Source organism: Neolamprologus brichardi, chromosome 4 (assembly GCF_056152115.1).
Source record: "Neolamprologus brichardi isolate AB-2024 chromosome 4, ASM5615211v1, whole genome shotgun sequence".
Lineage (NCBI taxonomy): Eukaryota > Metazoa > Chordata > Actinopteri > Cichliformes > Cichlidae > Neolamprologus > Neolamprologus brichardi.
This window is the reverse complement of record NC_142107.1, coordinates 12,743,475-12,885,695: the sequence shown is the minus strand read 5'-3', so window position 1 is coordinate 12,885,695 and position 142,221 is coordinate 12,743,475. Positions and strand designations below refer to the sequence as shown.

The following is a 142,221-nucleotide window of genomic DNA, read 5'->3' as shown; positions in this document are numbered from 1 at the left end:
AACTGCAATGTGCAGCAACAACAATTCATCAGGAATGTGATTTGAGTTGGGTTAGCTGATATATATATATAAATATATATATATATATTTTCAATTTTCTGATTTGGGTAAAGACCTTTGACAAAGAAAAAATGTCACATAGGGACGTCGATGATATAATATGAAATGTATTAAATTTATAAGAAACCAGTGAGAAAAGAAAAGTAAATAGAAAAAAGCCATTACAATATTAATAGGATCCAAGTTGACTTAAAACACTAGGTCTGCAAATTGGTACTGACTGATTCATTATTCTGTTATTATTATCAATAACTAATTGAATTATTAGCCGATGAAATTGCAGAGGCGCACAACGACTGACTCAATCTAAAATGTGAAAAATCAAATCTCAAGGAAGATGCTGACTTCATTTATTTGATTGATCCTCTTTGAAACATGGAATTAAAGCACAGCAGAAAATATATATTTGTAGTAACTTATATTTTATATTAAAAGATTTAAATACAAATGAACAAACGCAGCTCAGACTTGCAAAAAAGGTAAATATACCACTATTGTTATCACACGCGCAAGTCTATAAAGAATCACAGGCTCCAGATTTGGTGCCAAACATTACGATCGCTGCAGAGAGAGATACTGTCTTTAAAAGTTTTCTTTTTTTAAAGCCTTTGTTATGTGTTTTTGGGGGATTTAAAAAGATCCCGAAATTATTTGAAATATATTGAGTGCCGTCAATTTTAAACTGTCAGTTTGTCCAATACGGGCCACTTCAGTAAAGCCAGGCTCTGCAGGTGACTTTTGAAATGGATGCAGTAACAGGAAGAGGTTGCAAAGGCCGGGAAAAAATCCTTTGGTGATCAGGACAGGCTAAAGTTCTTTGAGAAGAAATTCACACCAAGCATGATGGTGTAAATCATAGGGTTTGGGGGTCTGTGGGTCTGGGCATTGTGCAATCATTGTTTAACACATCTTGCAGAGACAATATACAATATTAGGGCATCTATCTGAAAGTTGAACTTGAACAGGCAGCAAAATGAAGCAGAAAGTAAATTTTGCATGCAATCAAACAGTCACAGAGTTGTTACTGCCATAAGCTTCTGAAGCTAGATGCTACTGAATGTTAGACTTATAGGATATTTAACTGAATACATGAATGATAAATCATTACAAAACTACTAAACTATCTTTATAACCAAGTACAAGAGGATCAAGTGAAATGTCTGTTCAAATGTGTAAGGAAAGCCGACAATTTGTTGTTTTATTTAATGAACCACAGTGATAAAAAAAACTGAAGATAAATGTTTGCCGTTTTTGCACATTAAATGAGTGGACTACAGATTACAAAAAACTGCAATTGTATGACTTAATATTAAAATAAAGCAGAGTGTACAAAACTGTTGCCTGTGAATAATGATAAAACTACTCCTAGATTTTGATAAATAAACTGGTCTTGTGATATACATATGTATATAAATTAGCATCAATCAGACGACTTGTAGCCCTCATAGGATACATTTTCACTCCGCTGAGGTCATGGGTAACATGTTTACAGAAATTGGAGTCTTACGGTGCGGTGCTGCTGACCCAGCTAGTCAAAACACAGAGAGAACTGGATGTGCCGTTCGCTGTGCTTCTGAGGTTATGAAACCTTGTATTTGCTGACGGCACCCGTATCTCCTTCCTTTCTTAGCTGAAGAAATATTGTCACAATATGAAAAGGAAGGTTAAATGCTTAGCAGCAATGTAAAACCACAGCCACTGCTGATGCTGAGAAGGGAAGCAGACCTTGTTCATCCACAGCTAAATAAACTACTTAAGTCTATCTTATATGACTACAGACGTGATTTCTTTAATGGAAAAACCTCAAAACATGGTAATGAAAGGGATATATAAACATAGACACGGTTGATTGCCAGACTTCCTTTTGTGATTTCGCAGTGTGTTCGAAGTCTGGGGAGAGTTAGTGAAATCGTACATTGCTGCACTTTCTCTGAATCAAAAACCAGCGATAAAAATCTGCTGCATGAGATTCACAGATACACCTACAGGCAGCCAGGCCTCTAACATCTCTTACTGTCCTCTCAAATCAGCTGTGTTAAACCTGACAGCAATAAGGTAACCTCTGGGTCTTGTTTCCTGTGCTGCCGATAAATATGGCCTAATTACTCTCCAGTGGAACTGTCGGGACAGATGTTACAGTTGCATCCCTGCTCCTCGCCGAGGTACATGTTGATGGTTCACAGACTGTTTACACGCTTCTCATTCATCTGTGCTATGACCATTCCCAGTTGTAGCTGTTTGCAAACCCAAGTTTAGTGGTTTACATAGCTGAGCCCCTCCAGCATGTGGAGCCCATGCGCTATACCCTCTGCTTGTTTCGTGACTGCACGCAAGCAAATAAATACAAAGTGAAGATGTATGTTCAAAAGTAATCCATAGAGGAGTGGGCCTCGCGGGCATGGGATCTAAACAGACCATGAAGACTGTATATGTGGAATGAGTTAAACAAGTGACACAGAACATTATACTTTGATCTGCTAATTATAGCAGAAAACAACCTGGAAACAAAGCCGCCGCGATCTGATTGACCGCATTACCTGCATTTTCCACATTGCACACACTGAAAATATCCAAGACATAAATGTTGAGGTTCAGCAGCTTATGCTCTTTGTTCTTTTTGATTTTTCTATTACAGCGGTTACAGATTCACAAACAAACTGTAATGATTCCTGAAAACATCCCTTAACAGTTTCAAGATTTTTCTTTGCCACTCGAGGGCAGCAAACAAGCCGTGAGTGCAACACTGGCATGTAATGAATGTGCTGGCTTAATTACACATCCAGCAGTTACGGATAAGTGTTGCTGGCCACATGAGGACTGTACGGAGAAATCAATGAGTTTTAGCTCTGTTCTTAGCCTTAACTAACTGCTGATAGAAGGTTCTGGCTCTTTCGTTTTTATTGACTCAAGTGGACGCCAGCTATCACTGATTGTGTTTCGGGAATTTTTTTTATTTCCTATCAGCTTTACTGATATCACCTCAAATAACAAGTTTAAAAGTTAGGAGTAAGCTGAGACTCCCTTGCAAAAGATAAACTTTCTGGACTCTCATTTTTGAAGTGTCAATGTTAACATTTTTGTGGGACCGAAAAGTAGCCACATGTACACAAGAGGGAGGATTGTTTATCAAAGTTCATCCATAAGCTGCAGGGCTGCTATGCACAGACACAGAGAGCTGCAACTCTAAGGAGGAGACTGATAAAGTACTAGAATTTTAAATGTGCGTGTGTGTATATTATATGTAGGGTGTAAATTCTGAATAATGATTAAACAGGGTCAATATCTTATACTCGTGAATTTTTCTTCCAGTGGCAAAAGAAAACATTTGATTATTGTTGAGCTGTCATTTTTATCTTCCAAAGATTGTACACTCCTCAAAGGCATTAATACCTGCGCCTTGGTGATGCCTTTAATTGCCATTTAGCATTAAGCTGGCTGAACAATAAAACCCAGGCTGCGGGGATGTTGTCAGGTTTAATGAGACCCTTGGTGAATGAGGTCCGCTGTGTCGGCACCACCAAAGGCTGCTGCCTGAATTCGCCTCCAGTGGACCAGAGTGGTCCTGTGGGGATTTGATGGGCTCAGGGAGCACAGACTGTCCCCCCTTTCATTGTGGGGGTGTCAGCGGCCGCAGTGGCATCAGCAGCCCTTGCTGTGCGTGGATATGCGGACAGCGAGAGCGGCAAAAGAGAGTGATGTGGCATTAAGACGATCAGCGCATGGAGCGAAGAAACCTTTATGAGGTCCAGGAGCAGCTGGTGGTCGTGCACAACACCTGATTCCAAAGAGTAAAATATGGGCCATTTTGTCCCATTGGCAGAATTAAAGAATGAGAACATACAGTGCCAGGCACAAACAGACTTATGGAGACACTGACATGCTACACAAAAGAGAACAGAGCCAAAAAGAAAGAAAGAAAAAGCAGTAACAAGTGTGAACTCTGGGCCCAAATTTAAGAGGGCTACATGGTTCACAGTTTCACATGGAGTCCTCCGCCTTCAGACCCCATTCCAGTTACTTTGATTCTTTATTCACCAATCCCCTCTTTTAACCCCCACCTCCCCATCCTTAAGTCCAGCTGATGGAGGCTCTTTTGTCAAGCAGCACCCAGGCAACAACATCAAAGAGCTGCTGGCTGACTGAAAAACAAAACTAAACTAAAAACTAAAGAAATCCCCGAGGGAATGGAGATATTCAGCACCCCGGAAAGGGAAGCGAAAACTACATATACAGCAGGAGAGAAAGAAAGAAAGCAAAAAGAAAGAAAGAGAAAGAAAGCTGTCGGATATCCGTCATCATTAAGTGAATACACAAAGGTGTGGGTTGGGTCGTTCTCAGTTTGATGACAACAATAAACAAACGAAAAAAAGACATTATACTTTGCATAAGACCTTAATGACACTTTCTTTGTGTTGGATCATCAAAGCCCATTAGGGGACGGAGAGAGGGCCTCCACTGCTGTTCGTGACCACTTCCTCATTCAGTGACAGCTGAATTGGAGGATAGTTGGATTGTTGTGCAAGACAATGTCATGCTTTTGGACTGAATGCTTTGCTTTGATCTTGCGGGATGCCCTTGAAGCTTCATCACGGGATGATATGTTAACAACCTGTCTGGTTACTCTAGTTTGATTCTTCACCTACTTCCCTGCCAGTCGGCGCTCCAAGGGAAAGGGGACAGTGGGAGGGGTAAGGGGAGATAAAAGTCTTTCATCTCTGCCCCCATGTGGGAGCCCTGTAGAGTCTCGCTCGGCGTGGCATCAAGCCTTGTCTCGTACCCACAAAGTGCCTGCCAGTGACACGCTGACTCCAGAGCTTGGCACCGGGTCTTCAGTCAGCGCTGAGCAAACCCTCTATTCAGCAAGATGGAGGAAACACAACTAGATCGGGCCCGCAGCTTATAATTAAAAGTCCTTAGCCTCAAAGAGCACAGCATCTCCATCTTAATGGTAGGCTTCAATCTGAGGTATTGGTTTAATACTTACTCTGCGTCCCATCAGATAGGGATGAGGACATAGTAGGAAGGGAGACATTAGGACTACAAAGAACATGTGTCCCATCAAGGATTAGAGGTTCACTCTTCCCTCAGTAGGCTAATTGCTGGATTGGCCGGATCAAAATCACTTCATCGAGATCAAGGCCACTGTCTTCTTGTCTCGCTACTCTGTTGCACAATAACTCAACAAAAGCAGCGGAAAACCAGGGGAGGGAGCGAGGGTGGTGGTGGTGGTGGGAAACCAGAAGTCGTGGAGCAAAGATGAATGTAGTTCATGTTTAGAGAGCATGTTGTGTGATTAAGGGAAGCCCACATCAAACATTGTGGCTTAAGAAAACCACCAGTTGAAAAACAAGTTGCTTCTTCAGTGCAGAGCAGCGCAGACTGGAGATGCTGTTCAGAAGGCAGCCCAGCCCAAAACTAACCCGCCTGTCTGTCTTTTGAGACAAACAGGGAAATAAGAGGCATAGGTTTGCAGAGCACCAGGAATTTGTTCTCAATGAGAGAGCAGGACGAAGCACAGGCTTTAAGCAAAGTGAAACTTAAGGATGTAAACATACATGAATTTAAATCAGGACATGCCATAACTTGTGAACTTTCTCTCAAAACACCCAGTTGGCAGAATTTTAGATGTAGACATATCAATATCATTTCAAAAAGCAGCTTCACCTTTTGCCCGTCACTCAGTGCTGATGCATTTAATATAAAAATGTTGACGCTGCAAAAAATGGCTTCATGTACATAGTTTTGCATAACAGGAGACGGAATTCTTCTCAAGCCTTGTGTTTGGCTTAATATTTCTATATATTTGGACAAAACCTCAATGCCCTCGCAGGTTCTCTTGTACATCCGTGAGAAACGCGACATGAAAAGGATGGATAACACGCCCTTTTCCCACAGAGGGAACTTGAGTGGACAGAAGAACGGCAATGTTGTGGCCACATGTGTAATCTTGTTTACTTACGCTTGCCTTTTAACTGCAGGAATCTCGTGATCTAAACAGTGGCATGAAAAATTATTGGCATGTGAGGCGCTCTGCGTTTGATTAGAACGGGAGAAAGTGCCTATGCGTCGACCCGCGTCAGGTAGAACGCCTACAGGAAGACGGACATAAGCGATGTGTCTCCTGCTTCCACACACACACACACACACACACAGAAACACGCAAACTTCAACAGCCTCTTAAGCAAAGATATGTTTATTTTATAAACCGCAATCATGGAAATCTCCCCTTTAAACAATAAACTTCCAACTACTTCATCTCTCTCCTTGCCAGGACCACATCAAACAAATCCTAAGGTCAACAAGGGTCAGCAAAAGGATTTGGATAATGATGAGGCTCAGAGAAAAAGACTGAGGGTGGTGAAAGAGAGATGGTAAAAGAAGGGGAGGGGAGCTGATGGGAAACCAAAGGAAGAATGAAACTGGCGGAGAGAGGAAAGGTGCAAAGGCTAGGTCTTGTAACGACAGACCCCTTGATTACATTGTTGCACAAATAAACAGGCCCTCTGCAGGCTCCCTGGAGCCCAGCTGTGGTGCAGGAGAGGAAAGCTTTCATTTCAAGGGGCTGAGGTCGAGCCACGCAAGTGATAGGATGGGGCCTGACCATCTACCCACACCATCTCCATCAGCAAGCCAATGAACAGAGCAACGGGGAAACATCTCGCTTAAGGAGCCCATTGCTTATGTGCCATTTCCTGCCCTTACAGATTGCCTAGAAACGCCGTCAGGGTGCAGATTAATAACTGTCAATCTCTGAGAGCTACAGAGAGGCGCTCTTTAGGTTGAAAAGAGGAGAGAAATAACGTTGCATAGCTGTGCCTTTTGATGATGATGAGGGACCATCTGTAAGGGGTCAGATAAGTTTTGGAGGCAAGAAGCTGAGAGAGACAAGGTTCAGATGCCCTTGAGCCACATCTGCAATCGTCTTTCATTCACCTCCGACCATTACAGAGTCCTGGTCCTCTCTTCTCTCTGTGTCCTGCAGCTATCAAAGCCCACATCAAGGCATGCCCCTGCCAAATGTGTGCCCCCCTATTAAGGGGCCATCATCAGATAAACAAGATAAACAAGTCTAATTCCTGGCAGGACTGATCAAAAGACTCGATGTTAACCCCATGGCCAATTTCAAGTAGGCAAAAATCAAACACAGATGAGGTCATATGGAAATGGGCACAAAAAGGGACAGTGAAGAGGGAGGAGAAAAGAATGGAAATGGGTTTGGAGGCAAGTATCCCCCATGAATTGTACCCTTATCCTCACAGGAAAAACAACATTCCTGCCTTTCGTGCAGCCGTGCGCACCTGTTCATCGCCGCATATCAACAGCAACAGACGGTGAATCCCTCCAATCCCTCCAAATTGTAAAAATCATCTTGGCTGCTCGTAGTTGGAGCGACAACTTGGCTGCACACTCCTGCAAAAAATGATACATATGCAACCCTCCATTCTTTTTTTGGATTTCCCTGAAAAGATGATTGCGTCACACAGCCCAAACATTTGCGTATATGGTGGTTTTTTATTAATCTTTTTAAACTTTTCTTTCCAAAGCTCTTATGTCATTTCTTCTATAAATCACCCTAACCCTTCGCAGACTCTTCCCAGACCCACACATCAAACAATCAAACAGCTGACTGGGCTTGCCAAGTATGAATACAGTTATTCATTGCCATCTACATATTATTTTAAAAGCATTGTTACATAAATACAAGACAAAACAGTTTTAATTGTATTTTTATCTTTTCGATGGGGTGTCCACAGATGTTGAGAAAGCAGTGCCAAGCAAGTACTGAGAAGTTGTCTGCCTTTGCTCGTGTAATTAGTTCATTCAAGCTCTCTCAAGAGGACCATACTGAATTGTAATCAAAAGATTAACCCAGAATAATCAACCCCCCCCTTACCCACCCAATAGGACCACCCACAGAGTCTAGAGAGGAACGTGAGACTGGTCGCACGTTCTGCTGCATGTTCTGCTTCTCAGCGAAAACTCAATGGAAGAGCAAATACAGAAACGAGAGAAGGACACTCACTTTCAAAATCTGTCCCTGACTTGACTGACAGTGTGTTACTTTGTTTTGTGTTAAGTGATGGAAGCATCTGCACCACAAGTACAAGTTCTTAGTTCTTTTTATGGATCGAAGATCCCAATTTAACTGCCACATCACAGATAATTCACCCGACGTAATACTTAGGTCACGCCACCACAATCTACTCCATGTCGTTGTTTGTGTTGCAGGCTTATCGCATAATTGGAAAAAGTAGCTCCGAGCAAAACAGCAGCTTTTCTCTCAAATGATCCTGATAATGACAGGTCTGGTCTATATTTAGCGCTTGTCTCTCTGAAAGATCTCTGACTGTCGTAGCTGGAAGGGAGAGACGTAAACAAAGCTGGCAGAGCTCAGACGAGCATGTGATGGCTGATCTGTGCTGCCTGATATACAAACCACGAAGGCCGGAATCAGAGACGGGCGGCGGTGAGGGTGGGGGGGATACGTGAGCTGCTGGTTGAGGTTTGCGGTTCATCTTAGAGCTCTGACAGACAGAAAAACCCCACGACAGGCTAGCAGTCTTTGCTGTTCAGGATTGCCGGTGATGTTATTTTCATCACAGGCCAACTCTGATTGAGGAGATCTTTTTAAGGATCAGTGTGTCAAATGATGACTTCACTTCACATTTTATGGGGTTAAATAATAGGAAAATGATTGCATATTAGGAGTAACGCTCATTTTCCTCTAAGTCTGGGGTGTTGGGTGGAGGTGCTTGCGGTATGTGCTGGGTAGAGGATAGACAGACCCAACCCAGTTTCCGTAGTCCTGACTAATTAAAGGACCACAACTCATCCAATTTTTGATGGGTTCAAAGAAACCTGAGTGTCCTCTGCTGTAATTTCAAATTACTGATTTCTGTTATTAATTATACATCTTAAGCGCCTTTGAAGAATGCTGCAGACTATCCTTCACAAGGAAGACATAATGTCTGGTGCATGTATAAAAGACTTAGAAAAGCAACGAAGCTTCACTTCATCGGCTCCAGGGAATCTCGGCTTCCAGGAAAATCAGCAGGCCCCGTCTTATTGTATCATTATTATTTTTCTTCCTTGGTTTTTCAAGCAAAACACCCGCGTCTGACGTTAGTGTATCATTGTCATTTCAAGAGTAGTCTGGAAGCAGAGCAGGGGTTGTGATTGAACTCTGAGATCTGCCCCGGAGCTGTACTTTGAGGAAGAAACCACGGAACCACAGATAATGCTTTACAGTCCGCTAGTCTCAACTACTGTCATCAGATTTTCACTTTGTAAGAGACTTGAAAAAGATTGTCATTCTTGGTTCCTCCAGAGCAAAGGACACTGCACTACTGTTAAAGTGAAGACATACATCCCAGAGCATGAGATTTATGCAAAAAGTCAAAAACAATGAATTATATGTATACATGCTTGGAAACTGGGCAATATAGGAACATGTAAGGCACTTTATTTAACTTGCAACATGAAAGTCGAGTTCTCCATGATACAATAGGATCAAACTATATGGACATGAAGAAGATATTAAGACCTCTTGACAGTGCTGGGATCATCTAGGGCGATCTGGCCAGTATTACGGACAGAAAACAAAAGCATCATAGTGTCAAGAACACAATAAAAATGAAACCACCTCTGTTGACTTGTTGAAGACTAGGACGGCACGAGACACAAGTTCAAACACCACAGAGTCTCTTCCTCGTCTACTTTCCACTGGTGTAAAGAGTTTTCAGGAGACAGGGAATGGCATCTCCCTTTCATCCTTCACCACAGACAAACATAGACACATAAAAACATCCATGTTGAAAAGTGGCAATAGTCCTTTTAATTCCAGACAAACCCAGTGTGTAGAACTTAATTACAGAACGGGGGCAACCCAGCCCTTTTGAAAATTACACTTACAGTAAGACCTTTGAAGCAACTACATCCTTTATCCTATTTTCCTTTTGTTCGATGTTTTGTCTCTTGTAAAGCATGCCATTGACTACTGTGGTTTCTAGTGGGTCTCTGTCTTTTCTCGTCTGTCTCCATCTTTGTCAGGCATTCACTCATCAAAGGCACATCTTTTGGACACAAAGCAGAGGGCACGAATATAACAAATTACTATGTGGCTTTTGGGCATATTTTTATGTAATCAATTATTAACACCAGACTTGGAAATAAGCTAAATTTTAGCAATCAATGAAAAAACAAAACAAAACGAACTGCTTTTGTGGAAAACAATCATATGAATGTGTTTTCGTTTTTTAGTAGCCTTGGTATTGACTGAGTGAAGAAGTATAGGGAAAAAAAATCTGAAGTGAATGTAATAGATCATCTTTATCTTAAAGTTGGCCTTCATGCAGCCCTTCAGTGTGTCCTGCATGTGCAACAAAACATTTTAGCTCTTCAATCTCTCTTTAAGCTATATTCTGATTGGCCATTTCCATACAATTTGAAGTCCATCATTCAACAGTGTAAGACATCCAAAGTGTCAAATATTCAAAACAGCTGCCAATCCTCTCAGGAGTGGACGTCCCAGAAAATTCACCCCGAAGGTCAGAGCTGCAAGAGCTGCATCTCTACAGGCCTACAAGGCTCAGTTAGCATGTTAGCAATTATTTAGTGATTCTACAACCTACTGAAACTCTTAATTTAATGATTTTAAGACCTAGTAAGAACCAGATGATTTTTGTATAATGCTCTCATATGTAAAATCTCCTACTTCATTTTAGCATGACAGTACATTACTGAAAATACCAAAAAGCATGGCGAGTCCCCTTTAGCTTTTCGCTGGCTTTCTTACAAAGCTATGGTGTTTTCAAATATTACCCTGGTGATTACCCAGGTGCTTCTTTACAAACTGCTCTAAGTTGCCGACTGCCAGTGCAAGTATTGCAATCATCCATCAACTATTTACTCTGCACAAACATGCGGGAAGTCATAAAACCGCGCTTAAATAAGACGACTTCAAAGGTGAAGTGTAATACCATGATGTAATAACCCAGAAATAAAAAACAGACTTTTCCATTTTGTTTGACAAGAAAACTGTTGTATGTGAATGTCTCGCACAAGTTAAAGATTTCCTCTTCATTAGCTCACTAGTTTCTAGCATTAAAGATAAAGCAGAAGGCCCTGTGGTTGGATAGCAACAGAAGATCTGGCATTAAAACTCCACTTAAAGCCATTGTAGTAAACTGCCAGAACGTGAAAGAGATATGCCGGGGGCTGTGTGTGTTTCACTCTCATCTTTCTCTCAGGCAGCTGTAGGTGATGCTCTGCCAGGTATAAGCTGAGGTGTTGGGTTCACCAGTAAATCAGCATGGTCTACGGTGATCAAACGCTTGTTGTATTTCCCACACTTTCATGTAATCTCATAAAAGGCTGAGAGCTCTGATGGACACAACCTGCCTGCCAAGCCAGCTGGGCCTCCCATACTCAGCACCAAAGTGGGTATAGTTCAGATGGTTTGGTGCTCATGGTAGACTCATGTTAAGGAGGAGGTGCCCTAAGTAAAATCGGATTGACCATTGTCCATGATTTTCCATTATGACAAAAAGTTTGAACACCCCCGACTTACTGTTTGGTTTAACCTCCACTAATTGAAGTCACTGTACTTCCGTACCATTTTTAATGGAATTAACTCACAAATAATAAAGCCATCCTTGTGGTACAGCCCATCCATAAAGTTTGTGCTACTGTTCTACTTAGTAGAGTTGTAGCACAAAGTAGCAGGTAATTGCGCCTGGGCATGGTATCTATATCATTTGTAGATGCTATCCAGGCTAAGCTACCTTAGCACCCCACCCTAATGATTAATTTAGGGCAGCGGTCTCCAACCTTTTTTGCGCCACGGACCGGTTTGTGCCCGACAATATTTTCACGGACCGGCCTTTAAGGTGTCGCGGATAAATATAACAAAATAAAACTACAGAAAAAAAAAAGATTTATTCATAACACACGTGAAAAGACCAAGGAAAACTGAGTTAACAATACAAACGATAACAAAATAACGCTGAAAACCGATAAAAAACCCTGAAAACCATACATCTCACACCTGAGCCTCAACTCTCGCGGCCCGGTACCAAACGACTCATGGACCAGTACCGGTCCGAGGCCCGGGGGTTGGGGACCGCTGATTTAGGGCACTGCGACTGTGGCAAAATGCTACATAGAGTCTTCCAAAATCCAGTGTGATCACCGTAGGTTTTACTGTTTGTTTGGCGAATGCTGATTGGTTAACAGGTTGGCTGAAACAGGAAATTAACCAACAGTGGTATTGGGAGAGATGCAAAAAAAAAGAGAGCGTTAAAACAGATAGTATTTAACGCTCGGTTTCACTTTGTAGTCTTTAACTTTGCCGTTCATGGCTAGCTGAAGGAGCAACAACAACTGCTAACACACTACCATTGTGTAACCATAGTATTTCCATAATATGGTAAGTTATGGCTCTGAAAAACATGGCAGTGGCTAAAACGCTGACACTGAAGCTTCAAAATGTGAAGTCCAGGAACCAACGGGTGACATCACGTGCAGCAATATATGGGTAAAAGTTAGGAAAGACCATGAGCATTCGTGCCAGTAAAACATGAAATGCGTGCCTGAAATATAGGTGGCAGAGAGAAGATGTGCAGCGTCTTTGTGAAAGACTAATAAAAAGTCTGAAACTACTGCAACTCACAACGAAAGACATGAACATCAAAGTCAAATGACTGACTGTTTGATCTCAAGTTTTTCCTCTCTTTTTAACTTCACTCTGGCCTGTTTACACTCTGGTCTTCATTGTCCTCATTTGCCCTTAAAAATCATTTAAAATCTATCTGGGTCTGACATATGGTGTAATGGGTAATCACAGCTTTTCAGATATAGAATAAGAGAGAACTGTACAGAGTACAAAGCATTTAGCAGCCATCTCCCACCAAACTGGATATCTTATCTAAGGTACGATGTCACTTTTAATAGAGCAGTTAGGTAGCTTCTCTGTTCTGTTCTCTGCCTCCAGGGACGTTTATGGCTTGTTTTTTGACAAACGGTCAGGAGGGAGATAAAATGCTTACACACAGACTCCATCCTCAAATAAAATAAATCAATAACCATAAAAAGGCAGCTATTAAAGTGTTGGACAGCATCGCATTGGGAATAAAACTAAGATGTTGGCTGCTGTGCAAAGTCAGAAACGGTGCGGGCCGCACACATCACCAATAAATGAATGTTGGGTGCTATTGTGGTCAGAATGTATCAAACATGCTGTTAGGCCAATAAAAAATAAATATACAGCACTGGCAGCTGCGAGACAACTCAATCATAGCTTTCTGAGATTTGGCCAGGTTGGCTTCCTCTCGTGAAACATTTCCCCGCATTCAGTATTACTGAAATTTTATCTGGATATCTGCCCGACTTCATAGCTAGACCGGCTTCATGTTTGTTTATCTGTGCCGTTGTGTGTTTTTAGGCTGTAGGTACTTGTCAGATGTGCGTGTATATGAAGCCTCAAAGAGACAAGGCCACTTGTGCCCATGGCGTGCGGTAGAGCTCGTGACTGTGCCTGTTTAACTCCACTAACAGAGCACCATTCCACAAAGCCCATCACGCAACCCACAGATGTCCCACAGAACAGACAGGACTGTGCCGCAACCAACAAGAAGCAGTAATAACAACCCCCCCACCCCCACCCCACACATACACACACAAGCATGCACACAAGCAAACAAACACATACTCCGAAACACGGGGGTCTACTGGGCTTTAAATTTGGTAAAAAACAAAACAAAAGAAAATAAGTAAAAACATTTCTTTATAAAACTGTTGTGGTATTTATCTATAAGTACAGTTTGGTGTTCATAATAAAGTCACTTTAATACAATAAAGGTGACTGAAACTTGAGCAGCAGATGACACACCCCCATCTACCTCGTCTGCAGAAAGCCATTAAAACTGTCACATATCAAGGGTGTGAATATCAACAGAAATGGGTAAAAGGAAATTAAGGAATTATTTATTTATTCAATAATAAATAAATATAACTAAATAAATGTTGAAGAGATCATTAAACAGTAATGTTGAAATTTGAAATAAAGGAGAATATCTCAAAGTTAAGCTAAAAACTGTGCAAAAGTCCTGAAACACCCTTCATTTCTTTATGAACCCAGAAACCTTGGAAGAAGTTTGCTTCCAAGGATGCAGACTTTTGTAATTGTTTTTAAAGTGGATTTGACCAACAGTTCTTCAGACCTGAAGGTCTTTCAAAGTTTTTTGCTGGACACTGACTAATTTTCCCCTCACTAACTCAAGGGATGTGTTGAAGAATAAAGGTGCTAATATAAACTCTTTTAGACTTGTACGAACTATATTTTTGCCTTTTTGACTGTACGTAGGATCTATTTAAATCCATTATATTTTGCTTTTCTGTATACTTTGAATAACAATCAGTTGTAACAAACCTACGAACATAAAACTGTGCTACATATAATACATAAAAACTTTAGTGACTTGCTCAGGCTAATTTATAGATTTAGTGTTCTCCCACCTTATGTTCTTTGGATTAAACACACATGTACCCATTATAACAGCCAGATATGTGAGCTGTAAAATAAAGTCAGGCCTTTTTTTACTACTTAAGAGTAAATCACTTTAAAGATAGTTTTCGCATGGGTGGTTTTGGAGAGAACGTTTGTCAGTGATGATGACGATGACCTGGATGACTGAGAACCTTCACAGATGTCAGTGATGTATCTCTATAAAGTTTGCCTTTTTATTTGATCCTTATGGGACATTTAGAGCAACACCTCTAAAATGAACAAATCTAGAATCTATATAACTTGATACTCTGAGGAAAGAAATACATGAATATAAAAAGGTTTGTGTTTGTGAAATCACTAAGTCCACCGAGTCAGAGGTTGAAATCAAGCTATTTTTTGTTTTCTTTGCATGCATGCATAGGCTACTTTTCCGAGTTGCCCGGGGCTGACATGCAACTTGGGCCGTGACTTCAAAGCCTCCAAAGAAAATATATAAATACAAAACCATTAGCCGGCTTGTTTTCTTTAGTTAACATTTCAAACACACTGCGGAGTGGATCATGTTTTCAGTCCCCCTCCCAGTAACTTGAATGTTGATGTTGTTTTTGTGATGGTCCTAGGGCAAACTGCGGTGCCACAGCTGGAAAGTCCTCAGCATCCTTGAAAAATGGCTGCACAAACACCCAAGCTTCCCTGCCAGCTGCCCTCTAGGATACAATTTGCATTTGGCCCTCGGCACAGTAGAGCCACAAGCATAGGGTTCAGTATCAGCAACAGGTCAAACGCACATGCACGCGAACCCATCGCCGAGGTACCATCACGGAGGAGAGAGAAGAGTCGATGCAGCTGAAACACATCACATTGTTTGACACACAATTCCTAAACATGGGCATAGCAGAAGCTGTTTTTATTAGAGATACAAAGGAGATTATAAACTGAGCCACTTGACACAGTGAACTTCACATTTGAGGGTGAACCTCTGTGTAGACAGATTACCACTTCATTAAACAAACGAAGACCTCAAAGAGTAACAAGCCCCTTGGACACGCATACCACAGAGAGAGAGAGAGAGCGAGAGAGAGTGCAACCCGGATCCTGTAGCCACATGAGACAGCAACAGGCTGTCTGTCCCAGAAGTTATTACAATTCCAAACATTTATTGGAAGGAAATCAAAAAATGTGTGTCTTTTTTGTCTTCCCGTCTTATTTCTGCCCACAAAATTACAATTGAGCAATAAAAATGTTAGGTACATAAATGCTTGGGAATCGGGCTTTTGGTATATTTTTAAACCAGCTTGGAGCTGAAATAACATCATAAAAAAGACACATGAATCAGTAAAAATGATGCTCAGAAGGAAAATAAAAACCTTCCTCCTTTTCAAGTAGCTATTATAAAGGCGCAGACAGCTGTCAGGAGAACAATTTGAAATGTGCGACCACAGTGCAAGTTTGACCGGAATAGGCCATAAAAACATAATGAAGCACTGGCTAGAGCAGCATGAAGGCATGCATGACAAAAATCAGTAAAAAGTGAAGAAAGATACAACGATTATGGTCTGGTCAGTGACTTTGAAGAGGGGGCAGTTTTGTTAGTGCGAGGCTTCGGACGTCTTGGGCATAATTTAGCTGTACTCTCAGTTTAAAGAAAAGAAAGGAAGAGAAAGTATATGTGATGGCTCCTTCTTCAAGTCTTTGGAAATATAAGAACAATGAATGAATTTATTAATTCAATTCAATTCAACTTTATTTAGAAAGCGTCAAATCACAACAACAGTCGCCTCAAGGCGCTTTATATTGTAAGGTAGACCCTACAATACAGAGAAAATCACACCAATCATCTGACCCCCTATGAGCAAGCACTTGGGAAGCAGTGGGAAGGAAAAATTCCCTTTTAATAGGAAGAAACCTCCGGCAGAACCAGGCTCAGGGAGGGGGGTGACTGGTTGGGGTGAGAGAAGGAAGATGGGATAAAGACATGCTGTGGAAGAGAGCCAGAGATTAATAATAGGTATGATTCAATGCACAGAGGTCTATTAACACATAGTGAGTGAGAAAGGTGACTGAAGAAGAAATACTCAATGCATCATTCAACAATCCAATTATAACTTGAAGTGCCCACCAAACACTATTTCATAAAGTCCTCATCAAGGAATAGCTTACTGGAAAATCATAATACAGTTTCTGTGTTTAAGGATTACAGTTTCTATCACCATTAACTAAACACACAAAGATTTGAGAATGTGCCCCTCTTCGGGTGAACAGTAACAAGATGTATTGAGTGCATTGTGGGAAATTTGGACCTTCAGTATAAAGACAAAGGGGATCGTTTTGAATTTTTCTCCTTGGCTCTGGGCAACAGCTGCGATGTCTTTGACACAGCCCTGTTACTCATCTGTGTGAGTAACAAAAGAGTTTGAAATTACGCAGGACATAGCGGTAATACACTCAGTGAAAGGGCCTGTGACAGAGAGTGATTTGTTCATGGAGGTAAGTGCATGCTTTGATAGACTGGGCCTGATATGGAACAGACTGGAATTGTTGATTAAATAGTGATAAAATGTTAGTGTTTCTGCAATGTCTGTTTCACTGTTTTAGTTCAGTTCAGTTTATTTTTGCAACCTTCCACAACAGCCAGTTTCTCATATGGCCCCCCTGGGAAAATGAATTGCCTACCCCTGCTTTAAAACCATTTTCACCATACACAGTCATTGAATCAGGAGTAGGGTTGTCAAAAAAAAGGATACTCAGATTAGATGTTGGATTAGATAACCATCTTCAAAAGTGTTGTCTTCACTTTCTCCAGCTGAGATACAACTTCACACAGCACAGCTGCACAGAGGCAGCCCCCCCCCCCCCCTTAGTAGCAGCTGAAGTAGCTGACTTTCACAACACTGAAAAGAAGTTGGTAATAAATGGATGGACAGATTATTTATATAGCGCTGAATATCATCAACAATTGTCGTCTCAACGTGCTTTATATTGTACGGTAAAGACGCTATAATAATAGAGAGCAAAAAACAACAATCAAGTGACCAGCTTTGAACAAGCACTTGGCAACAGTGGGAAGGAAAAACCCCCTTTTAACAGGAATAAACCTCCATCAGAACCAGGCTCAGCGAGGGGCAGATATCTGCTGCGAACAGTTGGGGCTGAGGGAAGGAAGACGGAACAAAGACGACAGTAAAACTCTATTCATTTATCATTTATTAATTCTTTCATCAACGATGGCACGCCCATTACTGTTAGCCGTTTAACTATTAGCAAGTACCCGAAAGCCACATTAGCTGTTAAATTAGTGGCTAGCATCTGTCGGTAAAGGCCATTACACACTGAGTGCATTTCTGGGTTTCATCTGACCCAGGGCAGCCTCTAGCTGTGTCTCTGAAGTAAAACAGTGTAAGTTTACTATTTCTATATGCAGTAAAGGTGTGCATTATGAGCTACGATGTATTTGTTACCAAATCCCCTGGTCTGATTGGTCAGATCTGTTCATTCGCATCCGAAACATCTGAAAAATTCTAACTTGGTTCCAAAAAAAGAAATGCTGCAAATTCATCCAATGAACTGGATGAATTAAGTATCTTCTGAATTTTAAATTCTAGTCTGGAGCAGCGTAACAGTCCTTTTAGATTATGTCATTAGGCAACAGGAGGTTAGCCAGTTAAAATATCTGATGCTCATGCTAAATTAGAAAACAACTCTAACATGAATATTCTATGCCAAAAAACAGGGAAGGCTTAAAGTCGACACATTTTTCACATATACAAGACAGCTAGTGTTCAAAGTGTTGCAACCATTCAGAACAGAGACATTGTATGCACATAGATTTATTCATTAACTATTCCTTTAAAGGTCCTCTAAGGATAAAATATACTTTACAGTAAGTGTCAAACATATCTCTTGTAATCTTCTTCTTGTCATCTGGGATAAGTCAACAGATTTGTTCAAACACCTGTTAGACAGAACTGCATTTTCAAGTGTAATTCTCCTGCTCTGCTGTAGACAAACCTGACCAGACATTTGGACACTGAAAGGGGATTCCATTTGATCCAATAACAGACAAGAAACAGGCAGGCAGTGACACCATTGCAGAGGAAAAACAGACCCATTCTCACTTCAAAGAGCTGGGGGGGGGGGGGCTTTTAAAAATCACACCGGCAATAAATTACAACAGAAGTTCATCGCTTGTCCACAACATGAAAGGAGTTTTCAAAGTTATGTCTCCTCGAGCAGTCCCCTCTCTCTGACCCGATTCTACCCCTAAACTAGGTTCATATCAGCAAAGAGCTGGTGGCGCTGATGCTGTTAGCGTGGAGATGTTACCATGGGAGCGGTCCAATTATTTACAATTATTTATTTCAAAGGCATAGGATAACATCATATTCTTTTAAAGGCAGTGCTTATAAATCACTAATCTTATTTCTTTGTATGAAGGGTGTTCACACCCTTTACCTTAGATTCAAATGGCTACTTGATTGACTACTTGCAACAGTGACATGGGAGAAAATTATAATCCCAGAGACAGCAGCTGAAACCCCTCCCTCCTCACATGACTAATTGAAGTATTTACAGAAAGGAGATGAAAGAGCTGCCCTGCCCTGCCAAATAAACAAGCGCATTACATCAACTCTTCATTTACTCTGACAGGATAAATATAATAACGAACACAATACCAGGGAGGGGTGACATTACACGCAACGTGCACAGAACCAATATGAGGGTGAAAATAAATGAAATAAAAAGATGGTGAAAGGAAGTCACCATCCAAATCATCATCTGACTGTCAGCAGAGGAAATAGTGAACAGATGAGAAAACGGCACACTCACTGTCGTGTCATCTTCAGTGAGTGCAGTAGTAGCCACACGACTCATTTACGTGTTTCTCATGTGTCATGAAGGGATAGGGTGCAGAAGCATGTAGTGGAGGTGAGGTGACAAAGTCTGCAGTTGGTGGTTGCGACTGAAATTAGCAGAATCGTGAGCAGTTGCAGCTCCCTCCTGAGGTAGATGCTTGAAACAGCATAAGCTTCTGGGGACACCTCAAATTGCTGAGGCTCATATCTAGTGTTGAGATCATATGAAAGACTGGGAAATTAGCACAAACTTTGAAAAAAGGGGGAGGGCTTGCAGAAGTGTTTATTAAGGCATTACTTTGTGTATTTTAGGATATGGAGAATTCCCAGGCTTTGTTCCATATGCCTGATTTGCATACCCGACACAAATTATTGCTTGAAGCGGACAATAAAAGTCTGTTTCAGTGATTTTTAGTTTACTTTTTAGAGAAAAAGCAGGTCATAATAGTTTATATATATATATATATATATATATATATATATATATATATATATATATATATATATATATATATATATATATATATTGCATGGATTTTATGGTGGTATGATTCCACCTAAGCATTATTAGGTACTTTTACTCTACATCTTTATTTTCTTTTAAAACTATTCTGATTTCCTTTTCCTACATCTTGTACTGCTCGGCTTATTTTGCCCTCTGTGAGAATGTTATTCCAAGATAATGTGAACTGGATATGATTTGGGTGCGAAATGACATATATAGTAACAACTGCTGTTCATTTTTTTTGTTCCTTTTTATCCCGATGCATTCCACAGCTTCTTTTGATTCCCCGCGTCTCATATGTGGCATTCATTCTGCGCTGAAAAAAAAAAAATAGAGGTAAAGATGACAAAAGCATTCTGCAAATTACAAGGTTTTGTCTTTACTATTTTCAGCTTGAACATGACATTTAGTCCAACAGCATGCTAGTCTTTCAGCTTTTTTCTTCTCTTCTGAACAACAACAACAAAAAAAATACCACAGCCGACTAGAAGCACTAAGTGAAAAAAAAGAAAGGCTATAATCATAGCTGAAGATGAAGAGCGAGTTAGTCCCCATCAGGAGCTCTCATCTGCTCATCTTCTATTGTCCCTCACATGAGAGTGCGGTTAACTCTGGTCTTGTTTAGCAGAACATGTCAACAGTCGTTCCAGTAATGACTATATATGCCTTTGTATGAGTGTTGGGCTTAAAATGGCATTCTCTGAGTTAAACCCCCTCACTCAGGTTGATTTAAACAATATGTGATTATAACAGCTTTGCAACACTATTCTGAAACACTTAAGCAACTACGACAGTGGGTTTGGCTGTTGCGGCACAGAATGTGAGAACAGATACAGATATTTTCTTTCTTTTTTTTGTGGTTGTAACTTTTAGTCTTCCATCTGGACACAGATGAAAATGGACTGTCAAACTGGCTAAATACTCATCTCAAACATAAAAGGACATCCTAGAAAAAAGGGGGTGTCTGCAGGAGGGGGGGGGGGGGTGGGAGGAAACTGCAGAATACCAAGAAATTCTTTGTGCTCTAACAATTACTGATATATGTGCTGTGTGATGGTGGTTAAATTCTTCATTTGTAATCTTTCATGCATCACATGCTTTGTCAAATATTTCTGTATATGTGGTTCCTGCTAGAAAAGTAGTTAATAGCAGGAGCCACCATCAGATAATAGGAGGATTTCCTGACATCAGGATCAAAAATGAATAGAAGAAGACAAAACTCATTAATTCAGTTGCAACAAAACATTCCTGATGGCAGGTCTGAATATTGATACCTCTCTCGTGTCTATGCTACAAATAGAACCCATCGTTTTTCCATGTTTTGGTGGAGAAATTGGTGCAGCAATTTATTAAAATGTGCATACATAAATGAAAATACAGTATAAAAGACAAAAACAGAGTTTATGCAGTCCTATCGAGCTTGAAAGTCAATATTTGATATGATCATCTTTATTAGTCAACATAGCTTAAACTTTCTTAAGCAAGCTTTCTTGAAATTTCTTTAAGTAGTCTTCAGGAATAGTTCTCGAGGCTTCTTGAAGGACATTCTAAAAGGATGATTGGATGATTCATGGGTCAGTGCTAAGTGGGTCAACAAAAAAACAACAACAAAACATTCCTGTGAAAATAGTCAGATATGAAGATTGGACTGGAAATGTCCAAATAATTTTTTTTTTTAATTAGAAGAAAATCTGCATCCTTGGAAGCAAACTTCTGGCTTATAACTTATGCACATTATATTGCGTATTCTTAAATTATCACCTAAGATTGGTACCATAGGAAGGCTTGGGTGCTACATTTTAGTCCCAGCTCTTCACAAAGCTTCTCTGATTCAGATTCAAAGAGCTTCAAATATCGTTGTGGTACAGCTTTGATCAGGACGTCATCCCCATGTTTTCTTGGCCTCTGCCATATGGTGCCTTGTCTGTCTATCTTTGCGAGCATGTGCACACACACATGCTAAGATGCCAGAGCATCATTGTGTTTCCCTTCAGGCTCAGCCTCCTGTTCTCAAGTAGATATCAAAGGAGTGCATTTACAGTTATCTCTGCTTGGCTGCGCCACGGAAGTAATCACTGCAGGTCAGGGGTCAGTGCTCTGGCCCAAGACAGAAACGCAACTTACTGACGCTGACTTCAAAGGAAAGTGATCCTCTGACAGACTGTTGTTTTAGCCGGGGACTCAGGATATCATAATCACAAGGGTGGAAAAGGACAGTAAGGAGAGAGAGAGAGAGCAGAAGAGTGTGTGGAGGGATGAGTGAGGGGGGGACTCGCGTATCTGAAGAGAAGTCGAAGAGAGAAAGGCTCCTTTTGAATACTCAGACCTAACAACATCAAAGTGCAGGTTCAAGTTTGGCCTGCTTAACCTTTGTAAAGCAGAAATGGAGCACAACAAAAAAGCGGAATTTTATTCTGTCCTGTTGTTATTCCTCTGGTTGGCGAAACCCAAAACCATGTTAAACATAATGGAAAATATTTGAGGTCTTCTTTTATTAACCAAGAATGGCTTTGATGTTTGATGTCTTTATTTGTTTTACAAGAAGAAAGGGAAGGGGCAATATGGCATGCAAGCGATCTTCTTTTGGAGGAACACACGAAAAGGAGGAAGAATGAATAATATGGGAGCAAACTGAGCTAGTTCATTCTACATAATCAATTAAACATCATTATCGGCCCTTTCAAGAGCACTGACATCAAAGACCAGTAGGAAATGATCAAAGTGACAGCATTTTGTTTGAGCACTAACCCCTTCCTGCTGATGCTGCTTTGCTACAGTATTGATGATATGACAAAAGTCTGGTTTGCTGAAAGTGTGTCTTTGACATCTTATACCAGTGCTGCAAAGAAGATAGGCTTATAGATGGCGCTGAACTTCCTGCACATAATCAGCATTGTGTTATTTCTTCAAAAACGATCAGGTTACAGGGGGTGCATAACAGAGCTAGGTTGTTGAGCTAGGTTGTTTGTCTCTTGTGCGTCGGTGAGTTCCTCAGCTCACTGCTGAGTATAGCACATTCCAAAGTAATGCATTACTGCAATCGCATTACATTTTTCACGTTACTCTACTGAATTTAGTAATTACATTATAATTACAATTAGGTTATTACTTTTGTTACAAAGGTTCTTCAGTAATCTGCATGACAGGAAGACAGAATGAAAAATAAAACATGAAACATGCTGTTTTCTTCCAGAGAACTTCTTGCCGTACAATCAGCTGATTACAGTTTGTGTGCAAGGGAGGAGAAAAATAGAAAAGCAGTCTACAGCTTTTGAGGAGTGTGGATATGGACGTTACCGTGTCCACTGCTAACATGACATCAGCACTTTGCAAGCATCTGCACAGACAACACGTTAGCACAAAGCTAGTAAACGGTGATGGGATCATAGAGAACCGGTTTGCAATGGTTCCGTTTCTTGCAATTGTTAGTACGCTTGCCTATCGAGGTGGTTTTTTGCACTTGTGCTGCAGTCAACTGGTTTTCAACTTTGCGTTGTGTTGTTGGCTTTGTGATTTTGCTAAAATACTAAGATAAAGATGGTATGTGTCTCCTCATTAGGATAGGGATTTCCAATCCATAAGACTGCAGCAAGGGCAGCTCTCTCACACTACAGCACCGTGCACCAGATATAAACACACTTCTACACACACACACACACACACACACACTCATGGACTTGCTTTCAGTAACGACAGCAATAAATAATAAAAATACAAAAACCAAAAGAGCATGAGTACAAATTACGTATGCTCTTCATGCCCACTGCAACACAAGTCATTGCAGAACATGTCTTTTGCACACACATTGCACAAGTGGTTCCTTTCTCTCCTTCTCTACTGCAGGTACAGTATGTCTGAATGAACTCAACATACAAGTGCCCTCTGTCTGAATGACAAAATGCCATCACTTTAACACACTGATGATTTTTTTTTTTATGTGCGTCATGTGTGGAAATAGGCTTGGGAACAGGAATTATCATGATGAAAATTGTCTCTGACAGTTCTGACAACAAATGGTTATTTGCAGTCAAAGGAAAAGATAAACAACCATATAAAGCAACTCTTATGTCTACTTGTCTGCAAAGCTGGAAAATAAATTGGCTTACGGTTGTTGCCTTTTCACACGTAACTGTGTAAGTATGTCCAAAACAGCATTCCAGTTATCAAAGGCGCAAACCACAGACCATCTTAAGTGTACGTTTTAAGCAAATCAACACTTGAAAGGCATAGCAGTGGCATGAAAAGCAGCCAGAAAACAGGTAGCAGGGACAGGAGGGAGTCTTTCCTATACAGAGGGAAGGGAGAGGGTGGAGGAGCATTGGAGTGATCTTAAGAAAAGTCAGCAATTCAGGGTGGTCAGCCAAAGAGGTCAGGGAAACAGTGTTGGAACTATTCCACAAAACCCACATCGTCCTTGTCTTATCACTGCATTCTTGGTGGCTTCATTCTTCCTACCAGTAACAACTTTCATGACCAGTGTAAACCACTGACATTTAGACCGTCATAGGTCCTCCCCCTCTCCTGCAGATTGGAGGTGAAAGAAGAACCCAACAACAACATCATTTGGCTTTTTTGTTCAACCAACAAACTTCTGTCTTCATCAGAAGATCTTAAGAACAAAGGTTGGATAATATCCTTTTAGAGGACTGTGAGGAGAAAGTGGTGTGGGCTAGCAGCCTTTTAACTGTGCTTTTGGAGAAGCTCAAGCTACACCATTTTTCCACTGGGATGTATGTCCAAAAAGGATCGATCACAATGATAGCATGAAGGTGTTTGTAGAAATATTGTTGCCTAAAAAAATATAATCTCTGAAGTATTCTACACAGCAGAACTGAGTGATGCTTTATGGGAGCTGATAATTTGGCAGCAAGTCAGATCAGATCGTCCGCTGCGTAAACCTGTCCAAATAACTTTGGTTGGACATGACTTTTCGCGGCCCCTGTGTAAAAGATCTTACACACTGCATTACCGGACCACAGAGGAGACATTTGATCTTAAACCCAAGTGGGGCAGTGTTTTGTTTGAAGCAATTCGCACACATACACATTCACATACTGCTGAATCATGCCAAAAAGGCTATTTGATCAGCGTCGAGCCGTGAGCGGTGACGTCCACTGTGACAGTATTCACACGCTCCCCTCTCTTCAGCACAAAAGGGCAGAACAACAATATTATGGTGTCCACCGAGCGCCCACCCCCCAGTAAAAACAGTTCTATGAGAGGAGGCTTGACCTACCTCTTCTCTCGTACATAAACACAAAGCCGAGTGTATTCTGACAGCTGCTGCCCGGGTGCCCTGTGGAGAACAGAAGGAGAGCTTTGAAGATCTTGACCTTCTGAAACAATAAAACGGCATCATCAAACACTCTCCTGAGACAGGCTGCTGACCCACAGATCCAAATGTCTGCTTGAGGTAATTCATATTAAACTGTAGGGATCACTTTGTGTTTGATTCTTGCAGAGGCACAGACATTGTTGATTTGAAGTGGTCCAATGCCCCTGACTGACAACATGTGGAGTTTACCACTGCCATTTGAATTATAATGCTTTCAATACTTTTATACTATGCTGATACGCTCTCAGACATGAATGGGTTACAGTGTATCCATCTGGACAAGAAGTTAGCTGGTCCTAAGTTGGAATTTCTCATTTTTGAATAATTAAAAACAAATCAGTAACAATAAAAATGTAATTTCATTTAAATAAAGGTCAGTTAAATAGCATCAGAAAACTTTAAAAAAAAGTCATATTAATCTACCTTATCAGCTGGTTATCCCCATCCTGTTTACAGGGAGCACACCAGTGACTCTTAGGACCACTTCCAAAGGGGTGAGCACCCCACTATGGGTTAAATACTTGGACTCGCTGACATTTGTTTTAGAATTTAAACCTATTGGATGAGAGGCAAAAGTCTTCTCAAACAAAAAGGAATCCAGTTGTCTTCTGACTTTAACTCAAACCAGATACTTCCGCACACCGACAGGTGTATCTGCAGAGTATCTGGAGGATCAACAACCAATTTTCTAGCCAGTTCCATCCATCTGATCAGTTCCACCAGCACTGACTGTGACGCCAATGCTACATAACTAGATAGCTAACAGCAACTATAAACAGATATATCAAGAATCTGTAAAAAAAAAGAAAGAAAAAGAAATAAGGCTTTATACCGGTGGTTTTAATCTCTCTGTAGGTTGAATTCATGTGACTAATCGTGAATAATCATCAATTACAAAACCATGTGAGCAGGAGTTGGCTGCATACGGTCCTTGTTGAGAACAAAAGAGCGACTGTGTTAGCTGAAATGTGGTCTCAAAACCAACTATCATCTGATGACACTTTACCTTTGACCGGCTTTTTTAAAATACATCTACATTTTTATTAAATGACTCGGACACAAAAATTGGAAGTCTTGAGCTGGACAACTAAATAAAGCCTTAAAAAGTATATCATTGGATCCACGGGATAAGTGACTAAGCTAGCCAATGGGTTCCCAGACTGCACAAGTTATTATATTATTTGGTGTTTATGCAAGTTAACCTGCAGTTTTAATGTAGAATATTTTAGTACAATGTGTGGGCAAAGTCTTGGCCAGTTATAGCCTAAATGTTTGCAAAATGTGGCAGCCAGCAGTGACGATCACTGGCAATACTGTAACTCTGTGTGCAAAATCAATCGAGTGTGATCCATGGAAGTGTTATAATGGATGTATGCAATATGAAAAGCAATGACTATAAACTTAAATGTCAAATAATCCTTTTTGCACTGGAAACTAATTGGAGAAACGCAATTAATAATGTGTTAATTAGTGAGGTGCTGATGAGGGGTATTTGGTTACGTGTGAAAAAGACCAGTCAAACTGTTCCCCTTTGGTTCCAGTTTTATTTGAGCTTGTTTAGTACATTGCATTCATATGAACTGTCAATCTTCTCATTTGACTATTAGCAATGTCTTTTACAGTTCATTAAATGAAGCAGAATTTTTTTTTTTACAGATTTATAGTTTGGTAACAGATTACTGAAAAATATGTTTTTATGATGATACTTGTGGTATCTGTACTGGTAGACAAATCAGAGACCATAAAGGGAAACGTGACTTATCTTCAAGGTCAAGAGAAGACTTTTATTTCTCCATGATGGCATCAGAGGAAGCAAAGCTATTTACCACCTCAAGAGACAAGTCAGGTGGTGTTTTTGTAGCACAGCATGAGTCACAAGCTGTAATCATTGAAAAAAGATCTGTTTGTGATGAAAAACATCAAGAAATGCATTACTGATCCCAGCTCAAATGTTCCACGCACTAATGTTGTAGTTTAATTCTTAAGTCTTACCAAAAAACAAGCCTTTGATCTTCTAACCCTACATTAGCATAACTGGCAAAAGGTGTTGCAGGGCAAAGATGCCAGCTGAGTCCCCTTGCTCATCGTGCGAAGGTCGGAAGGCCTTCTGTCTTTGACCACATGTTAATCTTTACAGGGCACTCAAGGAAGTGGTGTTGACAGGCTAGATTTGAGGTCAAGAGGGGGCCAAGGGTCAAGCACTTCCTGCTGACATGAAAGCACATCCAAGCACACCTTGCTCTCGGTATCTGTCGTCTGCCCCCTCACCATCTGTACCGACATAATCTGGGGCTCATCGTCCAAAACAAAAGCCATGTGTTAATTACCTTTGAAGGTGTAATGACTTCGGGGCCACAGCCGATCTTCATCTGGTTTCAAAGTGAGAGCCGGAGAACAGGTTACGCTTCAGACGCGTTGCAGTTGTCCTTTGCCTACCTGCCCTGCCGTGCTTTCATTTGCTATGGTTTCCCATATCAAATCCAGAGGTGCATAACTGCTTCACTCTCACTTTGGTGCGCTCTTAAATAAGTAAATTAAGGAGAAATTTCTGAAACACGAGAAACAGGACTACACCTGTCCTCCAGATGTGACGGCATTCGCTTTGATGGAATTTCTCCTTGTTTTCCCGATGTTCGCACGCCGCACTTGAGGATTATTACTGCTTTTTATGTACTTCCATTATTTTCCAGGTCTGAAGGCCTACAGTGAAGAAAAAGGCAACACTTTTAGAGGAATCACTGAAAGTCTTCACATTTACTGGCTTCCCAAATGTTTTTTTCAGAGAGAGCCCATCTCCTAATTCCAGGAATTTGAATTATGAAAAGATCAAAAATGGACAGAGGCAGTGAATGGTGCTGGTAGCAATCTTCTCGTTAGTCATCACGAAAACAACATGAGTTTTTGTGATGACTGCGTGAGTAGAGCTTGAGTAACACTTTCTTCTTCCCACAAATGACAAACTTGAGAGGGAAGTGGGTGTTGTCTATTCCTGAACAGATACATCACCACGTTCTGAATAAAGGAAGGTGATGTTTTTCTACTATCCAACCCCAGGTGACCTCGAGACCAGAGATGAAATCATTTGCGGGATGACACACATGTTGCTTTTACAGGAAGTGGTTCTTGACCTCATTCAAATCGTACAATGATACTTACACCTACCAGAGTTTGTAAGAGGATACATGCTCCTGCATCTGAATACATCAAAGGGTAATGGGGACTTGGCAGCCTCATTAGTTATGTTCTGTCTGTGCCACTTCAGCCGCTTGAAGATATGCAGCCATTTTCTCCATTTTCTCTCTGCTGAGAATAAACAAACTCTCTCTCTTTCTAATCCTTTGAAATGCTTTTTTCCCCCCACTTTCCTTTTGAAAATCCTAAACTTTAGTTTCCAGTCTCAGGATGGTCAGAGGAGCTCACACACCTTGATCTTCATGACATCTACAGGAGAGTTCCTGTGATGTGGGGAGTAGAGCCAGTCTGCTCCACAGACCTACAGGTGAACACAGACAGTGGTCCTGTGAAGCTGACGCTGGGCAGAGAGGCAATGCTGCTGGTTTGCCGGCGGAGAAAGAGGGTATAAATATCCACCTCATGCAGCAGTTTCCTCAGTTTCCTCCAAAAGCAAACACTTCAGATTCTACCTTGTAATTTATCACTGCTCTCTCTCGCTCTCTCTGCCACCGAGGGAAAATCTCGGTCAGGAAAACGCTGACTTGAATGATCGCATTGTTTTTGTTTTTCACGTTTCATTTTGTCTCTTTGCGCCGTCTGCGTGTATAAACTGCACTGGTTTTGCGAGAATCACAAAGTAGTAGTACTACTTCACATCTTTTTTTTTTTCTGCCAGGTTGGGAAAAATCTTAAGGGAAGTGCCTCACAGTACAAACAGCGTACTGTTAGCTTGGATTATAAATACTCGATGTATGCCACACGCAGTAATGTGTGCCTCAGATGTGTGTTTCTTTCATTCTAAAAGTAAGGGTGTAAAGGCGGGGATGATGATTTCAGATTCCCGGGAGAACATTCCCAGGCCTGGAAGAGTCCATGGAAAGTAATCAAGTAACAGAGTGATGTCATTCTGATGAAAGGCAGCTTGTCAGACAGTTGGCGACTAGGGGTGCTCTTTGGCATCGGCCGCAACCCGCTTTACACCGAAATATGACATCAAAGCAGGTACCAGTCCAGGCCAAGAGGCTGGCACTGATCATTGTCTTCTTTGATTACAGTAGCCTCATCTTCGTGGCGGGAAGATAAAAGAAAACGGCTGCTTGGTGTTAAAAGAGTGTCGGAAATAATGAGCCACGTATCATGTGCAAATGGTGTCCCAGTGGTTCAGTGGACTGTGTAGTGAGAAGATGGGCTGATTGTCTCAGACACGAAAATCTGGTCCAAAATTACCCTTAAGACTTTTTTTTAATCAATGCCCTCCAAACTGGCATTACCGGTTTTTCACAAATCAGATTTATGTTGCATGTCAACAGCTCTTTCTCTTTGATATTTTTAATTCTTCATAAAACCAAGATTAAACAAATAATTATGGGGATTCTCAAGTCTTCCTGCCCGGCAGCTTTAAAGTCTGCATCTTAAAAAAAACAGCTACAAATGCAGCTCTCACATAACTGAATAACGACCATGTTTTACAACAGGGTGTGGACTTCAAAAGAATTTCCCCATAGAGAATACCAGGTTAAGGGACGGAAAGTGAATAATGTGTTGTGGCTCTACTGTCATGACCTGTAATAAGGGCTTTTCCATGTCCTTTGGCACAACTGTGGCATAAATAAACATTTCCGAGACTAAAGGGACTGATTCTCCTTCTGTCTCGCTCGAGAGGAGAATAGGCGCAGGGGCAGGAGGGCTGCCGCCTCTCTGATGATAATAATAGCAGGTCTCGAATGGTAATTGGTCTGCGTTCCCTCCTCCGTCACTACCAGGTAGAGGGCATTGAAAAGGGTGATTCAGGCACGAGGCATGAGTGGAAAACTCCAGGAGGAAGGCCGCACGCTCGCGCACCGGTACCTCCGACACAACCTGGTCCACCTCAGTCATCCTCCAGCACACATTCCTACACACATGCAGATGCCGAGACGTGAAACACGCATGTGCACCCGCCCTGACAAACGCAAACATCCATCTTGCTTAGTACGAATGACGTGACAGAAATGTATAGAGGCAATAGCAGCTACTTTGTGACCGTCACTCAGATGAAAGATGAATAACAAGCAGCTGACCTGTCAGTTGAACTATTTGATTACCCCTCAGTGCCAGAGAGACCCCAAACGCAAGCTGTCCTATCTTGAAAGAGTTCATTTTTATCAAACAGGGCATCATCTGTAACCAATAGACCGCCTCCTCTTACAAAATGAGAGCCTGCTCGACAGATGTCTCCTGCCTCTCTTACTCTCTTACTCCCCATTTACATTCACATCTTAGATGGCACCTCTTGACTTAAGTCGAGATCAAGGTTGTTTACCGATTGTCTGGGTAATATCAGGAACATGTGGTGAGGATACATGAAAGGAACTCCACGGTGTGTTAACACCCAAAAAACCTCTGTACATGTTTGTTTTGGGTTTTAAACAATAGCTTCAACATGAAATTAAGGGGGCCTGCTTCCGGAGGTTTGCCTCAAGGTGACACAGAACAGAAGCCGAGGCTGAAAGCGTTTTCGCAGGGGCGCAACGTCAAAGCCCCCTAGCGTTACAGTCATATCAACTTATAAGTGAAGTTGTCGTGAAATCTATATATTTGCATTAAAAAACATCCAATATTAGTCTTCTTTTTAAGTGCATGTCTCCTCAATGACAAGCAGCTAAAGGACATTTCCATATCTGGTGTTATATTACTGGCAGGGTGAAAAATTAAGAGTCATTACTACAATATATACAGATCTGCTGAAGGGTCCGTCAGCTTTTCAGCTAATTTGTAACACATGAACACATTTCTAGTTCTCCTTCTGTCATCTTTTATTAGCAGATTTCTGCACGTAAACACTTTGTGGCTTAATAGCACTAAGACATAAGATTTGCTGTTGTGACCTTGGTGGAATTTAGTACTTTGGTTCAGTCCCACAATGCCTGACCTGCCATCATGTGTTTTATACTGGTGCTGTGTAGTTTGTGTGTGGGAATTTAAAGAAACTCTTCTATGAAATATAAAAGTTTTATAGATGGCGATCTCTCCTTTGTTCTCCTGATGAGGACCTCCACCTGTTTCTGATGATGTGAGCCAGAGCATGTCCCTTTCAAAAGGCTGATCCCTCCTGATCTCTTTGATGTAACCTGACCTAACAGTTCCAACTAGCGGGATTCGATGATCGCGGATGGATCCTCGACAACAGCATGTGGGAATCAAAACTAACCGGCAAGGCGAGATGGACGACGGGAATGTGTGAGCAGAACTGGCAGGCTGTGTAGACAGACGGGGCTATGATGTGTATAAACACTAGGCAGGCAATGGTCACATGATCAATGCTGCCAGCCCAGACTTAAGCAGTAAAACCTGTGGATCTGTGAGGGCACATGCAACTGATCGGAGATGAAAGACAAGCTTTGACTTTCACAGGAGGCCTGGGGTTGGGGTGGGGGCTACGGGGGCACTTCTGAGGGACTGCCATCAGAACAGCTGGGTCATTTTCAAATGACCTAATTCTAGGATTAATCCATTCAAAATTTGTGTCTATGCTACGCAAAGAGAATGGGAGGCAAGGAAAGAGGGAGATAGAGAATTACAAGTGAAAGCCAGAAGAGCTTAATACTCGGAGTTCAAACAAGGTACTTAGCAGAGAACAAGCCACCATGCACCAACAGTAGCAGGACTGCCCGGTGTTTCAAAGTTTGTCTCTGGCACTCGAGTTGTTTTGTTCAAATTAAATGAGAAAGCCTTTACGTTCGCTCTTTGAATCTACAGATTTCTACCCTCAAAGCGAGAGCATCTGCAGCTCTCACTTCTTCAGTCAGACGATGCTTCACCACCAGGGCATCTCCTCACGTTAGAGAGTGTGTCAGGGGCCGACGTCCATCTGCGAGTGATTTAAGGGTTACATTTTTGAGAATGACGTGTGATAAAACAGGGCGGTATGGGTCAAAGTGACTGGCCTCAGTCTGTGACAGAGCCTCTTCTCCTGGGCCCTACCACATGTTTTAATCTATACAAGCCTCTGTTTGAAGTTCCCAATTAATACCATCCGTCCTGGTGACTTCATATCCATCTTACCTGGCTCAAAACAGTTTGACATTCTTTCGGCACGCTGATTAACCATGGGGCTACAGTGAGCGGGAGGCTCTCTCTGAGAGGATGTCAAGCTGTTTTAGACTGATGGTGTTCTGTGTTTTACGTCTACCTGATCCATCTAACTTGTCCACTTTATTTTAACTTTATTTCAGCAGGGTTTTTTATTTTATTTTTAATTGTTCAGAGAGTACTTTCTTACAAGTTACACAAATGAAACTATCTATTACAAAGTCAATAATGTGAAAAAAGAACTATTTGGCAACACGGAGGTTAAAGTGTGACCACAATTTGACCAGCCAGTTTCCAAGCAGTTACAGCCCTCTCTCGGCAATGCGTCGTAATAAGTTCTGTTTTCTATTTCAGAGCTCTTGCCTTCGTGGATTGTTATGAAAATTGTGATGAGTTGGTATGAGGAGATTGTATTAAAACCACGGGCTTATCCTGATCCTGCTCCCACAAAGCTGATACAGCGCTAATCAATAAGCCATCTAAGGCTAGAGTTCACATCAGAACTCTCGTGGGCGTGACAAAAAGTGGTGTAGCGTCACAAAAATACTATCTGTGAAAATAAATATAAAAGTGTGCGTAAGTGTTGTTAAAAATATTCGGTTGACTTTAGAAATCCCTGTACTGTCCTGTCCAATGAGCTCAAGTCAAAACGACAAACGTCACCAGAACACCATCATGAAGTCTCACTTTGATGAATGATCCCTTTTGCCCTGTGGGCTACACTTTAACTTAAATGTGTCCTTAAAATGAGAGGTTGTTCAAGGGAAGCCTACCTCAACTGTAACGAGGCATTCCTGTGTTAAAAAGCTGGCTTCCCATCAGGATGCTCTGCTCGACTTAAAATATACAGTAGAGCAGGAAAGTTTGGAAGAGACTGAAGTGGGAGGGAGGAGGTGAAAAGAGGGGGAGAAAGAGTGATGGTTGCTTTGATCTTTTGGAGGCCCCATCTGGATAAAAAAGGAGGGGTTGGGGGGGGGGGGGGGGGCGGGTGGAGGGGGGGTGTCTAAGTCCCTTTTTCTAAACCTAAAGCAAAACGTGAGCAACTCAACTTGTCAGAACTGGAACTTATTTTTTTTTAATTTTTTTTTATTTTTTAAGAGGTCTGCAGTTTTCTTTCCCACGTGGAGTAGCGAAAAATTATCTGTGAAAAATGATCAACTTTTACTTTTAAGTTACATTTAAAAGCGTTGAAAAATATTTTTTAAAACAATTATAATAGGTAAACTCTTAAAAATAACCTGGCTAAATATTGATGCGACTCTGCCAGTTTATGTTTTGTTTTTTTCAAGCAAGTGTGTAACAAGATGCATATTCTCACTTCATAAATTTGTGGTGGAATGGGAAATGGGCATTTCAAGGCCAATAAAAGCCACCACATCAAATAAAACATTGCGGATCAAAAGAACCAACGCATGGACATTTTTTTCCCTCTATAAATTAAAAGGGGGGGGGGGGGGGGGTAGTCTGCCAGGCTTGATCATGCCCTGAGTCCTGCCCCGCTCCTGTGATTGGCTGGACGGTCACACAAGGGGGGAAAGTTTGAATAAAAAACAAGCGCATGGCACCAGTGTTGTCGTTCAAGCTTGTGTGCTTGGTCCAGAAGGGCTTGAGTTGTACCAGACAGATGAGGAAAGAGTTGTAGGCGCACTCGTGAAAAAAACCTAAAATTAAGCCTGAAAGTACTTCCAGTTATTTCAGCGGGTGGCTACAAGTGGTCTCAGAGGACTTTTGATTTTACCTGACATTTAATTTGTCTCTTTTGGAAGCTGACAAGTGTTTTTTTTTGTTTGTTTTTGTTTTAAATGAGAATTTGGAGAAAGGACGTCAAAAAGATGATACTGATCAGAGTGGTTTCATCAGTGCTGCTGCTGGTACTGATGCAGTCCGGAGCTCTTTGCGCACGGAGGTTTCGGGGTGGCCGCAACCCACAACCGCGACGCTCACCGCCTCCTCCCACATACCGGGCAGACCGGGGTGATACCACCGAGAGCTTCTCTCTGGATTTCACCGCGGTGGAGGAGAACATGGATAACTTCATGACACAAGTAAAGAACCTTGCGCAGTCCCTTTACCCCTGTTCGGCGCAAAAGCTTGACTACGACATGAGGCTGAACTTTTTGGAGAACACATCAGTCACCTGCAACGACGGCAGTCCTGCGGGGTACGTAACGACTGACCATAAACGTGTATGAGGTTACTGTCAAGTCAAAAAGAGGCCAGCTGGGCTAGTAGGAGCTGTTATTTTGCCTTAAGAGTGCTTCAGCGGGACTCATCCGTCCTGCTGGTCATTAAAGTAACCCACATGTATCTGGCCTGAGGAGAAAGTGCATCTCCGTTGATTTTCTCAGTATTTGGAGTGCTGAATCGCGTATTTTATTTTCATTTTCGATCAAGAACTATATAAATGTTTTTTTAAACATATTAAAAGAATATATACAAATAAAAAGAGAATAAATGACTTAAACAATGTCCTGATGCCTCAGTCAGAGTAAAAGATAGACAGCTGCTTTGCGTCAGTGAAGCGTGAAATTTGCGAAGAGCCGCATGGCCTATGCTTCATTTCCTTTGCTTCAAATTAGAATGCAGGTTTTGCGCTGCAGAGTTTCGATTTAACTTTTTAGACCCCCGCCCATCTCTGTCCGTCTTTCTCTGATTCGTCTACTCGGATGGTTGACCTGTTCGACTTTCAGGGTGGATGCTGTAAAATATCCATAAAAATATAGTCGATTTTTAACTACATTTTTATAGAAGGTAAGATTAGATTTTTTCAGTTGTTTATATTTTTAATAATATTGTGAAGCAAAAAAATTCATTGTGAAAAAACCCCCAACTCTACTAAAGAGGAATAAATCGTGCTGCTAAAACAGTAAACGCCAAATATAGTCCCTCCTTCTCTAAAATAGAAAAGGCATACAGACTCTGTTTTCAGTGTAGTTACAAGAAGACAAATTGTAGGTTAAAGGTCAGCGGCACAGATCGGTGTATAGCTGTAGAAGGTTTAATGTCTCATGTCTGTCTGCGCATTATGCTGCATCACAAGAGAATGCTGAAACGTTATACACAACTACACGCGTACTCATTATTCACTGCTGTAAAGCATGTTGTGTAGTCGTGAATACTTTGGTTGTCGTTCTGATTTGTTGCTATATGTGACTGAGCAGAGTGAGCTGTGCATTACACGGCGGCTCCTGGCTGTGTAAAGCGTGGGGACGAGCGCACGCAGGGAACAGTTACAGGCACAAGGCCTTTCATTCACTGTGGCTGTTATCAGCTGGGATGCTAATCCATCAATTGTTATAGCTACACGGATATTCATAAGTATGTAACGTAAAAGGGAAAAAAGTTACTAGAGCAAGTTACTAGGAAGTGAGTGGGTTTTTTGTCTGTTGGAAACTTGTTTAAATAGGTGGATTGACACAACACCTCCCCTTTGTTTGTTCAGCTTGTCAATTTTGGCTTCAGTATGTTTGATGGAAATAAGAGTGAGCTGCCTACATCGCTGAATAATAATAGTTAAAACATTAAGCGCAGCCAAAGTGTGATTCAGTGTCTGAGTTAGCAGCTCAGAGCTTCAGCCAAGTCTGTTTGCCTAAAGTCACTGAAATATGTTTGGCAATCTTTTGAGTTGAGTCACTGGTAAAATAAAGCAGATATTCAGTGAAATGGGGGGGAAAAGGCATCAACATCACATAAGCACATTCAGAAGCCTCTTGTTTCTGCAGCGAAAGCTACTTTACACACCCAAAATATTTAATTTTCCTTGTGTTTCTGTGTTTTTGTTGAATAAAAGATGAGGATGTTTTGGTTAGGACTGCACCCTAAACCATGGGTGCATTGCCCTCTTCTGGACTGACAACAGACAGCACATATCTCCAATATAAGAATCTTAGAGCAGCTATAGCTCAGAGTCATGTGTCTCAGTGCATTCTAAGGGTGTTAAATTGGGCTTATGCAGGTTTGTTGGCACCTACTGCACCTGAGCAAAAGAGTTGTATTTCCTATCATGCCATTACTTTGGATGGCAGCCTTGGTTTTATCCACATTTTATGACATTGTGTTGTGAAGAGATGATGGTACATTGCTTATTATAGAAAAATACCATCTACTGGAATCTACAGTGAAACCAGGATATGGGAGAGGATGATGTTTATCTCCTTTTCGATCACTGTATCAATGTTTGAAGTGCAGCGTGTACACACAGCATCATTGCTTTCATCCGTGGCACCTTTTTGAGATTAGCATCAAGTTCGGGACATCCTTGTTTGTATTACTGATCATGCGATGTGTGTATTTTACGCTTGGGTGCAAGCACTGTTGTAGAAACAATGGCCACATTATCTTTCAGTGTCTATTTCTTTCTCCATAAGAAAGTCAAACCTGTGGGCCAAGACGTTCATGCAGGCAGCATAAAGCGAAACTTGAGGAATTTAGAATCATAAACACATATTGTTTAAACTCAACCATGCCTATTATCGTGTGCTCACTTCATTCTTTGGTTCTTGTAGGTACTACCTAAAAGAATCTCGAGGCAGCAGGCGGTGGTTGATATTTTTAGAAGGTTGGTATTTTGGCCTAAACTGATTCACCTCAACACATTTCTCATTTCACGTCCAGTTATACCAAAAAAACCACATGTGAAATGATCGTTCCTATTTTTTTTTATTGGTATATCTGCCTGCAGGTGGCTGGTACTGCTTCAACAAGGAAAACTGTGACAGCCGATATGAGACAATGAGAAGGTTAATGAGCTCCTCCAAGTGGCCCCAGACTAAAACAGGTGAGCCTTTCCATCAGCCCCACTGTTGCTCCACCCGTGGCTCCTGACCACAAGGTGAAAAGCATACCTGCTTTTAATGCCTCAGCAATTAAAAGGATGGGATGCATCTGTGCTCATTTACAGTGTTATTGAAACTGACACCCGGTCATAATGTTGCTGCGGTGTAGGGCTACCTGGCGCCCACCACTAAAGGAAGAGAGACGCCTCTCTCTCTTGTTGCACTGTAATAACTGTAATCCATGTGGTAATGATGATGAGTAAGAAGAGGATGTGTCTCAGGGAGCCAGAATGGCTAATGATACACGTCGGTCTGTCTCTGCAGGCACAGGGATCCTGTCTCCACTCCCTGAGGAAAACCCTCACTGGTGGAACGCCAACATGGTGTAAGTTGCCTTTTGTGCTCATTGATGCCCAATTTTTAATCACAAGTGGCATTTTAAATGTTACGTTTGTTGTGTAGGTTTGTGCCCTACTGCTCCAGTGATGTTTGGAGCGGTGCTACAGCCAAAACAGATCAAAGTAAGAGACACCACTAAAGTCTCAAAATCTTGACATGTATTTGCCCTGAAAGAAGAGTTGTTTAGTTTGTTTGTCTCTCTGTTGTACACAGGTGGTTATGCCTTCATGGGCTCACTCATTATTCAGGAGGTTGTGAAGGACCTGCTGAAAAAAGGTCTGGAAAATGCCAAAGTCCTCCTCTTAGCAGGAAGCAGGTGTGTTCACATGTAAACCTATTGCCCAGGGTTATATATTAAAAGCTTCTGCACGTCATTCTTACTGATGTATGTGTACTAATGAAAATATATATTGTTTTTGTATGAAGTGCGGGAGGTACTGGCGTTCTTCTGAATGTTGACCGTGTGGCAGAGATGCTGGAGGGACTGGGCCACACTGCGATACAAGTGCGAGGCCTTTCTGATTCTGGCTGGTTCCTGGACAATAAGCAGTACCACTGCACTGACTGTGTGGACACCACCAGCTGTGCTCCCACTGAGACCATCAAGAGAGGCATCAAGTATGGGATTTCTTTCAGTTTAGTTTTATTTATTTCATACCAATATTTATCTCAAGATACAGATTCCTATGAAATTATAGATAGAAGTCCCAACAATAAGACAATAATAGCAAGCACTGCTGGCTGTGGCTGGCTGCTATGGCTGGCTGGGGGGAACAAACAAAACATGCGACAAAGCACAATCTCTAGGAAAGAGACGATGACATGCATTAGTCACGTATAAAGGCACTGGGAGTGAAAAAGCACATCATGCACGAGCCCAAGCAGTCTGAGCCTCAAGCAGCCGAACTAAGGAATATTTCAGTGTCACCTCATGCATTTATCTACAAGCATTATTAAAAAGAAAAGCATTAAGTCTAGTCGTTAAACTGAGATCACCAGGTTGCTACTATACCCATCATATCCTATCTGTGTCTGTTTCTATTAGGTACTGGGGAGGGATGGTACCAGAACGGTGCAAACAAGCCCATGAAGGAGAAGAGTGGAACTGCTTTTTTGGATACAGAGTCTTCCCGTCTATAAAAAGTGGGTTTATGATCTATGTGGATACAAGTAAATGTGCATTGTGATGTGATCTACGAATACTCACATTGTCTGGCTGATTTTTTCATTTTCCCTGAGCAGGCCCTGTCTTTGTGGTCCAGTGGCTGTTTGATGAGGCTCAGTTGACAGTAGACAACATTCAGCTGACAGGTCAGCCTGTGCAGGAGGGCCAGTGGCGCTACATCCAAAACCTGGGCACTGAGCTGAGGAACACACTCAAAGATGTCCCGTAAGGCCATGCATCTGGATTTCAGGTGGAAAATTTACAAAGAATTATTGCAAAGACTTTTACCGATTACTGTTTTTTTCTGTTGTTTTTTCTTTAGGGCTATGTTTGCTCCAGCATGTTTATCGCATGAAGTTATCACCAGAAAGTGGGTATTATTCATTTTCAAAAGGCCTCTTCCCCGCTGTACGATTTTCTACCTGTGTGCTGACAGCGCCCTCTTGTGTTGTGTTCTAGCTATTGGATTGATGTGCAGGTTAAAGGCACCTCCTTGCCCAGAGCACTGCACTGCTGGGACCGCAGCCTCCACGACAACAGGAACAACAAGGCTCCGCCTAAAGGCTGTCCTGTGCATCTGATTGACAGCTGCCCGTGGCCACACTGCAACCCCACCTGCCCCACCATCCGAGATCAGTTCACAGGGCAGGAGATGAATGTCATTCAGTTCCTCAAGCACATGGGCTTTGATGTGCAGAAGATGGCCCAGCAGCAGGGAATGGACCCCAGCAAGCTACTGGGCATGCTCAGCAGCGGCAGCTAAAGGGACACAAACACACAGGCATTATCTCAACATTAAACTAAGCAGAGTTGGCTGGCTGGTCTCTCTGGCCAGTCTCCCAAGCCTGATACCTCCAACTACCCCTCCATCTTCACAACCCATTCTACCTATAATGAATTTCCTCTGACCTCCTGTTTACTTTACTCCAAACCTCAGTCAGTGCAGGGACTTTGACCTTGTCCCACTCCCTTTTCTCCCATCTGGTGACAAGTACTGTGGCAACATACCACAATGACAAGGCACAACTCTTTGCGACTCACCATTTAAATTATATTTTGTTTTGTAAAAGAAAATATCATGAATGTAATCCAGTTTTAAGGATGCTCACTGATGTTTTGTTTTTATGTTTGTCCTTCCATATAGTTTAAATTTAGTCATTGCCACAGTGACATAGGGATGCTGTTTTTGTTAAGTAGCCAATATGAGACTGTTATCACTGCAATTGGGCCCTAGAATTTTTCTGTAATTGGAACTCTCATTGCAAAAATAACTGGCATCAAGGCAGATATAGGAAAATATGATAAGTGTGCTAAGTGCTGAATCAGAAAGGAAATATTTTATATTTAACTCTAAAAAAATAAAAGCATAAACAATAGCGAGAGAAAGACAACTGACACTGATGCTCTAATAAACTCATAGCAAAAGACTGTCAGTTAGAATTACCCTGTTTGAACTAAACAGGCACAAACCATGTGTTATTACCGCTAATGAAAGTAATACAATAAGACATAATGCTCCTATAGCTGTAACTCCCTTGATAGCGTCTAAACCAAATTGGTATATTTTAAGATGTCAGAATGTCCCCTTTAGTCGTTTTACAATGCTAACTGTAGTGCTAAAGTGGATCTGGTTTAATGTCTATACATAGTTATACAAAAACCACACATCACATCTAAGCTATACCTCTTACGCACAGGCCGCATCATCATGACAAGACAGTTCAAAAACTCATGTTAGGTCACCTCAGTAGATCAGCAATCCTCAAATCAATGCAATGAACATTTAAAGGGAGACGAATAATGTGTATTGTATTTTTTGAGTATATGTATAGGCTCTATCAAGTGTTCACTATTGTAACTCCCTTCTTATTATTATCTCATAGAGATCACTTTTTAATATAATGACAATGTTGTATGTAATGATGTCTTTATAAATGATGTTTTTAAAGGGCCTCTATTTCGCATCCCACCAGAAAAGGAAAAGTATTACTAATTGTAATTTTATTCTGTAACATATTTTTTAACAGGAAAAAAAACTCAAGCTACATTGGTAATTTACATATTTATTTTGTTATGTAAATCATATTTATAAGTGCTATTTTCACAGAGAAGTGATTCTTTGTAAATTGTAAATACGTTGCTGTTTTTCTCTTTGTGTTGACTGCATGTCTTTGTATCAGACCAGAAGAAAAGACACATAACATAATATACTACAAGATAAATATTTTTTTGCAGTCTTGTGGTTATTACTTCTATAAGGTCTACTGAAATGGTATTATTAATGTGTAGAAAATGTGGCATTACCATACTAAACTATACTTAAAGTCAGTGACTGATCACCTTCAAGAAATGTGGTTATCACCTAAAATAAGAGAAATATTTCAGAGTAAGTGAAGTGATCTGGTGGATAAACAAGAAAATTTCATTATAAGTTCTGCAGACCAAAAGGTACTACAAGCTACAATAAAAGGTGTGCAAATAATGCAAAACTAAGTCGCCTTGCATAATAAACTCTGCACCATGTGGCTCTTATCTTGCTGTGTATTTGAGCCTAGTGCAGTGTGTTTATGCTACCTGCACTGCACACATCACAATTTAGCTTTTGTTCACACATACACTCACAGTGTGATGGTATCTAACACGCAAGGGCCTAAACATCAGGAATAGTCTGGAGCCTTACTTACAGTTCAGCAGTTCATGGGCAGGACAACCTGGGCATCAAACCACTAATTCACTTTTGCTCCTGAGCCACAGCTATCTTTACACATGCTTATCAGCATCTAAATGTTCTCTCCAAATTATTTAAGCATAAAAACCTTGCTCAGAATAACCCCACCTTGTCCTCCCATGGCATGTCCATCACAGACAAAAAACTTATTTTGAGAAAAATAAATTCACACCCTAATGGAAGTAATTAAAGCTAGCAATCTTAGAAAGGCATACCGCTTTGATCTTTCAGAATGAAGACCAACAGAAAACTTTGTATAACTCACATCCTAAATGGAAGAAAAAATTTGACAATTAAATAATACGTTAAATAATATATTCACAAACACAGTAACACATGTAGGTTTTAAAGTAGATAGGTAAAAATTATCATTATTGTACAGGAATTAATATACACTATTGCAAAATACCAGTATAATACTGTACTTTAGAAAGTTTATTGATAAAAAAGCATAATAATGATGCTTTTTGTTTTACTGTTTTACATTACTGCTAAAAATTTGGTAGTTTTACCGTATTAATTGCTGCCAGTAAGGAACTTTAATTTGAAATTTGTGCTGATAACCCAGAGATGGGTTTGGGTTTTTTTGTTTTGGGCTAAGAAGTATTACTGTTCTTAGCCCTGTGATTGATTGGTAACTCTCTTGCCTTATGATGGCGGAAACAGGCCCGACTCCCTGTCACCCTGAATTAGATAAGCGGATAAAATGGATAGATAGTACTGTTCTCTATATTACCTGTATCACAGCTCATTCCCTAACAGTTCAACTGCTGTAAACTGCCCAAACACACCAAATGACATATTCATTTTTAAAATGCAGTCTTTAAGGCAATTTTTAGTAACTTCCTCCAGAGCTGAAAAAAAATGCTGTTTTGGACTTGAAACTGAAAATAACTCATTTTTATAAGTAGTTTGCAGTTATGTATGCAGTAAGCAGTTATGAGTATTTAAGTTTGCTTTTGTTATTTGCAATATTCTAATTAAAGAAATGCATATACATGCATGTATATTTCTAAAATTGTTTTAATAGTGATTTTATGTAAGAATATCCTTGCAATGTTTAAATTTTAAAAAACGAGGATACTTATATAAGAAGGTTAAAATATTTTAAGTAATTGCCACTTCATTTCTACCTCCCTTTCATATGCATAGGTCAAATCTGCCATCGCTTGTGTATAATCATCCCTCTGAACCTGTGTGTAATTTATGCCTCTAATGGGAGTCTTAGCCCTCCTCCCTGTCATTACACAGTGTGTAAATGCCAGTTTCTGACTGTGGGAGCTCTGACTCAGCCACTCTGGGTGCTCCCTAGAAATAAGACTCCCAAACTGCCTGCCACATGCAGCCTCCCACCCCTCTGTGGAATATAGACCCCCTATTTATAGCACTGGCGAGGCCTGTAACTCAGGGCTCGGCACAAACTTTCATTTAAACAACCACCCCTAGCAATCCACCGAGTGCACACTGACAGAGACAGGAGGAGCAGGGTGTGCTTGCGTGAATAAGAAAGAGTGGGAGATCAAGTCTGAGAGGCAAGAGAAGACAGAAAGCAGCGAGACAAAGAGCAAGAGACATAGCCGACAGTTTGAGTGATTCTGGTGGACAGTTTAGGGAAGAAAAAGAGAAAAGAGAAGAATTTATAAGGACTGAGTCCATGAGGAGTTGAAGTTGACTGACAGGACAACAAATTTGTCCACTTGTTTGGCACTGAGGGATTTTGCTGGAAGATTGATCTTTGGATATCAATTTTCAAAGAGGGCTGATTGGAGAAGACGTTACTTCACTTTGATATTTTGCTAAACTGGAAAAAGTAGTGAGGGAAGAAGCCAGCAAGCAAGGCAAGCAAGAGAAAACCAAGATTTCAAAGGTCATACACTGCAGCTTTTGAGTAAGACTCGATCATATTATTATTACATGAAACACATTTTGAAATCATCAGAAATCAACTGTTATTATTCTGCACAGAAATTAGACTCTTTTTACAAACTTGTGCAACCAAGAAGAAAGAAACCTATCAAAAAGATAGCTTCTTATCAAAGTTGACTGAAAGTCTTTTCTCATTTTAAGCTATTGAACAAACTTCTACATAACAATGTACACATGTAACCTGAGCTTAAACACGCTGCTGTAATTACAAAGCAAGGTCAGGAAAGAAATTACAGACATTTGTAATTAAGGACCATCTATAACAGGAAACCAAAAAAAGGGTGAGGTCTGCGCGAAAAAGACAGAGGAGGCCGCAAGGACACCAACACGGGCAACGGGAGATTAAGAATCTCACCAGCAACAACAGCTGCTTTAGAGGGACAACAGGCACCATGGATTCTCAAGGAGGACATTACCTCAACAAAGAAGCTGTGCTGTCCCCTTTAGGAATAGCCCGAATGTTCCAGCTACTGTTTGGCTGCACCATAATGGCCCTTGTGTCCCACAGCGCAGGCTACAGTGCCAATTATGGAATCTTCTGTATGTTTGTGTGGTGCTTCTGCTTTGCTGTCACACTGATTGTTTTCACCTTGGACATTACACGGCTCCACACTTGTATGCCGATTTCCTGGGATAACTTCACTGTGGCCTTTGCCATGCTGGCAACACTCATGTACATCACTGCCTCTGTGGTCTACCCCGTTTACTTCCTTCAGACAGAGGTTCCCGATGAGGAGTGGGAAGTCCAAATATACCGCATTGCTGTTACAGTCTGCTCTGCAGTCTGTTGCTTCCCCTACGCAACTGAGGTGTTCTTAACACGAGCCAAACCAGGGGCTGTGGTTGGATACATGGCCACTGTGTCTGGTCTGCTCAAGGTGGTCCAAGGTTTTGTGGCCTGCATCATTTTTGGGGCCCTGGCTAATGACAGTGAGTACAACCAATACATTGCCACCCAGTACTGCGTGGTGGTGTACAGCCTGTGCTTCTCTGTCACTGTGATAGTGGTCATACTGACGGTTTCTGGTAGGACCTCTGCCCTGCGCTTCCCATTTGATCGGTTTGTGGTCATCTACACCTTCTTTGCTGTGATCCTCTATCTCAGTACTACACTGATCTGGCCCATCTTCAGCTTCGACAGGAAGTATGGCAACACTACTCGTCCCGAGGACTGCCCACGAGGAGAATGTCCGTGGGATAGCAAGTTGGTTGTGGCCGTCTTTACTAACGTCAACTTAGTGTTGTATTTTGTAGATCTTGTTTACTCCCAGAGGATTCGCTTCATCTCTAGTTCTGCTGTCTGAAACCACCACCAACACCCACCAACAAGTTCAAGGACATATCCAGTTTGTTCTCCATACCCAGGTCTATGTGAAAGACTCAATGCCTTAAATCCACCATTTCACGGTGTTATGTAGCCAGTGTATAACACTTTTTTGTAATTAGCAGTATTATCTAGTTTTTATGTTACAGTATTCATCTAGTCCTGAACTTCTTCCTACCGTAGAGAACATGCACCATGGAGAAAATCTCAGCAACTCTGTCCACAGACGACTCTGGGAAATATATCCATCTCTCTAATACAGGCATCCATTTTATCTGGAATGGACCTAAAGAAGTGTCAGACCAGTGTTATGTCATTCAACCTTTCAGAGGCTTGGCAATTTATTTAATACTATTTATATAACAATAAACAGGGTGGAAATATATTTCCTAGATATGTTTAGTATCTGTTAGGTCAACAGTTTGCACTGAACATAGAATATGGTTTTGGCTTTCTAGCCACTTCGCTGTATTTTTTTTCCAGTTTAGATTATATCCCCCACATATGTTGAAGTTTATAAGGTTTTTTTTAATTTACTGAATGTTTTTGAAGGCTAATGTTTGACAGCAGTATTAGATTTGTTATTTTGTTGATACATTACATGTTGACCACAAGCACGAGTGTTAACATTCTTTTTCCCATGTTTGTACTCTGTTCTGTGTTTAATAAAATGTGTATGTTTTCGTTTGGCCTTCTTTCACTTGTTTGCATAAAGTAGGACTTAAATACACAGTGTTTTCCATGTTCTAGGGTAATTGGCTGCTACCAGTGAAACTATTTGTACAATTTCATGTTTTTTCTTTATACTTGGTAATTTAGCATAGAGTGGGATTTGCCAATACATAACATTTTTTTCTCTTTTTAAAAAATAAAGGTTTTCCAATGTGTTGATTGTTCATAAAATGCAGAAAGAAAGAAAAAAGATCAAGCAGCATATGCTAGTTTGTTTAGCCTACATGTAGTCTACAATTTTAGAGAAGCTGTTGAGTTAAATAAAAATGTTTATAAACATTAATGCCTAATAATGTAGGTTTTAATAATGTAGTTTAGAATGTTTAGCTTTAAAAAAAAAAAAAAAGCATTATAATGTTGCTTTTTGTTTTACTGATTTACTTTACTGCTAAAAATGGTAAAAGTGAACATTATTTTATTGTATGTTAATACACAATGTCGCAAAATAACTCTGCTATTTAAAAACAGAAAAACAACAATACCCCTCTATGTTATCGGCACAAATTTCGAGTCATACAGACAGGAAATACCGTTAATGTCGAATTAAAGTTAATGTTCTCAAATATGCTGTACCCTGTTATACTATATGCTTAAAATGAGGTAGTTTTACTGTTATTTCACCATGTTAATACAGAAAACACTTGCTAATGGCTGCCAGTAAGTCACTTTAATTCGACAAAAAGCTATGACCTGTCTGTATGACACAACTTTAATCATTACAACCACAATAAGCACAGTAACTACCTGCTACTGCTGAATAGCTAACAGATATAAACAGGTTTACCGACAGGATAATGAAGAAACTTAAGAGAAAAAACTGAAACGCCTAACTCGGAGTTACTACTTACATCAGTCTGTTAACTATGTTGCACTTTATCTGCTCAGAATATGTATGTTATGTCTGAGCGCCTCCATCTCGACATGTCTTTCCAAGCTTTTCGCCGGTAGATGCCAGTAAAGCGACTGCGTCTCCTAACCAGCTTTTCCTCTCAGCAGCACAGCCTGGTGCAATTTAAACCCCGCCTCAAAGTTAACGCTGCTGCCACTGCGATTGGTTGAAAATGTTACGCGTAGGCTAAGGATGAAAGCTCACTGGCTCACAAGCCTCGTCAATCAAATTCGTTTCTGGTCGCTGTTGCAGAAGCTACACCGCTAATCACCTGGGACACGTTGACAGAGTCGTAATTTCAGGTATTTATGAAGAGCTGGTATTGGTCTGTCTGTCAGCTTAGAGATTCTTCTGTTTGTTCATAAATGTAATGAATGGTAGCAGTATGGCTGCTGCCATCATGTGTCCAGGATTCGCCTTGCCCTCCCTCAGTGAATAATACGGAAGTAAGATTATGTTTGCGCTGCGTGTCGGAGCTGTAAAAATGGCACACGGCTCATCCTTTCTTGGTTCATCTGTCACTTGTAAGCCAAAACGTTAAATTTAATGTTTAAAATTTTGTGTACCTACAGGCAGAATGAGCGTGGGTTTCATAGGAGCGGGCCAGCTGGCCCACGCTCTGGTGAGAGGCTTCACGGCAGCAGGTAAATTTCGAAACATACCTTTAACCATATGTGCATTAATTTCATTTCATTTGTATTCTTGATGTATGTAGATTGCAATCAGGCACCGAAATGATTTCTGGATATTTTTTCCCCTCTTCAAGGCGTGATTGCCACGCACAAAATCACAGCCAGTTCTCCAGACACAGATCTCCCCACAGTGCAGCAACTACGGGTGCGTAGTCTGCTATATTAGTGACTCTGTGTAATTATGAATATGTATTTTACCTGTCTGAAGAACTACTAAAAGAAGTCCATTTGTACAGAAATTGGGTGTAAATTTCACTACCAGCAACAAGGAGACAGTGAACAGAACTGATGTTCTCTTCCTGGCTGTGAAGCCCCACATCATTCCTTTTGTCCTCGATGAGATTGGACCAGATATCGAAGACCGTCACCTTATTGTGTCCTGTGCTGCAGGGGTCCGAATCAGTTCCATAGAGAAGGCAAGTCATAGCCCGTAGTGTTTACATGTTGTGTGTTTTATGGTGGGAAACTTACAAACTAAACACATTTAAGGCCCCCCCCCCCCTTCCTATTCAAGCTGCTTGTTACACTAGTTTGAATAAGTCAATTGGTGTAAATATAGTAATTATCTACTAGTATTTGTAGTGACATGGTATGGTGCATTGTAGGAGTTGGTGTGTACCCTGCTTGTATGAACACTAGATCACTTAATTATAGTACTACTTTTAAAACATTATGGTAATGCAAATCATAATCCAGATGATTATGATTTTAACACACTTAAGATATACTATGAGAGGGTTTAGACGCATAACTTAAAGTCTTATAAATGCTATTGATTCATATTTTTCAGTGCTCACATCGCCTATACATACATCTAATCTGTTTTTGCTTGCTGTATCCATCCATTATAAGAAACTTTAAACTGGTACTTTCATTCATCATCCCTTCAAATGAAGTCACTGAATTAGCGCATTGCTCCTTTTTGTAGAAGCTGCAGCAGTATCGCACTTCTCCAAAGGTCATACGTTGCATGACCAATACTCCAGTGGTAGTCCGTGAAGGGGCCACTGTCTATGCTACAGGAAGCTACGCAGATGTGGAGGATGGAAAGCTCCTGGAGCAGCTGATGGCCAGTGTCGGCTACTGCACCGAGGTGGAAGAGGACCTGATTGATGCAGTCACTGGCCTAAGCGGCAGCGGCCCTGCTTATGTGAGTCAGTTCTACCTATCAGTGTGTTTTGCAAATCTGCCGTAGCTGCAGCATTTGTGAAAAACGTGCCCTCTGGCTTGTTGCCCTCTGTCCATCATAGTAACGTTGATGATGGTGACCTTGCAGGCTTTCACAGCTGTAGATGCGCTTGCTGATGGTGGTGTGAAAATGGGCCTGAACAGGAGATTGGCTGTACGCCTTGGAGCCCAAGCACTGCTGGTATGTCCGTTATAGATGGAGTATATACTTTTTTTTTTTTAGGTTTTGATCCTGGTTTGATGTTGCTGTGTTTCTGTATACCCCTAGTGCCTATGAGTTGAGTTTAAAAGAATACTGTTCAATTATGTGTGACCTGCAGCTTGTCCTGTCCCATTGTGCACATTGACACAGTCTGAATGTTCATTATCACGTGGCGTATTTTATGCGATCAATCAGTGGCGCTTCCTTTGTGTTTCTTCAAAGGGGGCTGCTCGGATGCTGTTAGACTCGGAGCAACACCCTGGGCAGCTCAAGGACAATGTGTGTTCACCAGGGGGCGCCACAATCCACGCCCTACATGTTATGGAGAGTGGTGGCTTCCGCAGCCTGCTAATCAATGCTGTGGAGGCTTCTTGCGTTAGGACGAGGTAGGTTGGCGAGAGAGGTGTTCAACAAACAGACAAACATTTTTGTCGTTCCTGTCATAAGACACAAAAGAAAAGCAATTCACTCAATTGCTCAAAGGGTGACAATTTTTTTTAAAGTTTATTATTCAGACAGCAGATGGAGCTATGTATGTACAAATCATTTTAAATTGTGGCTTCTCTGGTTACATATCACCTAGTGTTGAAGTTATTACTACACTGATTTATTATGCTGTGATTAATATGTATTATCCATTCTAACTTGTATATTTATCTTCTTTTGTTTCTGCTTTTTTTTATATTTCAAAAAAGGGAACTTCAGTATTTGGCTGACCAGGAGAAGATTTCCCCTGCTGCCATAAAGAAGACAACTCTGGACCAAGTGCTGCAGCAACCGGGAGTCACTTCAGACGCTGTTGGAGTCAGATCTCGTGGGATCAGTATGTTCAACAGCAGCAGCAGCACCAGCTCCAGGACCAAAAAGAAATAAAATAACCTGTCAGGTGGAGAAACTGCAAACTTGAATACAACTTGTCATATCACTGATGATCCGGCTATATGCTACAACCACTACTGCCGGGTAGTTGTTGACCTAAGTAAGTAAATCACCTAAAATATGAGGTGAGACTTAACAAGAGAAAGATTTCAAGCGATAATAGCTTCCCTTTGTAAGAAAATCTCCATTTCCGTTACCATGAAATGCTTTTTTTCTTTTTTTATATCCCTGTTCCTGGTGTTTTAGTTGACTCATGGAATAAAAATGCTTCTCTGGCTTCCTAAACCTTGTTTCTGATGATCGTGTTTCATGCCAAAGAGGTTCACTTCACAACTGTTTTTTTTTTTTTCCTCGAGGTGATATCCCATTGCAGCTTGTATTGTACGGTGTACCAAAATCATGTTTTGCAATACTACAGATATTGATAAAATGCTATATTTTGTACTCCAAATGAGTGTATTTTCAAAATAGTTTATTATTAAATGTAGACATTTAACTAATTTTGTGGTTGTGATTTATTTGTGCCAGTGCTCACAGTGCCAGCAGTGCTGATTCTAAGTCACAACAGGAAGTATAAGAAACAATGTAACAAAGGATGCTGTATTCTTAGTTATCATTTTCCCCCCTTGCGAGCAAAGAAAATCTTTCATGAATGGAGGCACGTGACCAAACACGATGACGTCTGGCTTCGGTACAAGAGAAAGGAATCAACAAGGAGAGCACGAGCAGGCGTTTGGAAGCGCCGTCGCTTCTGTCAGTGGAGCCGAAATTCAGCTGTGCCTCGGATGTTAGGTTTTAGAAGAGCACTTTAACAGCTACAACTTCGGAGGGGCGTCGTTTTGAAGTCAGGTGGGCCCGTAAAGCAAACAGAGCTGCTGCTGCTGCTGCTGTTGTTATGCTGAGTGTGCATGCCTTCGCCTCGCCGCTGTCAAGCTGGCCGAGGCTAGCTTAGTGGGTTAGCATAGCTAGCCTCCTGGTAAAGTTAGCCTTTCTCACATCAGAAACATTTCAAACTAAAGTGCCCTGATTATCCAAGTGGTCAGCACACGTTTTGACACAGCTCGGGGGTTTATTTTGAAAGTTTCCACATGAAATGCTCGGTTGTAACCGAGAACATTAGTGCTCCTACTACGGTGAGATGGCAGCTAATCTTTTACACACGCGCGCGCGAGCTGAGAATTAAACGTGTCAATCTGATTTTCATGTAGTAGAGAGCGGAGGGGGGGCTGCCAGCCAGCCATTTCGCGCTTGAGGGGTAACTCCCCCTCCCTGAGCTGTGGATTCGCTCTCGCTGCTGTATTGCTACAAATAGTAGAAAGACTGAGCACACGGGGATTTCCTCGCTTGCTTGTTTTGTAGGCGGGGAGTTGTTTGCCACTTTTTTTTTTTCACGAGCAGTCGCTGAGAGGCTGGAGACGAGAAGAGTCGTGGAATGTCAAAAACCGTGCGACCCTGTGTTAGGTCGCTTCTTTTTCCTTTCTTTTGCGTTTAAATAAATAGTTTGCGAGGGACGCGTTGGTGTCCGCTGTGCCGCTACGCTTTCTTTTGGTGGTTTGTCAACTCATGCGCTTCTTGCTGCTCAAACCTGCTGCTTCATCACCTCGTTGTGGAGGAAAAAAAGGAGCAAGCGCGAGCCGAGCCAGCGGTTTAGCGAGACCAGGTTGGTTGTGTTATTCTCTCGTGACATTTCTGTCATAGACGCGGTTGTGATTGTCAGATCTGAGAAATGTGTTGTTTTTATTCTGCGCGGATCTTTGATTTTTTTTCTTTTCTTTTTAATAAATGCATTGATTTTTAATCTTCCAGGAAATGCTCTCAGACCAATCGTTTCGAACTGAATTGCTTCACCTGAAGTGACAATTCATTTAACCACTAGTTAAATTGTAACAATGGCAGAGCCAAATCAAACCAGCCGCCCTTGGCTTTAATGCCACAGCCAAGCAGTTAACAACACAGCATTGTTTTATTGTCAGAGCCTGCAAACAAGTAGCGGTATTTTATATCATGCTGAATCATCACAATGATGTATTTAGACGTTCTCAGAATCCACCCCGAAATATGGCACCACCGGACAAAGGTCTGCTCGCTTGATAAGGGTCGATGTTTATCACTAAGCCACCGTTATTAGGGAGATGGATCGAAATGGTGCTGATCTTTCCTGCAAGTCAGTCAAGCCATGAGCATCAAGTGATGACCATCATGCATTTATCAATAGCCTCATCTACATTCATCTGAGAATGTGCATTTTTATGGCAGCACTGTCATAATGTACATCAACAAACAGGCTGCGAGTATATTTAGACTAAGTGCTTAGGTGTCAACTGCGATGTCAGATCCATTTAAAAAAAATGCACGATAAGCAGATATTATGCGTGTGTTGCTATTATATAGCCCTGCAATGAGTGGATGCTTAAACTAGGTCAGGTGTAATTATATGATGTATAGGAAGTTAAAAAAAAAATACACCACCCAAATCAGGGTAGTGTTTGAAACATCTCTATAAAATGGTAAATGTGGCATTCTGTAAATGCCCTTTCGTCTTTGTTGCTGAGCAGTGATTAAATGCTATAGAGAACCAGCTTTTTTCTGTTATCATTTAATGCAGCGTAACACGTCATTTCTCTAATTTTGGGTTGGCAGATGCCTTTGTTTCCCTATGTGTGACATGATGAAATTTGCTGCCTATTAGAGTGCACACTTATGGAGGGCGCAGGTAATGAATTATCCATGGAGAGTGTGTGCAATTTGAAAAGTCACCTTGGAAACTGTTGAGCCCATATAGGCAGGGCTAAACAGATAGAAGTTGCCCATTCTTGCTCAGATACCCAACTTATTTCATCATCTCTGTTCATGCGAGCAGGGCATTGAAGTGTGTTTAGCAGACAGGCCAGCCCCACATCAGAAGCCCGGCTTTGCAATAAAGCGTAATGCTCATCTCTGCCTTTCTCTGCAGGTAACAAGAACAGATGATGGTCCATATAAGAGCCCGGTGGGGCTGGCTGTGGCGTGTGGATGGAGGCAGGGAGTGGTGTAGATCAGTGCTTAGATTTATCTTTTCTTTCACTGAGGTAGCAAAGATAAAGCAAGGCTGGATACCATAGAGGTGAACTGAGTGCACAACTTATACCCAGTGGTGTTGCTCAGAATGGGCAGGCAGTGGAGGGTGGAAGAGGATATGTGAGGTTGACGAAACATGAGGCAAGACTTTACACTGCATAGAGTACAGTCTGGCCACCAACACCTCTGTATAGCCAACACAGCTGTGCCTTGGGAGTAGTTACGCCTATTCAGGACAATTTATAGCCTCCAGAAAGGAACACAAATGTGGGATTTGTCCACAAAAGTGCTGCTTAAGCTGCACAGGGCAATGGGAATGCCCGGAAGGAAGGGAGAAAAAGATCAATATATTCTCCCCCCCTTTTTTGCAATAGGGAGGGAATGTTGGTGATGAAACCTCTTGCAAGTGTAGTGCGGATTATGATTGCTTAGCATTGCGATATGCCCGCTCCACTTCTCAAAGTAGTACTTTCATCCAGTCAGAGTGTGTTTGATGAATTTCTGTTTGGAACTTACACTTGGCATGTTCATTACTGCTCTCTGTTTGTTCATAATTTAGAATAGTCAATATTAGACAGAACATGGTGAGCATGCACACAGAGCTGTGCGCTGGCCGCTGGTTTTTCATGTAACCTACTTTTATCTTGGCTAATTCGTGTGTGGGACACATCAGCTGTAAACTGACATTAATAACAAGCGAATTTTAGTCGTACCCGTGTAAGAAGCTAAGTCAAATTAAATTGGTGAGTCACTCTGCATCACTTTTATTGGATTTTCAAGAGTTTTAGGATATGTTCCAGTTGGGTGGATATATATATATATATATATATATGGACCTTTGTTTGAAGGTAAATGCTGTGTAGGCAGATAATTAAACTTTCATTAGTGCTCCCTACATTTGTATTTGAGGAACTTAACATTCTTTGCAAATGACTAATAGGTTCCTAAAAACGTGTACTTCATAAAATTACGCTAAATTATGCTCTACATACAGCAGAATTTAAAATTAACAGTCTGACAGTCCTTACCTGTGTTAAGCTGACAAAATGTTACTAATCTTACTTACAAATTGGAGGTCTTTATTTCTCCAATCACTCACTGTGATTGTGAACACAGTTACAAATGAAAAGTGACAAAAAGAAAATCAATGCAAGCTGTCCTTGGGCAGCCTCTTTTTCTAAATACAGCAGTCATTTATTTACTTCATGTCTTTTCAGATATTTATTCATTTTTAGCTCAAGCTCCTGTCCTACGCAGAGAAATCATATTTCACCATTTGTGGACAAATACGCTGGGTGCTTAGAGCATCAATTTAGCGACCTTTGCGGTATATAATAATCTTTTCAGCCATAAGATAATTTAGAAATCTTCTTTCTCCCCTTTCTTTATTGTTAAAATTGATAATTTCTTTAAGTATCACAAGCTTTAGTTTATGTGAGAATATGTGAGGAATGTCTAAGGAGGATTACAGTAAGGAACACTACTAGCTGTATGCGTGTTTACACTTTTAAGTTTTCATGTCTCGAAATATGTTAATTTTTTTAAATGGTGAAATTATGTTTTGTTTTTGTTTTCTTTATGGGACAATCATTAGCTGTGAGACGCCATCAAATATCTTGTAGACAGGGCTCATCAATCACTTACCAAAATTTGAAAAGAGCGGAGGCAGTCTTATTAATAGAAATTAGAATCTTTGATATTTCCAGGTAATGACTCTGCTCTCTCACTGCATTTGAATCAAAGCTCTCCACAGGAGAAAATGCACTGATCCGTGTTTGTTTTCTTCCCTTCTTTTTTTTTTTTGATGAAGCTGCTGAGATCTGTTTATTTTGACGTTTGTTTGGTTTTTTGTTTTGTTTTTTTATAGGAGAAGACTGTTTTAAATCATATTAGTGCATCAGTAGTAAGTAAAATAGCTCACATATTTGATATTCTTTTACTTGAAATGCATTGAAACGTATTGACCTGCTCTATCAATTCTGTGAGCAGCACAAAACTGTTGTGCTTGTGTTAGGTCAATGCAATATGCATTTAATATAAATTCAACCAGTGTAGTGAACCTCCTAGATATTTTGCCAGTGTGTGGGTTGCCTGCAACCCTTACTTCCTCTGCCAGTGCAAGGCTGAAGTATCAAGAGCTATTCTCTTCCTGTTTAATCAAGTCCTCCAGGCAGATACTGTGAAAGGCCAGTGAAGTCTCCTCTTCTGTCCTACTGGTTATACCAACAGAGCGGCTTCAGTAGATAGCAGCTGCTGAACATGGAAATAGATTTTTTTTTTTAATGTATCAAAACATTGGTTAGTACAAACAAGTCCCTTTAAATAAACCTCCCATTATCAGTGACTTAAGAAAATATACCATCCCTTTAGGGCAGTGATTCATATTTTCACTTTAAAAGACATGAACTGGATGCAAAAATCTGACATAAATGTGCCACATGCTATTCTTCATAGTATAGCCTACATGCGACTTTTTTTCTCGCTCTTTTTTTTTTTTTCCAAGGGAACTAGGTTACATAAAATCAGTTTATTTGTATTCATCAAACTCTCCTTTCTTTGCCTACAGTCTGCCTGGTTATCAGAAATGAGAAACGATAAGTGCCTGTGACTTTAATATCAGACAGGAAAAAAATTATTGGCAAATGTCTTTACTTTGTTGGCACAAATTTTACAAACATAGGAGAAGGAAATTCCACATATTTGACTATGGAAATGCAGTATTACCTTGAAGCCATTGTGCTGTATTAACATGATTTTTTTTCTTTTTTTCACATAAAATTTGGTCCTACTAAGAATCTAATTGGAGGGAACATAACAGATTTTTCCCTTCTTTAGATATACAGCAGGTACCAATTCTTTCTTACGTCTTTTCTCTCTCTCACATCTTTAATAACAGTATGTGTGAAAACTAAACCTCCAAAGCAGAGTCACTTAATCCTTATCCAATAATTTAGTGACTTAATGATTTAGTCATTTATATCATTGTGGATTTATTTTATTTTTTGTGTGGTTTGATGTTTTTTGGTTATCAGTGCTTCCTCTTTTTTAATAAAGGTCAAATTCAGGATGCTTCTGTTTATCTAATATGACAGTATTTGCCAACCAGAGCAGTGTGAGGTTGATGTACAGACATGGTCACGAATTAACATCCCCCCATGCACCAAATGTAGGTGGATTTTCTGTTTTGGTGAGTAAATCTTAGTGGACAGTCCCCCACGGTGGCATTTTTCATTCTTTTTTTTTTTTTTTCTTTTTCTTTTTTCTCCAAACCAAAATTAAAGCGATGCTTAAGGTCTCTCCTGTGTTTTGGGATCACTCATATGCTTCTGTCTTCCTCCCTCTCTGTCAAAGTTTGACACTTACACACACCCACACACAGCTTTCCCCCCCCACCAGTATTCCACAAAGACCTGACCCTGACATTTTTGTATAACCCTAACTATCTAACCAATCGTCTAATCATAACTCAGAATAAGGCTGGGCTTTGCAGTCTTTTTGAACAGGAGCCTAAATTCTTAGATTCGTGCAAAAGACGAAGCATTAGAAAGCGATTACATTGTTGAGGAGATTGATGTGAAAAGTTTAGAATTTTTTTTACTATTCATGCTTGACTTGATTAGCCCCTGATAAATATATTAAATGTTTGTCACTTGACGCTGCGTCTCAACAAAATATTTAGAAACACGTATAGAATATATGAACGAAGGTCGATTTATTATTTTAGCAGATTAAAAGCACACTTGGCCAGTGAGTTCAAGTAAATTTCAGACACTGTTAACAGACTTTTGCAGGAGCAGTTTAACCTACGCTCTAGGGGTCAGTTAATACGGGAAGCTGGCAATTTTGGTTAGTTGCTATTTCAGCATTGCCCAGAACGTCTGCTGGTCAAAAGCACTGGCTTAGTATTTCCCCTCTACTACAAGCATATCACATTTCCCTCTGAAAGCTGCTGAATGATTTCCCCTCTCCCTCTTTTTGTCACTCTTATTTCACGCTCTGAATACTTAGTAGTTAATAGCTTCCCTCCCCTCTTCCCGTCGTACCTTTCTCAGACGCACTCGCACACTGTTTTCTGCACACACAAGTTCATACCACTCTTCCAGTATCTCTTCCAGAGCTATCAGAGGAGTCTGATTTTTAATTTGCAGTTAAATGGCGCCCGACACATGCAGCTTGCTTGATAATTGACTTAGCTCAGCTGACGGGAGGAATGATTAGATCTGAATATCTAGGCGATCTTTTCAACTCTCTTAGAAGTGAGGGAGTAAGAGCAGAGGCTCTGATTAGGCATAAAGTCTTGAGATTGGCTGTACAGCGTGAAAATGTTGGCTCACTGCATTAAATATGTCAACCTGGAAAGAGTAAGTGGAAAATAATAAAGCCCAATCATAGAAAAGGACTGACATTTCTTTTATTTTTCAGGCACTTACCATGTGCTTTTCAGTTTCTTTGTCATTGCCATCATTCTGTTTCCTGGAAGGTCTGTGACAATGGACTGAGAGGCTATAGGTCTTATACATTATTGATCAGGGAAACTGAATAGGTGATCGTACTGACTTGACAGCCAGCACTCTCCTTTTGTTGTTTAGCTAATCATCAAAGATATGCAGAATTTGCAAAGACAATGAATTTGAAAATGGTGCTAAACATTCTATCACCCTTCTGTCGGGCCTAATTTACATCTGGGCCACAGCTCTAGTTATTCAGTCTTGTACAAACTGTGCAAATTTTCTTTACAAGTCCACACTGGTTTTAGAAAGGAAAAGAAATTAAATTGGGCATATGATCAAAATGAGCCACATCGTGGTCTCTTGGAGTGAAAATTGTTGAAATGTATTGTTTGGTGTGAGATGAAATTCAGCTGTTAGTTTCACAGAGCTCTGTTGCCATTGTTGGATGCTGCTTGTGTTTTTTTTCCCCCCCTGAACACAGTCTTTCATCAGCATGCACCTCCACCGTCTACTTTTATTCACTTCATTAGCAAGCTGCCAGTGCCCAGTGCTCGGACGCTTCTTTTCAAGAATTGATCATGACAAGTTAAATTTGTATGTGCTTGTGTGGTTTTGGTGATCTGTCACTGTGCGGATGTGCCATCCACTGTCCTGTCTCAGCAAACCCTGTACCCTGTTAGTCCTTCCCCAGCCGTGTTTAGTATTCAGAGAGCAGGCGCTGTCGTAATCTGGATTCCGAGGCAGGTTGCTGGGGTTTTTTGTTTGCTCTTATGGCCCTGATAATCTTGTTACACTGCTGTCAAGTGGAGCTGGCCCTCCCTGCAGCCCTGAACCACCATGTGTGCCACCTCCGGTACCAGAAATACACCCCCACCCCCTCCCCAACAGCCCACCGCCATTTTGAGACAGCCGTTGATGGAAGAGCCTTGGATGTATCCTTGAAGAATCACCTCCTGAGCATCTTTATTCAGCCTCCCACCCCCGCCCCGTCTCCCACCCCCACCTTAGGCGGCGAACGACAGTAATAAATATTCATCAGGGGGATGCAGTGTGTCAAAGCTGTAGCCTCGACTCCCCCTCAACAAAGAGTCCCCTGGCTAATGGTGTCCATCCTTGGCATCTCCCCTGGAGAGATCCTGCAGAGGGGACGAGATCATTAAAGGATGCCACAGGCTGAGGGCCGGACCTATCATGTCACATCAGCATTTATCGCACTAGAGTTGTTGGGGTTTTTTTTGTTTGTTTTTGTTTTTCTTGTAAACCCCCTTTCCCTTCTTCAGAGTCAACCTAATCCGACCCTACCTCTGCAAGCTGCACTGCATTGCTTCAGATGAACAAAGACCGCATTTGAAGGTTGGATGGGTTGCTCTCGTTGTGTTAGTTCAACTTCACAACTTCCTAATTGGCACCTTGGTTTTGGTCCTTGCTGAGATCAGGATTTATTTTTTCTCTCAACCTGTTCTTCTCAAGCTCCTCTAAATTTGTCGACCCTGCATTTTACATAAGGCTTCTCTGTTTTCTGTCTCTCTCTTTGTGTCTCTCTTTCGCTCTCTGTCTTTCTCTCTGTCTCTTTCTTTTTCTCTCTCACACATTCTCTTTCTCTCTGTGACCACACTCAGCGTTTTCTATTTCCTGTGGGTGTGATGTCTCTCCTCCACAAGCAATCAGCTCTGATTTGTCAGCGTTCTTCCAGGCGATTCATAAAAATTCAGCAAGCATCTACAAAAGACGTCTATGTCCCTGCACTTGCTCCCTACCTCCGATGCCCCCGCACTCTAAGCTGCAGCTTTCGCCTCCCGCTCCTTCGGCTAGAAACACAAAAGACGTGAAATCATTAACAGGAGCTAATATATTAGTGCAAGGAAGACATCAGTGTCTTTTGTTTTTAAATTGTGACTATCTCTCCATATAATTTTGTCAAATGCAAGGGCATTCTCCAACAGATCAGTGCACCAAGTCTGAAATTTCCCTGTCATTCTTTATGGGAAATTATAGGTGTGTTTTCCATTCTTTGCCTGTGTTTCTGTGTTTGTGTGAGCATGCCTCTTTGTCTCTGTGAGGTATGACAAGCCTGGTAGTGGAAGGGAGCAGCTGTGCATTGGACCTTGTCTGTGTTGTTCTGCCATGCCCTGTCATTGGTAGCCGTCTGTTGGCAGCAGCCTGTGCTGGAGGCTTGCAGCCTGGGTGAAGTCTTTCCACAGTGTCATATGGTGAGCTTTCAATGTGCCAAACCATGCCTACTATGTTACCCTACACAGATGTGTGACAGAATACGCCCCCTCAACTTGGACAGTGTGCCATCTCTCTGCATTTTCAAGATTCCAACTGGTTTTTGAACAATGTTGGGTCTAGGCTACTGAGGGGAAAATGATAGGCTTAATATAAAATTTGGAAGATGCAACCTTTTTTTTTCCTAGTCTCATCCCAGTAGCTATTAGTGTAGTACTTTCCTGTCTATTTGTCCATTATCTGTGCATCATCAGGCAGACCATTATCCCATTATGTTTTGCATCTGTGGTCCAAATGCTTACTGGAAATGAGTCACCACAAAGGCCAGTGAAAGGTACGTGTTACTATCAGACAGCTATTCATAGCCAGCCCATCAGGGATGAAAGTATCACATTTGAAAAGTCCTGTGCAGAGCGTGAAAAGCTTTTTATATGGGCATCTGTAGCGCAGAGAAACATTTCTGTTTTTATAAGAAGCCAGAGGACTTTTTTTTTTTTTTTTTTTTGAAGTGAAAGCATCAAGAATTCAAGTCACAGTCTGACCTCATGTTATGTCCCCAGCCTGTGTGATAGTGTCGTATTCAGGTCATTTTTAACAAGCGTCTGTCTCTCCCTGTTTGGCTCAGGTGACCGGTCCACCTGTAGCACCCTTTTGTTGCCATGGAAATATCCTGGCCATCTTAGTGCACTTTGGAGCTCCGACTCATCTGTTTTTCTTTTCTTCCCTCACTGAGCTTCTGTGCAGACGACATGAATTTCCCTGATGACTAGCTTAATGTGCACGCATGCTGCAAACTTCTGCACACGCTGACAGTAATTCTTTTTTACATTCTTTTGTTCAGATGCTTTCTTTCCTGTTTTGATGTGTTAAAGAAAAGTTCTAAGAGCTAGCATTTGTTTATGTGCTCAGTATAAACACACACTGCTGGGCTGTGTAAATCAGCTTACCGAGGCAATGTGCTGGCTGGGCTGGGCTGACTGTGGTGGGTGTCTGTGTTGCTGACACAGCATTTACTGTGTGTGGTGTAAAGCACTCAGGGCCACAGCTGTGTGTGCGTGTGTATGTGAGGACATACTTATCCTGTGACAGAGCTCACACGATGGAATTCACCTGACCTTCTGTCTGTCTTAATACCAGTAGGCTGGACTTCTCACCGACGCAGCTTCTCTTGGTGGTTCCCTCAATGCAGACATGACAGAAGAAACTGCAGTGCAGCCCTGTTGTTCTGGAGGGCTTTGCAGTAGTTACAGTGGGTTGCTTTTTCATTGATTTATAGGATTATAGTTGGACACAGGCCAAATCTAGACAGGTGTGACTGTCTAGACTGGATAGCTTAAAATCTGCCCCATGTACTTTTGTGAATGTGTGGTGTTTGAGGATGGATGCACTGTAGAAAGGCCCAGATCTGTTCTGTTTGGAAATGAGCCTATGTTACTTAAAACTTGTGTTGTTTTGGGTTTTGCTTTCCAAGAAATAATTTTGAATTGCTGCCAACCAATTAAATGTCATCTGGAAATACATACCGCAAAGTTATTTGTTCTTGTCATAAGTGCACGAACAGTCCAGGCACCAGTTTTTACAATTACTTAGAAGGAAGTCTGAAGTCCTTGACCCACTTTGTATTTTGTGTATTTAGTCATGTGGTTTCTTTTTTTGTTTTTGCTGTTGTTGTTATCAGAAAATACTTCAATGTGTATTTTGCAGAAAAAAATTAAGTTTCTTTTATAGTACTCTTGTTTCATATATTGTCTTTTCTTTTCACAGATCAACCGGTAGTACAGGTGGACGCTGCTCTCGTGGCATGACTACCACAAACAAGGGAAACAAGGCCTTAAAGGTAACCTGTGTGGCCAAATGTCTATGTATGTGTGTATATATATAATATTATATTTTTTTAATAAAAGGATCAGCACTAACTAATTTCCACGCACAGGTGAAGCGGGAGCCGGGGGAAAATGGCACCAGCCTAACAGATGACGAGCTGGTGACCATGTCGGTGCGGGAGCTGAACCAGCATTTACGGGGGATGTCAAAGGAAGAAATCCTGCAGCTGAAACAGCGGCGACGTACCCTGAAGAACCGGGGCTATGCTGCAAGCTGCCGAGTAAAGCGTGTCACCCAGAAGGAGGAGCTCGAAAAACAAAAGGCTCAGCTGCAGCAGGAAGTGGACAAGCTGGCTACAGAGAATGCCAGCATGAAGGTGGAGCTGGATGCTCTGCGTTCAAAGTACGAGGCCCTCCAGAGTTTTGCCAGGACTGTGGCCCGCAACCCTGTCACCTCAGCAAGGGGACCTATGGCTTCTGTCATAGGTCCCCTCATCCCCGGTAAAGTAGCTGCCACCAGCGTCATCACCATCGTCAAATCCAAAACGGAGGCTAGGTCGTAGTAGCAGAAAGGGCAGAAGAAAGATGTTTAAGGCTAAACTAGTCAGTGCATTGTAACATGGCACAGGAATGCCTGTGTGAGTTCTCAGTTTTAACCGTGGAGCTAACACTAAAAATATGCTTTCCAAATTCACTCTTACAGAACAACACACCAGTCTGGGTTTTTTTTGTTTTTTTTAACAGGCCTGTCACCAGGGTAATAAAAATCAAACTCTAGAATTTAGGACGATACAGTTGTCCCATAAACAAAGGAGAAATATTGCAATATTGAAACATTTAGAAAGTGGAAAATTGAAGAAGACTGCATCAAGTTTGCTTGTTTTGATTGAGATTTTTATGTCAGTTTTCCTAAAATCTGGCTCTTAAGTCTCTTCCGTCCTAAGAACTAGCATTGGTACAGTTTCACAGGTGGTCAAAACCAGTAAGAAAATAAATTGGATCCATTATTCCTCACAAGATCCACAGTACAGAGTGGGAGGAGGAAAAGCCAGCACATATCTCACTAAGAAGCCCTTTGCTTGTTATTATGCACTGACTTAAATTGGGATAACTGACAACTGGTCACAGACTCTTGGTCTTAATGCTACAGATGTCTTTGAAACAACCTGACAAACCCCAAACTCATAAATTAGTCCAATTTGTGATTCTGTTGGTCGTCTGTTGAGAATATAAGCATGAAATAATGCTCCCAAACATAGCATTCATTTCTGTTTATGGATCTGCGACAGGCTTCCGTGAACTTGTCATTTTCAAAATGACTGGTAGATGCAATAATAATATATATGTATGCACTGAAAATACAAAGAGGTCTTGCATATTTAGGTGGAAACGTTAAAAAAGATCAGCAGCACTTAATGATGTTGTTCCAGAGCTGAGTGCCATTCCAATATGACAAGATTCTTCTACAATATCTGAAAACCTGAATGTTATTACAGTAATATCCTCATGTTTTGTGGGGACGGTGAAATCCACAAACATTTTGAAACTTAATTTTTGCTCATAGAAGTAATATGTTGATTTTGTTTAAAAGATATATATTGCGTTTTTTTGTAATTACTTGTTGACAGGGCCGTCAGATATTTCCAAAAGAAAATCTTTACACGAGCTTTACTGTTTGAATTGTTAAGGTGTAGAAAACTTTGTCTAAAGTTGACTTCTTGGTTTTTATTACTAGGTAGATTACCTTCCATTGTTTATAGAAATACAGAAAAAGAAAACGTAAAAAAAAAAAAAATCCTGTGACATCTTTTTTGCAATTGTACCGAAAGTGGCTTACTATTAAAGTCTGATAGCTTTTTCTAGTGACTAGGCGCGTACTGTGGGGTAGCGCGTGATGTGATGTGTAAGTGACAAGTTGGCAGTGTCGTTCACTGTATAGATGTCAATGCTGTGCTATTTAAAACAAATCTGTAGAGCTAAACTAGATGGTGTAAACAAGGTCAATTGTCTTTGTGCGTATTGGCATCTGTGATATCCTCCGCTTCCTTGGTGTTAGTTACAAATCATATTGTCATTACGAGTTTACCACATTGAGCCACGAATGACAGAATTTGATGAAATGGCATTAGTGAACATAAAGTCAAAAGACTTTTTGAAGCATAAAGTGATAACTGAATAATGGTTGCATCTAGTGCTGGATGCCCTCTAAAAACATCCTCTGTAACCGGGAAGTAAAGGATTTTATTATTATTATTATTCCAGCAACATCACTGGTGTAAATTACATTGCAGGGATAGAGTGCCCTTAAACTCTATCTTTTAGAATTTACCTGTGGGCGTGCGGTTATCCTGCAAATGTTGTTGACAAACCTTGCACCTTGTCACGCTAGTAAAAATAAGATTTTGCTGCAAGGTTAACCTCAAAGAGGTATAGCATCACTCTTCTAAATCTACCCACTGGTCTTCAGATTGTCTGATTAAAAGCAGAAGGGTTTGGCTGAAGGTTTGTATGCACTAAGCTCCTGCTTGTTTTGCTCAGGACAAAACAGGTCACTTAAAATGAACAAACAATTCTAGATGAGAGGCAAGAAGGCGGGGATGGCAGCTCTGTTCTTTTTCTGTTTTTTTTTTTTCCTCCTTTTTTTCTAATAAGCATGTCATAAAGGGCTTCAATCCACACTCAGAAAGAGGCACAGTGCGACTATGTAGAATTACAATCAACAGCTGCCAGCGAGAGCTCCTTCTGTGCCAAGTGTTGCATCACTCTGCTGGTCCTCTAAAAGGAATTTAACACTGAAGCAGGTCTACACCTCAAGGTGAAAGTAGGTGTTTAATGACATTAACAGAATGCACTTCATCCAGATCTCCCTCTCCTGCTGGTCAGAACGTCTTAAAGTGTCGGCTGAGGTGTTAATCTGCAGCCGCTCGCAGACGATACGCCTCAGTGAAACTGCCCGAGATCTGAGTGCTGGTAATACTGTCCGTATCCTAGCCTCACTTTGTCAACATGCTTAGCTATCTGCATTGACTGGTTAACTGTGGGATAAAAATATATATTACCTGACTCTCGACATAGCCCAGTGTCAATGTTGGCGTCCTTATTGCTGTGGCAGTCTTGTGGAGTGAATCTTTTTTCGTGTCAAGTGTCTTTAAGGTGTTCGAGTGGCACTGTTGACCAATCTCTCGATCTCCTCTGGGGATGATTCTCTTTCTCTCACATACAGCTGTATAGTATGTAGCTACAGTAGGTATTAATGACCATTGTGAAAAAGTGACCCTTAATATGCAACTCAGTGGAAAGGTGTGAAAGAGTAGATGTAAGAGTAATCAATATTGTCAGAGTTTAGGTCTGTTCTTTAATCATTCTTGATGTTTTGTAGATTTTTATTTATTTATGTTTTTTCGCATCCCTCTGTGGGAGAGCAACTGGCCCTTGGTTAAAGCCGCTAACAAAGCTGTCAATGTTTTTAAAGGAAGCGTGACAGCTGCACTCAAGCCTTACTCAGTTACTCTGGTCTTCAATCACCTGAATACAAATCCATTAATTAAACTTGGATCTTAACTGAAATGAACTGCTATTATTTAGATATTTATGCACTAAATAATGTTGATGCTACGATGGATTCTGCCACAAGGGCCACTTGCAATATTTTTTTTTCCCTCTGTGTGTGTGTGTGTGTGTGTGTGTGTGTGTATGTGTGTGCGCGTTTGTGTACGGTTGAAGTTCCTCTGCTGCTACACCAGTCGTTAATGCTCATTGTTTTGCTGTAGCATCATCCACAACATTTCTGTTCTCATTATGTGTCGTGCGTGTGATTTTGAAATTGATCTTAACACTGTAATTTGTTCTGCAGATTTCCTTTTTAATTAGTTTTTGACTTTTTCTTGTTTTGTTTTTTGTTTGTTTGTTTTTTGTATTTGTTTGAGCAACATGTTAGAGGATAAATAGCAGCACTTGTGTGGCAGTTGATTTTTAATAGCTCTCAAGACATTGGCTTTTTTCATGAAGTTATGCTTTGTAAATGGTTGACTGTGCAGGTTTTTTTCCCTCTTCTCTATGGAGTGGGTCTGTGTTTCAAAGGTATACAAATCTGACTAAAGCGAGTAATACAAAGTTAATAATCTGTTTTGTTATTTTTCTGTATGGGTTGTAATAAAATATTGCAGTACTTTGTATGAAAACAGACAATAGTTAATTGTAACTATTTATAAATTAAATTATTGTACTTTTGCAATCTGTAGATAAGTACTATGTATTCATATATACAGTAACAACTGTGGATTTAAATGTGATTCTCTGAGGTGTCTAAGTTATTGATGTATATATTGTATGTTTGTTGATACAGCTTACTTTATTTTCTATAAGACCAATAAAATGTTTTGGAAAAGGGTTTTCAGCACTACTACTCTGTCATTTAAGGCGTTTAAAAAGTGTCGAAATTAGGTTTTGTCATATTCTGTGGCGTCATTGACCCAGTTTGATACTTTTAAAAATAAACTGGCGGGGAAGGCTTTTTGCCATCCAGGGTGGGTTTTAGAAGACAGCGATCATTTAGATGGCACAATTTCTTTTTCTGTGATCCAAAAAAAGCCGTTGGGCGACCCACTTTGGCTAACCTCAGTGGACATATTTTTGGCCCGACACGAGTAAAACATTAGAGTCATGAAGGATGTCTAGGTGTGCTTGTCCTAGATTAGGAGGAGTAGTGAGTTAGTCATCTCAGCTCCCTATGGAGCTTCTAAATCCCCCCCCACCCCTACCCCTCGTCTCAGTGCACCTCATCAAACATCAGCCTCCTCAGCAGCGCTTCAACCCCCGCGCAGTCAAAATGCATCTCATGAGAGAACATTCAAAGACAAAGAGACAGATGGCTGAAGACAAACTACATCTTGCCATACCATCCTGCAGGGCATGTGTAAACCCCAGTGCCTGTATTGTTCTTTAGTTCTTTTAAATGGAGGAGGCTTCTACAGGTCTGCGTGACCTGTGCATTAAAACAGGCTCCTCTCCCCTCCTTGGATGCCTGCCCCAGACAAGCATACGGCCTCTGAAGAGTTGATTAATTTGGCAGGATGGGCTAAGGTGAGCTGGTGGGCAATCTAGGACAGCATTCTTCATCTTTACCCACTTCTGCAGCAGGTGCCTGCCCCAGTTCTTAGACCGCAACCTGCTGTACAATTAATGTTGCCAATGCCGTCAGTGAGGCCATTGATGTAACACATATGCACTGCCAAAGCTGAGCAAGGGACTCTTCTCTACAAAGACCACCATGACACAATACATGTATATGTCCCCCCCTTCTAATCAGTGAAGATTGTTATGGTGGTGCATGTGAGTTAACTGCAAAAATCTCCATAACCATTAAGACTTATCAGAGTTGCAATCCCAGCTATAAGACAAATACTTAACACCCTTTCCTACCCTGATTGAAACATTCAAATCAGCTAAAGATGGAAGCCAGGGTATTGAATATAATGAGTAAAACTGTCTTTCTGGAGCGTGCACCTGTTCAGAAATGTGTGGGCTTGGGTTTCCCTCTGCTGGCATATCAGTGTTAAAGCCTTTATATGATTTAACTGGGTTTCCCCCATAAGATGACAGCACTTCTAAACAGGAGGATTTCCCAGTGTTTACCAGGCATATAAAGTGAAGTCATTTAATTATGCAATGTTTTACAAAACCAATTTAACTGAGAAAATGGGAGTATGCTATAGACTTTGAGCACTTTGTCTTGTAGCCTCGTTACTACTGTGGTGCGGGGTAGGTGGTTAGTTTCTGTTATAACCCAACTCTATGTATATTAGGAGCACTTACAATCTAATGCATCGCTTCTGTCGTAAATCTTTAGCCATCCACCCAGGCATGCATCTGTAGGTACTGTTGTGAAAATCTGCTGACAGTGCTGAGACCTTTATTGATATACTGCCCCTGCTAAATGAGCTTGGACAAGTCATTAGACACGGTACAACCCACAGCTAAAATCATCAAAGTGGAATGAACAGATGACACCATGATAAATATAACAGCTGTAAAGTGCAATATTTAGCGAGCTTGGATGCATAAGGATAATAAAGAAAATTAATTCGTTTAAATTTGAGTAAACTACAGATTTATGAAATCAGATGGTCGTATTTTTCAATAGAATTGGCTGCTATAGCTTATTTAAAAAAGGTTTTTCGAATTTTAATGGGGGAAAAATAAAATATTACAGTGTCTACAAAAATCTTTTAATTCTTATCTTTATTGTAATTATTATTGTTATTTATGCAGAGATAATTGTGAGCAAAACAAAGTTTACTGGGGATATAGAGCGAAGCTTATCATGACCTCTCCGCTCATCAAAGACGCAGAGGCTGCTATTTTATATTGGAATCCAGATCTCGTCACCTGACGGTGGAAAACGCCGCTATTATGTAACAATGTGTCGGACGCGGCACCATCGTACGATGCGACCTCTGTCAAGTGAGCCTCAATAAACGTGGAGCTGTGAGCCAGATTTTTCAAAATAAAACCAACGCGCGGCGATGTGACACACCGGGTTTTATTAATGGTCTTCCTTTCCTCTCTGGTTCATCCGCGTTTTTGATCAACTTGACGCAAAGGTCGTCGTGCGTCTCTGCGTCGCCGGTAGAGGAGGCATTGGCGCAACGCACTACTGCTGCTGCCTCGCCGCTGCTGATACAGACACCGGCTGTCCTGCTGAAACGGGACACGCACGAACCGACACGGTCCGGTAACCGCCTCATTTGACGAGAGTCCGTCTCCCGCTCCGGGCTGCAAATTCAGCACAGTCAGCACATCCACAATGATCAAGAACGGGCATCACCACAACCACCACCAAGTGAACACAGCAGCCGGGAAAGACGCAGGCACGACCCCCGGCGCTACAGCTTGCAGTCCGGAGAAGAGAAGGCGAAGAATCCGGGTGTGGTGCGATGGCTGGTGAGTTCTTAAATGCGTGATGAAGATACCACGGCATTGTGGTTATGCTCACTGTTTGCATCGAGCACGTTTCATTGGATGTGGCAGCGTTATACCTGCTGCTGGACAGGCCTGCTGCAGGTTACAGGACGCTCACAGCGCTGCTGCTTCATTCTCCACTCGTATCAGCATGCACACAACTTCTTGAGTGGGGATGCTGCTTAAAGTGTATACCCTGCTATCGGTCAACCACGTCATCATGCCCAGTTTTAGTGCTCTTCTCAGTAAGGACATTATTAGAACATCAGCACAGATGTGATCTTTGCAGCTGCCTTTGCTCATAACCATTTAACCGTGACCAGAGTCTGTAGAGTAGTTCACTTTATGCTGGATTTTGAAGAGGTCATGTGAGAAGCCAAGAGGACAAACCAAAGTAGTTAATTGATTACTATTATATCTACTTACAGTTTACTGCAACCTCCTATCATTACTAGGTGTATTTACTGGTCTTGTAGCAGTGACCAGTTGGTATTGATCTTACTTTCATTTTAAAGATTTTTTTTTCTATGGAGTAGAAAAAGAAATTGTGTGTGTAAAGTATTAAATGGCAAAAAGAGGCAAGTGAAGAGTTTCTCTGAGAAACCTGAAGAATTATGCTTATTACAATCACAGTGCCTTAGTTTGGGTAAGAGGCAATTAAAAGAGAAACATCCCAGGACACTTATCCTTATCTTGACTCGGAATAACTGTAACGCCTCCTTAATGACAGCTGTAAAACGGGGTGTCTGCTTCGGTGTGACGTAATGGAATAACAAAAATTCCTATCTGATTTATGATATAATTATTTGTGCATTCTTTGATGTAATACAGGTAATGGATTCATATGATCACAGATATGAATCGTAGCTCTTGTCTTGCAGAACAGCAAACATGTACATGACAGCACAAAGTTCGATTTTTGCTTGCTCTGCTTCTTTAGCTCTAATGTCACACTTTTAAATATGATATATACAGTATACAGTAAAACAGTAACTCCGGTTTTAAATAATTTAATTAAGCTGGTGGTGTTAAAATATCCAAGTAAATCACTTAGCCCTCCAGTAAGAGCAGCTGAGCTCTGATAGTAACAGTTAATTGTCGTAACCAGTCACGCAACGAGCACAGAGGTGTTCAGTGTGAATCTGAAGTATGAAAATGTTATTTTAGAAGCACTCATGGTTGTTGGTCAGTTTTTTAGTATTTCAGACATGTCACCTTGGCACTTTTGGGTGAGCCCACAGTGAAACTAACTCCCCTTCAGAGCATGTGCTGGGAATATCTGTTTGCGTTGCATATTGATTACCAAAGGTTTTTTTAGTAAAAGACACATTTCCCATTAATCCATACTCCTCTATAACTATGGGTGTATTAGAGGGGTTATAGACTTATCCATGTCCATCCCAGAAACAATGGATGCAGATGGAATTTTGTTTGCGGTTCTCATGGAATTTGAAAAACTCGACAACAGCCCAGCCTTTTCCATTCCATTGACCTCCGTGTGAAAAAAAACGTGGCTGTTCGCACCAAGGTCCATAGCTTAAGAATAAACAGGGAGCATATTGAACTCTGTATTGAAGTCCGATTTCTTAGAAAATGTGATAAAATGTTTAAAAAGAGCTGCAAACAGCTGATGAAGTGAAAACATTTCACAAGTAATTTCTCATGTTAGCTGTTGTCACCTCCGCAAATGTGTGAAAATATAATGAAAAAAAGCCATATGATGAAGGTGTTCGTTTGTAGTTATAATGGGCATTTTTCACTACACAAATAGCACAATTAACTGAGGAAAAAAAAAGCTTGCTGTCAAATGTCTCCACTGGTAGAAAGACCGAACTTTGATGTGGTGTCGTGCTGCGGCGGCAAAATAGATGTTTTGAGTTTCTGTGTATGAAGGCAAGGATTATGGTGGCTTTCTCTTGTAGAAATCCTGCCATTTTTGTGTAGCTGTTTGATGGTATGTTGCAGAATATTTGGGATGCCGGAATATTAACCGGTGGGGTGAGCATGCACAGAGAGCCAATGCCAACAGAGCTCTTGTCATTAACCCCCTTAACCCCTCCAGCCCACACCTGCTCAGGCCGTCCACAGCTTGTGCGGCCGTGCCTCTCACTGAGCACATTGTTCCCCGAAGGCTGACTGTACAGTACATCGCCATGTTCCTACTGATATCCTGCTGTGTCAGCAGCTTGTGAGGAAAAAGTCCAAGGAAAGTGCACATTCAGTTCAACTGCTGAGATATTTCTGACCCTGCACCGTCTTTTTCTCCCTTTTGATTCTCTCTGTTCTTATTTGTCACTGTGAAAGAAGGTGACCGGGGCTAAAGATCAATTGTCAAACAGGCATCATCAAGGAAGAGTGTAAAGTCTATTTCCACTATCTGCTGAGGTAGAAGAAAGACTATAAAGTGGTTATTCAAAGCCTTTGTAAAGTACTGGTGTGTTCATTCATCCCAGGATTATCTGAGACTGTTGGTCCTGAGAGATAACCACTGAATTTTTAATCAGTCAGCCTCATAAATTGTAATCAGACGTTTACATACACTCATCATGGGCATGGATGTCAATTTTGTTAATTTTGTGGATTTAATGATTTCTTTGAACTTTTCTTTTTCCAGCATGTAATGATTGTACACTATACATCTTTAATTATTTATATTTTGGGCGCCAGATTAAATTTATTTCATACTTTCTATGCATGTATGCACACATACAGGTCAAATATATACATAAAGCCCCACTAATATTTGGCTAAATGTCCCTCAGCAAGTCACACGTTAACCACATGCTTCTGGTAGCCATCAACAAGTTTCTTCTATAATTGTGGTTGGATATTTGAGTACTCTCCTCGACAGAATTTGCCGAGTTCATTTAAATCGATTGGTTTCTTGGCACAGATCTGCCTTTTAAGTCTAGTCCACAAATTTTCAATAGAGTTGAAGTCTGGGCATTGTTAAGACCATTTCAGAAGCTCAGTGATAGCCTACTTTATTCTAAAACAAGTTTTGATGTGTTTAGAATCATTATCCCGCTGGAACACTAAATCGTCCAAGTTTCAACCATCTAGCTGCTGAGTTGAGATAAAGTTAAAGAATTTGGAGGGAGTTTTTTTCATTATTTTATTCAATTTGTGCAATGTACCAGTACCACTGGCTGCAAAACACCCCCTGAGCACGATGCTACCACCTCCATGCATGAAATTTGGTACAGTGGTACTCATCTTTACTCGTCCAAACTTACCCCGCCATTGTGGCCAAATAGTTCAATTTTTGTCTTGTCTGATAATTAACCGTTTCTCCAGAAGACATTTGGAGAAGTGAATTAGTCATCACTGCAGCTGCTCACATAGAAACATGCCTACGTGAGCAGCTGCAAATTTACAGTGGGGCAAAAAAGTATTTAGTCAGCCACCGATTGTGCAAGTTCCCCCACTTAAAATGATGACAGAGGTCAGTAATTTGCACCAGAGGTACACTTCAACTGTGAGAGACAGAATGTGAAAAAAAAATCCATGAATTCACATGGTAGGATTTGTAAAGAATTTATTCGTAAATCAGGGTGGAAAATAAGTATTTGGTCACCTCAAACAAGGAAAATCCCTGGCTCTCACAGACCTGTAACGTCTTCTGTAAGAAGCTTTTCTGTCCCCCACTCGTTACCTGTATGAATGGCACCTGTTTGACCTCATCATCTGTATAAAAGACACCTGTCCACAGCCTCAACCAGTCAGACTCCAAACTCCGCCATGGCCAAGACCAAAGAGCTTTCGAAGGACACCAGGAAAAGAATTGTAGACCTGCACCAGACTGGGAAGAGTGAATCTACAATAGGCAAGCAGCTTGGTGTGAAAAAATCAACTGTGGGAGCAATCATCAGAAAATGGAAGACATACAAGACCACTGATAATCTCCCTCGATCTGGGGCTCCACGCAAGATCTCATCCCGTGGGGTCAAAATGATCATGAGAACGGTGAGCAAAGATCCCAGAACCACACGGGGGGACCTGGTGAATGACCTGCAGAGAGCTGGGACCAAAGTAACAAAGGTCACCATCAGTAACACACTACAACGGCAGGGAATCAAATCCCGCAGTGCCAGACGTGTTCCGCTGCTGAAGCCAGTGCATGTCCAGGCCCGTCTGAAGTTTGCCAGAGAGCACATGGATGATACAGCAGAGGATTGGGAGAATGTCATGTGGTCAGATGAAACCAAAGTAGAACTTTTTGGTATAAACTCAACTCGTCGTGTTTGGAGGAAGAAGAATACTGAGTTGCATCCCAAGAACACCATACCTACTGTGAAGCATGGGGGTGGAAACATCATGCTATGGGGCTGTTTTTCTGCCAAGGGGACAGGACGATTGATCCGTGTTAAGGACAGAATGAATGGGGCCAAGTATCGTGAGATTTTGAGCCAAAACCTCCTTCCATCAGTGAGAACTTTGAAGATGAAACGAGGCTGGGTCTTCCAACATGACAATGATCCAAAACACACCGCCCGGGCAACAAAGGAGTGGCTCCGTAAGAAGCATTTGAAAGTCCTGGAGTGGCCTAGCCAGTCTCCAGACCTCAACCCCATAGAAAATCTGTGGCGGGAGTTGAAAGTCCGTGTTGCTCGGCGACAGCCCCAAAACATCACTGCTCTTGAGAAGATCTTCATGGAGGAATGGGCCAAAATACCAGCTACTGTGTGTGCAAACCTGGTAAAGACCTATAGTAAACGTTTGACCTCTGTTATTGCCAACAAAGGTTATGTTACAAAGTATTGAGTTGTATTTTTGTTATTGACCAAATACTTATTTTCCACCCTGATTTACGAATAAATTCTTTACAAATCCTACCATGTGAATTCATGGATTTTTTTTTCACATTCTGTCTCTCACAGTTGAAGTGTACCTCTGGTGCAAATTACTGACCTCTGTCATCATTTTAAGTGGGGGAACTTGCACAATCGGTGGCTGACTAAATACTTTTTTGCCCCACTGTAGTTGAATTTGAATTTTTTCAAAAGAAACTGCCTGTTCTAGTGAAACATGTTCACTAACGAGAAGTTAATAGGTCTTGACTTGTCAAGTAAAAAGACATTATAGAACCTTCAGTACCACTAATAAGTTATTTGACTGTATTTATACTTTTGACCCTGTGTTGACCCAACTCTGAAGTCATTAAAAATCTATGCTGTATTTTTCTACCCTGGAAAAAAGAACTGTTCAAAGAAATTATTAACAGCTCAAAATTAACATTCGTGTCCATACGAGTGAGTGTATGTAACACTGTTTATTCAGGTATTATACTTCTAATATCTCCTCTCATACACTGTGGCATTAGAGTCCATTTAAACCAAAGGAAGATGATGATCTTTACAGATCCACTATTTTCTACACTTTTGTACAGAGATGTTTGTTATTCATACTGAGAAGCTTAGGTGCAGTTTGGGTGTCTCCTAACAGAGTACACTCATTAATATTTCATCATCCTCCAGTGATACGCTTGATGATCCACTCCTCCTAAAAAATACAAGAGGAATATGGTCACATGTTATAAGATAGTTTAGCACCTGTAAAAGCATTATTCCTGTCACTGTCCGGGTCTCAGTTTTCATCTCATATCATTCACCTCCAAATGCTCCCGTGTCACTTTCTCACGGCCAGTTCTGTTCCTTCAGCGCCTGCACACGTTGATCTTGTTTCCGCAGATCGGTAGCACATGACACAAACACAAAATTAATTCCTGATGAGTTTTTTTTTTAGTTTGTTTGGTTTTAGTGAGCAGTGATCACGATCAAAATTCTGGTTACTTTTTAAAATCTCTTGTCAATGCTCAGTGCAGTGCAGGCTATTCGTAGCCTAACTGTGTAGACTGACATCACAGAACAACACGGGATCTGTTTCTGCCCTGGCGGAGCTGGTTTCTTATTGATTTTTTTAGGATGCTATTCATAGTGCTGTTCTGGGATTTCCTCATGAGAATGCAAATGTGTAATACAATAGTGTATAAAGTTTATATAAAATACAATAATGTTATTTTCTTTTGTCCATCAAGATGATCCCACACTGCTTCAATAATGTTGCAATCTGGTAATGGGAATGTCAATCTATAACTGATAGTCTTTTATTGTGGAGTTTTTTTGGGGGGGATTACTGTCATGCAGAAACATTTAAAAGTTGCCAAACTAATTATTGCTAACTATTGCTTAAGACCCCTTTGGCTCAGTAGAAGCTAAACATAAAAGAACGAGGAGCGGCTCATTTAACGTACTTTAATCTTAATCCACCTCAGTTCATTTTCTGTGTTACCTGCAGTTTCCTTCATCACAGTACATGCTTACTCTGTTGTTTATATCAGCGCCAACATATCACATTCAGAGTAGATCAGAAAGAAAAACAGGATGTCAACTGTTGGCAGTAGTGATAGCAATGGAGGGCTAATGCCCATCTGTTCTCGATCACTATGCTAGATTACTGTGTTACAATCTTAGTGTCCAATATGTGTTAATCTAATTATGTACAGATGGCATCCTGCAAGGGGAGGAGAGAAGAGGAAGCGAAACCACACACCCACTGACATTTTGTTTGTAATTTTTGAGACTTTGATTAAATACGTTTGTGGTTGATACCAACTGATTTATATTAAAAGAACCTTGTAAATGTATAAATACATACTAGTATTTTTTTAAATGTTACAATCCATGAATTAAAACTCCTTTTATTAATGCGCTTTATTTCACTTTAATCCGTAGGGCATGAAGACGATCTAAAATCCAAGTTTTCAAAGGAGCCAAAAAAAGATTAAAAAGATTGTCATTCATTGTTTTCAAAATTAAAACATATCACCCAGCTTTTATCTTGCTCACCAAAAAGTTCTTGGCTTACTTGTTATGACGAGGAATAATAAAAGAAATACGGTATTTTGAAGAGGAGTTATGCAATGAACAGCTGCCAGATCTTCTTGCTCTAATTCAAGCTTGATGCTTTACTTCATCTCTCTAGACCAGGGGTGGGCAATTCCAGGCCTCGAGGGCCGGTGTCCTGCGGGTTTTAGATCTCACCTTGGGTCAACACACCTGAATCACATGATTTGTTTGTTACCAGGCCTCTGGAGAACAGGACATGTTGAGGAGCTAATTTAGCCATTTAAATCAGCTGTGTTGGTTCAAGGACACATCTAAAACCTGCAGGGACACCGGCTCTCGAGGCCTGGAGTTGCCCACCCCTGCTCTAGACACTGTACCTGACTACAAGGGAGCTTTTGTGAGTAATCATACTCTTCCTTCATGTGTTTTTCCTTTACAGCTATGACATGGTACATTACGGCCACTCCAACCAGCTGCGGCAGGCCAAGGCCATGGGAGATTACCTCATTGTTGGAGTACACACAGACAGTAAGGCTCAAAATAATGTACACATATACGTGTCCCTTACACATGTACATGTGTAACAGAAACCCTCTGTCTGCATTTGTTATGCATAGTCTAGCTTATACTGTGCATTCTACTGTTTCTCCTTACCATAGCACCTGCAGGGCTTGTATATCTTCCTCAGTCCTGTCATTACCAGTCAGGCCCCAGCTGCATCCACTGCACTTGGAAAGAGTTGTTGTGACAGTAGCAGGGCGCCTTAGCTGTGCCCCACCCTCCTGTGGTGCACAGAGTGCACTGGGGCACTCTGACATTGTGATAACACAGAATGCCTTGACGGCACAGATAGCAGCAACCTTTCTTTCAACTTAAGAAGAAATGCATCTGTTACGAGTGTCTCAATCACTCTACTTATTTTTTGTTTGCAAGGTGAGATTTCAAAGCACAAGGGTCCACCAGTCTTCACTCAGGAAGAAAGATATAAGATGGTGCGGGCCATAAAATGGGTGGACGAGGTCGTGCAAGGAGCTCCTTATGTCACCACCCTCGAGACCCTCGACAAGTACAACTGTGACTTCTGTGTGCACGGAGGTATGGAATATCATCGCCCTACGCCCTTATTCAGACACGCAGCTGGAGTCGTAGGTGGCTGTATTTCTCTAAAGTTTAGAGAAGAACTCACGTATGCTGTTCTTTCAGACGATATAACATTAACTGTGGATGGAAAAGATACATATGAAGAGGTGAAGAAGTCAGGACGGTACAGGTGAGTTTTCCTTTCCAAATAAGCATAGCCAGGGTGGGATGTTTCTTTTTTTTAAAGTTACATACTGTGCCGTGATGTTACAGGGAATGCAAGCGAACCCAGGGAGTTTCAACAACAGACTTAGTTGGCAGGATGCTGCTGATGACCAAAGCCCACCACAGCAACATTGTGAGTATCACCAGATTCTCTCTGTATGAGCTCAGATCAGAATACAAAGCTAAACTTCTCCTATCTGCTGTTTTAGGACACTTCAGACTATCAGGAGCACACAGACAACTTTGGAAAAGTAAGTAAATTTTCTACTTAATTTGATGGTTTCCTTATGAGCCAGTTCATATCAAAACTTCAGCTCAAAGTCAAGCCTTTCAGCTGGGTGTGTTTGACCAAAGATTGCTGGCTCTTTGACTTCCTCTTACTTAACCGTTTTGTTATTTAAGTAGCAAACTTTGGTGTTTGGACCAGATGTCAGAGATAATTAAATAAAGGTCTTTGATTTAGGACCCACTTTGTAATCAAGTGGAAGGCCTTTCCAGTCAGTACTGAATGCCACTTCTGTTCTTTGGATGGGGAAAGTAACTCAGAGCCAGCATGCTGTGGCTCTAAACAGCTTCAAAGAAATAGAGGGTCTCTCCACATTTAAGAGTGGAAGAGTAATGCTGTGAATTTGGCGAGGAATGAATAAATGCATTCTGGATTTGTAGGCCTGCTATTGACCAAAGGTGACATTGACCACTTACACCACTGGGTGGCAGTGATGCAGCACAAGTTTAATTCTGGTCTCATATGTAGGGGCAATACTCAGTTTAGTTCAATTCAGTTTTATTTATATAGCAGTTGCCTCAAGATACTTTATGCTGTAAGGTAAAGGACCCTAGCGTCTTATAGGAAAAATAAATCCCCAAATCTGACTTGTCCTGTCAGCAAGGTAATGGCGAAAATGAAGAAGCCCCTTTTAACAGAATGCGATCTGTTCTGAGGAAATGCTCAGGGCGTCACAGGAAGTCCCACAGCAGGCTCAGCCTATAGCAACATCTACCTGTAAACGTTATCAAAAGAACAGGTTTTAAGCCTAATTGTAAAAGTAGACACAGTGTCCGTCTTCCAAATCCAAACTTGGAGCTGATGCCTGTTAGCTGAAGGCATAGCCTTCAGTCTAAATTTTATAAGCTACAAGTAAGCTTACACTACTGGGAGTCTGGGACCAGATTTCTGCATTGGGATAATAAGATTCTAGGATGTCTTTAAGGTATGTAGGTTCCGTATCATTCAGGATTTTGTATGTGAAAATTTCAATTCTGGAGTTTTAATGGAACCACTGAAGAAAAGGTAGCATCGGAGAAATATGATCTCTCTTTCTAGTCCCTGTTAATACTACCAACTATACTGAAGTAAATCTGTTGTATTCCTACTTGTCACATTACACTTCTTTTGCTTGTTTCTTGATTGACCAGAAGGGCCATAGTCCCTGGACAGGGGTGTCTCAATTCCTTCAGACATCTCAGAAAATCATCCAGTTTGCCTCAGGCCAGGAGCCTCAACCTGGAGAAACTATAATCTATGTGGCAGGAGCCTTTGATCTCTTCCGTATCCTTTGTTAACCTCACAATAATTGCTAGAATTCATTATACACCAACCTTTTTTTCCCTTTAAATCATAAAACAGTTGCTACGCAATAGTATTTGGAATGAATTCCTGACTAGTCTCCTACCAGACATTGGCCATGTGGACTTTCTGGAAGCCGTGCATAAGCTTGCAGAAAAGCCTTACATTATAGTGGGGCTACACTTTGATCAGGTCAGTATTTCTATATCTTTGTGAGACATTTACTGCCTCCTTTTGAGATTTCTCAATGCTTGCATTCATATCATTCAGGAAGTGAATCGCTACAAAGGGAAAAACTACCCCATCATGAATGTCCACGAGAGGACTCTCAGCGTCCTGGCTTGTCGAGTAAGTTCTGTTTAAACTTTATCAATCAGCACAGAATAATGAAAGTTCATTGATTATAAATCTATGAATTGTGTGTATATATATATATATATATATATATATATATATATATATATTTGTTTCTACAGTATGTGTCAGAAGTGGTGATTGGTGCACCGTTTGCTGTCACAAAAGATTTGCTGGATCATTTTAAGGTACATGCACACGCTATAATTAACTTTTATCACTGCATAGGCAACAGGAAGAAATAATACAGTGTAACACGTGACTTAATTTCCACAGGTGGATCTCGTTTGCCACGGAAAGACAGAAATATATCCCGACAAAGATGGATCTGACCCTTATGCTGTAAGACTCCCACAAATATGCTGCGATTTTTTATGAAAACACGTACATAAGTGTTTACTTACAGTTTTTCTTTAATACTCAGGAGCCCAGAAGAAAAGGAATCCTGCGCACTGTTGACAGTGGGAACAGCCTCACTACGGACGCCATCGTGCAAAGGATAATCAAAAACAGGTAAAACAATCAGATGTAGTACATTTATCGTACATCTTGATGCAATCATGGTATCTTTTAACCTGGAGTTAGTTAACATTTACAGTTACATTAGTTACATTAACGAGCAGTCGAACAGGTATACCTAATAAAGTGGCCAATGAGTGTATATTTGTTTGAAACTAGGCTTACTATATATTACTTACACTTTCCCTTGACTCAGGTTGCTGTTTGAGGCGAGGAACCAGAAGAAAGAGGCCAAAGAGATTGCAGTGATCCAAGCCATGAAGCGACAAGAGGAGGAAAAGACTAAAGAAAGAGCACAGGCTGTGCTGTAGGCACCTCCAGCTAACAGTGACATATTCAACTAATATAAACTCATGTACATTATAATCAACCCTTTTGTAAGTGCTATGACACCCTCCACACGTGATCCTGGCTAATATCAGTAGTCTTAACAGCAGCCCCTTCTTTGACGAGGGTGGCGTAACCTGCTGTGGGATCATCAGGTATTAATATAGTGTGTTACGAGGGTTTGTTAACATGTTCTGCATATGCAATTATATGTTTTGTGTCAGTCAACAATCGCACATGCAAATGATAAGATATATTCAAAGTTTGGAGGAAGATGTCACTATATATTCAAATGTCTATTTTATGTCATTTTTAATTCTCAAAATACTTTTTTCCTATTTTAAAAAAAAAAGGCATTTTATCTTATTTCTTGGGCATATGCAGTGTGAGATCTTGCACTGTCTTGCGATGTGATTTGATTTGTCATTTCAGCAGGACTGATGCTGCTGTTTAGCCCAGCAGTGGGCTAGCCTCACAACTAATCGATTACACTGTGTGTGTCTGTGTGTATTATAAAGTGACCGCAGGCTCATGGAGGACGCTGAAAAACACTGGAGAATCAGGAGATAAATCTCATTGCTTCTCTTTTCTGTACATACCAGATTCTGTTTCAGACAACACTGACTACTCCGGAATTTAAAGAAACGTTTTTAGTTTAGTTTTTTGTTCCGTTTCTTTTTCGAAACTTAAAAAATGCACATAATTGAGATCTGAACGGAACATCTGGACTTTTGAGTGCAGTAGCTCTTTTTTTAACCAACACGCTACACATTTATTCTAATATACTGTTTAAACCTTTAGCTTTCACAGTATAACTAGAAGACTATGGCAGATGCTCAGAGTTGTTGAGTTGATCGTGCAGTCTCAATTCAACGTCTGTCTCTATATCAAACAGGATTAAATTATATATTTTTTTGTAGATGTATATTTTACTCACCTCCTCTCCATTAATTACTGTATAGATGTTTTTGCATCGTTTCAGAAACATAATGATATGTCTGTATGTGTGTTTGGAATGTATTAAGTATAGGCTATAATCTTTATGTTACATATGCTGCAGAAACCGATTAGGCTGCAGTATATTATTGCTGATAATAAGAATTTATTCTGAAAAGCTGTTTGCTGTCTTCTTTGTCTTTCATGCACACTGTGTGATTTGTCTTCACCTCTAATTTGATTCCTTAGTTTAAGAGGCGGATGATGAAGCCGCACATTAGTCACATTATAAAAAGGGTAGAGTCATGTTTTGGACACAGAAGTGACCTTTGATTAGAGAGACAGAAGGAGATAATCTGATCTTAATTTTGCCACATCTGAGTCACACAGAGTCCGCTAAATGTCAAACCGTTAATTTGAGATTATTAATAGCAGCTGATTAGCGCACAGCAATGTGCTGTAAGCTTTCAAAAAACATGTTGTGGAAGAAAGTTTGATAAAAACACATATTTAAACTGGAGGCATGAAGCTGAAATAAGAACATGTTCTAATTTTGATCATTACTAATTACGATGTTTTAAAGCAGGAGTGGACAATTCATTTTTTCAGGGCCACATGAGAAACTGGGACTGCTGCGGAGGTTCACAACAATAAGTCAAATCTGCTTAATTTCATCTTTGTATAATCTTATAAGCCAAATCGCTTCTCATGTGGCCTCTTGGGAAAATGAACATCTCACCTCAGCCTTAAAGGAATACACCGCATACAGGTCGTTACCTATAGCTTATTTAGTTGGGTGTAGCTCGTGACCCTCTAAGAAAAAGCTAGCATGAACGCGGCGCACATTCTGAAAGACAGAGGCACGCACGTGGCCCTAATTAAAGCCAATTAGCCATTCCGTTTGTTTTTATCACCCCAACGAAAAATAACTTCGGTTTATCACCGTCCCAGAGTGACCAGCAACAACACGGAGATGTTTTCATGTCTAAATGTACTGCCAGCCCGACTGCAGGTGAGTCATCGTTTCATTTAAACAACTCCAGACCTCTTAAAAATGGAATATAGTCATTGGTTTGACCCATTTAGACATTTGGCCCCAGTGAAATTTCTTCTGCTCCTCTTCAGCTGAACTGCGATAACTTATCCTAAAGTGACCCACAACACACATAACACAACACAACACAAAACAAACAAAAAAATTAGAGGGGAAAAACGAGTCATAATTACACACGTCCTCAGACATGTAAACGTGGTTGTTGAAAAAGTTCTCAAAATTTTAATTTGTTTTTCATTTAAAAATACGAGCCAACTCTTGAGAACGCCCCCCCCCCTCCAAAAAAAAAAGTTCTACCTTGATAACTAAAATGCATGTAAAATATAACGATTAAGGTATAGAAAATTTTGTTTTGAATTTTTGAAATGTTTCTTAAAACTGTTAAAAACGTGTTGCCCAATATCGCCAAACAAAGCCTGCCTATCTATCTGTCTGTGACAACCCTGTTGACATAAATATAAAACAAACATTACAAAATTATCTTTATGAAACATAAAATATTATTAAACAATATTTCTGTGGTCCAAAGTATTTATCGCATTTCTTTTTATAATAAATATATATAATCATATATATTCCACCTCTGTAATATTCTTTGTCAATATTCTTGATATTTATAATTGAGCAATTTGTATATATTAGTGCTATTTCTTAAATTTGTAAATTCTTTAACTTTGTAACTTGTTACTTAATTAGTTTAGTCTGTTACTGTCTTGGAGCAACTGTAAACCTCATAATTTTCTGAGGGATTGATAAAGTATTCTGATTGAAATAAATATAACTGATATATTTATTATTATTATTATTATTGATTTTCTTTTTAGTTTATTATTCACTATATCAGTTTGCATAATGTGAAATAAAATAATACCAGTTTTCTTATTTCACAAAGGTTTGAATAGTATATTTGAGGAAAGAAAATGAAAGAAATAAAAAGAAAAGTGACTGTTGAAAAGTTGGTTAGTATAAGTTTTCTTATCTAAAATTGAATAAATGAAGACATGAAGTATGAACAGTATGTAAGTGTTAAAGTGAAAGGTGTATGTTATACGTTATAATTTGCATATTGTTTTTTTTCTCTCTCTGTCATTAGCTGTGCCTGGGAATGTGCCTTCACAAGGATGTTGCAGAGGAGCATAAAAAGGCAAAAGTCCAAAGCTCTAAAATGGAACGGGACCTTCACAAACATGCCAGCATGGAGAATAATGTGGTCAAAATCCTTATGCTCGGTATTTATTCATATATGTATCAGTTATATATTTTTGGGTTAAGTTTTGGCAAATTAAAATTAAATTAATCCTTCGATTTGTATGTGTCAGGTGCTCCAGAGACTGGAAAGAGTACAATTGTCAAACAGATAAAGATAATCCATAATCATGGATTCTCCAAACAAGAGCTTATACGTTTCAAGGTAAAAATGAGTTATCTGTCCTGCCTAAAGGCCAAAACAACTTTGTAGGTGGCAGATAAATGACAAAATGTCTTTGACATGTTTCACTCAGCCTGCAGTACTGGACAATCTTCTGACCTCTATGAAGACTGTTCTGCAAGGCATGGGGACACTGAGGATAAACCTTGCTAACAAGCAGAATAAGGTGAGATTAAGAGGTCTTGGTAGTCCATTTTAATTGCAACTCCTCTTCCCTGCACTAGATGACAGTCTCTATCCATACACAACACAGCATCAGTACAGAGGACTCATTATAATCCACTCTTTAACATAGAATGAAATGATGCAAATAACTTAATGTATAGTATCAAAGCACATAAGTTCATGATGCAATTAGATGAGCCTGTGAGCACAATCATGATGGCAAGAATGGATTTTAACGCCATGTATACATAGGTGTTCCAAGTTATCGTCATATAAAATATCCTGCCACTGTTCACATATAAATGCCAGATAAAACCTATTTAGTATTAAATAGATCGAACAAGAACAAGGTAGAAGACTCTGGAGTCCAGGCGTTACAGATTGGAGGCAAAAGATCGTATTTACTCTAATGCCAAAATAAATCTAGTGTCTGCTTTTTTTTCTTTCTTTTTTTTCCTTTTAACAATATTGTCCCTATCAGGATCATGCTCGCTCCATCCTGTCTTGCAGCCAGTGTTTAGGGGACGATCAGGAGCTCCTTCCTTTTACGGCTCATGCTTTCTGTGCACTTTGGTCCGACCAAGGAGTCCGAGCAGCTGCAGCCCGAGGATACGAGTTTGAGCTGAACGACTCTGCTCTCTAGTAAGTAGATTGACATTAAGTGACTTTATGTTGCACAACACGACCAATTATGATTGATGGTGGCAAATGTCATGGGAAATTGCCCAGTAAGAAGCATAGCGTCACATCTTGCCAATACAGAGCTACGGTAAAGAGAGCGCTGAGAATAACTTGTGCTCAGGAAATGATTTCTGTGACATTTGTGTAATGGGCTTAATTGGACCACATTTAAAAAACTGTTTGCAGAGATCCAGGGAGATGAAAATTAGAGTGGCGCAGATAAAACAAACACAATTAATGTCTAAGTTTTCTTGTTTGAGAATCCAAAGATGTGTAAAAAGTTGCAGTTTCACTATCTTGGAGTATGATTTAGTTGTGACATATACTGTGTGTGTGTTTTTTATATATATTAGATTACAGCCAGTATGTTTTCAAAACAATTTTTAAAATTTTTATAATTATTATTGAAGTGGTCCAAGCATGTTTTTTCCCTATTGTTGTCCTCAGGTTTTGCAAATGTAGATGCTCAGTTAAAAAAATAAATAAAAGCGAGCTGTGGCAGCTACACTGCTGCCTGTAAATGTCATGAATCCTACATGACTACTCAGCATAGATGATTTGTGTGTTGTGTCATCAGGTGAAGTGGGAATTGTTAATGTGAGTGTGGAATATGTTTTAATAAATGGCATTATTGTTTTCCCCTGTAAGTGCAGTTATGAGACCCCCCTCTCACATGCGTGATATTTTATTTAGTAAATATCTGATATTCCCTTGGGCTGCTTGCTAAATTCTGACTATTATGTAAAGGCAGTTTGTTTTGCAGTCATTGTTGAAATCGTTCTTAATGCATCACTGTGACCTAATAAACAAATCAAATTGTGATTCATGTTTGATTTGAAGGTTCATGACATATGTTTTTGCATTATTATTGACTACTAGTATTAAAACATGTCTCTTTCAATTACGGCTCAAAGTTCATCTAGACATGTACTGTGACTACTTCAGTTCGTTTATTTCTATTTCAGAAAACGCTACGTTCAGATAAACTGATTTAACTTTCTGGGATTTCCTTACCTGGATAGTTGAGCATAGATCAAGATGCCTTTAATGACCTCTCCTTCAGACTGAATTAATAGTGGAGTGTAAGTTGGTCATTCATTAGGATGTCTCTTGAATTTTGTGACTTATTGGCTTAAATTGCAGGTTACTCTTATTTAAAGACCATAAGACTGTGTACTGTGGTCAGTGTTGGTTACATGGTCTTTTAAATTGAAATTTCTTTAGTAATTTTTATCTTTGAATGTAGAACAAATGGACTGAATAGAAGCTGTTATCTCAGAGGGAAAGGCAAGTAGATCTGTCGAGATAAAGTTTCTTTCATGTGGCCAGTCTCAGAGATTTGTGACGGCTTGATTATCAGAACTCGGACTTGAGAGCTGGAGGATAACGTGAAACCCGACTGCCTCTTTGTCTATGTTTTCACACTGCTGGACCCTGCATTGATTTCTCCCTCCGGAAATGTTGGATTGGACTATTGTGATACACTTTGATTACTTTAAAGCAAGTAGATCACTTTTAAGCAATATTATTTGATCATCTTGCCACTGAACTACAGTTTTGTCTTAAAAAAAATGTTGCCTAGAAAATGTAAAGAATGCAATGATTTGCAAGTCTGTAAAACTGCTATTTAAATGATATTCACATTTAAAAGGATTATATAAGTGGGGACTCTGGTTGGTTTAACACCTAGCATGTATGGTGAGCGAGCACATGGCCGAGTAACTTGGACCTCTGTGAAAGCAGCATTAATTCTGAAGAGTCACCAGGTTTTTGGAACAAATGGTTATTTTAACATGACGTAACTAAAAACGGCTTTCTTTGCAAATTGTGAGCAGCATGACTCCATAGTAAGAGCAGGGTGATAAAATAGCCTGCCTGTTGTCCAGGCCTGTCTGGTGCATTATTAAATGGTAAGAAAAACAGTCTAACAAATCAAGTGAACTGATGAGGACCTCAGAATGGAGAAATGTGCTTTTAAAAATTGCAGCAATTTCTTTCCATCGTTCAGATAAAAAGTGAGGTTTGTCCATTAGACTTTCACAAGATTTCCAGAAGAGCTTCAAACTGTTAGAGCAGGACGTTTAGGAACATGCATGAATTAAAATCAAGATGTCTAAAACCCTTATTTTTAGCTCCTTGTGTATGTAAGTGTTGGCATGTTTATTTTGTTTGTGTGTCAGAAGCGTCAAAGTGCAGAAAGTAGAGTCATCAGAATCCCTGATGTTTTTCTGTTAGTTCCTAGAGTGTCTTACTTTGGAAGATGACCCCAAAAAAATAACTGCTGGGGAGCGGTGTGCACTTCTACAGTATGACGCATGTGAGAGAGCTGCAGCCATAAATATCCATGCCTGGTTTACAGAGACTCACCTCCATCTGCATTCTAGTTGGACTTGTTCTCAAACTTCATCTGTGCTCCAAAGTTTTCTTTATGTTACTTATGCTGACATTGGTTATGCGAGTATCTCAGCATGAAGTTTAAAATAATCATGAACTGACTTTTCTTCACTTGTCTAAATCAGTTTGAATAAATACGTTACAGGTATGTGGTATAACAATGGTTTAGTGTGATAAATACTTGACAGCTGAATATAGTTGCTGTGTTGGAATAATAATTTAAATGGAACAGTAAATTGTTGGTACCTATAATTAATGATAAAAAAAACAAGTTGCCATATGCCATAATAACATAGCCTGTCTAGAAACACAAAGCAGCATTTTAAAAGGCTAAAAACACTAGCTGCTAATTCCTTAAACTGGCTGTACAGTGGGAAGTTTCTATTGATATTTTACTGACATGTGACTACTAACCACATGACGTTAAGTTTCCCCCATTTCGGTCACATGACAAGCTGAAGAAGAGAAGAAGGGCCCAGTTACACAAGATATAGAGTGGTCCACGACCATCTGGCAACCATGGGTCATGGGGAGAAAAATGAGGCATGATTCCCATTAGTTGTGAGTGATTGCTGGAGACTTTATAGCAGTCACTAGGAAAATGATTGCTAAAGCCTGATCGCATATCCGCCCACCCACCAGCAACCACCTGTTGCTTGGAAAAACAACCTATATTCCCCAGCTGATTGGAGAAAATATTTTTGTGATTGCTTTTGTTGCTAACACTTTGTTGTACTTTAAATGGAAGTAATGGACTTGTCTAGAAACACTGTCCAGCTACTCTGAGCTGTAGTACAACACAAACAGGAAATGGAAACGGTTTGCCTTCAAAATAAAAGCTGCACTACCACTTGGCAAGTAGTTGCTAAGTGTCTACAGACAAAAATGAAAAACTATAGGCAGCTGTGTCAGTCTAAGATTTTGGTGCAGTGGCTTTTTTGCAACCAGTTTTACCCAGTGATATCAAGCAGCCTCTAGAACCATTGCCAAAGCAGTTGGGGAATATGCATTTTTCACCTGCAATTGGTGGTTGTATCATGTCCAGTCACACCTACAATGTAGGTGTGATCTCATACAAACTAAATTTTGGCAAAAAACAGTGACTTGTAGTCTGAAGTCCAAGTCATGTTCCTTCTCCTTTGTTCTTTTCCCTTCCTCCAGTTTCTTTGAGAACATGAGTCGACTCCTCGCACCAAACTACATTCCCACAGATGCAGATGTTCTGAGAGTCAGAGTGAGGACCTGTGGAATCAATGAGACACAGTTTCAAGTTGATAAAACTATGTTTCGGTAAGACACAAAGTCCAAATAAAACAGTGCAAAGATTAAATAACTGTACCTGTAATACTTTTCCTTTTTTTTTTGTTGTTGTTTATTTAATATTTTAATTTTTGAAACAGTGCTTTAGAGTGGACCACTGATTGCCTGAAAAAATATGAGGAAAAAAAATCTGAATCGCATTTAAGATTTGCTGTTTGCCACTCAATCTCCCCTGTGCCCAGTGAATATTAAAACTATTTTACCTCACTATACTTTCAAGAGACGGTTGAACTCTTTGCATCTTGCATGTTTGCATAAACCTTTGTTATCACTGAATGAACTCTTTTATTCCCTTAACACTCTTCCAACACAAACAAAATGAGGAAATCTGGATTAAAAATTGGCCATTAAACTTAAGCCTTATGAATCAAATCCCTGCTCTCACACGCTGCAATATGCTGCTGTGTACAAATATAGACCAAAACACTCACGGACTATTTAAATAACACGGGCTGTTATTTAAATAGCAGCCCGTGTGCATTAGTCAATGCACTACAAATATTTTATGTTACATAGATTAGAGGTCTTTCATCTTTAGAAGATAATATTTATGTTGTTATAAAAGGACTCTAGATATTGATGCATAACCACAAAAGACCAATCTGATGACTTATGTCAGGAATGTTGTAGTTGCACATAAAAAGGAATAAAATATACCAGTGGTGCTTTAAAGAAAGCTGTGATTTGTTGTTGTAGATTGTGCGCTTGTGCACAAATGCATTATTGGACAGCCGAGTAATGACTGAGTCAAGGAAATGGGCATCGAGAGTGCCATAAACTGCAACAAAGGCATCCAGAATTAAAGTGGTGGAAATTACTGGGTCATAGTTTTTATGAAACTGCCTGAAGGCTGCTAGTTTCACAGATTTTTAACACAAAACCAACGTAACTTTAGCACAGTGTGCTAAATAGTGATAGATTATCTACTTGTGACTGTTTCTTAAGTTATTTGTTGAAAAGTTAAGAAATGAATCAATATTTCCTGCATATCAGCTTGAGGTTATCGAGATGCACTCTGTCCAACCTCATTAGCAATTCTGAGTGAAGGCAGGTTGCTTCCTGGGAATGAATCAGTCTTAAAATATGGAGGACTTTACTCTATATTCCACTCGATATTCCAAAAGTATTAGCAGAAATATGGAGAAAGTTGGCTATGAATCATTGAAATCCCAACTTTCTTTCCCATAACTCTTGTTTTTCAGAATAACCAGGTATTCATGATGCCTCCTGCCTACTTTCCCTTCATTGTGATTCTATTCGGTCTGTGGGTCACAAACAGAATCATACCAAGACTTGAATATGAATATTTTATATACTGTAGCTGCTTCAAGGACCGCAGTGTCACCCTTCAGATTTTTTCCTGTTCTTCTTGATAAAATATGAATAATATGAAGTTACTAAATTATAGTTTGTAAACTTTAAATTTGATATTTGAATGCACACAATGAAAACTGAAATATTGTTTAGATTCAATTCTCTTAACTTGTTTATCGCACAGTGCTTTTGTGTTTTCAACCAGTCTACGAGGTGACATTGGTTCTACTAGCTGCTTCTAGCTTTTTACTCAAAATGCAGTTGCAATGGACGCAGGAAAAAATCTCACCAAATTAAGGAAGCATATTGCTTTTTGTAGCAGGTGATATGATATCACTGTTGTTCAGTAGTTTCATTTAAATTTATTTCATTAAATTCATTTAAGTTTTCTTGTCTTGTGTTCTGTCTTTAAATTGATCTTAAATGCTTTTTTGTTTTATAATGAATGTTTTGTTGCCCTGCAAATATGGCTAAAGCAGACTGAGTCAGTCCCATCTCTTTTGCTGAACTCAGTGTTTAAGTTGTCTATATCTAGTTCTGATTCTGTTCTTGTACTTGATGGGGAAAAGCCATAAAGAGCCCTCTTTCCATTATAAATGATGGCTTTTCTGTCCTCACTACATAAACTACTGCTGTCAAATGCCACGGTTAAAACTTACTGTCACCCAGCTTGTTAACGCTGACTCTTGACCAATGGGGTAAATGCTTCATTGTCTCTGACATGAAGACGGCAATCATAGCACCCCAAAATGGGAACTTACCTGTGTCACCAAGACCCTTCACTTCACTTGGTGCAGAGTCTTGTTGAGATAAATTGCTCCAATAATTTAAATGGGTGAAATGTTATTTCTGAGTGTCGAGCACGCTGCCGTATGAATTGGGTGCTTATCCAGAGCTGCACAATGAGGCAAGTCATCTGCTGGTTTGATTTGTAGTGAGACACTTCCTAACCTAAAAAAAAAATGAAATAAAACTACTTATACAGATTGTTGCCTCTGCTTTTCCTAATTAACTTATTTGCATAATGGCATTGCTTCTAAATAAATTGTATCATTTCTAAATATGAAATGTTCTCAGGCAACTTTATGTCAGAGCACCAAGGCCTTAGCAATTTAATTTTGAGCTATAAAATATGTAAAAGGTAGTGATTACTCTATTTCCCAACTTGTTTTTTTTTTTAATAAAGCTTAAAGTTTTTTCTTGTTGACAGGCTGTATGATGTCAGAGGCCAGCAAAGTGAGAGGAGGAAGTGGCTAAGCTGCTTTGAAGGTATTCAAGCTGTGGTGTTTGTTGTGGCCCTCAACAGCTATGATATGACACTACTGGAGGATCCTTCTGTGGTATGTTGTTACAAACTGTGATTAGAAATCTCTACAGCCAGTAGATTTTGCTCAGTTGGAGTTAAAATTGCCTCTTTCCTGATTAGAATCGGCTGCAAGAAAGTCTTGAACTTTTTTCATCAATCTGCATCCACACGGTTTTCCAGCAAACCACCATGGTAAGTTTTTGCAGTTTGAGTTTCTTTAACCCTTTATTGGATCATGTTCTTCCTACCATTAATTGATTAAAGGGTTCAAATGTTATATTTGAAAGTTGGATATTAGAGTTGTGCCGTGTCTTAAACTTTGTGGGAATGACTGAAGGACTGTTTTGTTCATTTCTAGTATACATATTAGGCATACAAAGTCTGAGATGCAGGATATTTCATTTAGTTAAACAAGCTCCGAGGACTGTTTGAGAGACGCTGCGTTTAGTTTTCTTTCATACTGAGAATGTCAAATTGTTTTTATGAGTAAAAATCAGCCGTCAGCACCTGAACTTAATACAATTGAAGGATTTCATTTTCTTTCAATTTGAATCATTTCTGCATGATTGTGTGTTAAAACTGAACAACCAATTATAGTGTTATATGAGAAATGTGAAGAAAATCTATTTAGATGGTTAGAATTATGACTTCATACTGACTGTAGCTGATTTGGATGGATCTGAACTTACATGTATTGGCATACCGTTTTTTGCATAACAGTGATTTTAATGCTGCTGAATGTTCAGATATTTTTCTTTTTCTTTAAAACGGACCTCGAGTGTACGAACAGTTGCTTTTGTAGATATTTGAGACTGAGAGTCATGTTGTTGAAAATCCCAGTGAAGAGGTTTCAGCAGAATTAATTTTATTATTAACACTCTTTATTTCCCTCCTACAGATTCTGTTCATGAACAAAACGGACCTTTTCCGGGAAAAGATCCTAAAATCTGGAAGACACTTGAGGCTTTACCATTCTAGCTATAAAGGTACATTGTAGATACCCTCCACCCACTTTTCTTTTCCAAATGTCCTTTTAAGACATATGAAGGAATTAAATCTTTGAGATTTTTTTTGTGAACTACAATTCCAAGAGAATTGATTTGCAACACAACACACCCACACTCTCAACCGCTAATATTCAGCTGCTTGCTAATGCCAATATCTAACCATCCAATCACATGATAGCATTTTTATTGCATTTAGCATGTGTACATGGTTAAGACTTCATGCTGAAGTTCAAACTGAGCATCAGAATCAAGAAGAAAGTTAATTTGAAGTGACAGAGTATTTCAGAAACTGCTGATCTTCTGAGATTTTCACACACAATTTTTAAGCTTCACACAAAATAGTCTGAAAAGACAAATTATCCAGTAAGCATCAGTTCTCTGGGTAATGTCAGAGGAGAATGGGCAAACTGCGAGGAAGGAAAAGAACTTCAAATAACTGTTATTTAGCAAAGATGTGCAGAGGAGCATCTCTGAATGCACAACATGCTTGCACATGGGGTCATCAAAATTGGACAATTGAAGGTTGGAAACGATGCCTGATCTGCGTCTCGATTTCTGCTGCAAAATTGAGATGGTAGGGTCAGCATTTGGCATTAAAAAACATGAAAACCTTTTGATGTTCAGGCTGGTATAATGGTGTGGGGAATATTTTCTTGGCACACTTTGGCCCCTTGGTAATAATTATGTACTGTTTAAGTGCAACAGCCTACCTGGATATTGTCACTAAATGTCCACAGTGTATCAATCCTCTGATGGCTGCTTCCAGTAGAATGTGTCAAACTGGTTTCTTGAACATAACTGAGTTTACTGTATTCAAAAGACCAGGTCTCAATCCAATAGAGCACCTTTGGGATGATGTGGAACAGGAGACTAACATCCTGGATGTGTAGCTGACAAATTTGCAGCAACTATGTGATGCTGTCTTGGCCACATTTCAGGTCATTTAGAGGAAGCTCTTAGTCCGTTTGGGGATTGTGAAGAAAAACAAAAAAATGGCTGGTTTGAAATGTACTGATTAACCTTTGCGCAGTTAATTCTTTTTCTCCTGCTATCATAGGTGCTGATGGTGATGTGGATGCTGCAGCCCACCATATCACTGCAATGTTCTCAGCATGTAACAGCAACCCTGACAGGCCTGTGTACCACCACTTCACCACTGCCATAGACGCCACAAGCGTACGGGTGGCATTTCATGTGGTCGTTGATCAGATTATGAGGGGGAACCTAGAAGCTGTTCAGCTTGTTTAAGTCTTCTGGAGACTCTTTAAATTGTTTTAAGTCATTCATTGCTGTAATTTCTCTGTAAATTCTCATGTGTGCTTTTGTCTTTTAGAACTTCAAAATCTGATGAAGTAACACTATTTAATTTTTTTTCCTTTCTGACTTTATAACATTTTAAATAAACATATGCTTTTTAAGCATGTTTGATCATTTTATAATTTGGCTCTTTTCTTCTTACCCTGTCTTTTACTGTTAAAAACCCAAAAATACACATGCAGCAACATTTCGTTGACAACAGAAGGTTAACTGCAACTTTGGAAATGTTTCATTTTAAATGTTGACATTTAGTACCACTAACTTGTCATTGCAGTGCTTGAGCTAAAGCATTTCAGCTTGCAATTTTGGGTGCACGGAAAAAATCACACTGTAATACCTCAGCAGACTGAACAAGGATGAAATACTTTATTCAAGAAAACTCATAAACATTAATACATTTCTTTTCAAGCTTAAAAATTTAGAGCAGGTTTATTCTGGTCAAATGGTTCATAAGAGTAGCGTCTCCAGTGCAACACCTATTAAAATGTCCAGTTTTAAAATGTCAGTCCTGCAAGAAGTATGCTTGGTCATCTATCCCAGCTGTTGGCTTTGCTGCTTAGTCTGCTTCACAATCTGAGGAGTCCAGAGAGAGGAAGACATCGGCTTTGCACCGAAATGAAGCCTTGATGTCCTGGATGCGTTCACAGCTCTGCAGGTTTGGTGTAATATCTTTTATACAAACAGGCTGTTTGGAGAGAGGAAAAAGACAAATGGTACTGCATGAGAGAGCATCCGAAATCAATAACCTTATATATTCTGGAAACCTGAGTAAGTAACCTTGACATAACATTCTTTTATATATATTTTTAAGGGAGTACCATTGAGGTATTTTGCATGTAACATTCACACAAAATTTAAAGTGGAAAAAAATACTTAAAAGTTGTTGCTCTAAAAAAAAAAAAAAAAAAAAAAAAAACATTTGGAAAATTGTAGATTACAGACTAGTACAGTTAAGCTTTAAATTTTTATATTTTGCTATAAAATGAGATTTTTTTTAAACTAACTTTATTATTTGTGCTTTAAAAAAGTACAAATACTAGTCTAACGGTGCTGAATGGACAGCTCCTTCCTTACTGAAGTGACGGTAACAGATTATCATAAAAACAATACTTTTAATTTTTTTTCCATTAGATTTTATTTGTGTTTGTAAGCGTGCTATCCTTAGTCGAAAAGAAAATTAGATTTGTAAAATTCTTTTTAAAAAGCGACCACTCACCATCGTCTTCAAGATGGAACTGGACGCCGGCATCTCAGAGAACACGTTGTTTGTTGCGGACTCGTCAGGGTCTGCATGGTGCGGCTCCTCTCTCGTCACGTAAGCTGATCTCCGAATACCGGACAGCAAACCGGACGCCCTGCCTACGGAGTAGTAGGTTGGGCCGGCCACCTGCTTGTACCATGCCTCCGTTGGACTGCAAGCGACCAGCACTGAGATGACTACAATGGGGAGCGCGAGTTTAGGAGACCTCTTCATGACGAGCACTGACGCTTGAATGTTCGCACCTCTACTCTAGAGCAACAAGTCCTCTTGGAAGTGACCGCTCACTGCTTGTATCCTCGTTTTCCGAGTCTACTTATAGCGACCCGTGATTATGCAGCTAGTTTTCGTCACGGAAAGCTGCGCGATCATTGAGTACTATAGGCTAGATTGCGCTTTTGGATGGGGTGTGTTTGATGCGTGCATTTCCAGGGTGACGCAAATTCTCGGTTTATTTCTGTAGGTTTTAACCCAAGGGATTTAACAAAATATGGTAAATTACAGGAATTTTTAAAAACATTGTCCCTCCAATTACACAGGCTGCAAAATAACTGGGCAGTTGACCATGGTAATGTCCAAATGTATGGCCTTTTATTTCAACATTAGTTAATTCCGTAGGTGTTTATATGTCAGTATGGAAATCCCTCTCATTGTGTTATGGAGTCTGAGACTTATAGTCTGAGAACTCCTCACCAACTCATCATGGCTAGTGTCATCTTAAAGACCTTTGGTTGCATTTTCTCAAATGGTCACATTTCAGTTTTTGCAAATATTTAATCTTCATACCAGATCCAGACTGACTACTGTTGTTTCTTAAGTGAAGCCCCTGTGTAACAAGTCACCTATGATAAAGGCTGAAGCTGAATTATATGTCATCATAGAAACTCAAAATAAACAACAGACTTATTAAAAAGACATCAGATAAAAAGAAAGATGATCAATTTGGATTTTCTTAGACATGAGGAATGCCTAAAATTTTCCACTCAAGACAGGCCTGCAGAAATGTAAATACACATGATTCACCTACAGTGAACAACAGGTGACAAATAAGTCTTTGCTGGAAAACATCTAGAAAAAGAAAAGTCTGCTCAGATTTGAAACATCATTCTTTGAGTGGATGAAACCAAGATCATCTTAAGGAAAGGACGGGCTTATCATTCAAAACATACCACATCATCTGTTAAACATGGTGGATGTGACTTGATGACACAGTTTGAACCGATCGATCAGTATTCTGCTAATTATCATTACAATTTATATATTTCTATATAAGCTGTGCAGAATTTATATACTTTATGACCTTTGAATATATAACTATCCATGTATTTGACAATAAGGAAGATGATTATCATGAGAATAGGATGGCAATTATAACATATACAGGGTGTTCCCTGCCTCTTGCCTTATAGTAGCTGGGATAGGCGCCAGTTCCCCCGTGACTGTGAACTGGATAAGCAGAAGAGAATAGATGGATGGATAATGATTAAATAATGGTTATTATTGTTGTTAATAAATAATTTTTCTCAAGCTGGTTACTAACGAAAGTGACACACGCATTATTTCCTTTCCTGCGTTATGTATTACATATACTCACCTTCCCCATTATCCCCCCGTGCTAATGTCTGAAACAATGTGTTTTTATTACTGCAATATTAAAGGTAAAGCATTAAACATTTGTGTAATGATCATTTGAAAGAAGATAAATGCAAAAGCGGCTTTACGCTAGGCTACAGCTGGTAAAGATCCACAACGCAGCTGCAAAACAACCCAAAAACATCTGAAGACAAATAGATTGCTGTTAAGTGGCTGAGTCAATAACCTGATCACAAGCAAGTTATTCATTTACTGAAGACAGAACAGAAGGCAGAAAGACTCACAAAGGAGCAACAAGTGAATGCAACTGCAGCAAAGGCCTGGCAGAGCATCAGAAGAGAGGAAACACAGTAGACAGCCTGAGTAATTCTAGTAAAGCTCTTATGAAGTTCCTATGATCCTGAAATGCAGAAAAAGCTGGTTATCTAATCATGTCAGCCTCTCAGTTCACAGCTAATGCAAGTGTAAGATTTTAGTCTTACACCACCCCTTCGCCTCCACACTTTATTTTTCATAATTACTCAATCCAAAAAGGCAAATAAATGAAACACACATAAACCAAAACAGTGTCCTATTGACAATGACACAATGTGCACATTGTTAAACAAAAAATGATAAAAAAAAAAAAAAAAACGCAGCTCCCGAGTGCTACCTCTGCTCTAATTCTGCTTTCACCACAACAAAGCAGCATCAGACTGTCACGCACATGCACAGGGGATGGGGTTTCTCGGTACTGCTCTTAGTTAAACGGCAAGAGATAACGTGTTTCTTGAAACTGCTGTTTAGATGACCTGATTTTAAGTCTTTTTTTTTTTCTTTACAGGAAGCAGTGCGTACAGTATCTAGAGTACAAAATCAGTAAAGAAGAAAAAAAAGAGAGGAGATGTTCGTTTTGAGAACAAAACATCAAATGCAAACTTGCAAATGTCTCTTCTTGCGAGCATTTTAACATCAGGAAGGAGTTTCAAGTATGTATGAAGAACACAGACACCTGACATGGATGTTAATGTTGCTGTTTCTGACAGGTAAATGCAGCACTTGTATCTTCTTTAATGTTTTACAAGAATGCTAAAATATTACAGCTATCGAGTGAATCTGTCTCTTTTAGGTGTTCTCTGCAATATGTGGAAAGTGAAGCATCAGCAGCGTCTTATTTGTGCAGTCAAAGGCTCCTCAGTCCTTTTTCTTTGTTCATTTCAAAATCCTGACAACCAAACAGTGAGGAGGATCCTGTGGGGTCACGTACAGCCTGCTGCTTTAAAGGCTCGCTTAATTTCTAGCAGTTTACGAACTCTTTTCACAAGATTCCAGTACATCGGAAACACATATCACGATTGTTCTTTGAAAATACACCAGGTGGAGTGTAGTGATGTAGGGAGATACTTTGTCAGATTTAACACCATGTCTAATAGACATGAAGAAAATACCCTGGTACTGAAGGTTGTTGGTAAGTTTTTGTTGCTGCTGTTGTTGTTTTTTTTAAATAAATAAAAGCTTTCAACAGTTAAGATTAAAGTGTCACTTTGCTTTTTCAGATTTGACTATTTTTATGTCAAAACCTTCTGTAAAGGAAGCAATAAGGGAAGGCGACTCTGTAAATCTCACCTGCATGAACAGTTGTGATGGTGGTAAGATTTCATCTGCGTACACCTGGTTTAAGAATGGAGAGCCCCTACACGAAGGAGCAGCTCTTTATTTAAGAAACGTGTCCCCCACAAGCTCTGGAAACTACACTTGTTCTCTAAAAACACACTTAGGATCAACTTCAAGAGTCCTGGGTATAGATGTTGAATGTGAGTATGAGACACAAGATCAGTACTTTAAGGTAAAAAGAAATAATAATGCTGAAATAGTAATGAGTAATGATCTCCTACATTCTGCCTTTTAGCGTCTTAAATCTCTTAACTGTTTATAGCATTGAGTAACCTGATAATGGGAAATGTCTAAGAAGTATTAGTGAGAAGTAGATCAGTGAATTACACTATTTATACTTTTATATAGTCGTTGAGCTATTACGTCACAGAAATGCATGGGGGCTTTTAATGACTGTCTAATTGGTATGATATTTCTGCTCAAGCTTCTGGGACTTATTTTAAGAATAACACATACGCAAACTAGCTTTAATGTGCACACTAAAATACATTAATTCTGATGTACATATTCTCATGCAATATTTATTTAGTCTTAATTAAAACTTCAGTCTTTTCTTATTATAAGCTAAACTGTTATTGTTACCTACACATAACAGATATAAGCTGGATGTGAACCCCGGTCTCTAGCGTGAGAGCTGTGGGCTTTATATGCTGCCATCAGTTCTAGTCACCTACTGCTGACTCATATGGAGTTCAGTAATGTGCAATTACGTCCAAGGATACTTTTTGGATAATTACACAGTTTTTGTGATTTTGTCACTGCACACCAGCACAGTGGGTTTTAAATTAAACAGGCAAGATGTGATCAAAGTCCAGATATTCAGCTTTAAATTAAGGATCTGGAGGTTAGTGTACTTCTAGTGCTTGAAAAATTGGGAAGGTTGCTTCATGTGTGGTCCTGATAACTGATAACGCCCAAATAATAAAATTTATTTTCAGATGGCCCTAGGAACACTACAGTGCTTGTCCAACCACCTTTGGGGGCAGACCCTGGCAGCGACTTTACCCTGATTTGCAGCAGTCATGCAAACCCCCCCGTGGAGAATTATACGTGGTTCAGAATAGCTGCAGGTGATTCTGTAAATGTTGGACATCAGCCAGTGTTCCACCCTAGGGACAGTGACCAGTATTTATGCAGTGTCACCAACAAACACGGAAGTCAAAACTCTTCTGTTGTCACTTTAAACATTAAAAGTAAGTAGGTTTGAGTGGCTGGTGCTATTGGATGCATTCTGACTAGTATCAATAACCATTAAAAGTTTGCTTGGCTCTGGCATTACTGATTTAAAACAATGAATTTGTTTTACAGAAAACTGGCCAATGTTTTGGGGATACATACTTGTCATTGTAACAGTTGCTGTAGTTCTGATTGTGACCACTTTTATTGCTGTTAGAAGGTGAGTGTTACCTAATTTTGAAATTTCACTAATTTTGTAACACGTCGCCTAAATTCTGTTTATCTTTCAGACTTAACAAAAAGCAAATGAGGTCACCGGTGGAAAGTGGTGAGAGAGAATCGCAGGTGCTACTATTACTGCTGGACAATCATTCATTAATAACAGAAGTTCAAATTTAGAGTTCAGTAGAAACAAATGAAGATTGTTGTTAATTGTGCGTTGCTTCTTTGTGACTTTATCTAGAACACAGGTCGTGTCAGCAGGCTCTCAATGTGTGATGATAACCAACCACAACATCAGGATCAGAGTGAAGGAGAAACCACTGAAATAATCTACGCGACTGTTTACTTCCACAACAAAAGAAAGCCAAACGCGTGAGATATTTCAACAATATAAGATAAAAATATATTATTTATTGTACTGGAGGAACATGCTGATAGAATGAATTACCTGCAGGGAGCAGCAGAAGAACACCCAAAGTGATGATGTCATTTACAGCACAGTGTGCAGGTAAGACTCAGACAGTATACCACTACTACTAATAATAATGATAGTAATAATAATAATAATATGGGAACTTATGTATCTGTCAGGAGCTATGGACACTTCATTCTGTTACATGCTGTCATGTCTGTATCATTACTTAGACCAGTTTGTGCAGCTTTGAATCACCCACAGAACCAACAGGAGGCAACTGGCCCAATATATGTCTTGCCTAAAAGAAAGCAGCCTCCATATACTGAAGAGGGAGCCTGTTTGTTAAAGGGGTCAAAGTTCTAGTGACTTCACACTGGGTGAACTTGTGAGGAGAGGAACAGTGGCCTGCCCACTCTCCCATACTGCTCATTAATGTCCAAAGATTTGATGTTGGGGTTTGAGATCTTCTGCTTGATTCCAGCTCCAGTTTGAATTCTTTGTCATTCTGTATTATTTATTATTTTAGTATGTTGTGAGTACTGTGTTTTATTTATGCATTCCCCCCATTTTTCACTATTGTTAATGCTCTGCATTCTCTTGCCAAGTGTTAGCATTAACTTCGGTGTTTGTCTTGTTTGTTCTCTTTTCTGTTTTACTGGTTTTACTGCTTCCTATCTGTCCTCACCTGATTTCCTGTTGTGTAATCCCTAATCAACCCTTGGTGTGCATGTATATTCCTTTGCTGTGTTGTGTCGGTCTTGTTCAGTTACGTTCCTGATGGTACGCTGTACTGTTCTAGTCTCCTTTGTGCCTTTTGGATGTTGCTATTTGGAGTTCATTTTTAAACCATTTTGTATTGGATTTATTTCCTCCATTAAAGCTCACTTTCTGTTGAACATTATGTCTCCTGTGATTGGGTCTTCAGTTACTCAAACAACACAATTTTAGATCTGAGGTAGCAGGTCACAGGGGGAATTTAGAAAGTAAGAGAAGGAGATGATGGAAAGAAGAAGAAGGTGTTTTCACATTACTGTAATGAACTCCAGCGGATAATAGTAATCAGAGGCAATACTGTATTGTCAATATTCCATTAGTATGTGATGTATAATGCAAAGAAAAAGAAAACAGACAAATGAAGTAGGAAAGAAAAGTAAAGAGCAGTGTGTGAATGCTTTTTTAAAAGAACTACAAATTGTTCTTGTTGTCTCTGATTCGACTTAAAGAGACAACAGTGACAAATTCTCAGACGTCCTTAAACTTCAAGAACTCAGCCACTCACCTCGCTATCAATTATAGAAATTCTCTGCAGTTCAGATCGGTTTGTCACCGTGGACATGATCAGTCAGTGCGTTCATCTATCAGTGGACTGACCTCCTTACCCAGGGTAGGAGGCAGGGTCAGAAATAAGTAACCTAATGTGACCCATGTGGCCTATGGATTGTGGTAGGAAGTCAGAAAGACCCACACAGACACAGAAAGAACATAGAAACTCCACACAGAAAAGCCTCAGTGTGGATTTAAAACACGGATCTGTGCACCATGCCACTGCTTGCCTTTACAAGTCATGCATTATAAGATAATGTGAATAAAACACTGTAATGGCACATTACATGCATCAACATCAAACCTAGCAATAATGGCTGTGCATGTGAGTCGTTTCCCATTTTTCCCACAGAGGGGTTCATATTATAAATTTGCTGTGAAATCTGTTCATTGTTGTGTGATATGAGTGTTAGCTGTTAATCAGTGGTGGGCAGTAAAACGTCTGGTGACATGCATGAGATTCAAGAGAATGAATCATTATGTTCCAGCAACATTTAGTTAGAAAAGAAGAGCAGAGAAAAAAACAAACATACCACAGCGCCTCTGATGCTGCTACATGGTTTCATATGCTCTCTTCTAAACCTTAGATGTTGACTGCATCTGTGGTTTGCATGACCAGATGGCACCTACCATGTAGAAAGTAGCGCATAGCAGAGAACGAAGTCACTTTTTCTCTGTACGTTCGTGATAACTTTAAGTGATTCTAAACTTTATGCTTGTGTAACTTAAAAAAGCTCCAACATGTGCACTGAACCCATCACCCTAAAATTGACACTAACACTGGTCTTTGGAGGTAAGTACGACATTTATTTCTTATTTTAAGGGAATTTCAAAATGTTTAAGCAATAGAAAATTAAGATTAATGCTTCTGTTCCAGGTGTTATCTGCAGTAAGTGGAACGTAGACGATCAACAGCCTCATATGTGTGTAGTGAAAGGATCATCTGTTGTCACTCTTTGTCCATTTTCCTATCCTGACAAACACATAGTACAGGAAGTCATGTGGGGACACAATAAAAATATTTTTGCAGGTCCGTTCATTTATCACAGTGGCTCAAATAATAGCTCTTCGCGATTTCAGTATGTTGGTGACAAACGGAATAACTGTTCACTGCAAATACACCAAGTGGAGCACAGTGATGAAGGAAAATATGCCTTTAGATTTATAACCAACTCCACAAATGGCCAATGGACTGGAAAAAGTGGGTCAACACTAAAAATCGTTGGTAAGATTTAATTTTGGTTTTCTTTTTAAAGAATTTCAACTCCCCTTTGCTGTTTAATCTGACAAGGTCGAAACACAAGTTATTAATTTCTCTCATAGATTTGAACATTTCCATGACGAAACTCAAAAGACACGAATCAATCCAGGAAGGCGACTCTGTGAATCTTACTTGCACAGACAGATGTGATGTTGGCAACTTCTCATCTGTCTTCACCTGGTTTAAGAATGGAGAATACCTGCAGAATGGATGAGTGCTTCAATTAAGAAACTCTGGAAACTACACTTGTTCTCTAAAAACAGGCACAGGAACAACTTCAGGAGTCCTACATGTTGATGTTGAATGTGAGTATTGTATAGAGATGTTTTAAACCTTACATACTGCTTAGGCCAAATTTGACCCATTTTGACATTTGACCTCCTGAGCAACAATACCAGAGATGTGATTCTTTCAGCTTGAAATTGGATGACTTTTGCAAAAATGACCCAAACTATTACAAAGTTGAAAGTTTTTCTACAGTTCAGCCTTGACTGTTACTGTTCACATCACATTTGCCCAGGTTCCCAGAGATAGGTGCCTGCTGGCTTTTGAATTGAAATGGACTCGTTAAACAGTGAAATAGTAAAACAGCATAGGAATGATCAAATATGAGGTGCATGATGTGATAATTCAGAGGGTCGGTAGATAAAATCTTTGAAATTTACAGAATAAAATGCTTTATAAATGTAAGGTTAAAGTATGAATTGTAGTTAAAAGCATTTTAAATTATTGACTAAATGTTGCAAAATCTAACAGATACACAGTTTCTGCTCTCTAAAACTTCAATTAAGAATGAATGATTCATTTACTAATGCCAAGTGGCTGTTTGTGCATTCAAATAGCCATACTCTGAAGACATATGAGCAGTATGTAAGAGTTAAGCATGGAAACATTGTTGTTTACTGCAACACATTAAATATTTCCTCACAATTTAGATACCAAAATAATGAATCTGATTTATGTAAGGTGATTTCACTAATGACTTTATTTTAGATGGCCCCAGGAACACATCAGTTTCTGTCACACCATCAACAGAGACCCTGATCTGCCACAGCCATGCAAATCCAGCAGTGGAGAACTATACCTGGTTTAAAATATATAATGATCACATTTCAGCAGCAGGACACCAACGTGAACTACATTTGAAGAAGGATTTTCAGGGCGATCACAACTATTTCTGCATGGCTACAAACAAATACGGGAGTCACAACTCCTCTACAGTGCTGTTAAGGGGCAAAGGTAAATAGATTTATGTTCCAAACACTGTGGCTTGTGCAGACGCAACTTTGCAAATTAGAGTCTGCCCTTGGAAACCCTTCCAAACAAACTGTACTTGTTCAGTCTTTTTTACTTTAACGTGCAACATCCATGTTTCCTCAGTGTACTGGTGGAGAGATCAGATTGCTATCTGTACTTCTATTGCTGCACTCCTCATCGTGGTTGCTGTTGTTGCCATTAGAAGGTAAAGTGTATTTATATTTGTTACAGCTCACACATATTGAAGAAACCCATGTATGGTTTACCCAAGTTATTTGCAAGTTATTTTGTGTTGTCTGACTGAGTACAATTCACCAAGCAGGAAACTTATATATGTCTTCTTTGATGTCTTATTAATTATTGTATCTAGAATACGCACTACTGCAACTATCCCGTGGTTGACATGAGCCAGTCACAAGAGGAAGAAGTCATGCACTCAACGGTCGTTTTTAAAAGCAAAACAAAAGCATGCGTGTGAGCTATCCCTGTAGCTTCAACATATTATTCAACTTGTGCTGCATTTTTCACTGATCCACTATGTCATCAGCAGGGAGCAAAAGATGGACTCAACTAATGATGGTGATTGTACCATTTACAGCACACTGTACAGGTAAAGTTCAACAAGAACAAATTTCATAAATAACAGTTCAGCTCCAGACAATAGTGTAAAGGCACAAATTGGACAACATCAATCAATCAATCAATCAAACAAAGTGAACAATGTAGATTAACTGGCAAAATGACTCTGCTACCATGCTTCTTGTATGCTGTGTCTGAGTCAGTGGAAACCCCCACCACAAGCTTTTGTACTGCTGTCTGTTTAGTGGTTTCTACTTATCGATGCTTGATTTGTTTATTTACTATTTTTTCACTACATTATTTCTAAATGTATTTTTTCATTTTTTTTATTTTAGGCCCACAGGATTTTAGAGCACTGTTTTATTTTTTGTACACAAGTTGCTCCTTTATCTTCAAATGTGACAGTCCATACCCTCGAATGTGTAATCTAAGTGCGGTAATGGACCTGCCCAAAATGAAAGCGATATACCAAAGTGCAGCTATTTGGCTGAAACACCAATTTTGGGTGTTTAAGTCAGATGCTTGAACTCAACTTCAATTTTGTCCAGACTCGAGAAAGCTAAACAGCATTTCCTGTTTCAATTCTTAACTCTTGCCTTTCATTGATGAGCTGCTGGAAAGACGGCCAGATACACCACAACCTTAGATTTGTGTAAATATTACTGGCAAGTGCATTTAGAATACACAGCCTTTCCGATTCCAGGAATAGGTTTATTTCATTGCAGTGTTTTACCATTTAGTCTCCATGGGGCACCCTTAACTTTTTGAAGGTTAATGGATATTATCGTTAATCCTACCTGATGTCGTGATTTACAGTGACTCATGGGAGGAACACCTACAACATCTAAAGGTTGTGATGGCAAAGATCCAGTGAGCTGGTTTGATCTGAGTGACTTTAACCTAACATTTTGCTTGCACATTGGTCCACAAAGGAGTGTTCAGCACTCATTTTACATCATTTAAGACCTACTATAGGGGAGTTGTGGAAAAACTTAGAGCTTCCTAACAACTCGAGATACTTTTTTTTTTAACCCTGATGAGCAGCCACAGTACAGTGTGCAATGCTACTACACATAATTGGGTTATTCTGCCCTCTGTTGAAAATGTAAGAGCATAGCATGAGCTTGGGTTCAGATTTTTGACTAATATGACTCAAAGACATTCAAAATAAATCTCTCTTCAGTAGGTGAGTGGGTGTCCTGTGAGAGCTATGGAGAGGCACAGCTCATAACAGGACTAAAGGTCATTCCACAGGCAACACAGGACACTCAGTGTAACGATAAACATATGCAGTTTTAGCATATTGGCCTTTACTGAGAATTTACTGTAACACGATGGTGTAGATCGGTTTCATTTTTCACTGCATATTCCTTTCTTATCAGCTTATAAATGTTACAAACTAAACAGCTGTTTTTTATGACTTTAAATATTTGTTTTCAGCCATCACCCAGTGCCTGCAGGAGCCTGCATGTAGACTTCAAATGTCAGCGGAACAAACCTGCTGTGCTGAGGGCCACTTATTCTGATGTATGAAAGGATCTGCTGCTCCAGTGCTTCTACTTTCACGAGTATTTTGCTGTTAAACAAATAAATAAATCTGTCAAATGTGACAGATTGCAGAAATCCATTCAGTTTGGAATGTTTTTTATGAATTTTCCTAAAAGGTTTAAAGCCAGCCTTTTTCCCCCTCTCCCTTTCTTAACAGTCTCAAACTTTTACACATTATGGGCACATTTCCAGGAGTTTGTAACTGCAGCATGCTTATTTCCTCCTGCTGGTCACAGAGCATGTCTATTGAGCAGTTTGTCCTTGCCTAAAGGCAATAGGAAAGTACAATGTAATGACAAACAAACACCATCACATGGCAAGTGACCGCATGGGACCAACCCCATTTTAACTGTTTTCCCTGTACAATTATTGTGTATTATAATGTGTTTTTGTACATTTCAGATGCTGAAATATAAACTGCAGCAAACAAATGAACTTTATTTTTTAATCACAATCTGTGAAAAAATAAATATATAATACTTTTAAGATGTTTAATATGTTGCATCCACAGATTGTTCCATAAGATACTTTTTCATAAACTTCATTTATGCTAAGAAAAAAATAAGGTGAGTTTAAATCAATTTACAGCACATGCATCCATGCACTAAAATACCCCTAGAAGAGGTCGTTTGTCTCCAGTAGTTCAACTTATGCTTTCATTACCTATGAATGAAAACCAGCTTAGTCAGACATACCCTCTTGGCAAAAGAAACCCCGATTTTATTAGTGATTATAAAAGTAAACTTAGCTCACGCCCATTTCTGACAAAACGAAACTTTAGTAGATACGGAAACGAGGGGACAGCCGGTCTTGGACGTGTCTTTGACGGCTGCGTAGTGGGACCAGCAGAGATGATTTGCAAGCTTTCTCCTTTTTGCAGCACAGAAGAGAAGGTAGGAAGGCAGCTCAGGTCGGCTGTTATTTATTTATTGTTATGAGCATTGGGTGACTGTCACAACGTCAGAATTTCCGTTGTGACACAGTAGGAATAAACTCATCCTAATAACAGAATTAGCTATCAGACTGCGCTGTCTTGGGCCAGGTCTGTCTGGCTCCAGCTGAGTTACGGGGTGTGGAAGTTTGGTTGACGTTTGTTCTTTCCAATAGTATCTCCGTTTATTATGGAGAGTGAATCAGAGCTAACTGCCCAAGCTAATGTTAGCTGCGCAGCTCATTAGGCTGGCTGCTTCGGGGAAGCTAGTTAGCAGAGTCGCTACTTAATTTTAGCAATAGCGCTCTGTGTAGTGTGACTAAGAGCCTTCCCTGCTGCTGCTAAGCGTGTCGTGATTCTGCAGGTTTTATTTTGTCAGTGTCTTCGTGGCCATTTAGTTCGCTTTCTCTCTGTTTTGTTGTTGTCAAACGCACTGGCACGCAAGAAGTGACGTAAAACGTGTGCGTTTCTTTACGCAGCGAACATGTGAATGGCCGAACTTCTAAGCCAAAGATCTTTTCGCCTCAAGAAGAGTCACTCCTTAAGTTCTTGAAAAAGGTCGTCCCGCCTTTATCTGTGAAAGTATGAAAGCTCATCTCCTAGAATGGAATAGTCACTTGTTATTTGCAGTATTTTCAGCAATATAGAAATACGGTTTAAACACACGCGATGGTGTTTACTGTATTTGTTCTGTTTTATTAAGAAATACAGAAATCCTTTGAAGTCTAAATCAAATCGCAAAAGACCTAACCGACCTTGATGCTGATTGTTCATTTCCTTTCCTTGCTTATACTAAATTGATTATATTCCTGCAAAGTTACTAATTATTGACATCAGTCTCACAAACAGGCATTATTGGTTGGGCTCTAAAATCAAACTGGTTTGAACCAGTTATATTTCACAATGTATTTATTTGTATTTGGGTCAGATGTCTTAAACCTTAATAGCCTTTCTCAGTGGATTGAAAACGCCCAAAGCAATTGTTGGATTAAAGTGTAACCAGAAGTCCAATGAAGACCATTGAAGAGGGAGAGCGATTGCCAGATGAATTATGCAGAAATGAAAGTGAACTATCCATCGCTGGATTGAATGACTTGATCCCAGCAGATTTAAGCATTACCCAATTTTGACTCTTTATTCATGACATTAAAACTCAATTGAAATCAAAGAATAATGGCATAATATTAACTTGGGTGGTTCATGAATTTATGTTGAGTTATTCAGTCATTCACATAATATCGCCTTTACATTTCCAGCTAATAAGTAATGTGAAGTATTTATTGAAAGTATGAGGAAAAGGAAGGAGGAAAACCACCTTCTCCGTTTCTACGCTTTGTGAAATGTCCTACATTATGTTTGAACTATTTATGGCATAGAAAGAATTACTTATTTCCTCATTAGAACTACTTTTGGTCAGTGTTAACTGAATTTTTCTTTTAAGGATGTGCTATTAAAGTGTGCTGTGAGGGTTCCCAGTTTTTTTTTTTTTCCTCTTTGGTTAATGTCAGTTTTTTATTGGATGCTTGTTCGCGGGCCATGAATGTGGGCGTTCAGTTGACTCGCTGACACTCTTGTAAGATGACTTCCAATTCAGTCTCTCACAGGCCAGCTTCTTGGGTATGACTGATCAAAGTTCAGAGGAGATAAACACATTGCGACTGGTTGTTGTTGCGTAGCTGAACACAGTTTCATGTGACATCGGCTGCCAAAATAGAAAGTGAAAGAAAATTTTGAGATGGTCTTAAAGTGAAAATAGTTTCTTTCTTTGCAGTGATCACTGAAGCCTGAAGATGAAGTGCTCACGCTGTGGCCATAACATTGTAGAGAAAACAGCCAAATTCTGCAGTGACTGTGGCCTAAAGCTGTCTGTTAAACCTACAAATGCACAAGGTAAGTAGATGAGGTCAGAAATGTGGTGTCATTTATATAGTTGTTTATAATATTTGAAGAAGTCCAAGTGACAACTTTGTTGTTCCTGTTAATTCGGCATAATGTACTGTATTATTTAAACTGCTCTGTATTTGATTAACAGTGTGGATGCTTTTTTCCGGGCCTGTCAACAAAAAAAATTATAGTTTGAACATGCAGCTCTGCAGACATAATGAAATTACACTTTTCTATAAATATAGATTAAAAACCTGTATACAAGGAATTTAATCATGTAAAATTATGTGATGATAAGGGCTGTTCATCTGCGCATAACTTATATTGCACATTTTTTCCTGACATGAGGATTTACATTAGTCATGTTGCACATGTCAAAGCAAAATTAGGTACGGTTTGCATAATGTGGGGGAAAAAAAAGAGATTGTAGATACGTCTGTGTTATCAGTTCACCCTAAGCCTTTAGTCAAGGAAAACTAAGACTAAAGGCCATTATTATATCCTAAAAATCAATCCAGCATCCAGTATTTGGAAAATTTAGATTCCTTGCATGTATTCTTTCATTTCTCATTCCTGTTTCTTAATTTTTTTTAACTCAAAAAAATCCCACACTTCTAAATTGTGACATAAGGCCTTCTTGGCTGAACTGGAGAAAATGATCCGAGCTCTTGTGTCATTACGTGTTACTGTAATGCCCTGTTTCACGGCAGGGATAAACCAATTTCATCTCTCTGAGGTAAACAAAAATGCAGCGGCCAGACTAGTAATGGATTCTAACAAGTGAGCTCATATTATTCATACTCTTTACACTGGCTCTCAGTAGACTTTGATTCATTTTAAAGTTCTTGTACTCACCTACAGAGCACTTAACAGAAAGGCTCCAGACTATTAATCCCAGCTTCTTACCAAACATACTGCTGCTTGCAATCTTCGATCACAGGCTCAGAATTTGCTAGTTGTTCTTCATACAAGATTGAACACTAGAGGCTTTCAGGTGTCTTTCGTGTCCCACTACGACTGCATTTAGCTGACTCTGTGGACTCTTTTAGAAAACGGTTCAAAGATTTTTTTTGTTTAACCAGACTTTCCATTAAGATTGTACATATTTCAACTTTTCAAACTACGTGTTTATTTTATTCTGTGCTTTACCTTGATTTTTGTATTCCTGTTAACAACACTTGAATTTTCAGTTATATTTTATAGTTTTCTGTTTAGATTGGCTGTGATATAACCGCATGTTCACATAGGTGTAAGATTACCTATCGTGACAGCGTGGTGGCCTACTTTGTAAGGGTCAGAAAATGCAAATTTGTGCCTTGTGACTTACTGAACAAGCTCAGGTGTTTTCTTTATAGTTAAAAGAAAATTTGCCTACGTGGGTCAAAGTGAAACATACAAATGCCACCTTTTGTGGTTTAATGTATGTCCCTATTAATTTCTGGACAGAAATCAAAATGTCATTTTAACTATTTATTGAACGTGCATGTTGACTCTGTCGGAGTTCATGCTTCTCTAAATCTTTGACTGGCAAGGTGATGAGCCGGAATGAAAAGCAGGACTAAATGCTCTGTACTACCACAGTGGTTTTCACATGTCTTTAGAAATTAGCTCATTTTATTTTATTTTTCTAAACGTATAATTTATAATTTGTTATTTTTATTTAATTAAGTTATTTCTTTTTCTTTTTATTAACCCCTCATCGTTAACATAGATGCAGGCGATCAGCCAAAGTCTTTGGTAGCAGATGGGGAAGGTCCAATTGAGAAGCCAGATTCACAGAAAAACACCCCACCGGTGGACAACAAAGAATCCAATAAATCCCCCAAACGGCCAAATGACGAGGTCATCAACAAAAACCCAAAGAAAAAGGTGAGCGTGTCACAATCTTGCCGGGCCTGTTGGTTCTTAGTCTGGGGGAACAACATATTTTGTACAGTAGGTGAATGGCTTTGCCTTTTGTTGGTGTACAGTGAGTTTATGCCACAACCCAGTGTAAGGTTTATTCCAAATTCATTTTTTCTATAATAATTAATCCACCTGTATATAATGAAAATTATATTTTTTTATCACTAAACTATAATAATTTCTGTGATTTGTTCATTTTCAAATTTACTGTTTTATTTGCATTTATTTATTTGCATTCCTAAACAGAAACATTAGTTTTACTGGTTGAATGTTTCGATTGGTTCATTTGTGGCTTCTCAGAGAAGTCCAGTGTGCTGGCTAGAATTTTGTTACAAAAATGCGAGTTCAGTTTTATTTACCTAATCAATAACAATCTTATTTTTAGTTTTAAACATGTTTTTGACACATTTGTTATTTTGTTTTTATTAAATTTGTTAAGCACTCTAGGTGAGTGTTTACATTTAATTTTTTACATTGCAATAATTATTTTCACAAGTGTAAAGGCAGACTTCTGTGACCTGGAACTAGTTAATAGTATATAGTATAGTTTAACCCTTTAATGTTTAGTCTGTCATATTTGAGTCAAGTTTTGGTGAAGTTTGGTTTTTGAGACTTCTACATCATCAGTCTGATCCCCCCTGAATTTATAAACTAAATACAAAAATTCCTAAATACATTTTAGGCAACACATTGTACAAAACATATATGCAAATTAATATATATTTCTTTTACATTTATATGCTTCCTTAAAAAAAAAGTTCATTTTTCAGTCTTTAAAATGTCAAGTGGGTTTGAATATTTATGAATCTAAAATATGTTCTTGTTATCTAATATAGGAAATCATATTTGTGATATTTTCAAAATAGATCTGGGTTTTTTTTGTTTGTTTTGTCTACATAGAAAAAAAAGAAAAGGAAGAACAAAAAGAAAAAAGATGGCACCGTGTCATCAGATCAAGATCTGTCACACATTTCTCCAGGAGATAAGCAGGGGAAGGAGACACAGGGAGAAAGAGATTCTTCTGACAGTGAAAGCTCAGACAATGAAATGGACACAACACCAGATTCACTCCAAGATAGGTTTTCCTCATTAGAAAGCCAGCCTAGTTTCTTGCCAGCTAATGATGTTGTTGCCACTGCTGAAGATGCACAAACCAATCAGAGTGAAAAGTCTGATGCCCCAGTACAGGCAAATACAGTGGAGCAGTCTGAGGGGGCAACAAGTAGCACGAACGAGATGGAGAGCAATGCACACACATCTCCTGACAATCAGCCACGGAAGACAGGACCAGCCGACACTCCAGCTGAACGTCCTGCCTCAGAGGACAACAAGAGTACAACCTCTCAGTCAGCTTCAAGTAAAGGGACCAAGGCCACTACGGCTAAAGATCCAAAGGAAAAAACCTTGAAGAACCAGAAAGACGCAGACAATGCTAAAAAACCTAAACAGGACCACAATGCTAATGTGGCTGCAAATGCAAAGCAGTCAAAGGAAAACACGCAGAAGGGAAAAAATCAGCAGGAACAGAATCAGAAGCAGCCTGTTGCAACTGGCCAACAAAAGGTTTTTGGAACTTATACTGAAAAGGTATTACTGGCTAAGTCAGAATATGTGAAAATAATTGTTATTGACCAACAATAACATTTATGAGAGAGACCTCAGTCTCATAACCTTGAGATGTATTTTTCCAACATATTTAATGCTACAGGCTGACAGCGGCTCCAGTGTGGACCCAGTGGAGAAGATGGAGATTCAGCCGTCAGGGAGCGGGCAGGACTCGACTCCAGCTCAGCCTTCAAATGATAACAAAGGATCTAAAGACGGTGGTGATAACAGCAAAAGCTCAAAAGCTCAAACAGCTCCGCCCCCAAAAAGGTGATAAAATCCTCTCAGTAAACTGTATATTTTGCCTTTAACTCATCTTTGCAAATTTTTTTAATCCAACAAATTTACTTTTGCTTTTCAGATTGACGAGGAACACGAATATTGCAGCACATGACAGACTCACAATTTACTTCCACGCTGTTCTCTCGAAAGATTTCAAATTTGATCCTGGAGAAGATCGAATATTCATCAGGGCTGGGTTATGCATTGGAAAATGGGAAGACAATGCAGCTGAACTGTTTGTGACCAGGTACTTTAACAAGCTGGAAACACTAGGCTGTAGTATGAATAGGTTATTTGACATCAATAATCTCTGAATTGGTGCCTATGCAAGTAGTAAGCCATAACATTAAAACCAACTGGTAAGGCACAGACTCCACACAACCTTGGAAGATAGTCTGTACAGATCAGTCCTCAGCAGTATTAAGAAGTGAGACGTCTATAGATTTGACTTGTTTTTCCCACAGATGCTTGATTAAATTTTGATCTGAAGAATTTGGAGACCAAGTTATGCCTTTAACTGTTTATTCCCCAGATTGTTGCTGAAAAGTGTGTGTAGTTTGGATGCATTGAACTGCTGAAAAATGCCTCTGCCAACAGTTATAAGAGGGAGTGTACATTTTCTAAAAAAAGTTTAGATAGATGCCAAGGTAATGGCCACCAGAAGCCAAAGATTCCCAGAAGACCCCTGTCCTGTTTTTGCCTTTGTCCCATAGCATGCATAGCATGTTTTCATGCTTTGCTGTCATAGCAAACATGAAGGTTTTTTAACAATTTTTATTTCTAGTAATTTTTTGCTGGAACTGGACCACATGCTTCAGCCTATGTATACCAAGCTTGAGCCTTGGATACTCATTACCCTGTTGTTGGTTCACCACTTTTATTTCCTTGGCCGTTCTGTTAGGCAGTAGCCACTGCATACCAGCAGCACTCTAAGCTGAGTGTTTTGCTGTGAACCAATCATTTCTTGTTAGTCTGTTTTTTCCCCTGTTTTCAAAACATCAGCCTCAGGAATTGTTGACTTCCTGTCTAATACATGTCACCCAGTAATATGTATGTTTGGAAAGAAATAATATTCACGTCACCTATCAGTGGTTCTATTGTTGTGGCTCATAAGAATATATTTACCATTTATACCATTCTTTTATTTTGAAATTCTAACTGTGAAGCATCTATTATCCTAAACGCTTGTGTGAGGTTTTATTATATACTGACTTGACAAAATGTACCACGCATTTCTTTTTCATGTAGGGATCTTGGAGAGCATGGGTTTCTGGTCGAAGGCAGCCTGCCAGCTAGCAAAAAAGCTGTGTCTGCGTCAATACCATACAAATATGTTGTCTACAGGAATAAAAAAGAGACATATGAGTATGAATACATATACAAAATGGATTCTACACACACTACGAACAGATGTTTGTTTGTGAAACCCAACCTTATCAATGATGATGGTAAATATAACTTTCATGTAGCCAGCTTTGTTTTTATTGGCTAATGGCTTCACTGTATTTTGTTGTATTTGCCTTACAGTTAAATGTGTGTTTTATCTTTTTTTTTTTTTTTTTTTTTTTTTTAAGGGGACTGGCATCAATATGATGACATCATTTGTGCTGAGCCTTCGAAAGGCGTACTCAAACGTATTAGGGAAGTATTATGGCCTGATCAAAGAAAGAACCTGATTCAAGGCAGAGAAATTGCAGGAAACATAATGTTGGGAACCATATTTGACCTACTGAGGAGCTGGACTGAGACCAATTTACGAAGTTTTATGATCCAGCTCAATCAGTTCATGCGGGTTTATGGGGAACCTTTTGTGTATGAAGAAAAAGAAAAGAAATGGTACTCCCTAGAATATGGGGAAGAAGATGTAAGTTCCCAGTCTTTGTGTACAAGGTCTAAAAATACACATGTATGGTATGGCCACTGAAACTTACCCTTCTTTTGGCTGTTATACATTCTTAGGTAAAGAGGTTGCTTAAAGAATTCATGCTGGCAGATGTAATTCCTCAACTGCTAAAGGATGGAGATCGTAAGAGCCGCTACATTCAGGACCCCTTAAGAGCTGCGGCGGTCATGGTTTATGTATGGAGACAGTATCGAATCAGACTCGAGAATTCTGAGCTCAATCAGCTTTGTACTGCACTGTGTTTACCCAAACTAGAGAAGGATAACTTCCTTCAGTACTGGGCAGAATTTTCTCAAGATGTGTCTTTTCTCAGGTACTTACCTAATCATTTTAATAATCTTGCCATCATACCTTCTGCTAATTTAAAAGTATTAACTTTACTGCCCCCATTTACTTTAATTTTCTGTTCATGTGTTCAAATAATTTTCTCATAGTTTGACAGAAACGTTGGTGAATCTGATAATCAATGTGAAAAGATGGGGGATGCCTCGATGGATTATGGTACTGCCACTTCTCCACCTCCTTAAAGGCACTTCAAAGCCTTTTGAAGCACCAACATCTGGAAACTTGAAGTATGGCCCAGCTTGGGCAGGTTTGGGAGGCCTTGATTTAAGCACCTCGGCATACATGAACAGTCAAGACAAGAGGTGTGATACCCTGTTCCTTTGCTGACATACTGTTGCACATCTTCCAGAACATTTACATTTATCTGGAACTAATGCTTCTGTATTACCAGGTAATCTTTGTTTGCTTATGTTTCAGGGCGCTAGTAAAGGTGATGAAAAATCACAGCCACTTAATGGAGGTGGACGCGCTCTTAGTTCGATCCTGCTTGTACCTGATGTCACTTGATGAACTGATAGAGTGTAGTACCGAACTTAAGGCTGAGCTTCTGGACGTGCTTCATGTCTTCTTCAATAAGGCTCCTCAGGATATCACCTTCAGCACCATGCAGGTAAGTGGAGTTAAAGAAACAGGGATGTAGGATAATCACTTTGTGTAGATTCTGGACCTCATAGCTTTTTTTTGGGGTGGAATATGCCCAGGTGACAACTGTCCATGACAATTGAGCAATTTTTATCACCCAGGTTAATAAAATAATTAGTATTGATGGTTTTCTGTTTTTAGGGAGTATCGGACACAATCTCACATATCCTGGTGCTTCTCATTGAGGAAAAATACAGGTAATTTACAGTTTATAATTAAAAAGCATGGACATGATGTCTGTAGACACTTGCTGGAATTGTAAAAGATGTCTGCCTATTAAATGGATTTACATGTTTTTCTGTATTGAAAAGCTTGTAATTTAGTGTAGGCTTAAGAGGGGTTTATGGTTATGATATAAGTTATGACATAGGCAATGTGAATGTTCCTCTGAATGCTGTTTATATCAGGTGTTGTGTGTTCTGTAACTAAGTGTGTCCATGTAGAGGGAAATCTATGGAAGTACTGATGTTCTGATCTTTGTGTTTTTGTTTATCATAGTTACTTTACAGAGTCTTACAGGAGAGAGTGCCTGGCAACAGCAGTGAAACTGTTAGAGAAGATCTGCAGAGGAGTCAAACCAGCTTCAGTTACCCAGAACTATCCTGATATTCCTGTGGCATGCATGAATCTGGTTGCGTCAGTGTCAAACTTTGTTCAATGTAACAAACAACAGGTATTCAACGTGCACACATCTTATAACTGATGGTTGTAGTTTGGCAGACAGTAAACCTTCATAATCTAATGATTCACATTTAGGAGACCCAAGAAGGAGAGGAAAAGCAACAGTATGTGAAAGGCATGGTAACCACACAGGCAATGACCATAATGAGAGGATGGATCAATCGCTCCTTTAAACAGGCGTTGCTCACCAGGGGCATGTTATCCTTACGCCAAGTTAAGGCAACAGAGGAGATTGAAGTGAGCAGTTTTGTTTAATGTCTAAAAAGAACCCCCAAAATATAAAGAAACATACTCTAACCTCATCATTGTAGAGAATGCATAAAATATGGTTGTGTTTTACAGATGTGGAATAATGTAATCTCCATCCACTTCAAAGATGAAGAATGCACAAAAGAGTGGAGGCAAACACTCATCATGGATTTTGAGGGCAAATATAAACAGGTAGGTGAGATACATTTTGGAGATTGGGCAGTTAGGCATTTGTTTCTTTAAGATTCAACAGATTTATGTGAAAATGTGCTTTTAGGAACATGCCCTGGATCAAGTTGAATACTACTGCATCAACATAGAGGACCTTAGTGATTCCCATCCACATGTTGCAGCTAGTATTGAAAGGTGTGCTCTTGAGGCTGTTACATATTTGTGCCAGGTATGAAGTCTTCTAATTTTCTTTTAAAACTTAGATGTATTGGTGATTTTCACTATTGACCATATTTAAAAACAATATCAATCCCATGAGTTAAATATGAGATGACAAAAAACACAATTTCTTTATGTCACAATAAAAATTTATTCAAATCTGAATCAAGACAGAATTCAATTTTTGATTCTGTGTTATATGCAGACCAAGAATGAGGGCAAACTGTTTGGGAGGTTTAAGTTCAACTCAAAATTTGGGAAACTCATCTCTGCCATTATCCAAAAATCCTGGCCAAGGGATAGTCAAGGAAGATACCACCAAGATGAAGAAGTTGTCCTTCGGCACCTACTCTCCTGGACTGCTGCCAAAGACATTTTTCAGCTCCACGGTATTGTCTAAGAACAACACTGAAGCGTTAAACATTGCACAGACCAAACAGAAACAGATAAATGCCACTTTTGTAGTAATAATAATAATTATAATCATAATGATATTAAAAAACAAAAAGCACCCCACAGTAGGTAACCAGGCCTCTGTTTACGAGTTGGTGCCAAAAGTTAAAATCGCTGCTGTGGTTTAAGATAAAACATTCACCTGGTAATTCTGTCACTGCAGGAGCAGATGAAAAGCTGATTGAGGAGCTCTCTCACGATGCAAAGGATAGAATTGCAGTAGGGATATCCTCATTTACAGCCATGAAAAATCAACTAGTTGAGGGAAACATTAAGATCAGCCTGCTGAAGATCATTTTGGAAAGGCGAGATGCCTTCTTAGAACTGCTGAAGATTGGTAAGAATTGTACATTTTTAGCAAAGATGTCTTGAGTTGTATTTAGATTTTAATAGTGTACTCTGACTTAATAGCAATTATAAAATTGAGTTGTTTGTGTTTTTGACTTGATACTAACAGACTGCCTCGCTGAGAATGGGCAATACAAGGATCATGACAAAATGAAGAGGCTGTTGAAGTGCAGAGAAGATGAAGTAAAAGCTGTATATTATGAAAAGGAGCTTGTTGATGTTCTCTTAACTAAGAGCCATCAACTTGAGGAACACATGACAGGTATGTTGACTGAGTTTGTGCCATCAGTCTTAACTATCAGTCTTAATTATTAACATCCATATTCATTTCCATAATAGTTGATGTTGCTGAACTGGAAAGAAACCAACAAGTCAACATTAAGACAATGCCCTTGAACCATTTCATGGAGGTTCATCAATTTGGCCAGATGCCCTCCGCAATAACTGGCATTGTCACCTTCTTCAATCTGGACGAAGAAATCAGAAACATGGCAGAAAATTTATACACATTCAGGGACAGTATTGTCTTCAAAATGTGTTGGGACAAACAAGCCAAGTTCCTGGCCACTGAAGAAATGGAAGACAATCCTGATGAGCATCAGGTAGCGGACATTAGGGCAACACTACAAATGATACATGATGACATTTACATGGATTGCTACAACCATTATAAAGATATCTACACTCGCCTGAAGGATGGCACTATAAGGCTTGAAGAGGTTAACCAGTTTTTTAAAGCTTTCAAGGGCAAGTATGAAGATCTTGCAAAAGACTTAGACATCATGTGCAGAATGAATAAATCAAGGGACAAACAATGGATCAACAGCAGGGTTCAACAGATTGAGCAGTACCACGAACTTCATCTGGCTGTGACTTCAGCTCAAGTAATCATGAAAGTCAAAGAGACACTTGGTCTTCAAGGTGACTTCAGAGTTCTGGAGACACTCACAGAAGTTGTAAGTAGCTTTGTGTATAAAAAATTATCAATCTAAAAAGCTATTTTGCGTTCCACACAAGCTTTGAGTTAGGGCTGGGCGATATGACCCAAAATTCATATCTCGATATTTTTTAGCTGGGTGGCGATATAAGATATATATCTCAATATTTTTTTAAAGCCATAAGTTAAGGACAAAAAGAGAGTTCTTAGTCACACTGTGTCCCAGATGTCACACAGGCATTTTTATTTACATACAGCATAGATTTACATGAAGAAATTACTCAAAAATAAATTATCAGCATTTATTAAATAATCATGCTCCATAAATAAAAGAAAAGCTCATAATTGTGCGGTCAAAATGTAAACTAACAGACGCTGAGCATAATAACAAAGACAGATTTCACAGCTGCTCTGTTCCCAACTTCTACTGCGTGACTGACAGCCTTGAGTTTGAAATCCTCTTTGTAACCACGTCTCTTAACAGGTGCCATTTATGGCCCTTATACACACACAATACGGTAATATTACGTTGAAGCACAGTACGTATCACTCCGCGAGGCTCCAGACTACGGTAGCCGTAATGCTCCGACAATCTGTCAAGCGCTGCATCTCCGTAGCTTACCAAAGTCGTACTAAAACATTTTTTGACAGATTGCTGAGCGCCGTGTACCACCTAAAATCGGTTCGCGGTCAGTAAGCACAACCAGAATTCATACATAAGGCGCGCTGTCAACTTTTGAGAAAATGAAGGGATTTTAGGCCGTGCTGCCTCTGTGGGCTGTCGTTAGCTCGTTAGCGCGGTTAGCTCGCTAACACGTTGACGCCGTCCAGCCCATTGACTGTAGAAAACAGTCAATGGTCCAGCCCCACAACTCGCTAACGGAGATTTGCCGTGTCCATCTTGTCGCTGCCTGCAGGTGAAGCTATGGGGGAGGAGGGGGAGTTGTGTTCAGTGAAGGAGAGGCGAGGCCGAGTAACGTTGCGTAGAGACAATAAGTGGACGAAAGAGAGGCAAACTTGTGGCTCCACAAGTATAATTATAACGTAACATAGACTATATCGATATAAAGGATATTGTCACATCTTATATCTCCTATGAAAATATATCGATATTTTTTAAAAACTCGATATATCGCCCAGCCCTACTTTGAGTTATTGTATTTAATGATGGATATACATAATAGATGGAACATAACAGCACAGTTCTTTGTTTTACTTCATTTTAAACAGTTTAGCACGTTTTAATTTAAGGCTCCCTGTGAAGAGTGTCTCTGATCATATTTCCATGGTTAGAATGTAACTCTAGTTTTCCTGTCTCCCCACCACTCAGAACGATATAGACTTTCAGAAAGAGCCACTCAGCCGGATTGACAATGAGTTGATGCAGGCAAAGACTGTTCTAGTGGACATAACCGAGCCCCGCAGGCTGTGTCTGCAGGAACTGGAACTAAGGGGACACTTTGTGACATGGGTGAAGGATGCCCTTGAAGGTAAGTGTAGTTATGCATTTTCTTGTTAATGTCTATCCATTGCACACTACTACAGCTATGCTGCAATATCCATTGGAGCATGGCTGTAGTAGTGTGCTGAACATTTTTTAAAATTTCCTTTGTAACTACTGACATCAGCAACTATGGGAGTGTCTACTGCAAGAACTAAATGAATGGACTGCACATATGCTTCATTTTCTTATGGCAATGACTCCATCTTACACTTTGTAATATGGTATAATGCTACGTACAGTTAGAAACCTCTCGAAATTAGACTGGTTCTCTAAAGTCACAAAGGAAAAAATTGGCTGCACAACACCAAGGTTACCAGGATTGTGTTGCAGGAAGCAGGTATGCAGGTTAGACAACTCTATATGCTCACATTTACATCCATACCAGTTTAAGATCACCAGTTAACCTACCATGCATGTTCCTGACCTGTGGCAGGAGGCTTGAAGACCCAGTGAATATTCACACAATCGCTGGGAGAACATGCAAACTCAACATAGAAAGGCCCCAGCCTACCAGCAGCTTCAAATTCAGAACAGTCCTGATATAAATCGATGTCACCAACCACTAACCACCACCCTATTTCTGCTTATTTAAATGTATTTTGCAGATATCAATGAGTTAAAAGTGTTTGTTGACCTGGCTTCTATCTCTGCGGGAGAGAATGATATGGACGTGGATCGTGTTGCGTGCTTCCATGATGCAGTTCTTGGCTACTCTTCATTGCTTTATGAGCTAAAACCAGACTCTGGTTTTAAAGCCTTCAGAGAAGTGCTCAAGAAGCTCTGGAGGGCTTTGGAGAATGACAGCAACCTACCCAAAAAACTGGTAAGATCCCTCCAAACACAAGCAAAAATATGATCAGGATGGCCATGGAGGCTTTGATATGAATGTTAGTGTCTTACAGCAGGGTTATTGGGGTAAAGGCTAATCTTATGAAAGGGAAACTGAAACACAGCACAATTATGAAGAGTATCTTTTCTTACAGCGGGACAGTGCACGTCATTTGGACTGGTTGAAGACTGTGAAGGACAGTCATGGTTCAGTGGAACTGTCATCCCTCTCCTTAGCATCAACCATCAATAACAAGGGTATCTACTTGATCAATGCACAAAATGTAAAAAAGGTAAATAATGCAATGAAAGTTGATTGCATCCCTAGATCAGTACAGCACACATGTTAGACTAAGATGTGAGACAAAGAGTCTTCAAATATATGCATGAGAATTTCTTTTTTTTCCCCCTGATCTAGTTGAGTCTTGACACTGCCCTGAAGCTGCAGATTCCAGAGGAGCATGATGACGGTCAGCAGATGCGCTGCTATTCCCTTGAGGACTTAAGGGAGCTGCAGAATAAACTCATGCTCATGTCTGGGAAAGGGGATCAAGGGCAATGTGAAGTTGATTATTTTGCAGAGGTACGTTGCAATATTTTCCTTTTCGGTATCTGAGATTCCAATAATTCAGATAATATATTTTGCAAATATTATTTTAAATTGATAAAATTATCTACATCATCAATAATGCTCAATAATCCATAATGTCAAAAGGTAATATCTAGATGATATAGACCTATTAAAATTAGGTCCTGCAATTTACAGTACATGTCAAGACATGTCCAAAAAATCCAGATAACTCTCTTCAGATTTATTTGATAAAAATGTGGTGATGTATAGGTCAATTTTGGGATATACTACCATTTCAAACCTTTAGTGCATTACATTCAAAATTTATAAAAAGAAAGAGAAGAGCTATTTACTACATAAATGTGCAGCTATATGATCATAGACTCATGCTTGACAGAGAAACTGATTCCACAATGAAACTGGTGTAACTTTGTATGCTTTTTGAACTTATTTATTTGCAGCTGACTCTGGGCTTGTTTCTGTTTTTCAGGTTTTTGCCAGTGTTCAAAGACTAGCTGAGGCATTCATTGCTCTTTACACTGCTGGGAATCCACTGTTCAGGCACTGGGAAGTGCAAATCAACTGTTGTTCCAAAAGTCAGGCACCCAGCATTATGATGGATTTCAACTTGGACAGTGTTATCAGTGTCATTGTGGAGGGCAGCATAGAAGAGAAGCTTCCTGAACTTTGCAAGAAAATGGAGAAATGTCTTGACTTCTGGATGGATTTTGTAGACAAACAGAGATCCCAGCATTACTATCTTAACTACTACACAGCTGAACAGATTGTCTACCTATGCAACAAGCTGACTTTGCAAAATGTTACCAGTGTAGAAGACCAGGTTCTCATGATGCTCTCTTTCATCAAGCCAAACTGCACATACTCAGATTTGAGGGAAGTTTGGCATGAACTTCAGTATGAAATCCTCAAAAAACCAGAAGAGCAAAATGAGGACATTGAGTTTCAGACCTTTGTTGTGGTGCAAAGCAGTGAGGGGGAAGACCCAGACTTCACCAGCCAAATGGGTCCTCTGGCAAGTCTCGTAGAACAGGTAGAGGGTTTACCAAAATTTGATCACATATGGAATGCTTATATGAAAGACATGAGAAATTTTCTCCCCCACATTCTTGATATAAAAAATCTTGGAAGACTATTGGATATCCTGGCCAACAAACACAACGAGAGTCAAGAAGAAGACATTTCTGACGATGACACAGGGAATTTTATAAATAGACATGTTCCCAGAGGTCTGGCTGTTGGAAACCCAAACCTCATTGTTTGCCCACATGATGAGGTGTTGTCATCTTGCATTTCCATTTACATGAGCAGTGAAAGTGAGACACTTCCCACGTATGATGAAGTCCTCTTATGCAACTCCACGACGCCATACGAACAGGTGGAGCTATTCCTCAGACGCTGTCTCAGCACAGGCTACAAAGGACAGAAGATATACTGTTTACTGTATGGAGATCTCCTCCCTTATGATGTGAGCTCTAAAGCTGAGAACTTTTTTCAGCGAATAAAAATGCAGAGTAGAAAGAATTATAGACTTGTTATCATTTGCAGCTCAGAAAGAGAACATACCTACCTTCCATCAGCCTTCAGCCAGTACAGATTGCACATGGTTCCACAGGAACCTTTGGCAAGAATCCAGAGTTACCTACAAAAGCACTATGCCGTCCCAGCAGATGAGTGCAGCGCCGCAGCTGCGTTTAAGGACAGACTCTGTGTTGGTGTCATTTCAGCCACAAGGGCTGGTGTTGGTATGTATAGGTGCTATTTACTATTACTAATGGTTAAAAAGTTGTTTATCAAAATTCAAACGTGCCATATGATCTTTTGAAATTGCAGGAAAATCACTTTACATCAGAAGGCTGTATGAAAAACTGAAGAGATCAACCAAAAAATCATCAGTGATGAAATGCATTCGCCTGATTGAGCCAAATGTTGATGAGAATGTCATCCTTCAGTCACTGTTGGACGCCCCTAGAAGGAAAGAACTGACTGTGTTCCATTTTGACGTCACATCATCGGTAATGGGCAATCAATGGATTGTTTAACGTAATGTAACCTTTTCAATATGACATCTCTTTGCAGCTTACATAAAATGTGAAATGACTGTTTGTTTTGCAAAAGGTCCAGAAAGGCCTGCATGAGTTCCTCTTCAAACTGTTGATTTTGCGATACTTGCTGGACTCAGAGGGAAAGATGTGGATGTGCAATAACAAGCAACTGTACCTTGTAGAAATTTTGGAGCCCACTGTGAAGTCGGGCAGAAATGTTTCACTTCAGGTTAGAGTTTTTATGAACACAAATGTTCATGATTTGTTATGTGATTTCAAACTGTTCTTTACCTTGAGTTGTGTTTTTCTTTTCTTCTTGTATAGACTCAAAAAATCAAAAGCTCATTCATTGATGTGTTCCCAAATATTTTCTGCCGGCCACCCAAAGAGGTACTAATGGTAGAGATGAGGAAGCAAGAAGATCCCACCATTGTGAGCAATGACGACCCACTGATGGATGATGAAGAATTCAGGAGCGAGGCTTTTCAGAGACCATACCAGTATCTCACGCGGTTTCATAACCACATTAATCTAGATGTATTCACTTATAACAAGGTTGAGGGGACACATGTTGAATGTCTTCAGATGCTTCTCATGTTTTGCGGCATAATGGATCCATCCTGGGCTGAACTAAGAAATTTTGCATGGTTTCTCAACCTTCAGCTGAAAGACTGTGAGACGTCTGTTTTTTGTGATGTCACTTTCACTGGGGACACACTAACCGGATTCAAAACCTTTGTGGTAGATTTCATGATTCTGATGGCAAAGGATTTTGCCTCTCCATCACTCAGCATTTCTGACCAGAGTCCTGGCAGGCTGGAAATTGATCTGGCTGGTGTCAGAGATGAAGACCTGGCTCCTTTTCTTATCAGGAAAAGATGGGAAACAGAACCACATCCATACATATTCTTTAATGATGACCATGTGTCCATGACCTTTATTGGTTTCCATCTTCAGCTCAATGAGCAGAACTTTGTTGATGCCATTGACCCAACCTCTAACAGGGTGATTAAAAGAAATGTCATGACAAGGGCATTGTATGAAGGTCTAAAGCTGCAAAGAGTCCCCTTCAACATTGACTTTGATCGCCTTCCAAGAGCAGAGAAAATAGAGCGAATCTGTAGTGTTCTTGGTATCCAGTGGCCTCTTGATCCAGATGAAACTTATGAGCTTACAACTGACAACATATTGAAGATGCTCGCAATCCACATGCGGTTCAGATGTGGCATTCCTGTCATTATCATGGGAGAAACAGGGTGTGGTAAAACAAGGCTCATCAAATTCCTTTGTGAACTCCGGAGGAGTGGAGTGGCCACTGAGAACATGAAACTTGTCAAGGTGCATGGAGGGACAACTTCAGAGATGATCTACACCAAAGTGAGAGAAGCAGAAGACATTGCTTCGATCAACAAACTCGACTATGGGTTCGACTCCGTTCTGTTTTTCGATGAGGCCAACACTACAGAGGCCATCAGCAGTATTAAGGAGGTCCTCTGTGATAAGACTGTAAAGGGGGAAAGTTTGACAGCCAACACTGGGTTACAGATTATTGCTGCATGCAATCCTTACCGAAAACACACAGATGAGATGATTCAAAGGTTGGAATCTGCAGGCCTTGGGTACCGAGTTCGAGCAGAAGAGACGGATGAAAAACTTGGATCTATTCCTCTCCGCCAGTTGGTGTATAGAGTTCAAGCACTGCCACCAAGCATGATTCCCCTGGTATGGGACTTCGGGCAGTTAAATGATCACACAGAGAAAATATACATCCAGCAGATTGTACAAAGAGTTGCTGAAAAAAAAGCCATTGATGAATGTCATATCAAGTGGATTACTGATGTACTTTCATCTTCACAGAAGTACATGCGTGCGAGAAATGATGAATGCAGCTTTGTCAGCCTGAGAGATGTTGAACGTTGCATGCAAACTTTTGTTTGGTTCTATGACAACCATGAAATGTTTTTTGCGGAGCTTAAAAAGTTTGAGAATGATAGAAATGTTGAGAAGGATGAAATGCGTCCAAAATGGCCCGAGAGCCGAGACCCTGTTCTCTGGTCTCTAGTCATGGCCATTGGAGTGTGTTACCATGCCTGTTTAGAAAATAAGGATAAATACAGGCAGAAAATCAGCAAAAGTCTTCCAGCATTATACAGTCCATCAAAGGTGATGCATGAAATCTCACTCATGCAGGATTTACTTTTGAGTGGTGTGCCAATGGGGGATACAATTGCAAGAAATAGTGCCCTGAAAGAGAACGTCTTCATGATGGTTCTCTGCATTGAACTGAGAATCCCTCTCTTCCTCGTGGGCAAACCCGGAAGTTCAAAATCTCTGTCTAAAACTTTGGTGGCAGATGCAATGCAGGGACAAGCTGCTCATTCTGACCTGTACAAAAAGCTCAAACAGATTCATTTGGTGTCCTTCCAGTGTAGCCCTCACTCAACACCAGAAGGCATCATTAATACATTTAAGCAATGTGGACGCTTTCAGGAAGGAAAAAACCTGGATGAGTATATCTCAGTTGTGGTTCTTGATGAGATCGGGCTTGCCGAGGACTCTCCGAAGATGCCATTGAAAACTCTTCATCCATTGCTGGAGGAGGGATGCATTGATGATGAGCCACTACCACACAAAAAGGTTGGATTTATTGGAATCTCCAACTGGGCGCTGGACCCTGCAAAGATGAACCGAGGCATTTTTGTGTCCCGTGGGGACCCTGACGAGAGGGAACTTATTGAAAGTGCTAAAGGAATCTGCTCCTCTGATGCAGTGGTTCTGGAGAAGGTCAGGGATTTCTTCCAACCCTTTGCAAGAGCCTACTTGAACATCTGCCGCAAACAAGGCAAAGGATTTTTTGGCTTACGTGACTACTACAGCTTGATAAAGATGATCTTTGCGGTCGCCAAGGCTTCTAAGCGAAAGCCCACACCAGAGGAAACCGTCAAAGCAGTGCTGAGAAATTTCAGTGGCAAGGATAATGTAGATCCAGTTACTGTCTTCACTACGAGACTGGGGATTGCACCAAACCTAGAGAACATCAGTACCATTGAGTTTGTAAGAGAAAACATTGAAGCAGTTGGACAGGAAGAAGAATGTCGATACCTCCTGGTGCTAACTAAAAACTATGCAGCCCTGCAGATCCTGCAGCAATCCTTCTTTTTAGAAAGTGGTCAACCAGAAATTATCTTTGGTTCCAGCTTCCCAAAAGACCAAGAGTATACCCAGATCTGTCGCAACATCAACAGAGTAAAGATATGCATGGAAACAGGACAAACGGTTGTGCTCTTAAACTTGCAGAACCTCTATGAAAGTCTCTACGATGCCCTCAACCAATACTATGTTTGCTTGGGAGGGCAGAAATATGTGGACCTTGGACTGGGAACCCATCGTGTAAAATGCAGGGTTCACAAAGACTTCCGGCTAATCGTCATTGAGGAAAGAGAAGTGGTCTACAAACAGTTCCCAATACCTCTCATTAACAGGCTGGAGAAGCACTACCTGGACATCCAGACTGTTCTGAAAACCGAGCAGAAGAGGATGGTGGAGGAACTGGAGAAGTGGGTCCAGCTTTTTGTAACTCTCAGCAGCCAACATGCAGCGGCAGCTCAGACATACAAATACAAACCCCCAGACGTATTCATTGGGTACCACTCAGACACATGTGCTTCTGTAGTTCTCCAAGTAATAGAGAACCAGAAGGACAGTTTAGAAATCTCAGATTCTGAGAGGAGAATGCTCGGCGAGGCTAAACTCATACTGCTCAAATGTGCTACACCAGACTCTGTGGTGAGGTTGGACAGTACAGCCCTTCCAAAAGTGGAAAGTGAATATCTGGCCAGGATGTACTTTGAAGAGCAGAATAACAGCTGTTTGGCTGACTACATACTTGCTCACACAAGACAGGAGGCCCATTCTTGCTCCTTCTTCACAGAGGTAACTAAATTTGACAATTTTATATACACACAAACACAAAAACATACGGTCTAATTGTAATTTTACACTTCAGGTGACAACATTCTCCAGACTTTTGACTGCTTTTGACCTCGAACCATTGGAGAGGATGTTGCACAGTGTTGAGCTTCTTTCACTCCAACAGTTTGACACAGAGCACTCCTTCTTGAAGAAGATAAGGTTTGTTTATCTAGGGAATGTATAATTTTACTCTTTTTTTACATTCACACAATAAAGTACAATAGAAGCTGTGAAACACGTCCTAGTAAGAACAGTGATAGACTAGTTGTAATATCTAGTAATGTAAACATATTACTAACTAATGAGACATATCCCTTTGTTACTGAATTTAAAGATTATTGTGATTGTTTTAATCTATTGGCACATTTTGACATTTACATTTTTAGAATATGTTTAGAAGCAAATGTTGCATGAGAATAACTGACTATGATCTTGAGATGTGTTACAGTGTACATACCAAGTCCTTCTTGTCTTGTAGGAACTTCCTCACAGCTGAGAATAAAAGCAGCAGCAACAGGGTCCTCATCGTCCAGAGTGATTTTGATGAAGCCAGTCTCAGCGCCAACCTCATTGCATCTGCAAAGTAGGTCGAACACTTTTTTTTTGTGGGCTTTTAGATACCGTGTGGTTTGGCCATATTAACTTTTAATGTTCATTTCCAGATATTCATCGATTAATGAAATCAATAAGATAACCCAGGAGAACACAGGTAGAAAGGTGTTTGTGTACTTCATCACCAGACTGCCAAGAATGGAAGGAGGGACTTCTTACATTGGCTTTCATGGCGGTAAGGCTTATACACCATGGACTATATTTTTTATTATGTAGTGTAAAGAGTGGACAATAAGCTGAGACATGTTAATATTCACAGGCCCCTGGAGATCAGTTCATATTGATGACCTCAGACGCTCTAAAGACATTGTTTCCGACATCAAAACTTTGCAAAACATGACAATCAGTCAAATGTTTGAAACAAAGGCACCTCAGGCTGAAGGTTAGTTAATGATAAATCATTTATATAAAATTATGTCCATATATATTGTTCACTTTACAGTATTGTGTATTAAATTACAAAATTTTTGTTAAAGCCATGGAGACTGATGACATGTACTCTGAGATTGAACAGCAGGAAACTGTGCAGGAGGAAAATGTAAGTCTATAAATCCCGGCATGGTCATCACATTGTTTTCTTACATGAATGACATGTTATTTTATTGGGGATTAATCTTAACACTAGATTTTAACTAGTGTGTTCCTCTTCTGCAGACCTGGGAAAGTGTTGTGGACACTACAGCATTGCTGAGGAGCTGTGTGCAGAGTGCAGTAGCCATGCTGAGGGACCAGGTGGAAAGTGGCCTCCGCAGTACTCGGAGAGTAGAGATCCTTCTGGCACTCCTGAGTGACAATGACGAAATAACAGGTACTAACAAAACTTTTTTCAGTACTTGTTGTTGCTTTTACTTGTTTTTTGCTTTTGCTAATGCTAATTATTCTATCTGTATTTGTCAGGTGAATTCCTACAAGTGGTGAAGCGGCATCTTCACTCATTGTTGGTGACTCACGACGGCAACACTTTCTCATCCAAGAGCAACTGGGTCCTCAAGGAGGCCTCAAACATCGATGCCTTGCAAGAAGGAGGCACCTTTAGGTGAGTGGTTCGGTCTTGTGTAATATGCAGTTTAATATACAGTATTATCCTATATTTATTTGAAAACCACTGTAAACTTTTTTTTCTCCATTCATGACAGACACACCTTATGGAAGCGTGTTCAGGCTGTGATCGTCCCCCTCTTGGCGCATCTAGTTTCGCTCATAGACCGTGACCAAAACATGGACCTCCTGCTTGATACCCGCTGTGGTGAATCTGTTAAGAAGCTGTGGTTAGATATCTTTGGCAATGAAAAGCTGCTGGAAATCTCACATCTAACACTAGACCGCACGTAAGTGTTGTTAATAATGTAATTATTGTGCATGTAATAATGTGTAATAATAGTTTTGTTTAAAAAAGTACATTCTTGTACCTAAAGATGTCTGATGTTCACTTTGCTTTTTTAAACTGCTTACAGTTCTGAGACGAGAACCATCCTTGTACAGCACTACATTGCCCAAGATAAGAACATGAGCTGCAGCATGCCATTCAGCTGGAGGATTAAGGACTACCTGGAAGAGCTCTGGGTTCATGCACTTCAACATGAAGGTAGTGGTTTGTTTTAGCCACTATATAATTTATATAGTGATGTTGTGTTTTTGGTTTGTTAGTTTGTTTTGTTTTTACATTAAATACATATGTCTTCCAGGGCAAACTCAGAAAGAGTTTGTTAAGTTCTTTTGGAAGACACCGCTCGGCCGCTACATAGCGAAAGCAGACCCAGAGATGCAGGTTGAGTTTTTCCAGCGCTACCTTCAGGATTTCATCTCCATGACAATGAATGTCACTTCTCCGGAAGATCTTCAGGTTTTTTGTTTTGTTTTTATTTTGTTTTTCATTTGATGTTGGCGAGATTGTGTGTGACAGTATATACTAATGCATGTTATTTATTTTTCTAGCTCCTCTGTGGTGCTTTGAATTCTTGTGTTAACGAACTGCGGTTGCAGCTCAGTGACACTGAAGCGGTGATGTCTCTTCCGTGGGTCCATGCTGCATATCATGAGTTCAAAAACCGGCTCCAGAACCTCTGCAGAGTGATGTGCATTGTACCTCAGTTGACCCAAAAACTCCTGATGAATCCTAATGCCAGAGACGGGATTGAACTGGTAATCCTTTTTTACATAGTGTTTTTATTTTCTGTTTCTTTGAAGGATTTTTAATTTCTCATCAACAGTCTTCTATTTTTTTTAAATTTTGTTTTGGTTTTGTAATTATTTCTTTTTGGTTTTGTTCTCCTGTCTTCAAGGTACTCGATGTGTATGCTGGGTTTGCGTGTGTGGAGTACCTGGAGCCCACAGACTTGAACACAGATGCCCGAAGACAAGCCTGGCTCAGGCAGGTGAAAAAAATCCAGGTTGCTATTGAGTTAATCTGCTCAGAGGACAGCGTGAGACATTATGGAGAGAGAAGCAAGACAATCGCCAAGAGAGTCCAGTAAGTAAAGCTTAAGGAAAAAATGTCCAAATCATCACAAGTCTGAGGTTTTTAGTTTGTCTTTAGGTAACCACTTGAGCTGCATTGAAAGGTTATTTGTTTTATGACTTTTAGAGCTGGATGGAATCGGATATTTTCTCTGTCTCTGTTTGTGGAGCACATGTTGTTGGGAATAGAGGAGCTGGAGAAGAAACTGTCTCCTTTAGTTTTGGAGAACACTGGGCGGCTTGGCCAGGTGGGTCTGGGTTCTTTGTATTAATTTTTTTTTAACAGTACTGATAATTACCATAAAGCGTTCTTCACGATAACCACAGTCTTTTCTTCACCCATAATAAACATGCATTGCCTCTGCTCTCCCTTCAAGATACTGGAAAAAAACTCAGACCTCAAAACTCAGGAGACGTTCGAGGCAGTAATTCGTGTTCTCAAAATCTGCAAAGATGGAGCCATTGAACGCATCTTCAGGTAAACATCAATTTTTATACATGTTGCGTGTTAACAGAATCTCTCATCCTGTACTTTAGCGCTTCTGGGCACATTTAGCATTGTGTTTGGTTGCTTTAAGAAGGCTGTAGAAGGTACGAATGAATTGAAATCAAAGTTTAATGGCCAAAAATTAGCATTTTTTTTTTCTTGCTGGGAGCTAAGATACTATTTTTAACAATTTATTGTTATATTGATCTATTTTAGCATCTAGGGGCTTAGAATATAGAAGGAAGCACTGCAGGAGGAGGGCTGTCTAATTTCAGTTTCATATCATAGCTTTAAATAGTAATATTTCACTACCGAACATCAGAATTTATAATTGTTTGTAAATGTTATAATTGTTTTTTGTTTTTGTTCCCCCCAGGTTTGGTCTTACACTGTGCCCAGTGTGTATGGGAGACCCCCAGGACCCGCTCTGCCTGCCATGTGAACACATCTACTGTGTAGCCTGTATCAAAATGTGGTTGGTGCCCGGACAGATGTACTGTCCTCTCTGCATGCAGCCAGTTAACGATGACTTCCCCTTGGTTCCCTCAGATGATATAAGGTTGGTAACTATATGTGAATAAGGCCAACCTCCCATGTGTAATGAACAAAGATATCATTCAATTCTTCCCACACAATACAAACTTTTTTGATCTGCCTTTTGCTGCTGTTTAGTTATGTTGCGTTTAAGTACCTTGTTTTTGATTAGATGTCTTAAAGCACATCACAAAACACATCTGTGTGACTTTTGTAAATCTTCTTTCATGTAGGATTCCCATCAAACAACACGCCCAGTTCAGGAACAAGTGCAATGCTTTCTTCATAGACCTGGTGTCGACTGTGTGTTTCAAGGACAACTCTCCACCCTGCTCAGCTGTCATTCTTCATTTGCTGTCATTTCTCATGGTGGAGCCCAGCGCTGTCCCAATTCTGAGAGGTACTCTATTACTTTCTTTCCACCATGTATGTGAAACACATCCATGTGCAACTATATGTTTTGTTAGTTCTAAATAGATTTATGTATTTTTAGGCAATAAGCAGATTTTGACAAAGGCGCTTTCTCCGTTTGACGACTCTGTGGATAAAAATCCGGTGGTGCGGTCAGTAGTGCTCAAACTTCTTCTGAAGTACAGGTGAGGTCCCTTTTTTTTCCTCCCTTTTTTTGGTTATTGCATGAGGTCTTATTATGTCTAAGCGGTGCAGTTTCTAATTTGTGTTTAACCTTGACTTTTTTTCAAGCTTTGATAATGTTAAAAAGTACCTGCAGCAGCATCTGACAGCAGTTGAGCGGAGCAACATCTTGGAGGAGATGGATAAAACAGAGCTCTACACCTTGTACATTAACTGCTTGGAGGTATGCGCTAACACACAAGCTACATGTGGATTTGATTGTGGATTTTATTAAAATGCCTTTTTAAATGTTTATTTTTCTAGGATTCCATGTTTGAAAGGATGCAGTTCAGGTCCATTGCAGACCAGCAGGCATGTCTGCAGAATGAAAGCGCCTTCTTGACTGATTTCTTGCAGTCTCATGATCAGCTTTCTGAAACGGCTACTGTAGAGTACCTGCAGCAGGTGGCCAGAGTGCGTATGGACCTGGATATGGCAGTGAGCATGTTTGTGGAAAAACTGAGAGCTCCAGGTGCGTATTTTTAATGAGTTACACACTCTTATTGTGTGTCATACTCCTGCCATGTGTCAGGAATGTTCTCCTTTTTACAAACATTACTTTGATTTTATTTGATACCAGGATCTCGAGAAGTTGGCCAGAATGGAAGCACAGCTTTCTTGAACAGCGTCATAGACTTGTGTGGGCGGAGTGGAAATGACTGGTATCGGGTCTATTTGATCCGTAAGATGTGCAGTCAGTTTGGAGTAGAGTTTGTCAAGAAGCTCCTCAAATCGGATCAAATGAGTTGGATCTTTCCTAAGGAAATTCAGCAAAAGGTTCGCTTAACAACCGTTTGATTTTCAGCTTATAAAGAATATAAAATCAAAGTTTTATTCAAAATAATTAATTTTCATTTCACTCTACCCAGGATGAAGAAGTCACACCAATAGATCAGTATCTCGTGTGTGGGGACGATTACAAGACCATCAGAAATGCTGTTGCAAAAGTAGTTATGGAAGCCAAACTGGATGGACTGGATGAGGCTTGCGATGTAATGTTGCATCGTTTTCGTGGTGGAAATTCAGAATGAGGAATCTAAATTTGTATGCATAATGGTGTGGGTCTTTTGCTTTGTCTTTATAGCGGTGCAAATGCCCACCACAGTGGAAAACAGTTTATCTTCTCCTGGCATTGTATCGAGAAGTCACCACTCTCTACAGAGAAACCAATGCGAGCTTCCATCCCAAGCCTGAAGTAGGTTTTCTAATTTAGTTACGCTAAATAAAATAACATCATCTTATCTTATTTTAAGTTATAGTTTTCAGTTTGTCTTCATTCAGTATTTAAGTATTTGTGTGTATATTTTTACCAATAGCAAGTCGAGGCCCTGATGAGCTACATCGAGAAATCAAAATTCCTTCCCAGCCCGCAGGTGAAGGAATTTGCCCTGTCTCTGGTAACCAACCAGATTGGGCCCTTGGCTCTTCGCTGCGGGGTCTCTGGTGCCCAGTGTGTGTCGGTGGACTTGGCTGTTCACTTAGCTGCTGTCTTGCTCTGTGGAAACCAAGGGATCTTAGCTCCACTGAAACAGCTAGCTATGACACCTGCAAACATGCAGGTATGTATAATCGCTGTTGTAAGTGATCAAAACCTGGGTATATTTTTAAAAATAAATATATGGAATGCATCTGTTGGTACAGGCGGCTTTCTTGCCCACCATGCCGGAGGACATGTTAGCAGTGGCTCAACAAGCTATGGGTCACTTGCAGTGGTATCGTAAGTATTATTAAAAAGACAAAAAACCTCTAATGTGATGATATGAGGTGATGTGTTAAACACCTTTGTCGTATTGTTTTATACTTTTAACACAGACTGTCCAAATGGTCACCCCTGCACCATTGGTGAGGTATGTTAGCTTCAGTTGGATTCATAATCCATTTTTAAAAAGTCTATTTTTGCTGGTATCCCTTTCATATTTATTTGAAACTCTTTCTATTCCTCTAGTGTGGCCAGCCCATGCAAAGAAGTCATTGTGTAGATTGTGGTGTAGAGATTGGAGGGAGTGACCACAAACCTGTGCAAGGATTTCATATTGTGCAAGTCCAGTAAGTGGCCTACCGAATTCAAGTGGAAAGAGGAAAGCAGCAAAATAAACGTATTCATCAGTATTTATTTGTTCATTGTCTGCTGACAGAGGTGACCGCACTCAAACAGGCCACGTCCTCGGCAACCCCGGACGTAGAGACAATCCAGACATGCTGGACACCAAGAGTATTTCTCCCGTTCCCTTTACCATCATTCGCATGCTCACTCACATGGCCATGCTGCTTGGTTCCTGCAGCCAACCACAGGTAACACAAACAGAACTGAGTTTTTGAAAGTGCTGTTTTTCAGCAACCACAAATTATCCAAGTAATCTCCATCAAGATAATGTTAAAAGCCTGTTTATAATCCACTGTTTGTAGTAAGAAAGGTGGAGAGTCATCCGCTTTTGTTTTCCTTCTAGTCTATTTCTGCCATTATCAAACCTCAAGTCCAAGACGCAGGACAGTTTCTACTCGCTCATCTGAGAAAGGACATGAAACACCTCATCAGAAGTCTGGGTAAGGGGACAGACGACACAATCAGCACCGTTCACCTGGTCATCAACAGCCTCCTGGAGACACACCAGCAGCAAAGATGTAAGTAAAAGCTACACTAATACTGCAGCTCTCTACAAATATAAGATACCAGTGAAGTCCTGTGTGAATAATTACGGAAGCATTTTGATAACAAGGCTCAAACAATCCGATTGGACTTTGAATAGTTGTCCAGTATAGTCCAGCATAGAAGAGAGAAAGTGTGCTCTCTAGAGGCCACAAATTTGAGCTTTTAAGTCAATATATGGATTTCTGGCTTAAAGATATCTATAGATTTGTAAAGACTGAGAATAGTCATAGTAAAAGATTTTTTAATAGTCTTGATCTCCTTTCAGGGCCTGTTCAGTATGACAATCTTCTCTCGACCAAAGAAGCACGAAACGGCTGGGAAATTGAAATGAGCGCTGCCATTATCACACCACATCTGAAGGTACTCAAAGTTTTACTCCTTTTTTCCCCAGAACAGTACAACTTGCCTCATATGTTTATACAAGATCTATGCATAACATAACATGTCACCTGCTCTTCCACAGCACTTGGATAGACAGCTAATGGAAGTGAACACATTTATCCGGGCTGACTCTCGTATCTCTGCCAGTCCAATTATGAAGCTAATTTTTGGAGATCCTCAGCTCTTCTTGGCTTCACTTCCTCCAAAATCTCTGATCCATGTTTCTGCCGTGTGGAGCTGCCGGGAGAAGGTGTCTCTGTTGAGCCTCACTCACATCGTGGAGCAAAATGATGGCAAAGACACCTTGCCGGTCCTCTGGAGATTCCTCCATAGGGTGAGAAAATTACAACATCAAATGCATTTGTAATGTTGAAGAAAGGAAAAAAAAATAATCTGTCGGTGATCCTCCTACATTGTGTCATCGACTGCATTGGGTTTAATCTAGTGATCTGCGGATCGATCCTGAAATATCGGTTCCTCCGATACCAATCATTTATGTTCTAGAATCAATTCTCACATTAAAATATCGATATTTTAGTAATTTAGAGTAAATTTGTAGTTTATCATTAACAGGAACACAGTGGAAAGAAACGGATTGTCTACATTCAAAGGAACTACTTCCTAGTCATGTGCGAAATACGGCTGTATAAATGTCTCGCAGCCCCACTCACAACAATGGCTGAGCGTAACTGGAGTCATGTGCGGACTTATTTTACCTCCACAAACAGCTGAGACGTGGTTTGCGGTACATGTGGCAAAAAAGTGCTCCAAGAGTGAGGTGTTGTGGCCATACTAGGGAGACATTCAAAAAGGCTGTTGGAGGGGGGGGGAGGAGATAAATACATTTTACAGGGTTTATTTATTGGATAAAATACGTTAAATGTCACCGTTATTATTGGCCGGCCCGGAAACAGTGGGGGTGTCCAAATTCAGAGGCTGCTTCCACCTGAGGACCCGGTCTCGGGAGGGTTGGCATGTATGGTTGTGGCAACATCACTAACCTTATCAAACACCTCAGAGTAAATCATATCACAGAATATGACGAGCGTATGTTGAGACGAACTGAAGAGGAGGAGAGGGACAGGTGACGTCTCTCACGGAGTCCTTTAGTGCTGCAGGCAGGCAAGGTGTTCAAATAGCGCACAACTTCAGTTTCTTTTATTTCTATATGATGAACTCTGCATTATTAAGTGATAAGAACAAGTAATCTGATGTCCTGTAATCATTGTGACGCTAGAATTTGAGATGCAATAAATAAAATACGTTTTTGTACAAAGTATCGGTATCGGATCAGTATCGTCGATACCACCCTGAATATTACTTGGTATCGGATCGGAAAGAAAATCAGTGGTATCGCACATCACTAGTTTAATCTGTTTCAGAGCTTTTAATCCATATCCGTCAGTATAGTTTCTGTACTTTTTGTAAGTGCGTTATTTTTTTGTTTTGTTTCCATGGATCCTGTATTTATTTTCTTTTTTTCTTTTTTTGCCAAAAAAAGGCTATATTGAAAAAAAAACATAAATAACATATACAAATAAGCAGCTCTTACAAGACAAAGTTTAACCACAGTTTCCCAAAGAGTACGTAACAGGAATTTATCTGAAAACACTACTACTATCATTATTATTATTAATATTACTGATGATTTATTTTTAGGAAGCAGAAATCCGACTGGTGAAGCACCTTCCTGAAATCCTGGCACTCCAGAGGGATCTAGTGAAGAAGTTTCTGAACATCACTGAGCTAACGGAAGGCAGCATCGCTGAATTTCTCCGCAATCAGAAAGCAGGTATTGACTTAACTGTCTACATCAGTGCTTCTCAGCCTTTTCAACTACGTGACTCATGCACAAGAGATACAAAGTTCCATGCAACTCCTAATTACCTCTGTTCTCGGAAATGTCATTGTTAAATAGCTGGCAGAATGCAATTTAAGAACCTGCCTGCCAAGGAGTGAGTTGTTTTAACCTGGACGGAGACAATGATTGATTATTCATAAAGAGGAAAATCTCTTCCACACGTGAACGCCGCTGATGTTGATGTTCTAATTTTCTGTACCGTGTGAACTGCCGGTCTCCTGCGCGGCTGACATCTTTACACTAGGGATTAATTATTTGATTTTTTCTTGTATGCAGTTTCGCTCAAAACCTGGTACGAAAAACACATCAGAATCTTCCTGGCAACCTGGAATCAGCTCAGAGTATCGCTGGCAACCAATGGTAAGCAACCAGCAGTACTGTTACACCAGCGCTGACCTGTCCAACGTCTCGTTCTAACGTCATTTTAAAATGTTTTCAGGTGAGATTAAGATCCCGGCTGAGTTCTGCCAGAATGACCTGGACCTCAACAGTGACTTCAGGGTGCTGTTGCCACGGCGACACGGCCCAGGCCTGTGCTCTACAGCTCTCGTCAGCTACCTAATTGCGCTGCACAATGACATTATATACTGTGTGGACAAGCACACTGGAGAGGAGACCAGGTGGGGGCGCTCATGCCACATTTTTCCCACTTGCGTATGCTTTGGCTTTCAGAAGACTGTGTCTGAAGTTGTTCTACACTTCATACGGCATGTTAGCAAAAATTATAAGATATAGATGGATTAAAATAACATTATGATATCTCAATTATAGCTGGAAAGAGCTGAAGACTGAAAAGAGAGTCAGAGTAGTAGAATCCTAAAATATAGAGACACTGTCTCCTGGGTAAACTTTCTATTTATTCCTCTCTCAGCTACAAAGTAAGCCCTGCAGATCTGACTGACCTGCATGTGATTCGTTACGAGCTGGAGAGGGATGTGATGCCGCTGGTTCTGTCCAACACCCAGTACAGCATCGAGCGGGGCCAGGAGACCCTTCACGAGTATGACTTGCCTAAGATCGAGCAGCAGATCATCTCACGCTTCCTGCTGGGCAAGCCTCTCATCACTCTCAATGTGAGCCAATGAGAATCAGGAGCAAAGCAGCTTTGCTGACGATTCAAAGCACAGTTTGTTAATGCACAGTTTCCCCCTCTTTGTTCTTCCACAGGGCCTTCCTACTCTAGTGAATAGACACGATCGCAACTACGAGATTATCCTCAAGGTCATAAAAGAAAAAGTCAAACAAGTAAGTTGTGATAGGTAGTAACATGCTGGGATTTAGCATTTATTTATCAGAGATTACAAATTGTATATACTGTACATGCTTCTGATGATAACAGCCATTATGATGTATGCCAACAGGAGCCTCTTCAGACTCTCACTCTCTTTGCTGTGGCTGGAGAGCTCCACTCCTACAGTGAGGTGTGTGACGCTTTGTCAATGCTGGAAGTGGCCCTTGGTTTCCTTGCAATGACTGGGGGAGAGCCTCATATGCAGCTGTCCTCCTACCTGGAGGAGGTGCTGCAGATGGGAAACCAGATGGCTCAGCACATCCTCAAGGTTGGCCTATCTGAGACTATTTTATACTGTTGCTCTTTCTTTCTGACTACTATGTGGATACTGTTTATACAGAACAGAAATGTGCCAAGTGTGCTTTAAGAAACTTAATTTTGTTGCTAGTTAGGAGCATTGAGTTTAAGATCTGGCAAGATCTTAATTACTTTATGTTCTCTATGCCTCACGTTCACATTGTTTTGCCCACAGGCCTTTGGCATGTGTTGCCTTAAACACTGTGTGGCACTGTGGCAGCTGCTGGCCTCACTTAAATCAGAAAACATGCTGCGCCTCAAGAGGGTAAGCATCACAGACACAGAGGTGTATTATTCTATGCATAGATGTGATCTAGTACAGAGGTCTCAGTAGTTATTATTATCAATATGCCTATACATGTTTTTTTGTGTTCATCAGGATCCGTTTGTAGGAGTTTCAGAGAAGTACAAACAGGCCCTGGGTGAGGACGAGCACAGGCTGCTCATTGGTTTCTTCTCTAAAAACAGCGCTGACACTTTCCTCCTGGAGATGCACGAGTTCCTGGTGCTGTGCCTCAAAAAGCCAAATGCAACTGATACCTTCAGGCCTGGCTGGGGGTAAAAATTCATGTTTATTCATTGTGTTGTCATATGCATTACTCTAGCAGTGGCAGATTTGATTCAAATTGCTTGTTTCATCTTTTAAAGCTTGAAAGACACGCTGGGGTCTTACATGGAGCGCAAAGACATGGACATTCCCGGCGATGTGGAAGAGCTCTTCCCAGAAGAGATCCTCCTGTCCCATTACGTCGAAGCATGGAAGTTTATCGTAGCCTTCAAGCAGGAGCGCGGACAGAGACAATAAGAACAAGATTTAAGCTTTATTCCTTTTTTTCATTCCGTATGCGATGTCATGAAAATCCCTCAGATCATGTTTACATCTTGAAATGACAGTATTCATTTGTCATGTAATTACACGTATAAAGAGAAGACGTGCCTTTGACAGAGCACTAGCTTCATAGAATAAGACACATTTTACAGCTTGTCTATATGATAATGTGAGCTTTTTTTCACTTAATGATCTCTTCTTGGATTGTATCACTTTCTATTTTCTTTGATGTTATCTCTGCAGCTGCAGTTTAAGTCTGCTTACTTGCACTTTACATTTAATGTGAATTTAAAAAAAAAGTTAATTTACTCAGGTGAAAAAAAATGGATTAAATTGAGGAAGGTAAAATCAGACTTATCTAAATCACGTTTTCAGGAACAAGCTGACTTTTTTACTGAAGTCATCAGTCACATTTTGTCATTTAATTTTCTGGGTTTCTTTTGTAACGTTTGCTTCCTATACAGAACATCTACTTGCCCTTCTTTCACTTTAAGCTTTTCATTGTGATGTCAACTTTTTCCATTCATTTTCTTCGAGTTGTTATTACTAATTAGTATATTTACTGAGTTCAATTCACTTTTCCTATTGTTTCCATTCTCCTCTTAGTAATTTTTGTATGTGGGATCTGTAATATAAACAGCTTCCAGCAAACCTTTAATGATGCCTACATTTGATTTTTATGTTTCTTTTGTTTACACAGAGGTTGTAGGCCAAAAACATACACGTGTCAAATATAACCTCCTTTTCAACACACTGTCTCAGTTCTTACTCACTCTAGCTTCCTAACTTGTTTTGTTATTTGTTACACAGTACTGTGCAGATGTTTTGAGCCACCCTTCAACTCTTTATGTTTTGCTTGGAAATGAGAAATGGCTACAATTTAATGAAATATGTGCAAAAATACATGGAAATACAGCATATAAGGGAAAAAAATCAGATTTTGTACAAGCTTGAATGTCAATATTTGGTATGACCAGTTTTATTCTTCAGCACAGCCTGAACTCTCGTAGGTAAGCTTTCTTGTAATTTCTTTAATTAGTCTACAAGAATAGTTTTCAGGCTTTTTGAAGTATATTTAAAGCTAATTTTTGGATGTTGTTTGCCTTTTGTTCTCTATCACTTGCTGCTTCAATAATGTTGAGGACCTGGTACTGGAGAGGCCAATCCATGACTGATTGTGTTCCACTGTGTGCTTTTCAATACTTTTACTGCAGTTTGGGATCTTTGTCATGCTGAAAAACAAAGCCAGTCAATCAGCCAATCAGATGCTTTCTAAATGGTATTGCATGTTGGCTCAAAATCTGATGGTTCTTTGACAAGATCCACCGTTTTTTATAGATAACTGTAGGCACTCACTGCTGCACCTCTCTCCAGACCTTCCATAAAACTTGTTGCCACTGAATTTCAGTCCAGTTCTTGTGTAATTTAGCAAACCTCAGCTTTCTCCCACAAGCCACCTTTTCACTGTGACCATTTGGGGATAAACACTGCTTCATCCCTTGAGTTATGGGCCCTTTTTATGCTTGAATAATTAACAAGTCAGCGATAAATGGCTTAAAAAAAATAAACACAAAAAAAGTCCCTCTAAAAATGTTCAGATACAAGAACTGGGCTAAAAGTGACGGGGGGTGGGGCAACTGATCTCCAAAGAAAAACTTCTGTTGTTGCCTGGACAGATTTAAAAACGACGTTTTCGTCTGAAAACGCTCCGTGTCCACACTAGTTTTCAGTTGTTTTCACAGACTTGCGCGTCCACATTGAAATGGCCGAAAACGCTTACGTTCCAGTACTGCGCATGCGCAAAAGCGAGTGAGAATTAAAGAATTTGAAGAAAAGCTATCTGGAGCATGTACAAACTGATAATAAGCTTTTTTAGGGCTGTCGAAATTGAGAGCAATCACAAGAACTGCTGTATAATGCCCTCCGCTATCTTTGTTTAATTGGTCACATAACTAAGGCTACGTCCACGTATACACGGGTATTTTTGAAAACAGAGATTTTCCGTTTTCGTTTTAAAAAATAATCCCGTCCACACAGAAAGGCAGAAATGAAGGAAAACGCTGCTAGGAACATGCCAAAGCAAAAGGTGGCGATATATTCCTAACCGTGCAGAAATGTTGGCCAATCAGAAGTCTAGAAGCCTCATGGGAAAAAGTAAACAAAGCTGGGGCATAGAAGCAGAACCCAGTGGTATGTGTGGATGGACAGTAACAGTGTGTATATATGTAAGCATTTAAACACTGCAGAGAGTACAATTAACAGTAATAGTATTGTAGAAATTCATTTCACCAAAACAATAACGTGGCGCACAGTGTGACGTCAAAAAAGGCGCACACCTTTGACACTGAGTTTTCTCCGTTTTTCTGTCCACAGGTAAATGCACAAACGGAGTTTTCAAAAAAATGCACCCTGGCCGGAGTTGGAAAAATCTCCGTTTTCAGTGACCAAAAACGCCGTTTACGTGTGGACGAAAGGTGCAAACGCATAGAAAAATATGCGTTTTAAAAAATACCCGGGTACGTGCGGACGTAGCCATCGTTTTAGAAAGTCTGCGTCCACACTGCGACGGGGCAGCTCCGTTTTGAAATGTATACGCTTTCGAGAGCGTTTTCAAAACGCTGCGTTTTTCCTTAGGCTACGTCCACACCTACCCGGGTATTTTTGAAAACGCAGATTGGACGGGATTTTAGTGTGGATGGGAGGCCAAAACAGAGAGAAAACGATGTGTGGAGCGTACATAGTGTGGACTTAGTGTCCTCTGCTTGTAGGCAGTTCTGATTAACTATGCCAGTTTGTATTGTGGTTCCTTATACCTTGTAATTCCCATTATTACTGAGTGTAAATAATAGATTTTCAACAGTACTGCCAGTGAAGTTCACATGTTAATTACTCCCTATTTACACTTTACGTCACTGCTTAAACCCAACGTAGGGAGTACATGATGTAGTGTTCAGGAAATGTCTGCCTACCAAGGGTTTTATGACTTTTTGACCCTCTGTTGGTGGGGAGCTCAATGTGTTTCTGATCAGCCTGATGGAAATGATAAGGACAAGACAGCCGCAAGAATGCCGCTGACAAGCTCCTTGATTCAATTTCCCCTATGTCAAAGTAGTGTTTAGCATAACAATGACAAATGGAAGCATTTGCCTGTTAAAGTAAACCATGTCAGCGACCACCCTCTGGAAGTCGTCAGTCAGTAAATGATATCTGCCGTACTTGTTACCAGAGTTTTTACCACTTTTGCTCTAAAAGCATATTTTTTCCCACTTAGTTCCACAATGATGCATCTATTGAGCTACAAAATCTAATCAACAAATAGACTTAATAAAACAGATGAGGCTATAATCGCAGCCATGCATTTCATTTCATGTTGACAGCCAGAGCTTTTCAGCGCTATCTAGGCACATTCAGTGCTGCTCATTAGCAAACTCATAATGTGGAAGCAGGGGTCAATAAACGCACTCACAAATGGGTCACAGGCAGGATTTGTGCAAACGCACCGTAGAACAAGCTTCACTGAGCAAGTTCAATCTGTTCCACTTCCACTTCTGTAGGCTTCAAGTCCACCATGCCAGTGATACAAAGGGAGGGACACAAAGCGGCCAAATTATTTCCCCTGTTCTCTGTTTGGGTTTTTTTTGTCCTTGTTTCTTGATGAGGAGGAATTAGGGGCAAAATTACTGCGCATAATGGTTCACATCTAATGACATTCATGGTTGATGGACATTTGGGATCGGGACATGAGCATTTTTATATGTGGAGGATATTGTGATCAACAAAGCTGCATAATTATGTGCAGAAATTACCTGTTTTGATTAGCAAATGCAGAATGTTGGAGAGCTCGAGAGCAGTTTTGTAGGGCAGCGCATTTACAGACCTTTTAGTGTTAATATAATACAGAAGTGTACGGCAAGCTTTCTAAGAAGAATGGCTTCGTCCGAGCCAAACATAAATTGCAGCTATATCCTCTCCCTAAACTGCCAGGCCGATGGAGACCTTTTGTAAATCAGTGAGTAGTTATGTTGGATCATTAATGAGTTTGTTGCTTATGTCATAGTTGTCCAATTTTAAAGCAGAATACCACTAAAAAATAGACTATAAGTGAGTATGGTTAGAACAATAAAATTGTCTGTTTTACACAAATAGATTCCCAAAATAAAAGCTGAAAAACGTAAAACTCGGTCATCAATGTCAATTTATTCTGTGTTATTTGTTATGAGTTAATCTCGGGCAGTCATCACACCTTTAGAGATGCCTTCTAAACTTCATCATCTAGTTTAAATATTGTGAAATATGCCTGCGTCTCAATCCGCGGAGGAGCCACTTAACCCTTTGCAAAACAGCCTCAGATATTCATCAAGTTTTCACCTTGGGGATCCAATATCATTCATAAGCTCTGACGCCAGGCAGGCGCTTGGAGTCAAGACAGAGCTAAGATTTTAATGGCTGTGGTATGAAATCAGTACCCTGAAATACCCCTGAGACCTCAGACAGCACACCAACAGGCTACTGTATTTTCTACGAGGCATTATGCTTTACTGGCGGTCTGGGGAAATGTTTTCTTTAAATTTACCCGTCAGGGTGCTGCTGTTATTGCATTATTATCAAATTAGTGTATTTTAATTACTACGTCATACGAAATGTA

General features: G+C 40.1%; 9 protein-coding genes and 1 pseudogene across 11 annotated transcripts; 9 read left to right on the top strand and 1 right to left on the bottom strand.

The window, feature by feature from the left end:
• Nucleotides 1-34,090: 34,090 nt before the first annotated feature.
• On the top strand, nucleotides 34,091-40,943 carry notum1a (notum, palmitoleoyl-protein carboxylesterase a). The gene is made up of 11 exons (XM_006791406.3): nucleotides 34,091-34,665; nucleotides 37,010-37,062; nucleotides 37,186-37,281; nucleotides 37,604-37,664; nucleotides 37,742-37,800; nucleotides 37,892-37,994; nucleotides 38,105-38,296; nucleotides 38,724-38,821; nucleotides 38,921-39,068; nucleotides 39,166-39,213; nucleotides 39,303-40,943. The coding sequence occupies exons 1-11, from the start codon at nucleotides 34,307-34,309 to the stop codon at nucleotides 39,604-39,606; spliced, it is 1,521 nt and encodes a 506-aa protein (XP_006791469.2). The 5' UTR covers nucleotides 34,091-34,306; the 3' UTR covers nucleotides 39,607-40,943.
• A 2,075-nt stretch (nucleotides 40,944-43,018) lies between these two features.
• myadml2 (myeloid associated differentiation marker like 2) lies at nucleotides 43,019-45,469 on the top strand. The gene has a single exon (XM_006791407.3). It carries the CDS (start codon nucleotides 43,890-43,892, stop codon nucleotides 44,799-44,801), a length of 912 nt encoding a protein of 303 aa, XP_006791470.2. The 5' UTR covers nucleotides 43,019-43,889; the 3' UTR covers nucleotides 44,802-45,469.
• A 1,177-nt stretch (nucleotides 45,470-46,646) lies between these two features.
• On the top strand, nucleotides 46,647-49,887 carry pycr1a (pyrroline-5-carboxylate reductase 1a). 2 transcript variants are annotated; one of them, XM_006791408.3, is made up of 8 exons: nucleotides 46,647-46,744; nucleotides 47,015-47,086; nucleotides 47,209-47,279; nucleotides 47,371-47,550; nucleotides 48,063-48,284; nucleotides 48,411-48,503; nucleotides 48,747-48,910; nucleotides 49,220-49,887. In XM_006791408.3, exons 2-8 carry the CDS (start codon nucleotides 47,020-47,022, stop codon nucleotides 49,395-49,397), a joined length of 975 nt encoding a protein of 324 aa, XP_006791471.2. In that variant the 5' UTR covers nucleotides 46,647-46,744; nucleotides 47,015-47,019; the 3' UTR covers nucleotides 49,398-49,887. The 2 variants fall into 2 exon arrangements, with proteins under 2 accessions (XP_006791471.2, XP_035763967.2); XM_035908074.2 differs by lacking the exon at nucleotides 48,411-48,503.
• Nucleotides 49,888-50,095: 208 nt separating this feature from the next.
• Nucleotides 50,096-65,347, top strand: LOC102795186 (transcription factor MafG). Of its 2 annotated transcripts, none has more exons than XM_006791410.3 (3): nucleotides 50,096-50,252; nucleotides 60,905-60,977; nucleotides 61,074-65,347. In XM_006791410.3, the coding sequence occupies exons 2-3, from the start codon at nucleotides 60,942-60,944 to the stop codon at nucleotides 61,524-61,526; spliced, it is 489 nt and encodes a 162-aa protein (XP_006791473.1). In that variant the 5' UTR covers nucleotides 50,096-50,252; nucleotides 60,905-60,941; the 3' UTR covers nucleotides 61,527-65,347. The 2 variants fall into 2 exon arrangements, with proteins under 2 accessions (XP_006791473.1, XP_006791472.1); XM_006791409.3 differs by lacking the exon at nucleotides 50,096-50,252 and adding an exon at nucleotides 50,268-51,063.
• Nucleotides 65,348-67,585: 2,238 nt separating this feature from the next.
• Nucleotides 67,586-79,961, top strand: LOC102785599 (ethanolamine-phosphate cytidylyltransferase-like). Its single transcript, XM_087840299.1, has 13 exons — nucleotides 67,586-67,905; nucleotides 75,211-75,299; nucleotides 75,705-75,866; nucleotides 75,975-76,041; nucleotides 76,125-76,209; nucleotides 76,286-76,327; nucleotides 77,493-77,625; nucleotides 77,753-77,835; nucleotides 77,914-77,991; nucleotides 78,120-78,185; nucleotides 78,274-78,339; nucleotides 78,422-78,510; nucleotides 78,713-79,961. The coding sequence occupies exons 1-13, from the start codon at nucleotides 67,769-67,771 to the stop codon at nucleotides 78,825-78,827; spliced, it is 1,212 nt and encodes a 403-aa protein (XP_087696425.1). The 5' UTR covers nucleotides 67,586-67,768; the 3' UTR covers nucleotides 78,828-79,961.
• Nucleotides 79,962-80,752: 791 nt separating this feature from the next.
• LOC102785885 (guanine nucleotide-binding protein G(o) subunit alpha-like) lies at nucleotides 80,753-91,697 on the top strand. The gene is made up of 10 exons (XM_087840298.1): nucleotides 80,753-80,791; nucleotides 81,927-82,062; nucleotides 82,153-82,244; nucleotides 82,336-82,428; nucleotides 82,909-83,069; nucleotides 86,664-86,792; nucleotides 89,347-89,476; nucleotides 89,563-89,634; nucleotides 90,341-90,428; nucleotides 91,507-91,697. The coding sequence occupies exons 1-10, from the start codon at nucleotides 80,753-80,755 to the stop codon at nucleotides 91,695-91,697; spliced, it is 1,131 nt and encodes a 376-aa protein (XP_087696424.1).
• Nucleotides 91,698-92,195: 498 nt separating this feature from the next.
• LOC148102969 (neuropeptide B-like) lies at nucleotides 92,196-93,301 on the bottom strand. Its single transcript, XM_087840297.1, has 2 exons — nucleotides 92,983-93,301; nucleotides 92,196-92,451 (listed from the first exon to the last, which is right to left on the bottom strand). The coding sequence occupies exons 1-2, from the start codon at nucleotides 93,238-93,240 to the stop codon at nucleotides 92,323-92,325; spliced, it is 387 nt and encodes a 128-aa protein (XP_087696423.1). The 5' UTR covers nucleotides 93,241-93,301; the 3' UTR covers nucleotides 92,196-92,322.
• Nucleotides 93,302-96,166: 2,865 nt separating this feature from the next.
• Nucleotides 96,167-98,446, top strand: LOC102786176 (B-cell receptor CD22-like). The gene is made up of 7 exons (XM_035908046.2): nucleotides 96,167-96,410; nucleotides 97,209-97,463; nucleotides 97,579-97,666; nucleotides 97,737-97,791; nucleotides 97,910-98,040; nucleotides 98,123-98,176; nucleotides 98,314-98,446. Exons 1-7 carry the CDS (start codon nucleotides 96,167-96,169, stop codon nucleotides 98,444-98,446), a joined length of 960 nt encoding a protein of 319 aa, XP_035763939.2.
• A 1,701-nt stretch (nucleotides 98,447-100,147) lies between these two features.
• Nucleotides 100,148-102,133, top strand: LOC148102968 (opioid-binding protein/cell adhesion molecule homolog; annotated as a pseudogene).
• Nucleotides 102,134-104,843: 2,710 nt separating this feature from the next.
• rnf213a (ring finger protein 213a) lies at nucleotides 104,844-138,327 on the top strand. The gene is made up of 67 exons (XM_006791411.2): nucleotides 104,844-104,944; nucleotides 106,754-106,872; nucleotides 108,578-108,735; nucleotides 109,672-110,358; nucleotides 110,480-110,646; nucleotides 110,738-110,905; nucleotides 111,907-112,106; nucleotides 112,233-112,522; nucleotides 112,618-112,874; nucleotides 112,996-113,208; nucleotides 113,324-113,516; nucleotides 113,690-113,745; nucleotides 114,047-114,221; nucleotides 114,305-114,466; nucleotides 114,572-114,670; nucleotides 114,756-114,878; nucleotides 115,074-115,257; nucleotides 115,485-115,658; nucleotides 115,779-115,931; nucleotides 116,009-116,625; nucleotides 117,937-118,096; nucleotides 118,716-118,933; nucleotides 119,094-119,231; nucleotides 119,357-119,521; nucleotides 120,000-121,272; nucleotides 121,361-121,542; nucleotides 121,646-121,801; nucleotides 121,897-125,505; nucleotides 125,579-125,703; nucleotides 126,023-126,127; nucleotides 126,207-126,331; nucleotides 126,416-126,538; nucleotides 126,633-126,694; nucleotides 126,811-126,964; nucleotides 127,054-127,192; nucleotides 127,293-127,484; nucleotides 127,611-127,741; nucleotides 127,842-127,999; nucleotides 128,092-128,298; nucleotides 128,439-128,626; nucleotides 128,741-128,861; nucleotides 128,991-129,091; nucleotides 129,477-129,659; nucleotides 129,868-130,034; nucleotides 130,128-130,230; nucleotides 130,337-130,451; nucleotides 130,532-130,739; nucleotides 130,848-131,044; nucleotides 131,137-131,259; nucleotides 131,352-131,462; nucleotides 131,584-131,826; nucleotides 131,909-131,984; nucleotides 132,080-132,114; nucleotides 132,213-132,313; nucleotides 132,403-132,559; nucleotides 132,715-132,889; nucleotides 133,183-133,277; nucleotides 133,381-133,632; nucleotides 134,958-135,090; nucleotides 135,436-135,519; nucleotides 135,599-135,779; nucleotides 136,031-136,232; nucleotides 136,327-136,404; nucleotides 136,521-136,718; nucleotides 136,923-137,012; nucleotides 137,127-137,305; nucleotides 137,396-138,327. Exons 2-67 carry the CDS (start codon nucleotides 106,773-106,775, stop codon nucleotides 137,550-137,552), a joined length of 15,651 nt encoding a protein of 5,216 aa, XP_006791474.2. The 5' UTR covers nucleotides 104,844-104,944; nucleotides 106,754-106,772; the 3' UTR covers nucleotides 137,553-138,327.
• The last annotated feature ends 3,894 nt before the right edge of the window (nucleotides 138,328-142,221 follow it).

Coding starts and splice junctions, on each gene's coding strand:
- LOC148102969 (XM_087840297.1), bottom strand. CDS start 93,240: ATGAAGAGGTCTCCTAAACTCGCGCTCCCCATTGTAGTCATCTCAGTG. Junction 92,452..92,982: donor GTTCCATCTTGAAGACGATG/GTGAGTGGTCGC, acceptor CTCTCCAAACAG/CCTGTTTGTATAAAAGATAT.
- LOC102785885 (XM_087840298.1), top strand. CDS start 80,753: ATGTTTTCATGTCTAAATGTACTGCCAGCCCGACTGCAG. Junction 80,792..81,926: donor TACTGCCAGCCCGACTGCAG/GTGAGTCATCGT, acceptor CTCTGTCATTAG/CTGTGCCTGGGAATGTGCCT. Junction 82,063..82,152: donor GGTCAAAATCCTTATGCTCG/GTATTTATTCAT, acceptor TGTATGTGTCAG/GTGCTCCAGAGACTGGAAAG.
- rnf213a (XM_006791411.2), top strand. CDS start 106,773: ATGAAGTGCTCACGCTGTGGCCATAACATTGTAGAGAAAACAGCCAAA. Junction 115,258..115,484: donor AGACATTTTTCAGCTCCACG/GTATTGTCTAAG, acceptor CTGTCACTGCAG/GAGCAGATGAAAAGCTGATT. Junction 135,520..135,598: donor AGTATCGCTGGCAACCAATG/GTAAGCAACCAG, acceptor AAATGTTTTCAG/GTGAGATTAAGATCCCGGCT.
- LOC102785599 (XM_087840299.1), top strand. CDS start 67,769: ATGATCAAGAACGGGCATCACCACAACCACCACCAAGTGAACACAGCA. Junction 75,300..75,704: donor TGTTGGAGTACACACAGACA/GTAAGGCTCAAA, acceptor TTTGTTTGCAAG/GTGAGATTTCAAAGCACAAG. Junction 76,210..76,285: donor AAGCCCACCACAGCAACATT/GTGAGTATCACC, acceptor CTGCTGTTTTAG/GACACTTCAGACTATCAGGA.
- LOC102795186 (XM_006791410.3), top strand. CDS start 60,942: ATGACTACCACAAACAAGGGAAACAAGGCCTTAAAG. Junction 60,978..61,073: donor AGGGAAACAAGGCCTTAAAG/GTAACCTGTGTG, acceptor TTCCACGCACAG/GTGAAGCGGGAGCCGGGGGA.
- notum1a (XM_006791406.3), top strand. CDS start 34,307: ATGAGAATTTGGAGAAAGGACGTCAAAAAGATGATACTGATCAGAGTG. Junction 37,063..37,185: donor GTGGTTGATATTTTTAGAAG/GTTGGTATTTTG, acceptor ATCTGCCTGCAG/GTGGCTGGTACTGCTTCAAC. Junction 38,297..38,723: donor ACCATCAAGAGAGGCATCAA/GTATGGGATTTC, acceptor TGTTTCTATTAG/GTACTGGGGAGGGATGGTAC.
- LOC102786176 (XM_035908046.2), top strand. CDS start 96,167: ATGTCAAAACCTTCTGTAAAGGAAGCAATAAGGGAAGGCGACTCTGTA. Junction 97,464..97,578: donor TGTCACTTTAAACATTAAAA/GTAAGTAGGTTT, acceptor TTTGTTTTACAG/AAAACTGGCCAATGTTTTGG. Junction 97,792..97,909: donor GTGGTGAGAGAGAATCGCAG/GTGCTACTATTA, acceptor GACTTTATCTAG/AACACAGGTCGTGTCAGCAG.
- myadml2 (XM_006791407.3), top strand. CDS start 43,890: ATGGATTCTCAAGGAGGACATTACCTCAACAAAGAAGCTGTGCTGTCC.
- pycr1a (XM_006791408.3), top strand. CDS start 47,020: ATGAGCGTGGGTTTCATAGGAGCGGGCCAGCTGGCCCACGCTCTGGTG. Junction 48,504..48,746: donor TTGGAGCCCAAGCACTGCTG/GTATGTCCGTTA, acceptor GTTTCTTCAAAG/GGGGCTGCTCGGATGCTGTT. Junction 48,911..49,219: donor GCTTCTTGCGTTAGGACGAG/GTAGGTTGGCGA, acceptor ATTTCAAAAAAG/GGAACTTCAGTATTTGGCTG.